Source organism: Megascapheus bottae, chromosome 8 (genome assembly GCF_031878675.1).
Source record: "Megascapheus bottae isolate mThoBot1 chromosome 8, mThoBot2.hap1, whole genome shotgun sequence".
In the NCBI taxonomy this organism is placed as follows: Eukaryota; Metazoa; Chordata; class Mammalia; order Rodentia; family Geomyidae; genus Megascapheus; species Megascapheus bottae.
The window spans coordinates 54,115,001-54,258,062 of NC_143516.1; the positions used below are offsets into that span (position 1 = coordinate 54,115,001).

The 143,062-nt window shown below is 43.8% G+C and overlaps 3 protein-coding genes and 1 non-coding gene across 5 annotated transcripts; all 4 read left to right on the forward strand.

Annotated features, from left to right (window-relative positions):
- The first annotated feature begins 20,204 nt into the window (after positions 1–20,204).
- Rragd (Ras related GTP binding D) lies at positions 20,205–57,598 on the forward strand. The gene is made up of 7 exons (XM_090338435.1): positions 20,205–20,557; positions 32,419–32,714; positions 40,566–40,765; positions 42,204–42,318; positions 44,172–44,314; positions 52,766–52,914; positions 55,880–57,598. Exons 1-7 carry the CDS (start codon positions 20,413–20,415, stop codon positions 56,029–56,031), a joined length of 1,200 nt encoding a protein of 399 aa, XP_090194561.1. The 5' UTR covers positions 20,205–20,412; the 3' UTR covers positions 56,032–57,598.
- LOC150059941 (U6 spliceosomal RNA) lies at positions 26,393–26,500 on the forward strand. The gene has a single exon (XR_016536535.1). It is a non-coding gene; the product is annotated as a U6 spliceosomal RNA (small nuclear RNA).
- An 8,183-nt stretch (positions 57,599–65,781) lies between the features above and the next one.
- Ube2j1 (ubiquitin conjugating enzyme E2 J1) lies at positions 65,782–92,521 on the forward strand. Of its 2 annotated transcripts, none has more exons than XM_090338436.1 (8): positions 65,782–65,881; positions 74,950–75,023; positions 77,202–77,333; positions 80,027–80,111; positions 80,597–80,702; positions 82,828–82,957; positions 84,987–85,112; positions 90,845–92,521. In XM_090338436.1, the coding sequence occupies exons 1-8, from the start codon at positions 65,851–65,853 to the stop codon at positions 91,121–91,123; spliced, it is 963 nt and encodes a 320-aa protein (XP_090194562.1). In that variant the 5' UTR covers positions 65,782–65,850; the 3' UTR covers positions 91,124–92,521. The 2 variants fall into 2 exon arrangements, with proteins under 2 accessions (XP_090194562.1, XP_090194563.1); XM_090338437.1 differs by lacking the exon at positions 65,782–65,881 and adding an exon at positions 66,076–66,362.
- Positions 92,522–98,298: 5,777 nt separating this feature from the next.
- On the forward strand, positions 98,299–129,640 carry Gabrr2 (gamma-aminobutyric acid type A receptor subunit rho2). Its single transcript, XM_090337708.1, has 9 exons — positions 98,299–98,486; positions 109,722–109,828; positions 116,529–116,596; positions 118,985–119,208; positions 119,808–119,890; positions 120,077–120,217; positions 123,981–124,133; positions 125,894–126,090; positions 129,329–129,640. The coding sequence occupies exons 1-9, from the start codon at positions 98,299–98,301 to the stop codon at positions 129,638–129,640; spliced, it is 1,473 nt and encodes a 490-aa protein (XP_090193834.1).
- Positions 129,641–143,062: the final 13,422 nt, after the last annotated feature.

Sequence of the window (143,062 nt, forward strand, 5' to 3'; positions counted from 1 at the left end):
AGACAGTGCCTAGGCCCTGAGTTCAAGCCTTGGGACTGGCAAGACACACACACAGGGAGAGAGGCAAAAGAAAGGAAAATGATGGGGGAGAACCCCAAAAATGGCTTTGGTCTTATCTGAGATTAGGCACAAGTCCATGGTGAATCTGAATTTTCTTGTCCCTCTCAAATAGGCCTGGTGTAATGCCTAGATTTGAGGTCTCCAAAGACCACCAAGGAGCCGAATCCAATGACAGCTTGCGCTTGGACTCACAACCCTCGTCCATGCAATGGGTCAGAGTTGAGAGCCCCAATTCCTTTGTTCCCAGGGTTTTTATAACCCACTGACCATATGGCGCTAGTTGAGCACATACAGGGGCCAATAAGATTGTAACATTCATACAGAACTACACAATTTTGTTACATCGCAGTGAGTGACCACTCAAATCATAACCTGTTCTGGGGAGTCATTGGAATTACCCTATCTTTTTCTATCTGACTTTGGTACGCAATCTTGGTGGGCAAGAGGAGGGTCAGGCACTGTGGCAGGAAGGATGGGGGGAGCTGCCCATCTGCCTCATCCACCTAGTTCCTTGCCTTTTGTTCCTGAGTTAGCAGTTCTCAGCTTGTTTGGGAACTTCCTGAGTTGAGTTTCTATATAGTCTGGGTTAGTTTTAGGTAAGATTCATGTTTCACAAGTTACGTACTCAATTGTCTTCATCGTGGGAACGGGAGATGTCAATAGAGGATGAGAGAGGGGTCTTACAGGAGGTTTTAGGGGAGGGGGTCATCGACACATTTCCAGTCATTGTGTCTTTAGCAGGATGAGATCTAAGCCTGAAATGGCAATATTTTGTTCAGGCTTCACACTGGTTCCAGGGGAAAAGAAACATGAGACCAAACACCAGTGGTTCATGCTCCTAATCCTAGCTACTCAGGAGGCTGAGATGTGAGGATAGCGGTTTAAAGCCAGCCTGGGCAGTAAAATCCACGAGGATTTTTTTGGTGTTGTTGTTGTGTTGTGGGGTTTGAACTCTGGGCCTGAGTGCTGTCACTAAGCCTTCAGCTCAAGGCTAGTGCTTTACCACTTGAGCCACAGACCATTTCCAAGAGTTTTTTATTTCCAATTAATGGCCCCCAAACCAGAAGTGGAGCTCTTTCTCCAGTGATAGAGTATTGCTACCCTTCAGTGAAAAAGCAGGAACAGTACCCAGGTTTTGAGTTCAGGACCCATGACTGACAAAAGAAGAAAAAGAAAGAAACATGAGGGTCTTCTACTTACCCTTAAAGTATTTATTTCCCTTTTATCAGATAAGAAAAACCCCAAGATCCCTTGCCCACACTAAAAGAGGGTATGTACTTGATTTTCCCCTCCTTCTCCACAGCTGTATCCACAAATGCAGTGTTATTTGGCAGGTATGAAGGCTCCCTACTGAATGTCCTGATTTATCCTCTAGTCCTTTTCTCTCCCTACCTGGAGCTGCAAGAACACATTACCTTTCCCCACCCATTTATAACTCCAGATTTTTCTCCAGGCAAGTCCTGGCAAAGCTCCAGAAGGAACCCAAAGGCAAGATATATGCACATCACTCCAACGTGATTATTTGTCTCTCATACTTTTCCAGATAAAGGCATTTTCCCAACTAGTCCATTGGATAAACTTTCAAAGATATTGAATGCTTCATTTCCTTGAGAGGCTTTCAAAACTTTAAGACATAGATGGGTTTGTAAGTAATGTTTGTGGATAGTTAGAGCAACCATGAAGAAAAAGCAGGAGAGCCCCATTCAGCCTGCAAGGCTTGTGAGAACTTCTGGGAACTGACTGGTTTGCATTTGTTCCCAGACTTTGATTAATGGGAATTGTTGGCAGGGGGCCTCAGAAGCCCTAGGCAGGCAGTGGCTTGGAGATCTGGCTTGTTCATCCAAGTACACAGGGAGAGCAATGAAAAAAAAAGACTGAATCTCCCTCTGTATGTGGAAGGCTCTCAGCCAACTGCTCAATTCTTGCTCCTCTGTTTAGCTTAACCACAGCCAGCCAGCCTCAGATGCCCACCCCACCACCCCCTCTGCCTCATGAGACAGATGTCTGCTCTGTGTATGATACGGGCTCAGAGCTTTGTGATAATATAATCTGCTGCTATTTCCAGCAACATTTACTTAATGAGTTGACTGTATAAGCTCTCTCTGCTGTTGTTAGCTTTAGTTCAACTTTCAGCATAGCATTTTGGCTTCTGTCCCAGTCACATCACAGAAATTGTGTGGCTAAAGCTTTTTTATTTTATTTATTTATTTTTTAGTGCTGGTACTGGGGCTTGAACTCAAGGATTGGGTCCTATTCCTTAGCTTTTTTTTTCAAGGATGGCGCTCTACCACTTGAACTATAGTTCTGTTTCTGGCTTTTTGGTGGTTAAGTGGAAATAAGAATCTTACATACTTTCCTATCCAGGCTAGTTTCAAGCTGTTATCCTCAGATCTCAGCCTCCTGAGTAGGAGGGATTACAGGCACGAGTCAAGGACATCCAGGCTTTTGTGCCTTTTTTGAAACTTTTTGTAAATAGGACAATTGTGCTTAATTCCTAATTGACATACTTTTTTGCTTGTTTTGTTGTCTTTTCTTTCTTTCTTTCTTCCTTCCTTCCTTCCTTCCTTCCTTCCTTCCTTCCTTCCTTTCTTTCTTCTTTCTTTTTTTGTGTCTGTCCTGGGGCTTGAATTCAGGGCCTAGGTGCTATCCCTGAGCTTTTTTGCTGAAAACTAATGTTCTACAACTTGAGCCACACCTCCACTTCCATCCTTTGCTGGTTATTTGGGGATAAGAGTCTCACAAACTTCCCTGCCCAGACTGGCTTTGAACTACAATCCTCACATCCTTACAGAGGGGAGGCTCCTGCCTGTAATCCTAGCTACTCAGGAGGCTGAGATCTGAGGATCAAGGTTCAAAGCCAGCCCGGGCACAAAAGACCTTGAAACTCTTATCTCCAATTAATCACTAGAAAACAAGTGGGGTTGTGGCTCCAGGGATAGGGTGGTAGTCTTGAGCTGAAGAGTTCAGGGACAGTGCCCAGACCCAGAGTTCAAGCCCCATGACCCCCCCCCCAAAAAAAAACAAACTACAGGCATGAGGCATGGCACCCAGCTTGACTAGTCCTTTTTCACCCACATCATGTTACTGATTCAGCTATTCAACTTTGTTATAGAACATTTCCTTTGTGCTCACACTGGGGCTTGAACTCAGGGCTTCAACTTTTCCTTTAGCAGTTTTGCTCAAGGTCCACGTTCTCTATCACTTTAGTAACAACCCCGCTTCAGATTTTTAATTGCATATGTATTCTTTTTTGTTTTAATTAATTTATATTCGCCAGATAGAAAGTACATTATTTCTCACACATCGATACCCCTTCTCATGTTTTTGTCCCCATTTCCCTCCCCACCTCACTTCAAATTTTTGCTGATTTGAGATAAGAATCTCACAGATTTTGGTCACAGTGTTAGCTCCCGAGTCTGCCCTGTATCCCTGGCTGGCCAGCTTCTGCAACACCTTAATAAACTTCTTCAATCGACCCCCCCACCCCGCAAAAAAAAAAAAAAAAAGAATCTTATTTGTGTAAGGTTCATCAAAGTAAACCAGCACGTGTTTCAGGCAGAAAAGAGTGTATTGCAGGGGAGAGCAAAGTGCCAGTCCACATGGGATGGAGACCATGGAGAGAAAAGGCTTGGAAAAAGAGTGAGAGAAGATTGGTGTTGAGACAGATTAAATAAGGAAGGGCAGGAGGCAGGACTGTTCCATAGAGGCTGTTTGAGGCGCATGCGTGCCTGCGTGTGAGTGTGCGTGTGAGTGTGTGTGTGTGTGTGTGTGTGTGTGTGTGTGTGTTTCTTGTTGTTGTTTTCCAGTCCCACTACTGGGGCTTGAACTCAGAGCCTACAGCTCTCCCTTGGCTTTTTTTTTTTTTTTTTGCATAAAACTGGTACTCTATCACTCTATTTCTACTTTTGGCTTTTCCATTGTTAATTGGAGATGAGTCTCATGGACTTTTCTTCTCTGATTGGCTTTAAACTATGATTCTCAGATCTCAGCCTCCTGAGTAGCTAGGATTACAAGTATGACCCACCAGCAGTTGGCTTGTTTCATGTGTTTGGAGTTTCTCCAGACCCCATATCCTCCCATATTTTTTCCAATATTCTTCCATTCTTTAATTTTTTTTTTTTGCCAGTCCTGGGTCTTGAACTCAGAGCCTGAGCATTGTCCTTGGACACTTTTTTGCTCAAGGCTTGTGCTCTACCACTTGAGTCACAGCCACTTCCAACTTCTATGTATATGGTACCAAGGACTCGAACCAAGAGCCTTGTGCATGCTAGGCAGGCACTCTACCACTAGGCCAAACTCCTGCCCCCCGCCCCCCATTCTTTAAAATTTTGGCCTTTCTCTATGTGCCTGTGGCTCATGCCTATAATCCCCTAGCTACTCAGGAGGCTGAAATCTGAGAACTGAGGTTCAAAATCAGCCCAGGCATAAAAGTCTTTGAGACTCTTATCTCCAATTAACCATCAGAAAACCAGAAGTGGGACTGTGGCTGAAAGGGTAGAGTGCTAGCCTTGAGCTGAAGAGCTCAGAGACAGAGCCTAGACCTAGAGTTCAAGTCCCATGACATACAAAAGAAAAAAAAAAAACTTGACCTTTCATTTTTTTATTAAAGAATTTATTAACGTTGATTTTTACATTATATTTTAAATGATAAGTTTAACAAACAAGTGTTCAAGAAGGGAATCTCTATTTACAATCACTGGGACTTAGAATTTAGAACTTAATCAAAATTAGGCTAAGGGTTTATATGTCATAGAAACATATTAATTTATGAAATAAAACATTATGACCTTTCATTTTTAAGTTCACACTTCATTTATGTTGTGAGCGTTATCTTCTAATGGGTTTCCATATGTTTAATGTTCTACTTTCAGAATTTTATTTTGTTCTACTTGTCCGTCTCTCAGATGGTACAATTCTGCTTGAAGATCTGTGGTTTTATTTCAACGTTTCATGTCTTTTTTGTTTTATTGTCCAGTGTGGGGCTTGAACTCTGGGCCTTGGTACTGTCCCTGTGTTCTTCAGCTCAAGGTTAGTGCTCTACCACTTGAGCCACAGTGCCACTTCTGGTTTCCTGGTAGTTGATTGGAGATAAGAGTGTTGTGTACTTTTGTGCCCAGGCTGGCTTTGAACTTTGATCCTTGGATCTCAGCCTCCTAAGTAGCTAAAATTACAGGGGTGAGCCACTGGTGCCCAGCTCAAAGTTTCATTTCTGATCGTGGAAATTCTACTCTGATTTACTTCTTTCTTCCTTAATGAGGATCTCCAAAACTCTTAGACTTTTGTTCCTCCTCAGACATTTTAGAATTGGATTGTTAGACTCTTTGGAAAACTAGGGATTTATATTTGCAATCACAGTGAATCTATACAGTAAATTGCACAATTGTGAATTCTATTTTATTATTCTGTTCAATTATTTGTTCCATGGCCAGGCATTGATGGCTCACGCCTCTAATCCTAGCTACTCTCAGGGCTGAGGTCTGCCAATCAAGGTTTGAAATCAAATCAAGGTTTGAGCAGAAAACTTGATGAGAGGGGTCAGGAGTGTGGCCTTGTGCTATGAAGCCATGGGTTCGATTCCTCAATACCACATACATAGAAAAAGCTGGAGGCTCGCTAGCCTCAAGAAAGCCCAAGGACAGTGCCCAGGCTGTGAGTTCAATCCCCAGGACTGGCCAAAAAAAAAGATAAAAAGACAGAAAAAAAGAGAAAAATCCATGAATTGGAAGTAGAGCTGTGGCACAAGTTGTAGAGCATCAATTTTGAGTGAAAAAGCTAAGGGATAGCACTCAGGTCCTCAGTTCAAGTCCCAGTACTGGCACACAAAACAAAAAGAAAACATAAGCCCACAATTATTTGTTTCAGCCTGCCTTTACCATCCTTCTCTACATGTGGTGTAAATGCTACTTCAGTTTTTCTGAGCTTGTGTTGACTTGGCTTGGTCAGTGCCATATTAGAAGATAAAATTGGAATATGCATGAACTTTAGTATTTCCTTCCCACCCTTGAGTTTCTGTCCACTGCCATAAGAATCACATACCCAGTAGTGGCTCCTTCTTCAGCTGGGACACCTCAATGAGAAGCTAAATGAGGTCATAGGGAATCCACAGGAAACCTGTGACCCTCCCAACATAACACATACAGCTGTACCTCCCAGCTACAGTGGATTGCTTCATTCATTCATCACCAACATGCTATCACACAATGAACATGTGCTCCTTACCCTTCTACCACTTTATACCACTTGACCACTGTGCTAGGCAGGGAGGGTAAAACAGTGAGCACAGACAGCTGACCTGGACTCCAATGCTGAATACGACTCTCAATCAATTATCCGATTACAATTGAGATTAATGCTCTGAAGGAGTGTTGCATGGTGATATACATAAAGCATGGTGGAGGTGGAGGCCAGAAATGGGCCACTGGCCCAAACTCAGTTGAATTGTCTTATCTGGGAATCAAAAGTAACAAAAGTACCAGAGACTGAACTCAGGGTCTCATGTTCACTACGTTTGCTCATGGCAAGCAAGTCTTCAGGCTGTTGAAAGTGTGTTTGTAGCAAGTACTTACACTGTTTAAGCTGTGGCTCATGTCTGTAATTAATAGCTACTCAGAAGGCTGAGATCTGAGGCTCATGGCTCAAAGCCAACTGAGGCAGTAAAGGCCATGACACTCTTATTACCAATGAAGCACCGAAACAGCTGAAAATGGAGGTGTGACTGAAGAGACAGGGTGCTAGCCTTGAGCACAAACCCTCAGGAACAGTGCCCAGGTCTTAAGTTTAAGCCCCAGAACCTGCACAAAATATAAATAAATATATAAATGAAATTAAATGAACAAGGCTAGCATATCTATTTCTATTTCCTATTTGTCTTTGTCCTCAGTTGTTTTTTTCTACAGTCACTTTGCAATCGGAAAGATAGGACTGATCCAGACATTTTTATGGCAAGGATTAAAACTAAGGAACCAAGGATGATTGCAGGACAGATCACCTTGAAGTGAGGACAATTCTCCATAATGATGAGGCTGCCTCATGGAAGCGGAGACGTCAACTCACGAGAACCAAATTGTTCCTCTCATGTAGTGACAGAAATAACCATTTCTCCAGAAGCTAGGAGAACCGGAACTGAGATATGGCCAGTTCCACCACACCTGTAGCTGGAACTCTCACACTAATGCATGACTTGTCTCCAACCCTTAGTTCTTCTACTTACCTTCGATCCTCAGGGGAATCTTTTTAGCTACCTAAAGATGGATTGTGAAGGATTGACGACCACTTTAGTCCTCCAGATCAAGCAGAACACCAGGCAGGCACTCCTGTATGTGCTTGAGCATAAGGCAGGCCACTCCAACCTTGGCTTAGCTGAAAGCTCCCTATGTCCAGGTGGAGCATTCCATTCTGTGCCCAGCCAAGGACATGGCCCTTGGCCCCCAAGAAACCATAGCCTGTATTTTATCTTCTGCTTCCTTCTTAAGACCCGTATAAGCCCAGCCCCAAATCCACCCTGATCAACCTTTGATCCCAGGGAAAGTTGCTGCCCCTTGCTGTTCTTCAGTAAAGTCTTTGCCTGTGGGAGGATCCCATACAGCCTCTTTCCTTCCTTTATCCTCCATCTTCCTAACCTGCACCCTGAAGATGGCTGATGATGAGCTAAAGTACCCTCTTCCTGCGTCATTTCTCTGTCATTTTTCTTTCCTAATAAAATTTCCAGTCACTTGCCCTGTGTTCCCATCTTGCCTGAATTCTCATGTTGGATGCAGGATCACAATTGGTTAGCTGCACTTAATTTCTGGCAACAATTCAATCGGAATCATTCCAAATTTCCAGGCAGTCCTGAGAGAAGGAAGCATATGAAGGGTGATTATCTCTTTTCTTTCCCTATTTATTTATTTATTACTATGATTAGGTGGGACTGGTGTTCAAACCTGGGGTCTTAATATATCTTAGGAAAGTGTTTCACCACTGAACCTAGTTTATCCTTGCTCCCGTAATAGTTCTTGTAAACTCTCACCATCTTAGAGTTTACTCTTAGCTTCTATAACTCCATTGTGTTTTTGTGACTCCATCTTAGAGAGCTGCACCCCCGCCCGTGTGACTAGTTCCTCATAGTTTGATGGTTAATGATATATATGTAGCCTTTGTGTCTTTCTCTTTCTACATAGCAAGCATAGTAATGGATTGTGAGAATAATCATAGTAATGAGTGATGGAAATGATTATAGTAGTAGCTATAGAAATGTCGTGGTAACTGCCAGATTGCCCCACTTACGATTGCTTACTGGATTGTTTTAGCCCGCTTATGCTTGCTCACAGTATTGTTTTAGCTTCTGTAACTTCATGCTTGGCTTACACTTGTAGGAAGGAACCATTAGTTAACTTTCTTCCCCTGAGTTAATAAGCAGGGGCGGGGGGGGGGGTTCTGCCTTAAAAGGGGCTATGAGACTGGGCAGTACAGTTTTTGGTCACCCCCACTGTGCAGTGTAGGCCTAGCTAGTAATAAAGACTTTCTTTCGGCTGTATTCTGTGTCTGGTGGTCTTCCCTTCAACGTTTTGGAGGTCCCAGACCCCAAGTTGTCTCAGTAGGTGGTTGGGCACCAGGGAGATAAATTCAGTCAATTCCTAGGGGAGGTACCCCTGAAACATTCCAGGGCCCCAGGAACTGTACTTCTCTCCCTGCTGCTCCAGAGGCCCGAGACTTCCACTCCACATTATTTTTGGACGTCATAGAAAGTCGCTTGTTCTTGAAGATCTCTGAAGGTAAGTTTGTATGGGGCATTTTCTGTTTAAGACATCCTGGAGATTCTGCACAGCTATCAATCCAGTGTTCTAGGACTCTGAGAAATGGCACCGGCACTTTGCAATTTGCTTAATTCTTGGTTGGGATCCTCTGGCTTGAGTTCCGGGGTGTGTGTGTGTGTGTGTGTGTGTGTGTGTGTGTGTGTGTGTGTGTGTGTAAGCGGTGGCCACCAAGTTTTTGCTCTGTTACTATTTCTGTCAGTGTCCTGATTGTGTCAGCTGTTTTAAAACTCCATTCAAGTGTCTGCTTTCATTCTATGGGAAAAGAGAAATCAAAGTACCACCAGTGTGGAACCCCCCCACCCTCTGTGGTGGAGGGTGCCCCATTCAGGTAGGCAAGAGGGCCCTGGAGGAGGTTCAGTGAGAGTTCAGTGAGTGTGCTCAGTGAGAGTGGCCCAACTCAGCAGGCTTTGGGTTTTGCAGTTATCTTGGTCTTTTCTTCTTGTTGTAAAAATCAGTACTAGTTTAAAATGTGGATCTGTGTTTTGTGTTTTTGTTGTTTATTGGACATCTCTGGGGGAATAAAACGTTCAGCCTCCAGCTTGGCTGGGTTGTGAGCCTGCTTTGTCTCCTCCTGTGAGGCTGTTGTTGTGGGGAGGTGGGCAGAGATAAAGTGGTTGTTTTTTTTTTTTTTTTAGCAAACTGGCTGAAGTTGCAGCCTGTTCAGTAAGAAGAGATTAGCTTCAGGTAACCCCATCCCTTCCTCCAACAGGAGGTATTCAGAAGGTATATTGGTATGCCATTAATGTGCCCTACTAAGGAAGCAAGTCTTTGAAAAATGGGGCTTAGGGAATGCTAAGGTGATTTAACCCCCTCTCTTTTTTTTTGCCAGTCTTGGAGCTTGAACTCAGGGCCTGGGCATGTCCTTGGACACTTTTTGCTCAAGGCTAGTAGCGTTCTGCCACTTGGTCCTCAGTGCCACTTCCAGCTTTTTCTGTGTTTGCGGTACTGAGGAATTGAATTCAGGGCTTTGTGAATGCCAGGCAAGACTAGGTCATACTTCCGGCCCCTGATTTATTAATTTGTTAGCAAAGTCTTGTCTTAAATCATGGTCATGTGCAAGAGTAAAATGGGCAAAAAAAAATCACTTGCCACTAAACGAACCAGAAGATATGTGGCCACTATTCATATTGGTGCACTTTAAGATCTTTGTATATATATATATGTATGTTTAAACATGTTCAAGATAAAAACTGTCAACATAGCTGGGGGCTGATGGCCCATGCCTGTAACCCTAGGTACTCAGGAGGCTGAAATATGAGGAGCCCAGTTCAAAGCCAGCCTGGGCATGAAATCCATGAGACGATTATCTCCAATTAACCACCAGAAAATCAGAAATGGGACCATGGCTCAAGTGGTAGAACTGTAACCTTGAGCTGAAGAGCTCAAGCCCCACGTCCAACAACAACAAAAACAACTGTCAGCATACTGTTTAAAAAAAAAAAATGTGGGGGGTGCCCCCTGGGAGTGTGGCCTAGTAGAGAGCTCACCTAGCATGCATGCTCACCTGGGTTTGATTCCTTGGTACCACATACACAGAAAAAGCAGAAGTGGTGCTGTGGTCAAGTGGTAGAGTGCTAGCCTTGAGAAAGCTCAAGGACAGTGTCCAGGACCCGAGTTCAAACTACAGGAGTGTCAAAATAAGAAGTTATTTATCACTGTACAAGCCATTGCCCACTTGGCCTATTTGTTTGAAACTGATGAGAAACTGAAAAAGAGGAATCTTTGTGCTCTGTTTCATCTCCCAATACATCTTCTTCATTTGCCTCTTCTTCAGCATGTTCCTCAAGATAAGCCTGGAGCCTGTTGACGAGATCTTGTTTTGTTCCTTTAGTCTCCAAACCACGAGCAAGACATTCTTGTTTTAGTTCAGCAAACTTCAGCTTATAGAGCTCCACCGTCTCCCCCGCCATCTTGTTCCTTAACTTGCTTTTTGACTACAACTACAGCTAGTGTAAACCTTGTGTTTAGGAGTAGATGATAAAGTGTGCTGTTTGTTTAAAAAAATGATTAGTAAATGTAGTACCAGTAATAAAACCCAGCCCCACACCTAATCAAATGTGATAAAGAAAAGGAAGAAAGAAAGAAGAAAGAGAAAGCAAGCAAGCAAGCAAGCAAGCAAAATCAAGCAAGCAAACAGTAAGGAAAGTTAGAAACTCCAGAAGAGCCAGGCGAGGTGGCTCACGCCTGTAATCCTAGCTACTCAGGAGGCTGAGATCTGAGGATTAAGGTTCTAAGCCAGCCTGGGCACAAAAGGACCTGAGACTCTTATTTCCAATTAACCTCTAGAAAATAGGAAGTGAGACTTGGCTCTAGGGTAGGGCAGTAGCCTTGAACTGAAGAGCTCAGGGACAATTCCCAGGCCCAGGGGTAGGGCGGTAGTATTGAGCCGATGAGCTCAGGGACAGCATCCAGGCTGAGTTCAAGCCTCATGACCCACCCCCCCCCCCCAAAAAAAAGAAAACAAAAAGAAACAAAATGGTATGAGTATATTTAACAATAGTAATAAAATTTATCAGTAAAAGTAGTATGTATATTAAGTTGGCTATGATTTAAATAAAGTCGACTAATACATTGATATAAAACTAGCATGTCATTCCTAGCATTGATATATACATTGATATAAAACTAGTATCCATGTCCATCTATAAAAGCAATGTTTGTCAAGTCTAGATTCTTGGCATGATGCTGGTGCTTGTAATTCTTGCATTAAAAAAACTGTCATTGGAAGGGCCAGGAATCTAGCCTAGTGGTAGAGTGCTCCCCTAGCATGCACCAACACCCAGGTTCAATTCCTAGTTACTACATACATAGGAAAAAGCTGGAAGTGCTGCTGTGGCTCAAGTGGTACAGCATTAGCCTTAAGAAAAGCCCAAGGACAGTGATCAGGCCCTGAGTTCAAGCCACAGGACTGGCAAAAAAAAAAAAATGTCATTTGAGTTCAAAGGGTTTCTAAGAGTTAACTCAGAGGAAAACAAAAAAAACAACAAAAAAACAAAAAACACCAGTGGATGTTTCAACCATACTGCTGAGTGGTAACAGGGGTACAGGCTCTAGTGCTTCAAGCTTTTTAATGGTTAATTTAAAGCAATAGAAATATTAAAGTGTCAGTAAAAGATTTAAATCAGAAGTAGGTTCCTGAATATAAAGTTTGGAAGTAAAATTATCCTAAATATTTGTTTCAAAGTGAAAAAGAAAAATTAGGACTATCAAAATAATTGTTTTATACTATCTCATTTTGTCCTTATAAGACCTTGTGTAACAATTTCCAGCAGATCCACAAAAGGATAGATGATTCTTACAAGTTTGTCAAATGTTACCTGAACCCTTAATAATTTCCATGTATGGCATGCTTCAATACTACTTTTATTAACCTCCATGTTGCTTTACTTGGAGTAAAGTGGCTTTCTGTAAAGACTCATTGATCTAAAAACTGCAGTTCAAAACCAGCCTTGGGGACCAGGAGTTTGGCCTCCTGGTAGAATGCTTGCCAAGCATGTGGGTTCGATTCCTCGGTACCACATATATAGATAGAAAAAAGCTGGAAGTGGTGCTGAGGCTCAAGTGGTAGAGTTCTAGCCTTGAGAAAAATCCAAGGACAGTGTTCAGGCCCTGAGCTTAAGCCCAGGACTGGCAAAAACCAAAACAAGCAAAAACAACAACAAAAACCAGCCTGGACAGAAAAGTTTGTAAGACTGCCACCTATAATAGGCCAGCAGAGTACTGGAAGTAGTACGTGCTAAGAGTCAAAGGGTCAGAGTGCTAGCCTTAAATTGGAAAGCTGAAGGGCAGTGCTCAAGCCCTCATTTAGGAGGTACTGGGACTCAAAATGACAGAGTGCTAGCCTTGAGCTGGAGAGCTGAGTGACAGCGCTTGAGCCCTGAGTTCAAATCCAGAAACTGACCAAGGGAAATGCCAAAGGGATATTTATCCCAGCATGGAAAAGGTACTTCTAGAATGAAAGGAATGATGCCAGGTCCTGGAGTCACTTGTGTTTGGCTCTTCAAAAATAATTGAAGCCAGGACGTCATAGAGGAAGTTTGTAAATATGCCTTTCTAAAGCCCAGGTCTGTCTACTTTATAACTGGGCAGGAACTTACACCCTTACCAGTCAGTCATCTGCAGTAGTTAAAAAAAAATGCTTTTTGCAAACCAAAGTGCTGACAGGCTAAACGGTAGCCCAAAAGGTCTACACAGTTGTTAAAGTTAAATGTTGCATAGTACTTTCCAGTCTTGCTTCTAATGACATTTAATCTTGACAACCCTTGGTAACCTAAGCTAATGTTTCAGGTCCCTACCTAGGCAATGTCAGTGTCCCTGAGTCAGCTTGAAGAAGTTATAGAAGATGGACCTTCACCCATCGACTCCCATTAAGACTGAGAGACACCAAAAGGAAAAATCACCTAAAGCCCAGGGTAATAGGTAGCAGATCTAGCAGCTGGGGAGGTGGCCCTAGAACCAGTGGGGCCCCTCCAGATTCTGGTGAACTAGAACCATATTTGCCTCCCAAGCCCCCTTATAAGAGAGAGAATGGACAAAACAGTTGGGGCTCTGAGCAGAGAGAAACAGGTGGATTGGTGGTACCAGATGGAAGACCCATTCTCCCAGCAGAACTGGGAGAACAATTGGTGACTCAACTCCATCAGACCCCCAAACTGTGTCTCTGGAGCAGAGATTACTAATCATTCCCTTCTCAAGTCATTACAGACCCTCCAGTCCACTCAGAAGGCTATTCACCAGGTGGTCGGAGAAGCCCCCCAGCCTGTGCTTGAGCCAATCCACAAGTTCCAACTAGGGAACTTGGTGTGGGTAAAAAGAGTTCCTGAGGGGCACGTCCATAGCATGACCTAGTGGTAGCTTGCCTAGCATGCACAAAGCCCTAGGTTTGATTCCTTAGTACCACAAACACAGAAAAAGCCTGAAGTGGTGCTGTGGTTCAAGTGGTAGAATGCTAGCCATGACCAAAAGAAGCTCTAGGACTGTGGGGCAGGTCACATCAAGGGTAAAAGGCCTACCTCGTGGCCCAGTGCTCACTTCCTGGTTTTGGAGATCCAACCTGACTGTCTCCTGGTTGGGAGATTTGGCTATGGTTTGTGATGTAAAATAAGGCTACCTTGAACCCATGGATTGGCCCCCCCACCCTCTCTGACCACACCTACCTCCCCCTGTCCTGCCTACTTTTATGTTAATAGACAATCCTGCTTCTTACTTTAGCCCCTGGTATCTGCTGTGACATTCTCCCTGGTGCGTCTGTCTTCCCTCTGGAGAAGGGAGGGCTGGGTGAAGGCGGCCAGCCGGCCTTATCCTTTCTCGGTCTCCTCTTAGTTGGGGCGTGTTCTCTTTGCCCTTCCTGCTGGTCAGGAGGCAAAGAGTGCTAAAAACCCCGACATAGGACAATGCCTAAGCCCTGAGTTCAAGCCCCAGGACAGGCAAAAGAAAGCATTCCTGAAGTCAAATGCTGATAGCTCACACCTGTAATCCTACTCAGGAAGCTGAGATCTGAGGACCGTGGTTCAAAGACAGCCTGGGCACGAAAGTCCATGAGTCTTTTATCTCCAATTAGCCATCAGAAAACTGGAAGTGGTACTGTGGCTCAACTTGGTAGAGCACTAACCTCGAAGTAAAGAGCTCAGGGACAAGATCCAGGACCAGAGTTCAAGCCCCATGGCTAACCAAAACAACAACAACAACAACAACAACAACAACAGCAACAAAAAACAGAGTTCCTGCTCTTTGGAACCAACCTGGAAAGAACCTTATCCTGTAATCCTGACCACACCAACAGCAGTTGAAGGTACCTGGTGTTTCCTCCTGGATACATCACACAGCTAAACAGAAAAAAACAGATAACAGAAAAAAAATAGACACCCAAACTTCCAATCCACTAAAGACTGCAAAAAGCCCCTTAACTGTTATGTTTGTTTTATGGTTTCCTTTCCTCCCTGGAGGAGAGGCAGTACAATCACTGTCTCCAACAGGGGATGGAAAACTTGCAAATGTAACTACCGCTTGTCAAGCCATCTTTAAAATGGATCTTTGATCACTAATAAACTCATTTATTTACATCCCAGCAGGGAGAGGCCGGGGAGCAGAAGGCTATAAATGTAAAATTGCAAACAGACAATAGTTATCAGTCTATTCAATTCTATGTGTGTCCTGCCACCGCATGATCCTCTTGCCAGGGGAATGAATGGTCACTTCTACTGTGCCGGTTGGGCTGTGAGACAGAGGTATCATGGAAACATGCAGATCATTATATCTGTATGTTCTGGGAAAAGAAACCTCTGATCTGTTCTTCAAGCAGTTGTAATATCACGATTATCAAAGTTTTGGCCTGAAATGCTGTTAGTAATCAAGGCTGGGAGACCAGAAGGTCTGTGGACTCAGGCTCTACATGACAGGTTGGGACTCAAGAAATAAATTTACCATACAAAGGAGGCTCTCACTTCCAGACTCTAAGCTCATAGTTTAAATTCTGGTTTATTTCTAGTAATAGAGACCGACAGATCTCCTGCATTCTGAGGCCCCAGTAATTATAGCTCACAATCCAAGCCTTAACAATAGCCCAAGATCCTGAGGCTCATCTCTCAGTATTAAGCATATCACACAAGGTCCATGAAGTACTAAATCACTGTGGCTCACTCCTAAGTCAAGACTGTTAGTTGTGTTTGGACCTGTGACCTCCCTACTCCACAGGAGCCAGGACTAAGCAGACCCTTACTCCTGTTAAAACTCAATCATGTTGTAATTGTGATCATCCCCAGATCACCTTGGGGGACCTACAAGGTCGGAGAACTTGTTGCCTCATCCAACTGCGACCTAAAGAAATCTCCCTACACACATGCCTGCTATGCTACTCTGCATACATCAGGAGTAACAAACTAAAGAGATTATCATAGAGCTCCAGAGACTGCCTGGTTGGCATTCACGAATGGGTTAACGATGTAGCCTTTGATTTATAAGAAATCCAAGCAGGGGGTCTGGGAGTTTGGCCTAGTGGTAGAGTGTTTGCCTAGCATGCACAAAGACCTGGGTTCGATTCCTCGGTACCACATACATAGAAAAAAGCTGGAAGTGGTGCTGAAGCTCAGTAGTAGAGCTCTAGCCTTGAGAAAGTCCAAGGACAGTGCTCAGGCCCTGAGCTCAAACCCAGGACTGGCAAAAAAAAAAAAAACAAAACTGAAATCCAAGCAGGGGGAGCTCTCTGTGTATTGGTCCAAATCATTGGTCCAAGTATACATCTCGATCTACAGTGAGGAAGAAAGATGAACCCATTTTGATCTGGATGGAGGACTCATCAGAACTTGAAGGGCTATCAGGGATTGCTGGATATCAGTCCCTGTTTGACTGGTCTTCCTGGCTTATGACCTTAATCACGGCCCTACCAGGCCCTTTGGCCCTCTTACTCCTAGCCTTAACAGTAAGACCATGTTTACTTAACTGCCTTACCAATTATGTTTTAGAAAAAAGTAAGTACAGTAAAGCTAATGGCCATAAAAAGTAACTATAACCCCTTACCCTGGGGCAGGAGGCGGGGGACACTCACTCACAAAGAACCAGTGGGGAATGTAATAGAGCTTGTAAAATTTCACCATCTTAGAGTTTACTCTTAGCTTCGGTAACTCCATTTTGTTTTTATGATTCCATCTTAGAGGGTTACACCCCCGCCCATGTGACTAGTCCCTCATAGTTTGACATATAAAGATATATACAGCTTTTGTGGCATTTTGTTTCTAAATAGCAACCGTAGTAATGGGTTGCGAGAATAATCATAGTAATGAGTGATAGAAATGGTCATAGTAGTAGCTATAGAAATGCCATGGTAACTGTCAGACTGCCCCACTTATGATTGCTTACTGGATTGTTTTAGCCCGCTTATGCTTGCTTACAATATTGTTTTAGCTTCTGTAACTTCATGTTTGTCTTACACCTGTAGAAAAGAACCATTAGTTACTTTCTTCCCCTGAGTGGATGAGGGGCAGTGTGTGTGTATGTGGGGGGGTGTTCTTCCTGAAAAGGGGCCATGAGACCAGACTGGGCAGTGCACTTTTGGGGCACCCTGACTGTTCAGTGTAGTCCTGGCCAGTGATAAAGATTTTCTTTTGGTTGTTTTCTGTGCTTACATGGTCTTCCCTTCAACACCCTTTGCCTTTTTTCCCCCCTTTCTTTTTAGTCTTTTCTTGTAGGGCTGGAGTTTGAACTCAGAGCCTTCTGCTTTCTATATTACTTGAGCCATGTCTCCAGGTCTTATTTTTACTAGTGATTTTGGATATGCAATTTTTCTGCCTAAGCTAACTTCTAGCAAGATCCTCTAGATTTCAGCCTTCTTGATATCTAGGATTACAGAAGTGAGACATAGGTGCCTAGCTGTCAGGTTCTCCCTGTGTAGACTAGGATGATTCCAACTTGAATATTCCTTCTTCCTGTCTCTACCTCCAGAGTGCTGGGATTATAGGCAAACCATGACACTCTAGTTATCATTTCTTGCATGTCAATTCATTCCAAGCTGTTCTCTTATAGCTCATAGTATTGAAAAGTAAAAACAAGAGAAGCTACATTTTGAGAGGATAAACCTTGGAGTCTTTATTCAAAGGCCAGCAACTGCATGGTGGATTCCTATCCCAAAGACCAGCAGCCAGCAAATATACTTAACACTGTTAGCAAACAGAGCCTTGAAGGCCAGAGAGGACAGAAAGAACAAAAATAATATCAACAAACCAATTCAGCTCCAATGGCGAGCTGAGTTGGGATACCATGGTGACCAGAAAAGACACATGGTACTTGAGAGGTGGTCTGGGACTAAGTAGGGTCAGGTTAGGGGGGAGAGTCACAGGCAACTCAGTCTGAGGCACTGGACTGACAGGATTAGTAACCTATCAGCTAAGTACCCGCCCCTGTCTCCAGGGATTCAGATATGGCAACTACCTGGAGGGGTAGGGGGGGGGGAGCTTCATTTTCCCCCACTATGAAGAGAAAATGCCAGACCTTAAGTGGACACACTCAAGTACAAGCTGAGGTACCAGAACTTTTCCATCTAGGGAAAATAGAGAAATCTTATGAAATAAGATGATCAGGTATGGACACATGGTGGCTACATGGTGAGTGGTAAGGTCTGGCATATTATTATGCCATGCCTTGTGTGTCCTGTCTCCTGGTTCTCTTCCAGTCATCATGGTGTCACTCTTTAGCTCTCCACTGGAGTGTTGGGATAGTTTTCTTGCTCTTTCCTACACTCCTGGCTCAGTTTTCTAAACAGTGGAAAGAAAGAGTTAAAGAGTACTGGAGGGTGCTGTAAATCTTTGAGACAGCAGTCTACCTGCTGAAGCTGCTGGCTTTCTAATAAAAACTCTCAATTTAACCTCTCAAAATGTGTCTTCTCTGTTTTTGTTTTTTGTTTTGTTGTTGTTGTTGTTTTTGCCACTGAATTCCCATACAACACTTTGAACTCTGTCCCATAAATTGTCACTGAAAAGCTAAAATCTTTGCAAAGGTGCCATCAGTCTCCCCTTGTGGAGAACCCTAAGTTATATTGCCTCTGAAATATGGATTCTGGGTCTAAGTAATGCTATCTTGTTCTTGAAGCCATTTTGGCATCTTAACAGATGAAGGGGACTCTCTTAGACAAAACTCTAGAGGTGAGGTAGGTGATTCTTTGAATTGCAGATGTATCGTGTTGTTTAGTTCAGGGAAAGTTTTGCTCCAGAGAATACTTGATTTTGGTTGTCATTGATTGTTCATGCTAGATAACTGGCCCTTGTTTGCCCTTGATTGTTCCTTTAGTTTGATTTGCTTCTGTATAGCATGCTTTTGTTAGGTTTAGCTCCCCACAGTCATCATGTGGTTTGTTTATTTTCTTCTTTTTTTTCCCTTTGGAAGCTTTGTGGTAGCTACCTTCAGGGCTGCAAGATTTGGGGGACCTGAGTCTGCTTGCAGTCCTCAGCTTTCTAATAAAGACTGAATTTGACATCTCAAAATGTTGTTTCCCTTTATCTCACTGATTGAATTCCCATATAACACCTCTACCTGGGAAATCTGGAATCTTTTCTATTGTAACCAACCACCTAAAAGATGTGTGCAGTACAATCAACGTTCAGAGCTAGGAGTCATGATTGAACAGATTGAGAGCTCTTCTTTCCTGTCCTAAACAGCCCTGGACCCCAATCTGGCATATTAATAAACCACAAGCTCAGTAAATGTTTCCTAGAAACATAGCAACCTGGGGCCCCAAGTCTCCGGCCCTAAGTGCCCCTCCTCCTCCTCTCTGCCACACACCTGCTGAGCAGCAGTACCTGTAGTAACTGGATCAGCTAGCCCAAGCCTGTGTTTTGTTATTGTGTTCACAGAAGGAAGTTCCGCCACGTGATTGTTTTATTTTTTGCAAGACTCAGAAGGGCTAGGCACAGTATGTTCTGGGGTGAAAAGCTTGGGAAGGAGGGATGTGCATTTTAGTCTCACCCCCATATTGCTGCCTTTCCAAATTAAGACTTGCGTGTGTGTGTGCGCGCGCGCGCGCGCACACACACACACACACACACACACACAGTAGCCCTGGGACATTTTATTTCTGTGTGATTAAATTTCAGCCCAAGAGATTCAAGGGGTTGGTCATGAGTAGCTCCCTGTGCCATTATACACCGGAGACACTTTGCTAATGATGCAAAAAATATGATGATTTATTCTAGGCAGCTAAGAAGCCTGAAATTCTTTTCAGAAACATTTACATCCGGGCGGGTCTGGTGTTTGAATGGTGGGAAGCACTTTGAACCGTAAAGGCATATTAAGCCGCAATTGCTATGGAGACAGCAAAGCTGTGCATTTCCGAATTTCTTTTGCGGGGCGCGTTAGTGTCACCCCCCCCCCCCTTGCAGGAGTTCTCCGCACAAGAGTTAGGGGACACCCACTTGGGGTGGGAACCCTGTCCGGAGATGGAAGGCCCTGCACGCGTGTGTACTGGGAGCGTGAAAGGGTGATCTGAACCCAGTTCTCAGGATAAGCAGTCCCCCCCCTTCCCCTCTCCGCACCCCCAAATTGGCCTCCAGTGCCAAGACCACGTGCAGGATCTGAGCGTGGGCTCTTGGCGCGCAGCCGCGGCGGATGGCACCCGCGTGCGCTGAGGGGGTCTGCGGGTGTAAATCGAGGCGGCGGACGCCCTCCCCCCCTCCGCCGTCCGGCCCTCCCCCCACCGGCGTGAACGTGTGTGGCCTCGGCTGGGCTGGGCGCCCCGCCAAGCGGCTGCCGCGGCCGGGAGAGCGCGCGCTCCCGTGCGGGGTGTGTGTGTGTGTGTGTGAGTGTGTGACAGCGTGTCAGGTGACTCGGGTCACGCAGGCTCTCCCTCTCCTCCTCCGGGAGGAACTGCCGCGCTCCGGTGGCTCCTCCGCCAGCGGCCGGCCGGGCGCGCCGCGGGACCCGGACCTGGGCGCCGCCCGCCGCGGGCCACGCGCGGCCCCCGCCTCCACCCGCGCACGCCGGGCTGCACACAAAACCCCGGGTCACAGCTCCGGGCTGCGGGCGGCGGGCGCGGAGGCTCGGCCCCCACCCGGGACCCCCGCCACCCCGCGCGATGAGCCAGGTACTAGGGAAGCCGCAGCCGCAGGACGACGGCGACGCGGACGACGACGAGGAGGACGAGCTGGTGGGCTTGGCGGACTACCGGGACGGGCCCGACTCCTCGGACGCCGAGCTCGACAGCGGGGCGGAGGAGGGAGGTAAGCGCCGGCCCCTCTCGCCGCCTCGGGCCGGGTTCTGGAGCCGATCCCGGGGAGCGGGCTGGAGCCGTGGGGGTGGGGAGGGCCACGGCGGGAGCGACTCGGAGCCGCGCGGCGGGGGATTGGGGTGCTGGAGGCCGCCTGGAGGGGGTGGAGGTGGAGGGAGCTGGTGGGGCCGGGGGAGGGGGAAACACCCCGGCTTCGGGGCCGATACCTCCTCGTGCGCTCCGCCAGCTCCAGGGGCTCGGGGAGGGGACGGGGCCACCGGCGCGCCCCGGGCCTCCCGGGACGCGGCTGCTTCCGAGGGGATCAGATGTCGTGGCTAAAAAAAGGCATCTGCCGCGGCGTGATTGGCAGGGCTGCGGGCAGCTGCGGGTGTCAGTCCGGCCCCGCGCGGCCACGTGAGGGGGTCCCGGGGCGCGCGGGGCGGCGGCCGGGGGCGGGCCGCGCGGCAGGCCCCGGGGGTCTGGAAGTCGCCCTGCGACCTCGGGTTTCTCGGGACCGGGGCAAAGACGGTGGTCGGGACATCTTATGTGCGCTCCGGGTCACCAGCTGGGCTGGGCTGTGCCTGCGGACTGAGTGAACTCTGCCATCGAAACAAACTCTGCTTCTTGTTCCAGGAGCCCATTAAAAACAAACAAAACAACAACAAAATACACCCAATTCTACAGCGGAGGCTTCCTGCATTTTATTCTTACCGCCTAAGGCACTTGGGAGACTTTTGAGATCCCAGAGTGATCAAAAGATCTTGTAAGGTCACTTGAAAAGGTCAGGAGAAAGTGGCTGTTAGCATAAGAATAACTACTTTAATAATGCTTCAAACGGAAGAAAAGGTGGATGGAATACAAGGACCTTTGTGGACTGGTGTTTGCCAACTTTTATTGAGAGTGCAGTCAACTTATTTTAAGTCCTTCGTGCAAAGCTTTTCTCCTAGGACACTTTTGATCCTTCTACACTTGGGCGTACTACTTTCAATGAATCAGGAAGCAGATAAGGCAGCTTCTGTGACTGCTTTTTATTCCTAGCGTCTGCTCTCCAGGGAGGGTTTGTGCTAATTCCCCATTTGCTTAAACTGGCACCTGCGCCTGTGGCCCCACAGTTGACACCACCGCCACATTTTCTGTAGATAAAGGCTTTTGACCCTTTTGTTGGAGTCCCCAGGGCTACTTTTCATAATTAAATCGCTCTGTTGCTTCATTATTATTTAAATTGCTTGTGTTGGCTCCTCCCAGATTCTTTCCAAACTGAGGATCGAGGCTAAATGGGGATCTATTTAAAATGGTGGGTTACTGAGGGGTGCAAGTAAAAAGCCAGTGGTTTGATATTGCTTTGGGGCTGGAGGTTCCTGGAATACCCTGGACCAGGTTGTTGCTTCTGCAGTTTTTTAAGGCAGCACTGTTTCGTTGGGGGAACTGGAAATTGAAATGGAAGTACCGCCCTAGGAGAGGGCAGGATTTCCCAGACAAAGGCTTCCCCGGGGAACCAGATGTGGGGGCACCCTTCTGTGCTAACTCAGAAGCTTACCTGCCTGGAACTGATGTTTTGATGACTTCAGTAATGAAATCCTCCCAGTGATTTCCTGCAATCAGCCCGAATCTTGCTATAAAAGATCAAATATGTTTATGTGGTGAGAAGAGCAACACAGTATTTGCCCTGGGCAACATCACTGAAGCTTGGCCTCAGGAACTGGCCTGTGTGGATAAGGGGGAGGGGCTCTTTCCCAAAGACTTCCTCTCTTGGTTTTTTGGCTTGTGTTTTCTTTTTAGGTTTCCCTAGCTTTGGGTTTGGGCTTTGCTGTAGAATCTGTATCCAAAAGTTTGCCTTTCCCAGTGGCATGCCTTTCCCAGTTGCAAGTGGGTTCTTAGGCTAGCAGTTCCGGGGGGACTGCCTGTGTCCACGAATTTAATGGTTTCAGGTGTGATTGGGAAGGAGGGAGCCAAGGGTTTTGACTTCTCCTGGGGGAGGAGGGGAATAACCTTTTTTCTTTCTTTTTTTTTAAAGACTTTTTCTTCTGAGAAAAGATATACTTGGTGTACTTCAAAACATGAATGATTTCTCTAGCAGAACCTCTCTTCTCCTTACTTAACTGATTTGGTTTGGTTAGTTGGTAGAGACCTGAACCAGGAGCTTAGGAATCAACCTTGCGTGGTGCAGGAGTTTGGCCTAGTGGTAGAGGCTTGCCTAGCATACATGAAGACCTAGGTTTGATTCTTTGGTAACGAGAGCCAGAGTGGTGCTGTGACTAAAGTGGCAGAGTGTTAGTTTTGAGCAAAAAGAAGCTCAGGGACAGTGCCAAGGCCCTGAGTTCAAGACCCAGGTCTGGCAAAGAGAAAAGAAAAGAAATCAACCTTGGTGACCAAGGGGTGGGGTGGGGTAGAGTGGAGGATAAGGAGACCCTGGGTGTGACACACAGTACCGAGAAGCCAGTCAAGGACCCTTGTGGTCTGTCTAGAGCTGTGCCAGAGGGTGTGGACTGCCAGTGGTCTGTAAGACTTCTGAAGGCACCTCTGGTCTTGCATTTAAATTGAGTGCCTTGTACGTTTTATCATGCTGGGCTAAGTTTGCAAGTGTAGTGCAGCTAAGTTGAGACTGAAATTGCACAGCTCTGGCTCCCACTCCATATTTTATTCATGAATAGCACGAATGTTCTCAGGTACTTTAGAACTGTTAAGGAGTGATGGGGACACTTCTCGGCTCTCTTCCTTGTAGTCACAGATAAGCTGAGTTTCACTTTAATTAAGCCATTAGAACCCATTACAGTAGAGCTGGGAGGTATAGCCCATAGTAGGTACTGCCTAGACACTTTTAAGTTGCAAAGCACTGTCAGGAAATTGGAGAGGAAACAGAAAGGAATAGGCTAAATGCGATTTTCAACAGGCTAGGACTATTTATTGCCAGTGAGGGGCACAGACTTTCCCTTGGGTATGGAGGTTGTGCAAGGATCTGAGTTTGGGGGTGAGTTTAGGAGTCTTAACAAGGAAGCAAAAGATTAAAAAAAATAGGCAGTGCGGAATTTGGCCTAGTGGTAAAGTGCTTGCCTAGATTTGATTCTTCAGTACCACGTACATAGAAAAAAGCTGGAAATGGTGCTGAGACTTAAGTGGTAGAGCTCTAGCCTTAAGAAAGCCCAAGATCAGTGCTCAGACCCTGAGCTCAAGCCCAGGATTGACAAAAAAAAAAAGGCAGTGGTGTCCTGGGGGACAATGGAGTCTCTCTGGCCAGGCCCAAAGTGGTGTGCTCCATCGATGTGAGGGGCTTTTAGCTAAGCCAAGATCAGAATGACCTGCCTGCTGACAAGTGCACCTGGTGCTTTGCTTGACCTGGGGGAAAGGAGTGGAAGTCAAACCTTCACTGTCCACCCCACCTCAGAACACTTCACAACTTCACCAGAAATGATGATTAATTTGGGCAACAAAGAGTTGTGTTTAAAAACCTGTAATATGCTGCTGGGTGGCTCACACCTGTAATCCTAGCTACTCCGGAGGCTGAAATCTGAGGATCAAGGTTCAAAGCCTGCCAGGGCACAAAAGGACCTGAGACTCTTATCTCCAATTAATCTCCAGAAAAAAATGGGAAGTGGGACTTGGCTCAAGGGTAGGGCGGTAGCCTGAAGCTGAAGAGCTCAGGGACAGTGCCCAGGCCAAATTCAAGCCCTATAACCACCACCAACAAAAAAGCCAAACCTGTAATACAATTAATTCCAGGAAATAAGAACAAGAGTTTTTTTTTTTTTTCTTTCTATTTTTCTCTCCTCCATCTCCCTCCCACCCCTCACTTTTCCTCTCCTGGGGCTTAACCTCAGGGCCTGAGCATTGTCCTTGGGCTTTTTCCTTAAGGCTAGCGCTATGCCACTTGAGCCATAGCACCACTCCCCCAGTTTTTCTATATATGTGGTACTGAGGAATGGAACCCAGATCTTTGTGCATGCTAGGCAACCACTCTACCACTAGGCCAAACTCCCAGCCTCTTTTCTTTCCTTTTTCTTCTGTATATATGTTCATGTGTCTGTCTTTGGGTGTGCGAGAGGAGACACAAAAATGGAGTGAGCAGTGGTTCTCACCAGACACTATGTTGAACATGATCTGCACAACTTGTGGGTGGGGAGGGGAGGGGAAACTGAAGAGAGTGAGGGAAGAAAAAAATGTTCTTGTTACCTGATAACTGTAACCCCTCTGTACATCACCTGTATCATAACAATAAAAAAATTAAAACAATAACTTGTAATACAGACTTGAAGCTGGTGGCTCGGGTAAGGTTTTGCCAAAAGAACAACCACATAGTGCAGGCAGGAAAGAGTTTATTACCAGAACTGCCAGCCCCAAAGCAGTGGAAGGTGCTTGGAGGACTGAAGGGGCCACCTCTGGCAGGACTGGTGTTAATGTAGGGAAAGGGCAGAGAGGAGACTGAAATTTGAGAATCACAATCTGAAGACAGACCCAGCGGTAAAGCCTGTGAGACTTACCTCCAATAAACTCATGAAAAGCTGGAAGTGACACTGTGGCTCAAGTGGTAGAGCACTAGTCATGAGCAAAAGGCACTCAGGGACAGTGCCTAGGCCCCGAGTTTAAGCCCCAGGGACTAGCAAAAACAAAAATAAGAAACCACCCTGTAGCCACACACAGTGGCTCACACCTGTAATCCTAGCTACTCAGGAGGCTGAGATGTGAGGATCGTAGTTCAAAGCCATCATGGCCACTAAAGTCTGTGAGACTCTTTATTTTATTTATTTTTTTTTTTGTGGCCCCCTTCTCTTTCTGGCCCCGCTCGCTCCGGTCAGGCTCGCTCCGGCCCCGCTCGCTCCGGCCTCGCTCGCTCTGGCTCGGCTCGCTCCCGCACGCTCCGGCCACCACTCGGTTGGGCTCCGATTGCTTGCTTTCGCTCTCTGTCGCTTGTTGCAGTCTCGTCTCTGCCACTTCCGGCTTGGTTGTGTCTCATCTCTGCCACTTCCGGCTTGGTTGTGTATGTGGGATACCGAGGAATCGAACCCGGGTCTTTGTGCATGCTAGGCAAGCACTTTAACCGCTAGGCCAAACTCCTGGGCCCTGTGAGACTCTTTAATCTCCAGTTAACCACCAGAAAACCAGAAGTAGCGCTATGGCTCTAGGGGTAGGGTGGTAGCCTTGAGCTGAAGACTCAGGGACAATGCCCAGGCCCAGAGTTCAAGTCCTACAATCGACAAAACAACCAACCGAACAAACCCACTCTGTAATATTAGATACCAACAAGGATGTTTGAAAGATTGACATTGAAAGGATAATTTAAAAAATGTAATTAGAAAGTGGAATTGTTTTCTCCCAAAGCCCTTGTGAAAGCTTTGGGGAAACTTAGCTAAGACAGGTCACCATAGCCCCACCGGATCTGGTGTTTGCTCTGCACACTGCTAGCTGGGCTGTATAAAGTTGGAGATGGCAGAACATACCTGTACACTTCCTATTGGCTGCTTGATAATTTTGTGTGGTCCTCTAATGATGTCCTTAACCTTCAAATGGTCTTTAAAAACGAAAAAAGGTGTCCCCTACCCCTACTGGAGACTGAGGAAATGACAGCTAAGATGGTAGATAGAGGCATCCAAGTTGCAGGACCAATATGGGACAGTTCCCTGAAGGATGTACTTGCGAATCTAACATTTTCATTTACTAATGATCAGCGCCAGTGTTTGAGTGTGTATATGTGCCCATGTGCTGGGACTAGGACTTGAACTCAGGGCCTCACGTTCTTGCTTGACTCTTTCATCTTGACCATGGCTGCCTCTTGGATTCCCCTCTTGGCTCTAGATACACAGAGATACTATGGAGAGCTAGAGTGGATAGAGAAGCACAGAAGTACAGAAGCACAGAGCTGGCTTCTGCAGCGCATAGACTAAAATTGAAAGGGACGATCTAGAGATTAGTGTGGCCCCTGTGCAAGGATGACACAGGAATTTGTGAAGTATTCCATATTTTGGCAAATAAAAATTTTAAGGTAACATCACAAATTTTAAGGTAACATGGACATGATCACTAGAGATTATTTTTAATTATTATTATTATTATTTTGCCAGTTCTAGGGCTTGAACTCGGGACCTGAGTTCAGGCTTTCTCAAGACTAGTGCTCTACCACTTGAGTTACAACACCACTTCCTGTTTTCTGGTGGTTAATTGGAGATAAGAGTCTCACACACTTGTGCTCGGGCTGGCTTTGAACCGTGATCCTCAGATCTCAGCCTCCTGAGTAGCTAGGATTATAGGCATGAGCCACCTGTGCCCAGCAAAATAAATGTTTTATAAACGGTTTTAGTGATTTGAGATTCAGAGAAACTTAATTCCCTACTTCTTTTTTGGTGGTTGTTGACGATAGGGCTTGGATTCAGGGCCTGGGCTGTGCTGAGCTATTTCGGTCAAGACGAGCCACTGGCTTTCATAGATGACTTTGAGATGACTTGATGGGAGGACTTAGGTTCAATTGCCAGTACCACAAAGCAAACCACACAAGCAACATAAGGCCCTCTACTTGATTCCATTCTTCCCTAGCCCATGTGGAGCAACTGGTACCATTATAACCTTTAGCCTCCCTACTTGACCATGTCTGTGAATGGGGTCCTCAGATCAGAACCTAGGACTTCCTTGTCTCTTGTCCCCACATCCAGTGGTCCATAGACAAGCATCTCACAGATCTGTTCCTTCTGTTTCCATGGCCTGTGCCTTGGTTTCACCATCTAGAACTAATTCCTCCACCCTGACCCCCTCTTGAGAGCCTGGTTTTTGTTGGTGGTTGTGGGGCCTGAATTTAGTCCTTGAGTTTCTGTGCTTAAGGCTTAGCGCTCTACTTGAACCACAGCTCCACTTCCACTTTTTAAGTGGTTCCTTGGAGATACAAGTCTCAAGGACTTTCCTGCCTTGGCTTTCTTTTCTTTTTGGGGAGGGGGTGGGGAGAGGTTGATCATGGGGCTTGAACTCTGGGCCTGGGCCCTGTCCCTGAGCTCTTCAGCTCAAGGCTATTGACCTACCCCTGGGCTTGCAAGTTGTTCCTGAGCTTTTCAGCTCAAAGCTACCACCTTACCCCCTTGAGCCTCAGTCCCAGTTCCCATTTTCTAAGTGGTTAATTGGAGAGTCTCATGTTCTTTAATGCCTGGGCTAGCTTTGAACCACCATCCTCAGATTTCAGCCTCCTGAATACCTAGGATTACAGGCATGAGCCACAGCACTTGGCCCTGGCTGGCTTGATTATCAGATCTCAGCCTCCTGAGTAATTAGGATTTACAGTCATGAGCCACCAAAACCCAGTTGAGAGCCTCTTTCCTCTTTCTTTCTTTTTCTTTCTTTCTTTCTCTTTCTTCTTTCTTTTTTTTTTTTTTTTTTGCCAGTCCTGGGCTTGAGCTCAGGGCCTGAGCACTGTCCTTGGACTTTCTCAAGGCTAGAGCTCTACCACTTGAGCCTCAGCACCACTTCTGGCTTTTTTCTATGTATGTGGTACCGAGGAATCGAACCCGAGTCTGCATGCATGCTAGGCAAGCACTTTAACCACTAGGCCAAACTCCCGGCCCCTCTTTCTTCTCTTTCTTTTTTTCATCACTATTACCCAGCCCCCTTCCAAACTGAACCCCCCTCCCAGTGTGATTTTCTCACCCCTAGTTGCCAAATGAAGACATACTTCTGGCCCTGGCCAGTGGCCTGATTAGTCGCAGCCTCTACCACTTGAACCACAGCACACTTTTCTGTGTATGTGATACCTAGGAATTGAACCAGGACTTCATGCATGCTAGACAAGTATTCTACCACCAGGCCACCCTCCCAGCCCCAATAGCTGGTTTCTTAACGGTACTTCCTGGATGGTAAATGAGATCCTATTTGTCTTCCTTTAAAATTCTTAATGATTTCCTCATGGCTCTGGGTTAAAAACTCAGGCTTGTCAACATCACTGACCTGTTAGTAACCTGTCAGCCAGTTTAATGAGAGGTGTTTTGCCATGTGCTCCTTTGTACTCTGCCTGCAAATGTATGGGCTAAAGGGAAATTGTGTTAATTTTCAAAAGACAGGGAGTGCCCTTCTGTGATGCAGTTTTCATGTGCGCTAGTGAGGGTTAAGGAGGGCTGGGAGTAGTCTGGGGACAGTAGTGTTGTGTTTCCTGTTTCTCCTGGCCCCTGGGTTTGGCCTTATTTTCCATGTCCATCTGTGGGCTTCCAAAAGTTCTGTCTGCACCAGAGTTCCATCATTTATAGCCCTGGACTGCAGGTGTTCCCTGCAGTCTCAATTCTTCTGTGTTTGATTTTTCTTTCTCTCCTTTTTTGTGTCAGTACCAAGGACTTGAACTCAGTCAGGACTTCCCTTGCTTGGCATTTTTGATCAAGACTGGTGGTTCTGCCACTTGAGCCACACCTCCACTTCCAACATTTTGTTGGCTAATTAAAAATAAGGGCTTTAGCTGGGAGCAGTGGCTCACACCTGTAATCCTAGCTACTCACTCAGGAGGCTGAGGTCTGAGAATCACAATCGCGGTTCAAAGCCAGCCCAAGCACTGAAGTCTGTGAGACTCCTATCTCCAATTAAATACTAGAAAACCGAAGTGGCACTGTGGCTCAAGGGTAAGGTGGTAGCCTTGAGCTGAAGAGCTCAGGGACAATACCCAGGCCCAAAGTTCAAGTCCCATGACTGAAAAAAAAAGGGGGGGGGTTGGCTGGGTGTCAGTGGCTCACATCTGTAATTAATTACTCAAGAGGCTGAGATCTGAGGATCTCATTTCAGTCAGCTTGGCAGGAAAGTCAACTAGACTCTTTTATCTCCAGTTAACTGCCAGAAAACTGGAAGTGACACTGTGGCTCAAGTGATAGTCTTGTGTGAAAAAGCTCTAGGACAGCTCCAGACCCTAAGTTCAAACCCTATGACCGACCAAAAAAAAAAAAAGTTTTAGATTTGTCTGTCTCGACTGTCTTCAAACTGTGATCCTTAGATCTCTGCCTTCTGTGTAGCTGGGATTACAGGTGTAAGCTTCCTCTCCTAGCTGTCACTTAGTAGAGTTCTCTTTGTGTTCCAAGCTCGGCCTCCTCATTTATAACATGCCTTCTCTGTTCATTTGAGAAGGGACGACTGTAACCTGTTGTCTATTTGATATTTTTGGACTTGAAGTCCTGATTCCTTTTTCAGTTCATGATTTGCTTTTGCTGAGATGGGCGTATGAAGGAGGGAGGAGCTATTGCTGTGTGAAGTGTCCTCAGGTTGTTGATATGAAGTAAGCTGAACTAGAAGTGTGTGAGAAATGGGGAGTGAGATACAGCTAATATGGACATCTCTGGACCTACCATGTGCTCTTTGTTTATGTCTGCTCATTTATGTATACCTACTATAAATTCAAACATCAAAACATAAATAGCCAGCTCGGGCAAGAAAGTCCGGAGACTCTTTTTTTATGTTTGTGTGGGTTATGAGGCTTGAACTCAGCGTGGGCGCTGGAAGCCCCACTTCCCGTTTTCTGGAGGTTAATTGGAGATAAGGGTCTCAGGTCCTTTTGTGCCCAGGCTGGCTTTGAACCTTGATCCTCAGATCTCAGCCTCCTGAATAGCTAGGATTACAGGCGTGAGCCACCAGCCCTAGCTTGTCCTCGGCTTTCTCAAAGCTAAAGCTCTACCAGTTGAGCCACAGCACCACTTCCAGCTTTTTTTTTTTTTTAGTCCTGGAGACTGAACTTAGGGCCTGAACACTGTCTTTGGATTTTCTCTAGGCTAGAGCTCTAACATTTGAGCCACAGCACCATTCAGCTTTTTTCTATGTATGTGGTACCAAGGAATCAAACCTGGGTCTTTGTGCATGCTTGGCAAGTGCTCTACCACTAGGCCAAACTCCTGGCCCGATTCTCAGCTTTTTCTGTGTATGTGGTACTGAGGAATTGAACCCGGGTCTTCATGCATGCTAGGCAAGCATTCTACCAAATTCCCAGCCCTCTGAGCTCTTTTACTCAAGACTAGTACCATATCACTTTGAGCCACAGCATCTCTTCCGCTCCTTGAGTGACTAATTGGAGATAAGAATCTCATGGGGACTTTTCTGCCCAAGCTGGCTTTGAATGGTGATCCTCAGATCTCAGCTTCTTGCTAGGATTACTGTTGTGAGCCACTGGCAGCCAGCCTGCGAACCCACTTTTGAGTGTAGTTTTATGGCATGACTTATATCCATGTTGTTAGGCACCTGTGACCATTTCCCATCTATGGACATTGTCTTTTTTCTTTTTCTTTTTTTTTTTCCTTTTGGAGGTTTGGTTGAACTTAGGACCATGAGATTGTTAGGCAGGCACTCTACTACCTGTGCCACAATCCCAACCCCAGAACTTGTTCATATCCCCCAAACTCATTTACCTGCCAAATAATAATGACTCATTTCTCTTTCTTCTAGGCCTGAAACAAACACAAAGACACTATTCTTTGTGTGTGTGTGGGAGGAGGGGGGGTCATGCGGCTTGAACTATGGGCCTGGGTACTGTCCCTGAACCCTTCAGTTGAAGGCTAGCATTCTACCTCTTTGAGTCACAGCACCACTTACAGTTTTCTGGGGTTCAACTGGAGGTAAAAGTCTCATGGACTTTTTTGTCCTGGCTGGCTTTGAACCACGATCCTCAGATCTCAGCCTTCTGAATAGCTAGGATTACAGGCTTGAGCCACCGGAACTCAGATCTCTCTCTCTCTCTCTCTCTCTCTCTCTCTCTCTCTCTCTCTCTCTCTCTCTCTCTCTCTCTCTCTCTCTCTCTTTCTCTCTCTCTCTCTCTCTTTGTGTATAAAATTTGACTACTCCAGGAACTTAATAGAATGAAAATCCAAATTTCGATTTCAATCCATTTTAATTAATATTATTATTTGTATGTGTGTATTGCATTCAGGACTGCAACCTTGGTAGGCCCAATCAAGCCCCTTTTGCCTTTGATTTTGGGATAGGACCTAGATTTCAGTCTTTTAATTAACACCTCCTAAGTAACTAGGATTACAGGTGCAAGTTACAACGCCCAGTTGTTGATTGAGATGGAGTCTTGCCAATTTTTTTTTGTCCTGGCTGGCTTCCCGACATCTGTCTTCCTAATTGGAATGACAAGCTTTAACTACTGTGCTTGGACAGTTAGTCTAAATTTAAGAAGTTGTGCCAGGTGCTGATGGTTCACACCTGCAATCCTAGATACTCAGGAGGCTGAAATCTGAGGATTGCAGTTCAAAGCTAGCAAAGGCAGGAATGCCTCTGAGACTCTCATCTCTAGTTAATCACCAAAAACCCAGAAGTGGAGCCATAAGGCTTAAGCAGTAGAGCACTAGCCCTGAGCAAAAAGCACTCAGGGATAGCACCTAGTCCATGAGTTCAAAGCCCTGGAACTGGAAAAGCAAAACAAAACAACCCATATTTGGCTATTAGCTGCCTTACTGAATAGTGTAGGCCTAGAGGCTGGGAAAAGTTTGCCTGGCACAAAATAGCATCTGGTCTGTCATATTGTGAATCTAAGCTACTTACCAGGCTGCATTTACCAGGGCTGGTGAGAACAATGATCAGGAGAGAAGGTAAGTGAGAGACACATGACTGACCTCTCAAATGCCCTTTCAGTGCCTGTGTAGGCTCCAGTGATCAGGCAGAGAAAGACACAGGGATTCTTTTCAAGAGTCTATTGGGGGAAATCTCTGCTCTTCATATTCCGCAGTCCTTTTGTAGGGGGTGGGGTGGGGATGGTGAATTATCCATCATCTCTCTGCAGTGTGTGGAACGGGGAGACAGCATTTCCCAAGGCTTTGCCCTCTGGGAGTGGGTTGGCAGGGCTCTGACGTCTGAGGGGGACATCACCGTGGGGTGGACATGGGATGTTTCAATGACCCACTGTGAAGACCACCCGCGCTCACTCTCACCCTGTGGTTTCTCCAGTGCTGGACTTCAGCGACCCCTTCAGCAGTGAGGTGAAGCCCAGAATTCTGCTCATGGGCCTTCGGAGGAGCGGCAAGTCATCCATCCAGAAGGTGGTCTTTCACAAGATGTCCCCCAATGAGACACTGTTCCTGGAGAGCACGAATAAGATCTGCCGGGAGGACGTTTCCAACAGCTCCTTTGTCAACTTCCAGATCTGGGATTTCCCGGGACAGATTGACTTTTTTGACCCTACGTTCGATTACGAGATGATCTTCAGGGGCACAGGGGCCCTGATCTTCGTCATTGACTCTCAGGTACAGCCGTGGCTCCCGGTGGCAGCCCGGGGGAAGGCCTTCCGGCTTAAATAAGATTTGGTCACTTCCGTTTTTGTTTTTGGTGTGTAGAACTGTTCATACTAAGAAACTTGGCTCACATAGAGAATTAAGTGAGTGCAAGGTGAGTTTTTAGTACCTCTCCAAGTTACATTTCCTATATTATTCAATTTTCTGTCATGGACAATTATTTTTTAGCCAGGTGCTGGTGGCTCATGTATATAATCCGTAGCTAACCGGAAGCCTTAAATCAGAGGGTCAAGGTTCAAAGCCAACCAGAGAAAAAAAAGTCCTGACAGTCTTATCTCTGACTGTCTAGCAAAAGTCCAGAAATATAGGTGTGGCTCAAGAGCGCTAGCCTTAAGCAAAAAGCCAAGTGAAAAAAAAAAAAAAGCCAAGTGAGAGCGCAAGGCTCTGAATTGAAGCCTCAGAACTAGCACTCCTCCCCCCCACCCCAAAAAAAAAAAGAAAAGAAAAATTCCCCCCCCCCTTTTTTTTTTACCAGTCTTGGGGCTTGAACTCAGGGCCAGAACACTGTCCCTGGGCTTTCTCAAGACTAATGCTCTAACACTTGAGCTACAGCACCACCTCTAGCTTTTTCTGTATATGTGGTACCAGGGAATCGAAACCAGGATTTCATGCATGCTAGGCAAGCACTCTACCACTAGGCCACACTCCAGGTACAGCCTGGATAATGATCTTTAGTAGTTCATCAACAGACCTGATTACAGATTATGGTAACAAGTCCTCTAGCTGAGTGTTCAACACTTGGAATTCAGGTGTTGGTATGCCTTGAACTTGTCAATGTGATGCTGATGAGCATTTCAGGGGCCCCAGAAGGGCTGGGGAGAAGGGGTGGGGTGTACTGTGCCCTGTTAGTAACCATGGTTCTGAGCCCACATTGGGGAAACTTTTTTTTTTTAAAGTACTGAGCATTGAACCTAGGACATTGCAACTTGCTAGGCAGGAGTTTTGCCACTGAGCTACATCCCAGTCCTGGAAACCATTCTTTTATTTTATTTTATTGTCAGGGTAATCAGAGGGGTTGCAATTACATTCGTGAGGGAGTGGGCACGTTACTTCTCGAACATTGATACCCCTTCTTATATTTTTGTCCCCCTTTTCCCTCCAATCATCTGGTTTTCCCCCCTCACTTCTCTATTTCAAATAAACAGATAAACATATATACAAAATACCAGGTAACAAAGTCAGATATATGAGATAAACCATAAGAGAAAAAGAGCAAAGAAATAACTTCACATAGTACATTAAGAACAACAATCACAAAGGTAAAGCCATTGTGGAAACCATTCTTTTAAGGATGACTCTGTGTGTGTGTGTGTGTGTGTGTGTGCCCATGCTAGTACTGGGGCTTGAACTCAGGTGCTCTTGCTCTTGGCTGGCTTTTTTGAGCCATACCTCCACTTCTGGCTTTTTGTTGGTTTATTGACAATAAAAGTCTCAGAGACTTTTCTGCATGGGCTGGCTTTAAATTACCATTCTTGAACCGGAGTCTCCTAAGTAGCTAGGATTACAGGCAGGTACCACTGGTGCCCAACTGAAAGATGACTGTTGTCTAAGAGGATCAGGAACAAGGTGTCTCTTTACACGTCGATACTGTCAGTAGTAATAAAACTGTCACCTGAGCCATCCATTTCCAGGAGGCAGCTTTATATGCTTGTGCAACTGCAGGAGCAGAGCTGGATGGTTTAGGGGTCCTTTCTGCCCTTTGTGATGTAGGCAGGAGTGAAAGACTTGAAATGCACTGTTATCTAGACTCCTGTATCATCTTATGTCCACTGCCTGTGTCTGTAGCCACTTCCTTCTGTCCCACTTGCATTGACCTGCTTTCTGGCCATCTGTGGCCTTGGCAGTGTCTCTTGGCCTGTCTGACAGGGAGTGGGCCGTGTGTGCTCTCTGCTGGAAGCTCTAGGACATCCTGTTCTCTGAGCCCCCAAAGTTGCCCCATGCTGTTTCTCTAGTTGTTTAAGAATCAAGATAAAGGCCTGCCCAGAAGTAGATTCCAAACACTATTTAGTCATTCACAATGGCTCAGGAAATACTTAATGTAAGTATTTAGTATTTAACGTGCTTACCTAGCAATTTGAACTTAAGGGGTACAAATTCTAAAGCAAATCTGGTCTTCAGTGTTTATAATATGGCTGTCATTTAGCCAAATTAAGTGTGCCAGCTTTTTTTTTTTTTTTTTTTTTTTTTTTTGCCAATCCTGGGGCTTGAACTCAGGGCCTGTGCACTGTCATCAAGCTTTCTCAAGGCTAGCACTCTACCACTTGAGCCACAGTACCACTTCCAGCTTTTTGGGTTAACTGGAGATAAGAGTTCATGGACTTTCCTCTCAGGCTGGCTTCAAACCACAATACTGAGTACAAGCATAAGCCACGGGTGCCAGTGGAGAGCCACCTCCCTCCCTCCCTCCCTCCCTCCCTCCCTCCCTCCCTCCCTCCCTCCCTCCCTCCCTTCCTCCCTCCCTTTCTTCCCCCCTTCCCTCTCTTCTTTCCTTCCCCTCTCCCTCCCTCCCTTCCTCCCTCCCTCTTTCCCTCTCTCCCTCCTTCCCTCTCTCCCTTCCTTCCTTCCTTCCTTCCTTCCTTCCTTCCTTCCTTCCTTCCTTCTCTCCCTCCCTCTTTCCTTCCTTCCTTCCTGTCCTTGGGCTTGAACTCAGGGCTTAGAAAGTGTCCCTAAGCTTCTTTTGCTCAAGGCTAGCACTCTACCACTTAAGCCACAGTGCCACTTCCAGCTTTTTCTGTGTATGTGGTACTAAGGAACCAAACCTAGGGCTTCATTCATGCTGGGCCAGCACTCTTATCACTGAACCACATTCCCAGCCCAAACCACCATCATTTCAAGTTGTATTCTAAAACTAACAAGGGAGGCCTCTGTGTGTGTGTGTGTGTGTGTGTGTGTGTGTGTGTGTGTGTGTGTACGTGTACGCTTGCTTGTGGCCTGGGTTCCATCCCTAGCACTACAAAATAAAGCAGCAGGACAATTGTTGTTGAATAATGTCATTTCCTAAAAATAAAGAATAATCAAAGAAAAGTTTCAGAGCCTATCTAATACTATCTGCTACACTATTATAGGCAGTATTGAAGTTTGAACTAAGGGTCCTCACGCTGATTTAAATGGCACTTTACCACTTGAGTCATACCTCCTCCAGTCCAGCTTTAAAAAAACAAAACAAGGGCTGGGAGCATGGCCTAATGGTAGCCTGCTTGCTTAGCATGTACAAAGACCCGGGGTTCAATTCCTCGGTACCACATACACAGAAAAAGCTGGAAGTAGTGCTGTGGCTCAAGTAGTAGAGTGCTAGCCTTTAGGAAAGCTCAAGCACAGTGCCCAGGCCCTGAGTTCAAGCCCCAGGACTGCCCCCCTTCCTCCCCAAAAAACTGTCCTGTACTTCTCTTCCTTGACTGGGTTTGTGATCCTTGGATCCTTCTGAGTAGCTAGGATTGCAGGCATGGGTCACGGCCCCCAGCATAACTGCTGCTTTTCTGCTGGAGGCTGACTGGCTGTAAATCCAGTTGGGCAGGAGAATCTCCCATGATGTTTGCAGTACTGAATGCAAAGGTGGAAGTCAAGGGAAGTGTGCAGGCTGCAGGTCCGTCATTGTGTGCAGGCACTGCCCCTTTGCTCCAATACCTCACATTTTTATCTCTCATTAGTGATTTCCTTGTCACCCCAGCATTGCCATATGAACAGATCCCCAAGGAGAATATGTGTCCTCACAGGATATTGTGAAATTAAAATGAAAAGCCAGAGGGATTTCCTGTGAACTAAACATATGACATCCACTATTAACTCCGCAGAGATGGCAAACGGCACACAGCCAGGACAGTTCTCACTCAAGCCCTGCAGTCTGTGACCTGCCTCTGATGTCGCTGCCCTGCCTGGCTTCTCCTTTATTTATTTATTTATTTATTTATTTATTTATTTATTTATTTATTTATTTATTGAGCCTGTCCTGGGCCTGAGCACTATCCTTGGGCTTTCTCAAGGCCAGAACTCTACCACTTGAACCACAGCACCATTTCTGGCTTTTTTTCTGTGTATGTGGTACTGAGGAATCAAATCCAGGTCTTTGTACATGCTAGACAAGCACTCTGCCACTAGACCAAACTCCCTGCCCCAGTCTTTTTTATTTTTTATAGGAGGCAGTGACAAACATAATGGGGGAAATCACCTGTAAGCCCTCGGTCCTAATAAATACAATATATATATATATATATATATTTTTTTTAAATAAAAACAGTAGTGGGATTTGAATCTAGAGCCTGGAATTTCCTGTTGGCTTTCTTGCCTGACTGGAGCTTTACCATGTAAGCCAGGCCAGCAGTTCTGCTTTGTATTTTGAAGAGTCTTGAAGACTGTATTTCCCAAGATAACCTAGAACTGCAATGCTCCAGACCTCAGCCTCCTGAGTAGGTAGGATTATAGGTGTGAGCTACCACACTGGACCTAACTTTTGATTTTAGTGTTTAACCTGTTGACTCCATTGTCAAATATGTCCCTGTCATTTAAAAGTGGTTAGCAGGTGAAAGATGAAAAAGATGACATTTGTTATTTCTCTCTTCATAGTTTACTACTAATATATTTAATTATTTTACCTATTTTTGTAGTGGTACTGGGGCTTGAACCCAGGTCCTCACATATTCACTTAGCTTTTTCTATAAGACTGGTGTTCTTCCACTTGACCACTTCTCTATATCTGGCTTTCCTGGTGGTTAATTGGAGGTAAGAGTCTTACCTACTTTTCAGGCTGTCCAGGCTGGCTTTGAAAAATGATCCTCAAAGGGGTAACAACATTCAAGAAGTAATGTACCCACTACTTGATGAATGTAACCATAATCCCTCTGTACATCACCCCAACAATAGAATAGAAACAAGAATGATCTTCAGATCTTAGCCACCTCACAGGTATGAAATGCCACTGGCTATCTTAACACTAGATTTTTATAGATTTAGTCTGGAGAATATTAAGAATGTCTCCCCCCCACCAAAAAAAAAAAAAAAAAAAAAAAAAGAAAGAAAAAGTTCTCTCAGGGTCTGGGTGCTGCCCCTGAAATTGTTTTTTGCTCAAGGATAGTGCTCTGCCACTTGAGCCACAGTACCACTTCCAGCTTTTTCTGTGTGGTTAATTGGAGATAAGGGTCTCACCAACTTTATTACCCGGGCTGGCTTCAAACCATGACTCTTAGATCTCAGCCTTGTCAGTAGCTAGGATTATAGGCGTGAGCCACCAGCATCTGGCTTTCCGTTTTTAATAAAAATAAAACCTGTTTATACCTTCCAGATAGTAATAATTCAGAGATGTGATGCCAGATGTGGGGCAGGAACTCATGGACATGGTCTTATGAGACAGCCTTCAGGGTAAGCTGTTCATACCCGGATTGCCTTGTTGTCATGGTAGTAACAGCTCCTTGGAGATGTTGGGAAGCCACCATACAAGCCTGTGATAAACTATAGGCTATTCCTAAAATAAAATTTCAGAGTCATTAAAAAGGAATAATGTAGTCGGGCACTAGTGGCTCATGTCTGTAACCCTAGCTACTCATCAGGCTGAGATGTAAAGATTGCGGTTTGAAGCCAGCCCAGTCAGAAAAGTTTGTGAGAGACTTATCTTGAATTAACCACCCAAAACTCAGAAGTGAAACGATGGCTCAAGTGTAGAGGAAAAAAAAGAAAAGAAAGCTCACAGTGCACAGGCCCTGAGGTCAAGCCCCAGGACTGGCACAACACCTAAAACAAAAAGGAATTATGTGCTTGAGATATAGTCTCCAACCTAAGTGCATCTTCTTGGCATAATTTTGACTGAAGAAAGGATCCATACAACATGATAGTCCTGTAAATTTGTAAACAGCCTGAGGTTTGTTTAAGTTTGGGGCTTCTTGCGTGTGCAGTGTGGAGGAAGGGGGGATGAGCAGTGAGCTTAGTGTGGTCTCCACTGCAGGATGGGGTAGGGAGCAGAGGTGCTAGGAGGATGAAGAGACACAGGCTCTGGCATTGATAGTCCATTTACATGTTTTCTACTCTGCTGATACATGGGGTTTTGAATTCCGTGCTATGCACATGCTCTTCTGGAACTGTAGCACTGAGCTAGACCTCTAGCCCTTGGGATTGCAGGCATGATCTAGGAAGCTGCACCCAGCTTCTTCCTCTGGGAAGATGGGAGTCCTGTGGATTGTCTTTGCCTGGGCAGCCTTGGCACCTCGATCTTCCAGTCTCAGCCTCCCACAAAAGTGCACCAGCTGTGGATTAAGAAGGGTCTCAGGAGCTTTTCCTCCTCAGGCTGGCTTCAAAATGCTTCCCTTCTATTCTCAACCTCCCAAGTAGCTAGAAATACAGCCATGAGCCACCTGTACCTGGATAATGATATTTTATTTCTTAAGAGTGATGGATACATGGCTGTTATTGCATTATTATTCAGATGTAGGGATTGCTTAAAGCAATTACTCTAGACTAGACTTTCTGCAAAGGCTTAATGGCTCATAGGCTACTGTTTGCTGACTTGCTCTGAACGTGTGTGTGTGTGTGTGTGTGTGTGTGTGTGTGTGTGTGTGTGTGTGTGTGTGTGTTACTGGGGATTGAACACAAGGTGTCTTATTCTAGGCTGGCACTTTACCTCTTTTTTTTTTTTTTTTGGTGGTTCATGGGGCTTGAACTCAGCCTGGGCGCTATCCCTGAGCACTTCAGTTCAAGGCTACCACCCTACCCTTGTGTTAGAAGCCAAGTGTGGGGTCAGACTGGCCCATGAATCTGCATCACTGAGTAAGATAACCACACAAAGAAATGAGCTGTTATGTATGACGCCATGCCTATGAACTTTGAGCTCTATCATCGGTATTGTGAATCACTTTCTGCTGAGGTTTGATTACCATGAGGTATGAATATGTTATTGCTTTATCATTTTCTTCTGAGACTTGATTATCAATGTAACACCTGACAGGTTCTTGTTCTGTAGAGACTATATAAGATCGGAATGGGATATAAATGGATGCTGTGGTCTTAAGCTTAAGACCTTAGGCTGTAGCCCTCCCGACCCATCTATTGTCTTTTCTTTTCTCATCCTCACCCTCTAATCAGGTATCCCGCCTTGTTGCCGGCTGGCTCCGGCACCCTTGAGCCAAGCCCCACTTCCCGTTTTCTAGAGGTTAATTGGAGATAAGAGTCTCAGGTCCTTTTGTGTCCGGGCTGGCTTTGAATCTTGATCCTTAGATCTCAGCCTCCTCAGTAGCTAGGATTGCAGGCATGAGCCACTGCACCTGGCTGTTCTACCTCTTGAGTCGTGCTGTTAGCCCTTTTGTGTTTGTCTTTTCTTTCTCATCAACTTTGCTTTAAGCATGGCCTCTAATTCATGATCTTCCTGCCTCCAACTTCTGAATAGCTGGGGTTATAGTTGTGCACCACCACACCTGGGGTGGACTGTGCTCTTAATTGTTGCCAGGCTCCTTTTCCATCCTCCTAGGGACTGTTGCCAAGTTTCCATCTCTACTTGTGCCTCACTGCACACCAGGAGACTTCCCCAGAAGAAAGGTCTTCTATGAGGAGCTGTGGTGGGGTGTGAGGCCACTTTCTTCTCCTGACAGTGCATCTGCGGGCTTTTCCACGGTCCGCAGCCTCGGTTACACCTGCCTAAATCCACTGTATGATACTACATTTTCCTCACTTTGGGAACAAAAATGGGTCTTCACGCATCAATTCTGTGAAGTTCTCCATTTGGGATGGAGAACTCAATGGAGCTCTCCATTTTAGAGGGCTGTGGCCGGGTGGTTAGCGGGGAGGAAGCCCACGGGCCTCTTACATGTGTCACCTTTGTTCCAGGATGACTACATGGAAGCGCTGGCCCGGCTCCACCTCACAGTGACCAGGGCCTACAAGGTCAACGCCGACATCAACTTTGAGGTGTTCATTCATAAAGTGGATGGGCTGTCCGATGACCACAAAATTGAAACCCAAAGAGATATTCACCAGAGGGCAAATGATGACCTTGCAGATGCTGGATTAGAAAAAATCCACCTCAGGTGAGAAGGGAAACCTTGGAGATGCTGGTGAAGGAGGGAGAAAGGCCAGGACAGCATCTTGCTCAGCGCAGATGGCTAAACACAGACAGCAACTTGTACATCATTTGTGCTGAGAGGATTTGGGAAACATGAGTCTTACACATGCTAATTCTGGTCATTGCTGAAAATAGTGTTGTTTGGGTTTAACAAGTGATTAAAGCAAATGTCCTCTTATACAAAAAACCCATAGCCAACCATGTACAGGTAGCTTATACCTGTATATTTAGGAGGCTGAGATCTGAAGATCACAGTTTGAAACCTGACCAGGCAGAAAAGTCTGTGAGACCCTTAGCTGCAATAAACTACTCCAAAAAAGCTAGAGGTGGGGTCTGTGGTTTAAGTGGTAGAGCACTAACCTTGAGCATAAGAAGCTTAAGTTTAGTGTTCAAGCCCCAGGCCCAGCAAAAACTATAAATAAATAAAAATACATAGCCAGTAATCCTAGCTATTTGAGAGGTTGAGATTTGAGGATTGTGATTCAAGCCAGCCTGGGCAGACAGATTCAAGAGACTCCTATCTCTAGTTAACCAGCAAAAAGCAGGAAGTATGGGGGTAAGGCTCAAGTGATAGAGTGCCAGTTATGAACAGAAAAAGTCAAACAAACGAGAGGACCTAAGTTCAACCCCAAGTACCAGCATAAAAAAATAATGAAAACAAACAAATAAATAATGGACCAATTGCCAGGTCCTGGTGGCTTATGCCTGTAATCCTAGCTACCCAGGAAACTGAGATTTGAATACCGCAGTTTGTATCTAGCCCTTGCAGGAAAGTCCATGAGACTCTTATCTCTAATTAACCCCCACTTTCTCCCCAAAATCCAGAAGTAGAACTGTGGTTCAAGTAGTGAAGAGGTAGCCCTTTGAACAAAAAGCCCAGTGACCATGCTCAGGCCCCAAGATTGGCACAAAAACAAAAACCTGATCCATCTAATCCAGGAAATCAATTAATATTGAAGTTTATTTATGACTCTGTTGTCATAAATAAAAGAGTCATCTGAAAACACACAGATAAAAATACACATAGAGGTAAGTTTGTCTATTACTTGTGGATTAACATATGCATCATTCATTTTGTAAACTGGAAAATGAAAAACAATTTAGTTCATCCATTTTAATAATTTAGCTACTGTGAACTGGCCTGGAGGCTGCCATAAAGTGTGGGTTGTTTGCAGACTGAGGAAGCTGGCTTGTGCAGCTGGTCAGTTGAAGGCAAGAATGAGTCTAGCTCTAGCATTTGAGGAGTGAGGAGGAATGAGGAGTTAAGACACACTGGGTTTTTCCCAAGGTCACGTTAGTTCTGGAGCAGGCTGGATTGCATGTGTAAGGACTGAAGGGAGACAATACAACCCAAGAAACCTCAGCTGTAGGCCAATGGGATAAAATATTATCTTCTCTTCCAGCTTTTATCTGACAAGCATATATGATCACTCAATATTTGAAGCATTTAGCAAAGTGGTTCAAAAACTGATTCCACAACTCCCAACACTGGAGAATTTGCTCAACATCTTTATCTCAGTAAGTAAATAATTTCCTGTTGACAGTCACTTGCAAAAGTGAAAAGTCTAGTTTCTGCTTGCTCTTATAGAATTTCAGTGTCATTTAAGTACTACTTTTGAAGATTACACTTATTTTAGATCCTTTAAAAATTAACTTCATTGCAGGGCACCAGTGGCTCATGCCTGTAATCCTAGCTACTTAGGAGGATGAGAGCTGAGGATTGCAATTCAAAGCCAGCCTGGGCACAAAAGACCATGAGATTCTTATCTGTAATTAACCACCAGAAACCCAGAAGTGGTGCTGTGGCTCAGGTGGTAGAGCACTAGCCTTGAGCTGAAGAGCTCAGGAACAGAGCCTGGGCCTAGGGTTTAAGCCCCATCACTGACCCCCCCCAAAAAAAAATTAACTCTGTAAACATGGTCTAAACAAAGTGTTTATTCTTATTGTAGGCAATCATTAGTATTAATAAAATTTACCAGAAGAAAATGTCCTTGGTTTATGTCTGTGATCTTAGCTACTCAGATGTCTGAGACGGAAGATCATAGGTCAAAGCCAGCCTGAGCAGAAAAGTCAATGAAACTCTTTTCTCCAGTTGACTTGCAAAAAGCTAGGAGTAAAAAGTAAATATAGAAGTTTCCTATGACCCAGCCATACCACTGTTGGGTATCTACCCAGATCAGTACAAGTCAAGATACAGTAAAGACATTTGTATACCCATGTTCATTGCTGCACTATTCACAATACCCAAGTTATAGAAATAGGCTAGATGCCCTACAATAGATGGGCAGATGAAAAAAAATGTGGCACCTATACATGACGGAATTTTACTCATTCATAAGAAAGAATATGTCACTTGTAGGGAAATGGCTGGACCTACAACAAATCACCTTAAGTGAGGTAAAGCTAAGCTCAGAAAGACAAGCAGCCCATTTTTTTTTTCTCACAAGTGGAAGCAGCTCTAATTGGACATGATAACTTACATAGGACTCAAGAGGCATTCACACACAAACCATGAGACTAAAGAAGGTACTCAAAGGCTCAACTCCACTGAACTTAAAATACTATTTAATCAAAGCACATTCCAGGAAATGGAGTCATGGGTTTTGTTGATGGTGATTGTAGAGGTGTTATTTGATTTTGCTTCTGTGTTTTGTTTGTTTGATGCTTTTTATCTTTTGGGGGGATAAACAGGGCACAGAAGTGGAGGCAGGAAAGTGAACAAATGCAGTCATGGTACTCAGTAGACACTGTGTGAAAAATGAACTGTGGACTTGTGGGCAAGGATGGGAGGGGGAGAATGGGGGAAAAGCAAAGAAACAGATGACATCGTCCAAAAAGAATTGTACTCATTTCCTGACTTATGAGATGTTAACGTCTCTGTATAATATTAATAATATCAATCAAATTATATATGAGATCTGAAGATTGAGGTTTAAGAGACTGTAGCTGAAGTGGTAGAGTACCAGCCTTAAGCAAGAAAGAAAAACCTAAGTGCCTTGAGTTCAAGCCCTAATACTAGCACATGCACAAAAGCTCATGACAATGTAGTTTAAATTGCAATAAAATGGTACAACTCCAAGTTCTTAATAGTTTAATTTCTGCTTATTCACATTTGACAGTAGGAAAAGCATTGTCATTTTGTGATTTAATTCTTTTCATCATAAAAACTAGCTCCTATTGATTGTACAGATTAATGGCTTTTACTGTGGCCTTTTATTATTGCTGTTGTAAGCCCTGTCCCTCCTCCCGACTTTGATCACCCCTTCCATCCTCCCAAGACTACCTGCTCCGGTTGTTGGATGGCATGCTATTTGATGTAACCAAAATATGGTCTGAAGTCAGCTACGGCAGTGTTCCTCTTTTTGTTTCAGAATTCTGGAATTGAAAAGGCCTTTCTGTTTGATGTGGTCAGTAAAATATACATCGCCACGGATAGCACTCCTGTAGACATGCAGACCTACGAGCTGTGCTGTGACATGATTGACGTGGTCATTGACATCTCCTGTATCTACGGGTGAGCAAAAATAACTTTTAAGGCATTTTTGTGTTTATTGATTTGATGGTAATACTTTTGCACGGACGTGTATATTCATCTATTTAATTTGGCAGTGCTGAGGTTTGAACACAGGTCCTGTCGTTTGCTAGTCAGGCACTTTGATGGCCATGCCTTTCTTTGTGGCCTTGCCTTCCCTTCCCTCCCCTCCCCTCCCCTCCCCTTCCCTCTCCTTCTCTTCCCTTCTCTTCCCTTCCCTTCCCTTTCCTTGTTTCCTTCTGTTTTTTGTCAGTAATAGAGCTTGAACTCAGGGCTTACATGCTGTTTCTAAGCTTCTCTGCTCATGGCTAGCACTCTTATCACTTTGAGCCACAGCTCCATTTCTGGTTTTCTGATGATTAATTGAATATAAAAGTGTCAAGTGATTTCCTGCCTAGGCTGGCTTTGAACCTTGATCTTCTGATCTCAGCCTCCTTGAATAGCTAGGATTATAGATGTGAGCCACCATTGCTGGGCTGTGTTGGTTACTTTTGAATTTGAGGCTTTCCTCTCTAAACTGACACTCTGGGTGGTGATCTACCTATTTTCAGATTTCCATTGTAGCTGGAATAAACAGGAGTTTTCCAGCACACCCAGCCTCTTCCAGTGGTATATAGAGTCTTGTAGACTTTTCTGACCAGATTGGTCTTGAGTCTTTATCCTCCCAATGTCAACATCCTAAGTACTAGAATTACAGGTGTGAGCCCACAGCACCTGGCTAATACTATTTTTTTTTTGCCAATCCTGGGCTTGAGCTCAGGGCCTGAGCACTGTCTTTTGGACTTTCTCAAGACTAGAGCTCTACCACTTGAGCCTCAGCACCACTTTCAGCTTTTTTTTCTATGTATGTGGTACCGAGGAATTGAACCTGGGTCTTCGTGCATGCTAGACAAGCACTCTACCACTAGGCCAAACTCCCAGCCCCCAGTACTATTTTTTTTTAAAAAAGGACAGAAATTTATTAGTATAACATAAAATATGCAGTAATAGGAACAAATAGTGAGCCTGGGAGCATGGTACTAACTTCACTGCATACATTATATAATTTAATTCTCTATTATTCTGGGAGGTAGAAGCTACTATACTATGTTAACTGATGAGGATAAGTTTCTAACTGCTACTTAACATTTTCAGTAAGGGGCAGAATTAGAATTTGAACTTGGGCCTAAATCCTGAGTCTCTGCTGAAAAAACCTATCATCATATTGTATATCTTTTTGAGATATGAATAGATAGAGATTTGAACCCTCAAGAAACATCTCACTAACATTTCTACTATCTTGTTTGTTATAAAAATAATTGTTGATGGGCTGGGAGTTTGGCCGAGTGGTTAAAGTGCTTGCCTAGCATGCATACAGACCCAGGTTCGATTCCTCAGTACCACATATATAGAAAAAAGCCAGAAGTGGTGCTGAGGCTCAAGTGGTAGAGCTCTAGCCTTGAGAAAGTCCAAGGACAGTGCTCAGGCCCTGAGCTCAAGCCCAGGACTGGCAAAAAAAAAAAAAAAAAAAAACTGCTGAGCTTTACAATTTTTTTAATTGTGCCAGTCTAGGTATGGGCTTGAACTCAGGGCCTGGGTGCTATATCTCTAACTTTTTTTTGTTCAAGGCTGGTGGTCTACCACTCGAGCCACAGCATAACATTCACCTTTTGGGATGCTTAATTGGAGATAAGAGTCTCATGGATTCTCCTGCCTGGGTTGGCTTTGAATTTCAGTCCTCAGATCTCAGCCTCCTGTATAGCTAAGATTATATTCTCCAGTACTATCAAAAACAGCAACAAAAATTACAAATGAAGGAGAAAAACTTGACTGTGTTACTGCAACCTGAAACAATCTCATACAATTAGGAATATGCTGAACAAGTATCATGCAGAGTATGAACTAGTTATCTACTGAACACAGGGCATTCATTGCTGTCTGCTTACACTGGACTTTGCATTGTCTTCCTGTCCTACAGGTCAAGTTCATCTTCCTCTTATTCACTGCCTGACTCTACAACAAAGTTTGAGAAATGCTGCACTCAGCTTTACACTCTGTCTCCTGTGTTGACGTGAAACTCTCAAACTTACCACTTTCCCCCACTGATAAATCTTTTGCTGTCTTAGTTATGTTTTCTGTTAACTCTGTGTCACATACACACACACACATGCACACACACACACACACATTTTCACTATAGTTAAATTGTACTTTCTTTATTGAGATTTGTATTTATGTATTTATTTTTGTGCCAGTACTGGGATTTGAACCCAGGTACTGTCTCTTAGCTTTCTTACTCAGGGCTATCACTCTACCACTTGAATCACATCTCTACTTCCAGTTGTTGTTGTTGTTGTTGTTGTTGTTTTAGTGGTCAATTAGAAACAAGAGTCTCTTGGCTTTCCTGCCTGGGTTGGTTTCTAACCTCAATCCTCAGATCTTAGCCTTCTGAGTAGCTATGATTATAGGCATGAGCCAGTGGTGCTTGGCTTTATTGGTATTTTTAAGTGCTTCACAAACACTTGATTTTTTCCTGCAGCAGTCTATTATTTTTAAGCCCCAAGGGCATGACCTTGGAATAGCTGAATGGAAGCTGAATGCCTGATTACAATCTAGACTGCTGTGGTAATCAGGCTCAGAGTATAGCACGATTAATCTGGCACATATTTCATGATACACAGGAATATTATTGTGCCATATGGTAATTAGAAATAAGTGGCGAGTTGTTCACGTGAATGATGTTAATCAGAGTTACTTTGCCCAGCTTAAACAAACATGGGGAGAGAAGAGCAGGCTCGGGGAGGCTGGGCTCTGCAGCAGATTGTTTTTCTGGGCCTGGGGGAGTCCCAGAGAGCCCACAGCATCCATGGGCAACAGTGGTTCTGGACTGGTATAGCTAGTTAACCACAGGCTGGCCCCTCCCAGCAGCCAGGAAATGGTCATCCTGCCACTGAAGTTCATGCTCCCTTGTCCTACTGCTTGGGAGAACCCACAGGGCTTACGGGGTCACTATCTGCTACCCCAGGAGTCTGTTAGCTGAGGTTCTGGGTAGAAGGCAGTTCTCAGCACTACACAACAGTCGCTGTGAGTACATTACTTCTTGACCCATTGTTACCTCTTCCCATGTTTTTCTCCCACTTCCCCCCCCCCCTGCATTGTGTTTTTTTTTTTAAGACTGGCTTTGAACTTTGATCCTCAGATCTCAGCTTCTTGAGTAGCGAGGATTAAAGGTGGGAGCCACTGCACTCAGCATTTATGTGTTTTTATAACTTAAAAGTGACTTTTGAAATAAAACAGTTGTACAACCAAGCCAATTTCTACTTTTTTTTTCTTTCTTGGGTAATTTTTCTCATTTGTTTGATGTTTTGCTTTCAGAACTTTTTATTTTTTGATTGTTAGAGTAATATATAGTTATTATACAAAACACATAAGAGTATTAAAAAGAAGCCAAATGTTAATGGCTCATACATGCCTGGAATTTAAGCTACTAAGAAGGTTGGAACCTATAGGATTGAGGTTTGAAGTTAACCTGGGCAGAAAAGTCTGAAAGACTTTATCTTTAGTTAACCAGCAAAAAACTAGACTAGAGATGTGGCTTGAACAGTAGAGTACCAGCAGAGCAAGAAAACTGAGTAAGCATAACACCATGAGTTCAAGCCTCAATATTGCCCAAAATAAACGCAGTTTGTCCAGATGGGGTGGGGGAATACAAGGCATCAGTGGTCTGATGTTTGTCTAGCATACTGAGGACCTGGTATTTGATTCTGAGCACCATCCTTCACCCCCACCCCCATACCCTCCCACACCCCCAATCTCTCCACCCACTGTTTACATTTGAATATATTTTTCCTTCCTTCCTTCCTTCCTTCCTTCCTTCCTTCCTTCCTTCCTTCCTTCCTTCCTTCCTTCCTTCCTCCCTTCCTCCCTCCCTCCTTCCCTCCCTTTTTTCTTCCATCCATCCCTCCCTCCCTCTCTCCTTCCCTCCCTCCCCCCTCTATTCTTTCCTTCCTTCCTCCCCTCCCTCCCTTTTATCTTCCATCCCTCCTTCCCTCCCTCTTCCTCCATTCTTTCCTTCCTTCCTTCCCTCTTCTCTCTCCCTCTCCCTCCCTCCTTTCTTCCCTCCCTCCCTCCCTCCCTCCCTCTCTCTCTCTCTCTCTCTCTCCCCCTTCTCTCTCCGTCCCTCCCTCCCTCCCTTCCTTCCTTCCTTTCCTCCCTCCCTCCCTCCCTCCCTCCTTCCCTTCCTCCCTCTCTCCCTTTTTTCTTCCCTCCCTCCCTCCCTCCTTCCCTCCCTCCCCCCCTCCATTCTTTCCTTCCTTCCTTCCTTCCCTCCTCTCCCTCTTCCTCCCTCTTTTCTTCCCTCTCCCTCCCTCTCTTCCTCCCTCCTTTCCTTCCTTTTTCTTGTTGGTCCTGGGACTTGTACTCAGAGCCTGGGTACTGTCCCTGAGCTTTTGTGTTCAAGGCTAGCATTCTACCATTTGAACTACAGCTCCATTTCCAGCTTTTTTTTTTCCTTTGGCCAGTCCTAGGCCAAAGCCTGAGCACTGTCCTTGGAGTTTCTCAAGGCTAGAGCTCTACCACGTGAGCCTCAGCACCACTTCCGGCTTTTTTCTATGTATGTGGTACCGAGGAATCGAACCTGGGTCTTCGTGCATGCTAGGCAAGCACTTTAACCTCTAGGCCAAACTCCCGGCCCCATTCCAGCTTTTTAAGAGTTAATTGGAAAGACGAGTTTCATGGACTTTCCTGCCTGGGCTGGCTTTGAACTGTGCAAGCCTCCTGAGTAATTAGAATTATAGGCATGAGCCACAGGTCCCTGACTTTTTTTTTCTAATTTTTAATGTAGATTTTAGGATGAGATCACTTATAATTTTTAATCCTTTTTTTGTTCTAACAATTTTCCTGTTATCAGATGATGTTTATTAATAGATCTAATGTTTGATATATATTGCATTGACTTAAAATTTTTCAATATAACTTATATGATTGGGTAAAATATTCTGAATGTATTAGCTATTTGTTCTCAGAGCATTACTTACAAGCAAGAGAAATTCAGCCCTAAAAATTAGTGGCTAAAGCTGGGCACTGATGACTCACACCTGTAGTCCTAGTTACTCAGGAGACTAAGATCTGTGAATTTCAGTTCAAAGCCAGCCCAGGCAGGAAATGCCAGACTCTTACCTTCAATTAACCAGCAAAAAGCAGGAAATGGAGCTGTGACTCAGAGAGTGGCAGAGCACCAGTCAGGGACGGTGCTCAGGCCCTGAGTGGAAGCCCCAGAACCAACACCGTGCTCCTACCCAACAACAGCTAAAATATTTCCTTTAAACTACATTTCAGTGGATGGACCTGGAACAAATCATGTTAAGTGAAGTAAGCCATGCGTACAGAGACAGAATGCATGTGCTTCTGCTCATGTGCAGAAGCTAGATCTAAAATACACCGGGCCATAAATGATACAGGACTCTAGGCATTCATACACAGTGAGACCAAAGGAGGACATTCTTAGGAGAGGAATGTAAAGGGGCAATGCCTATATGCATAGGATCATGTAAAACAGGAAATGGAAACAAGTTTTTTTTCTGGATTGTCTTTGTTTCGTTTGTTCATTTTTTCTGTCTTTGGAAGGGGAAGGGGGGCACAGAAATGAAGGCACAAAGGGTGAACAAATATGGCACTGGTATTCATCAGACACTACATTAAAGTCAGCTATAGAACTTGTGGGTGGGGATGGAAGGGAAAATTAGAGAGTGCAAGGGAAAGGGGAAACATCCAGAAAGAAATGTATTCATTACCTGCCTTATGTAACCATCACAATAATAATAACTAAATTAGAAAAATCTCAGGCTTTTCATTAAGTCAGGCTTGTCACTCTATTCTTCATCCATTTAAAAAACTGAAGCATTGCCAGGTACCAGTGGCTCATGCTTGTAATCCTAGCTACTCTGGAGGCTGAGATCTAAGGATTGGAGCCAGCCTGGGCAGACAAATCCAAGAAACACTTCTCTCTAATTAGCTAGTAAAATACTGAAAGCTGAGGTGTGCCTCAAATGGTACAGCACCAGCCAGCTGCCTTGGGCAACAAAGCTAAGTAAGAGTGTAAGGCCCTGAGTTCAAGCTCCAGTACCTACACACACACACACACACACACACACACACACACACACAGGACTAAAGCATTAAGTTAGATACTACTGAGGTCTAGGGTCTAGATTTGAGATCCTGGTTCTACTTCTGTCATCAGCTTTGCTTACAACTCAGCTTAAGGTGACCCAAAATTTTACCTAGACTCAATATCCTCAGTATCCAGCTTGGTGAATATTTCCACTAGAGAGAGGATAACCATGGTCAGAATGGAGAATGGTGGCTGTCACCTAATGTTCAATAAATACTCACTGTCAAGTAAAATTACTAAGGTTTAGCACAATTCTAGTTAGGTCATTATTGATAATTATTCATAAATTTGGAAAGTAAATGTACATTAGGAAATTCTTGTAGTTTCAGATAAGGAGAGAAGGATAGTCACAGATCCTTTGTAAGGAAAGGATTCCTAACTGGCTGTACCAGTGACTTTGGTACCAGTTTGTACCAGTTTAGGCTATAATATTAGCTAATAAAGCCAGGTGCTGATGGCTCATGCCTGTAATCCTAACTACTCAGGAGGCTGAGATCTGAGGATTATTGTTTGAAGTCCCTGTGAGACTCTTACTTCCAATTAACTACTCAAAAACCAGAAGTGGAGCTGTGGCTCAAGATGGTAGAGTGCTAGCCTCGAGCAAAACAACTCAGGGACAGCACCCAGGCCCTGAGTTCAAGCCTAGTGACTGACACCCTCCCCCCCAAAAAAATTAGCTATCAGTTACTGCACATTTCATAGACTCAGTTTTTTGCTCAGTGCTGTGTTATGTTACTTAATTTGTGTGTGTGTGTGTGTGTGTGTGTGTGTGTGTGTGTGTGTGTGTGTGTATGATTATGTGTATGTGTGTGTTCATGAGCTTCGACTTAAAGTCAGCACCTGGGCATTATCCTTTAGCTGTTTTGCTCTACCACTTAAGCCACACCTCTACTTCTGGCTGTCTGCTGGTTAATTGGAGATAAGTTTCCTAGTTTTGTCTGCCTGAGCTGGCTTCATTCCTTGATCCTTATATCTCAGTCTCCTGAAACGCTAAGATTATAGGCATGAACCATTGGTGCCCTATCATTTTTGTGTTTTTGCTGAGATATTTGTAAGTTGCTCCCTTCTTGACTCTTTGCCTCTGGGTCCTTGAACATCTGTTAGCAACAAGCACATTCCTTATAGAATCATAGTCTTATCTATCAGAGCTAGCATATTTAGCATGGCTATATTATTGTAGATTATATATAGGCAAATTATATTCAAATTTTATTGATAAGCCTAATTATATTTTAAATTTTATTATGTATTTCTTATCTATTTTTATTTTTTACAATGCTGGACTCAGAGTCTTGTGTATACTGGGCAAACACTCAACCATTGAACGAGACCCCTAGCCTTCCAATTCAGTATACAACTAACTCTTTTTTCCCTGGATCAGGGTCCTGTCTCCAGACTCCAGTGTGGAAGCTTTTGAGTTCTTTTTTTTTTTTTTTGCCAGTCTTGGGCTTGAGCTCAGGGCCTGAGCACTGTCCTTGGACTTTCTTAAGGCTAGAGCTCTACCACTTGAGCCTCAGCACCACTTCCAGCTTTTTTCTATGTATGTGGTACCAAGGAATCGAACCCTGGTCTTCATGCATGCTAGGCAAGCACTTTAACCATTAGGCCAAACTCCCGGCCCGAGTTCTTCCTTTTTAAAAAATATTTTTGTTTTATTTTATTTTATTTTTGTATCTGACTGTGCTCTTGGCACCCTGACTGTTCTACCAGGGGAAAAAAAAGCCTTGTTGCGGAACAGGAGGATAGTTCACCCCCATTCCTGACCTGTGTTTCTCAGGGGCCTCCACAGTGGCCTAGCTCCTACTCTCTAAAAAAATGGACCATGGAGAGTGTGAGTGTGTGTGTGTGTCTCTGCCTGTGTCTGCCTGCCTGCCTGCCTGCCTGCCTGTCTGTCTGTCTGTATATCTGTCTGTCTGTCTGTATATCTGTGTATCCTAAGGCTTGAACTCGGAGCCTGGTTCAAGGCTGGTGCTCTATCAGCTGAGCTGGTGGTTCATTAAAGATGAGTCTCATGGACTTTGCTGCTCAGGCTGGCTTCAAAGCACAATCCTCAGATCTCTGAGCTTCGTGTGTAGTTAGGATTATAGGTGTGAGCCACGGGCACCAGATAATTGTACATTATTGTGGCTGTTACTGAGATCTTTAGCTGAAAACAATGCAGATATAAATAACGTATGATTAAAATGATCATTCTTCATGTTAAAGCTGGTATCTATCACTAGGGTACAATTTCTAGTTCTTTCTCCATGATTAAATACATTTTGGTTTCTGTCCCTATTTAGTCTCAAAGAAGATGGAGCAGGAACCCCCTATGACAAGGAGTCAACAGCCATTATAAAGCTAAATAATACAACAGTTCTTTATTTAAAAGAGGTCACAAAGTTCCTGGCTCTTGTTTGCTTTGTCAGAGAGGAAAGCTTTGAAAGAAAAGGTAAATGTTTTTTGTTTTTTTTTCCAGGGGGTGTAATTTTAGAGAATCATTTTAATGCATTCTGCCTTTGTTGTGGTTGTTTAATGACATGCCCTAAAAGTTTCCAGACTCTAGTCACAGGCTTCTGTCTTGATTGGTAGGCCTGCAGCAGGCCTGACATGCAGGGTTTCTGTGCCAGTGAACCTGCTGGCTCCCACTGGCGCCCTCTGGTGATGACCAAATGGAACCAACCCCTACCAGATCATCTGACAAGGTGAATCCAGTTGTGCCAATTGCTAGGCTGTCTTTGAGCAGGGAGAGAGAGGTCTCCTCTGCCTACATTGAGGGTGAAGGCTCATCTCCTGTTCCATACTTCTAGAAGGTCAAAGACTCCTTACATTAGAGGTAGATGGTATTTGACTTCTCACACTTAAAGGCTTCCAAACCATAGAGATTATGTCATGATTCCAAAAAAGGGAAGACATATATTTAGTAACAATCACTGAATGTCCTTTTAGGAGCAAATTCATTTTTATTTTTGAATCAAAGCAATGAGCCTGAATTCTACACTGAGAAATGTAAGCTTACCAATGTTTTTGTTGGTCATGGGGCTTGAAATCAGGGCCTGGGCTTTTGTCCCTGAGTTTACTTTGAGCTATGCCATTTCCAGTTTTTTGGAGATTAATTGGAGGTAAGAGTCTTATGGACTTTCCTGCCTAGGCTGGCTTTGAACTGCGATCCTCAGATCTCAGTGTCCTGAGTAGCTAGGATTATGGACATGAGCCACCATTGCCTAGCCTGGAATGTTCTCAGCATGCAGCAGGAGTTGAACCTGGGTGCTGTCCTTGAGCTTGTTCGCTTTACCTCTTGAGCCAGAGCTCTACTTATGGCTTTTTTTTTTTTTGGGTAGTTTAATGGGGACTTTACTGCCTGCTCTGGCTTTGAACTACAGTTCTCAGCTCTCAACCTCCCGGGTAGCTACAATCATAATCATGAGCCTCCTGTGCTTGACTACTTCATTGCCAGAAAGTTCCACAGTGTTTCTGATACCTTGTATTCAGATTCCTACTAAATAAGATTATTTAGTTTTTTTGTGTGTGTCAGTCCTAGGGCTTGAACTCAGTGCCTGGATACTGTTCTGAGCACTCTGCCACTTGAGTCACAGCATCACTTCTGGCTTTTTCTGTGGATGTGGTACTGAGGAGTCAAACCCAGGGCTTCGTGCATTCTAGGCAAGCACTCTACCACTGGGCCACACTACTGGCCTTCATTGCTCTTTTTTTGCCACTTTCCCACCCATTGCTTTGTTGACCTTTTCCTGAAGAAATGGTTTTACTGCCCTGTGGGTCACCAACTTGGCTGAAGCAGCAGAGGGCGCCACAGAGATGTCTTCCTATAGCAGAGGGTGGAGGGGAGGCAATTGTGCTTTCTCTAGGGCCCTTGCCTTGCCTTGTATCAGAATTTTGGAGACTTTTATCTTAGGCTTAAATCCCAATTCTTTCTCTGGACCGGGCTTGAAAGCATTACTGGGCCAGTTAATTTAAAGATGGAAAATAGAAGCAACTGCCTTATCCTAGTTGATGTAAGGAAAATTTGCCCTTAGCTCTTTTAAAAGGGAATAATGAATCAAGATTCTGGATTACCTTATTTATTTTTATTTATTTCTGTGGTACTCATATGCCTCTGAAAACACAAGAAGATAGTCACTCACAATTTCTCCACTTAAAATTTACTTAGGGGCTGGGAGTTTGGTCTAACCTGAAGGCCCAGGTTAGATACACAGAAAAAGCCAGAAGTGGTGCTCTGGCTCAAGTGGTAGAGCTCGAGCCTTGAAAAGCCCAAAGACAATGCTTGGACCCTGAGTTCAAGACTCAAGACTGGAAAAAAAATTTTTTAACTTAATATTGCAAAACTGATTGATGAGGTTTGACCACTGGTGGTTGGATTCTTGAGTTTGGAGTTGACATAAAGTGTTTAAGAATCAGAGACTTTAGATTCCAGGGTTTATGAGGGTAGTTTAAATGTATAAGAGATATTTAGAACTTTGCCATACTCCCAAGTCAGGATCTGCTTCCCCTCAAGAGTGATGCCTTCTGCCAGGGACATTTTTCATTAAAGATTTACTTACTTTTTGCATGAGTGTATATGTGAATGCAAACCAATACCAGAGCTTAAATTCAGGGCCTCATGCTATTGCTTAGCTTTTTCGCTCAAGGCTAGGGCTATACCATTTAAGCCCAGTGCTACTTCTAGCTTTTGCCTTGTAAATCGGAGATAAGACTTTCAGGGATTTTTTTCTGCCCTGGCTCGTTTCGAACCACAGTTCTCAGATCCCAGCTTATTGAAATGCTAGGATTATAGGCATGATCCACCAGCACCTAGTTTATCCTTAACTTTTGATGCAGTATCTTGCTATGCAGCCCAGGCTGGCCTGGAACTTGAATTCTCTCTGGCTCCTAAGTGCTGGGATTACAAGTGTGCATCACCATGGTCAGCTGACTTTATCTTCAGTGTAAATTAATCTTTAAAGGTAGGGGCTGGGAATGTGGCTTAGTGGTAGAGTGCTTGCCTAGCATGCATGAAGCCCTGGGTTCAATTCCTCAGTACTACAGAAACACAAAAGGTCAGAAGTGGTGCTGTGGCTCAAGTGGTAGAGTGCTACCCTTGAGCAAAAAAAAAGCTCAAGGTAGTACCCAGAACTTCCAAAAAAAAAAAAAATTCTGAAAGGTAAAAGTGCTGTACAGGTCAGTGGTCATTCTAATACTTGGGTCACAGAAACTTTTCAGAATGTGATGTGCATTCTAAAAACTTTCTTCAGGAACCACCTACCTTTGTGAGCTTCCAGTAGTTCCATCAGTCTCTGGAGTCCCTCCACAGACTTCTTAAACCCTCTAGGTGGAAGGCTTTTCTTCTACTGCCCCCTACGACTGACATGAAAAGACAAGCTTATTTCCATGTAATATTGACAAAGATTTTTGTTCTCCAGGGCTTATTGACTATAATTTTCATTGCTTCCGGAAGGCCATCCATGAAGTTTTTGAGGTGAGGATGAAAGTAGTAAAATCTCGGAAAGTTCAGAATCGGCTACAGAAAAAGAAAGGAGTCACCCCTAACGGGACCCCACGTGTGCTACTGTAGAGATTTTGGAAGTGTCTTTTGAAATCAGACGTTTTACCCAAGGCTGCTATACAGTATGTCACACAAAAGAAGAGGAAGGAGAGAATGGGACATTTGACATGAATTTGTTGTTAAAAAATAATTACTGCAACTCTCTTAATCTTTTTTTTAAAATAAAGCACTTTGAAGCAAAAACTTGTATAGTAACCATAAAATGAATCCCACCATACCTTCCTGCTACAAATGTAAAGTTTTATGAAGAGTGTGCACACTGCCAGGAACTGTACATATTTTTCACTATTTCATGTTTTTTCCTCATTGAACTGAACTTTGATGACTTTTCTAAGCTCTTTTCTGTACTTGGTGTAAAAGACACAGATACTGTAGTCTGTCCTTATAGTAGTCAAAATCAATCAAAAACCAATGTATTGCTGATGGCTGTTTTTGTCAATTGGAATCTTTGCTAGTAGTTACTAAGCAAATAATTCTCCCCCCTCCCAGTGGAGCTGGAACAGATGGGAGCTAGATAGATGTTCCCAAAGCAATAAGAGCTATGCCCCATTCTAATAGGTATACAGGACTTTATAGACAGATAACAGCACTAAACTCACCTAAAGTTTTCTATCCCTGTGGCTGTGCTTTCCTATGGAATAGCACATACCATACTTTTTACCTTGATACACATCCCTCCACTTACTTTGTACAAGAGGTGATTTCTTTTTGCTAAATTGTTATTCTTTAGAACCCATGGAGCCAGATTTCCAAAATTGTGCCTATCAAAGGTGAGAGATCCAGATGTTGTTGAGACAGGGTTTCTGAGGCTCTTCTGTAACCACTACTTAGGGCTAAAATAACAGCAGAGGCCAAATGGTTTCTCAGATATAGGTGTTGGCCATTGCAGACTCCAGTTCTGTAACTTTTCGCTCCTTCCAATGGCCTGCTGTTATGCTACACTGAAAATCTTTAATCTTTCAGTTTCATGACCATAGTGACTGGGTCATACCACCTATGTCGTACCCTCGCCCCCATGGAGTGACTCTTACTGGCTCCATTTTCCACACGAGTCACCTTTTCATCTGTGCTACTGTGCCTCAAGTCCTCTGCTTATACGTTCCTTAGGACTGACTTCAGTCTGCCACTAGCATGCTGGACAAGACTAAGGAGTCATCTGAAAGTTCACTAACCACAAGTGGGTGGCCAGAAGAGGTAGTGTCATTTGGCATGTATTTATTTCTAGAAGGTTCTTTCACTGTTTTTACCTTAAACTAGCAAGAAAATGGAGAGTCTTAACTCCAGCCCTAAGCCAAACTATTCTCATATATATATATATATATATATATATATATATATATATATATTCATCCCAAAGGGCAGCATTCTGATATGTTTGTGGAACATTAGGGGAAAAAATACATATTTTAAAGTCAGGAGCCTCTTAGGACTATCAAAACTAATTCATGTATAAAGTCCCCATCCACTTTTCTCCTCCCCTTCCCCAAGTCCTTTTCCTTTGGAGATGATAATTGAAATTGAGTTAGCGACTGATTGGGACTTCAGCTTTGAGCCTCTGAGGGATCTGTGCATTTTTTTTTTTTTTTTTTTTTTTTTTTGCCAGTCCTGGGCTTGAGCTCAGGGCGTGAGCACTGTCCTTGGACTTTCTCAAGGCTAGAGCTCTACCACTTGAGCCTCAGCACCATTTCCGGCTTTTTTTTTTTTTCTATGTATGTGGTACCGAGGAATCGAACCCAGGTCTTCATGCATGCTAGGCAAGCACTTTAACCACTAGGCCAAACTCCCGGCCCCATGGATCTGTGCATTTTTAAAGGAAATTTCTAGAAGTCATTAAGGTATCTTAACTCCTTCCCTCATGATTCTCACTCAGAACCCTAGAAGATGGGGGGGGGGGGGAAGCGGCTGTGGGGAAGCAGGGTTCCAGAGTCTTTCCTTCAGTTTACAGAGCTATCTATCACCTGTTGGACTTTTGCCAACAGGCTTGATACATGTGTTATTCATATATATATATATATATATATATATATATACTTTTTTTTTTTTTGCCAGTCCTGGGCTTCAGCTCAGGGCATGAACTTTGTCCATGGGCTTTCTCAAAATCAGAGCTCTACCACTTGAGCCACAGCACCACTTCTGGCATTTTTCTATGTATGTGAGACTGAGGAATTGAACCTGGGTCTTCGTGAATGCTAGGCAAGCACTCTACCACTAGGCTAAACTCCTGGCCCTCTTATATATTTTTTTCTCTTTTTTCATATATTTTTATTGTAATTAATAGAAGGCTTACATGGTATTTGCCAGATAGAAGGTGCATTAATTCACATACATTGATACCCTCTTATATTTTTTTAACAGACATTTCTCTTTGAATAAGAAAATAATGAGTCAAGTTTTGAATAAGATTATTCCTCAAGTTAGAGACACTTGTCTGATAAATTACATATTACCTAATTTTATGTATGTCTACATATATGTATACATATGTGCCTGTACATATGTGTATATATATGTGTGTGTGTGTGTGTGCGTGTGTGTATATATATACACATACACATTATAACCAGGTGGAGCTTCCATTTTTATGCTGGTTATATGATGGGTTTTTGTTAAAATGTGCCTTACAAAGCCTGTTACTTCAAAAGCACATGATTCTTTAGGGGAAAGGCAAAAAAGAATCTTATGACATAGGACAATGCAAGCTGATGGTAGTAAATACACTGCACTCTTTGGCAGCCATGTGCTTACAGAGATTACTGCCTTAGACCCTGTAAGTGTGACTATACCTTAACTAAAGATGTAGGAGGTGGGTCTACGTGTTCAAGTCTAAATTGTGCTACTGGAATGATAAGGTCTTTTGTGTTTTATCTTTGATAGGAGATTAGCTCCCACATGATCAAAATGTATATAAGTCCACATTTCATGTTCAAAATATGGCTGTAAACGGGGAGGCCAAACCCATAGTGACAGCGATCACATTAGAACATGATGACTCAGTTTTAAGAGTTGAGATCTTGACATACAAGTTTCTAGAGCAAAACCATCTTTTGCTTTGAGTCAAGTATGATATGTATATAGAATATGAATCATCATCTTTTATTATTTTCAGTGATGTAGATGAACGTGAATGACCAGTATGGAGTGTTTGTTTATTGAAGGGATAGAAAATTTTAAGGAAAAAAAACTGGTTAACATTCACAAAATGTTATTTTGTGATCATCATGTATTTTGACCTTCAATATAAAATAACTAATATAAAAAAAATCACAGCAAAACTGTTAATATATGGGTTATCTGCCAACTCTTGCTTGAAACATACTTGAGAAAAGTAGCTGAACTGTTATGATTATTAAAGATCACATGCATTCAGTGAGCACATAATTTGTATGATTTGACTGATCCTCAGATCTCAACCTCCTGAGTAGTGAAGATTGTAGATGTTAGGTATAAGTACCTGGGTTTCAAGCCCTTTTTCTTCAGAGTTGGGGTCAGACCACAGACCTCATGCATGCTAGCCAAGTATTCTACCATTGAGCCCATTCTTGCTTTTTTAAACTCTCCCATTTAATTTCTTTTTTTTGAGGCATGCCTATTAGAATCATATAACTGTTATTTCAATAGACTTCAGTATTCATGCGGTGCTATACCTCATCCTTCAGCCAGCTGGCAATCCTTGGTAACACCACATCACCTCCCAGATTCCATTCTGCTGTCCTCACAGGAAATCCGTGAAGATGCTGAATTTAAGAACAACAAAATGTCTATAATAGAATGATTTAGTAATCACAGATACTGGTTGAATACATACAATACACCGAGTACATACATATACCAGGCATCCTCTGAAGAGCATTGACTTTTGTTTTGCCTGTGCTGGGATTTGAACTCTGATCCTTGCACTTTCCCTTAGCTTGTTCAAGGATGATGCTTTACTGCTTGAGCCACATATCTATCTGGCTTTTTGCTTGTTATCTGGAGATAAGAATCTCAAACTGCTGGTGACTCACACCTACAATCCTAGCTACTCAAAGAATAAAAATCTGAGGAGAATGAGATCTGAGGATCATGATTCAAAGCCAGCCTGGACATGAAAATCAGTGAGACATGTTTTTGAGTGGGGGAGGTAAGTTGTGGGGCTTGAACTCTGGGCTTGGACGCTGTCCCTGAGCTCTTCAGCTCAAGGCTAATGCTCTACCACTTAAGCCACAGTGCCACTTCCAGTTTTCTGGTGCTTAATTGAAGAGTCTCACAGATTGTTGTGCCCAGGCTGGCTTTGAACGGCAATCCTCAGAGTTTAGCCTCCTAAGTAGGTAGGATTACAGGTGTGAGCCACTGTGCCCGGCCATGAGACTCTTGGCTCTAATTAACCACCAGAAAACCAGAAGTGGTGCTGTGGCTCAAGTGGTAGAACATTAGCCTTGAGCTGAAGAGCTCAGGGCAGTTCAAGCCCCATGACCAACAAAAAAGAATATTGGACTTTCCTGCCTGTGCTGACTTTGAACTATGATCTTCAGATCTCAGCTCTTGAATATCTAGGCATGAAACACCTGCACCTTGGCTCTGAAGTTTTCTTTCTCTCTCTCTTTCTTTTCTTTCTTTCCAAGCCCTGGGCTTGAACTCAGGGTCTAGGCACTGATCCTGAGTTTCTTTTGCTCAAGGCTAGCACTCTGCCTCTTGAGCTACAGCACCACTTCTAGCTTTTTCTGTTTAGGTGGCACTGAGGAATCGATCCAGGGCTTCATGTATCCTAGGCAAGCATTCTTCCACTAAACCACATTCTCGGCCCTCTGAAGAGCTTTTATATAACTCATTCTAGCTCTGAGAGGTAAACAGAAGAGACAGTTTCCACTAGCTCCTCTCTCAGGGCTTCCTTCTTGCCCAATCTCCTGCTCTGATGCTATGAGTTTGCCCCCTAGGGATCCAGCCAGTCATTCTCAATTCCTGCAAATCTGCCTTCTTACCTCCATCTCTACCATCATCTGTGTTGACCACCATCTCCTGTTAGCTGGATCTCAAAGGCTTCTTCATTCACATCTATATGCGATCAGCCAATCATGTTTCGCACACATGATACAGAAGGCTGTTCTGAATCCACCTTTCTACTCCCTTAATACCCTGCTAGCTCCTACATAATAATCCAAGCCCCAAGAGTATTGACAATTTTGTCTCCCTAGTCCTACCAGCCTCAGCTTCTCTTGTCCCAATCCAGTAGGAAAAACTACTCTGAGGTGTATTGCTTTATCATTATTTTCTGAGGTTAATTATAATTTTCTTTGACATGTATTCATAGGATGCTTATGATAGTCCAAGCACTATATAAGTAAAATGACTAGAAGGCAGATACTGGAGAAGAGGATTTTATTATTCCGAAGCAATATAAAAAGACACATTTAGCTAGATTGTTAGCGATGACAGGTTTTCAAACTACAGATGCATAGGACAACCCCTCTAGTAGCTGGAAAGTTGTTGAAACAATCATAATTGATAGCTACATTTAATATTAGAGTTAGACTAAAGATACTATAACAGGCTGAGAAAGAGGAAATGCTTGTTGAAGTAGTGCCTTATAATTAAGGGAATTAGGTTAATAGGAAGTTTTAAGTATTTATTATTTTAATATGCATACTTTCCTATCTTAAGACATATGTGAAGTCAGTTGCTTTTCCAGAATTAGATTTAAAAAAAAGCTTTCTGGTTCTTCAGCCTGCTTCTATCAAAGAGCCAAAGTGTTGCCACAGAAGAAGGGGAGGATGAAGAAGGGAGGAAGAAGAGGAGGATATAGCGCCCTGTAAGTTGTCTGCTGATAGGAACCTGCTAAAGTAATATTCTTAGTGCACTTCTGTATTTCAAATATGTTCAGCTCATATCTCTCCTTAATATTCTCTGGAATACAGATTTATGAAATTGTTAGAATGAGTAGGTAAGATGTGTCTTGAACAGAGTAGAAAATAAAAACAAAAAGCAGAGAGAACAACCAGCTGGTCATCAGAGGAAGAACAAATTAGCAAATAAACCCGCAGTGCAGCAGGTGAGGCATGCAAAAACTAAAGAACCCTTCCCTGTCCTTCCTGATATTTCTGTAAGCAAACAAACTGAAAACTTGTGTCCCTTCCAATGACATAACCAATATTTGCATTAAATGTTCATGATAATGTCCACGTATGGCTTTCCAAGGTGTTATATTTCCTGATTTTACTCTGGGAATATACTGATAGTAAATCAACCAATTCATACAATTATCTAAATGATAACAGCACTGCTGCTTCAAAACAAGTAATCCAATTCGTATAGAAGGTATTTCTAGCATAGAGAATTTTAAACTCCTAAAGTACCCATGCTGTATAATTAAGGTTCAAAATAAACACAGCAAAAATATCAATCCGTTTCTGTGCAGTAAGGTTATATCTGCATTTTATTCATATTCCAAATATTGAACAACAATCGTATCTTTTATGATCAAGAAAAAGTAAATTAAAAATTTTAATGGAAATGAGGGTTTTTCTTGGTTGCTGTTTTTCTTTTCTGTTTTATCTGTCTTTGGGAAGGTAAAGGGAGGCACAGAACTAGATGGATGAAGGATGAACAAATGCAACAGTGATATTCACTAGACACTATGTAGACAATGAACTACACAGCTTGTGGGTGGGAATAGGAGGGGAAAAACTGGGAGAGAGCGAGTGAAGGGGTGACACTGTCCCAAAAGAAATGTACTCATTACCTGACTTATGTAACCATGACCTCTCAGTATATTACCTTTATAATAACAATATTTTATTAAGTTTTAAAAAAGTATTTGTACAAAGGGATTTTAGTTCAAGTCAGATTGAATATAGTGCACCTTGTTGAACGTCACCCATCTTCCCTCTTTCCCACCCCCAATCCTTTAAGTTATGCAATTCAGCTTTTACATAATATACATTTAATATAATGACTGTATTTGGCCACCATTCATCTCTTCATTCTTAAAAAAAAAAAAAGAAAAAAGGCTGGAGAATAAATATCCCTCATTTCAAATGGTGGAGAAAGGCCTTATATAATACAAAAGGGTCCAAGCCCTTTTGGGGGGCAGGGAACAGTCTAGGATTCAGAGTCTGAGGCCCTGGACTTAAATTAGTATTCTTATTTTCTAGACACTTCAAGAACATCTATAAAATGAGTTTGGAAGTATTCAAACCAAATAAACTTATAAAAACTTAAGCTGAACCAGGGGCTGGTTGCTCACACCTATAATCCTAACTACTCAGGCGGCTGAGATCTGAGCATCATGGTTCAAAAGTCAGTGCAAGCAGGAAAATCTGTGAGACTGTTATCTCCAATTAAACACTAGAAAGGTGGAAGTGGAGCTGTGATTCAAGTGGTAGAGTGCTAGCCTTGAGTAACAGCAGCTCCGAATAGCACCCAGGCCCCAAGTTTAAGCCATGATACTGGCACTCTCCACCCCCAAAGGCCAAAATAAAAAAAAAAAAAATCTGTTCTCTTTACCATTACCAAGAATAAGATAGATTATCACAAATTTGATTGAAGATAGAATCCTTTTGCCTCTGGGGCTGGGAGTTTGGCCTTGTGGTAGAGTGCTTGCCTAGCATGCACGAAGACTCAGGTTCGATTCTTCACTACCACATACACAGAAAAGCTAGAAGTGGTACGGTGGCTCAAATGGCAGGGCACTAACCTTGAGAAAAAGCCCAAGCGCAGTGCTCAGGCCCTGAGGAGGACTGGCCAAAAAAAAAAAAAAAATCCTTTTGCCTCTTACAGACTGTGTCTTATATATTGATGACATAAGCCATTTTCTGTCTTGACAGATTGGTTCATCAGGCTTGCCTGCAACTTTCAGTCCTGTTTTAGCCTGTTTATGCAGGGATTACAAGTATGTCCTACCATGCTTGGCAAATAGAATAAATTTTATGATAATACTTTCTGTGGAAACTAGCTCCTTTCCCATCCAGCTGTCAGGCAAGAATCTAGTGACCTTTAAATATAACCACTCTTTTTTTGTGTTTCTAATTTTTTTTCTTCTGTAAATGTCTCTGCCTAGAGAAAATTTAGAATTTGTTGCTCATGCAAATTTAGTTACAGACATGTACCTGTAACTAAATGTCAGAATAGATTTGTTCCTGTGTTTAACTGAGGAAGCAAAAGATGTAATTCCTACTGAGTCCGTTTTAGGAAAAAGTCTCAGGAGAAGAGTTTGCAGGGCAGGCTAGCTACCATGAGGCAGCTTCCTAAGGGAAAGAAAAGGAAAATATCTTGCTGGGAGGAGGGAAAGGAGAAGGTCAGAGGAAAACTACCCAGAGATGGAAGGGAAGGATGCTACATCACAGGCCTGGCTACGTCATGACTTTCTGCACAGAAGGGACTTTTGAAGAGCCTGGCAAGACAGGATGTCAAGAATTAGACTATCTGAAGACTGGACATAAAAGAATGAATGAGTGAAAGAAGCCCCACAAGGGAAGCACCTAGGTCCCTCTGATGATCTTCACTATTCCGGGACCACACCCTTGGGTGGTTTAGAAGAGACCACCTAATTTTATTCTTCAGGTTTGTTTTTTTTTCCCTTTCTTTTGTGCTGGCCCCTGGGCTTGAATTCAGGGCCTTCCCCTCTCACTGGGCTTATTTGCTCACCGCTGGTGCTCTACATTTGAGCCACACTTCCACTCCGGCTGGTCAACTGGAGATGGGGAGCTGGCTTCTAACTGCCATCCTCCATATGTCGGCCTCCCAGGTTCTTCCTCCCCCCCTTTACAAAGGGCTGCTGGGTACAAATCAGACACTTACAGATACAGCGATATAAAGCAAATCAAGAGTTCCCTACATTCATATAACAAAAACCTGCCCAACTCCTCACCCCCCTAGAATTCAGTGTCTATTCAGCCTCATTTTGGGGGGGGGGGAGAGGGGGATCCTCCACCCGTCCTTCCTGCGCTGAGATCCCCACCCTCCTTTCAGCCTTCTGAATTCTTCAGCCCCGCTCATTGCACAAACAAGGACGACCGTCAGCATGGCCTTTCAGGCTGAACCGTACGCCTCTGCTTCCGTTTAGATTCAAGTGTTACTTCTGATCGCTCAAGAAGAATTCCCACCATGCCGACAACGGTGGTCTCGTCCCCGATCACATTACCGAAGGAGAAAAACCAGACTGAGAAGGAACTTCGAATTCGTTTCCTGACCCCCGCCCCCCGGGGATCCCGCAGTCCCATCCTAAAGCAGCCGCTGGATCTAGGCCTCTTCGCTCGTCCACGTCCCGGCGTGCACGGCCTGGCCCGGGCCGCGCTGCAGCGCCGAGAGCCCAGTCGCTTCCCGCGGCGCCGTTCCTCGGAGAAACCCGCGAGCGCGGCCCCCCCCCCCCCCCGCCAGGAGGAGCCGGCGGACCGACGGCCGCGGGCGGGGCGGGGAGGGGGACGGAGAGGGGGTGCGGGGGAAACGACGGGGCGCCGCCTAGCCCTGCAGATCTCTGGGCGGGCTTTGCCGGGCCCGCGGCGACCGCGGAGCGACTGCCAGCCCGCCACGAAGCGACTGCCACGTCAGGGCAACTTCACAAAACCCGGCCGAGGGCGCGTGACGGGAGCCGGGCGGCTGCGGTGGGTTGGGCGTGAGGCCAGACGAGCAGGGTGACCTGCAGCCCGGGCGCCCAGTCGTGCGACGCCCCGGCCGGCGCCGGCGCGCGCCCGGCCCTCAGGGAGGCGGGGACCGCGGAGAGGCGGCGCCGCCGCGAAGCCCGCGCCCGGCCGCTTCTCACCTCCCCCGCTCCGCAGTCGGGTGGCCCGGAGGGCGTCAGCTAGGCCCAGTCGGCCCGAGCCGCGTCAGCGGGCCCGGACCCTCCCCTCTCCCGCCATGGAGACCCGCTACAACCTGAAGAGCCCGGGTGAGCGGGGCCGGGGGCGGGCGGACGGAGTGACCCTCGGACTCCGGAGCGTGGCGTCACGGCCCCCCTCGAGGCTGCCGCCTTCGCCCGCTGCGTTCCGGGCCGGGCGCTCTACGCGAGACCGCCGCCTGCCGGGGCGGTGCAGGCCGCAGGGCGGGGCGCCGGCGCGGGCCGGACGACCTGCGGGCCGATGCGTCCGGGCGGCGGGCGGGGGTAGAGCGGACGTCTCCGGGCCGGCCGCAGCCACCGGGCCCCGGCTGTACCGGCAGCCTCAGCACTGCCGCCCTCCCCTCCGCCCTGCCACCCTCCACTTCTCTTAGTTGTTGGGCTCGCCTTGGAGGATTTGTGTCTTTTAAAATGTTTGGGTGAATAAAATTACCAGCACACAGGAGATGACCTGGAACTAGTTTACCAAAGAGTTAAAAAGAAAAAGAAACCCCAAACCAGAAACAAAAACCCATTTGATGCGTGTCCTCGAGCGGTAAGTGTGATTTGTGTCAACCTGGCGACCGATCGAGTCCTTGAGACTATCCTCGGAAGCTGTTCCCCACACGCAGAAGTAGCCAGCTCTCCAGGAAGCGTTCTGTAAACGGCGGTTACTTTATGTATGCCTGGATAACTGTATCAGGAGTTTAGTAAATCTCAAGGATACAGAGTTTTGAGTTGACTCTTGCAGCTTTTTGAATCAGCAACGCCACTTCCGGCTTTTTTTTCTGCTTATGTGGTTCTGAGGAATCGAACCCAGGGCTCCATGCATGCTAGGCAAGCAGGCTACTGCTAGGTCACATTCCAAGCCCCGAGTATCTTTATGGAAACAATCGACCTTATGAGTGAGGCATTTTTAACTAGAGCTTGAGGATGTAGCTCAGCGGAAGAGCATTTGACGAGCAAGCACAGGTGGTGGGTTTGAACTTGAGCAATGGACAGCATGTGTGTGTATATGTACACGTTTCAGAATGTCCACTGACTCCGGAAGAGCCTGGGGATATTAGTGGATAGGAGTTTTGTTGGCCTGATGCTGTCTGGTAAGACGTGTCCTTGGGTGACCAACTGGTATTTTGAGAACTATTGATGTCCTTGATGTGGTGAAGGCTACGTGGCCTTTGTATAAAATTTTGTTTTTCTAGGAGGAAAAAAGAGCGAAGAGGAAGGAAAGGCTTAAATGTTCAGGTTTGGAGGTGGGATGCTTGCATCATGGGGTCGATGCTGGTAGATTTAAAAGCCTTGTGTACAATGGTGTGGTGATTCTTTCATCACATGGTTCCTTAGAACAGCTGAGGTATCCAGTGGAATGTGTAGAGAGTAATGTGACATCATGTGTGATATGAGTTGGGGTGAAGTTTGGTCATTATCAGACTGAGATTTGGATGATTAAAATTCTAATCCCACAGAATTTTGTACATTTCTAAAGTGTGTGACTTAATGTCCACTAGCTGAGCTTTGGTTAACATCCTGCAGCTGTATCCTAAGTTGTATTCTCCTTTCGTTTTCATTTCTTCAAGATGGTGTTTCTATTCTTAACACAATATGTATTTAAAAAAAACTATTTTTGTTATTGTGTGGATGATTTGCAGTTTATAGAGAAGGTGAATTAGATGAGAGATGGAAAATAGAGACAAGCATAGTAAAAATGCTTCCTTTGATTTATTCTTGGACCTTTGGTATTTTTAGAGCAATGACTATCTATGTGAAAGGAAGTTATTTTTAAAAAAATCACACATCTTCTGCTATCTGTTACGATATTTGTAGATGTATGGAAGGGAGAAGTTACTGAAATAAATACAGATAACTGGTTAAAGCCAGTGTACTAGAGTGTAGACTGTAAATTTGTTCCTTTTGTAAGTGGGGAAACTTTTGTCTTTATGTTTTGGTTTTTTTTTATTCCCTCCCTAGAATGGCCTTTTGTAGGCCCTCATCATAATTCTCTGACACAACCTATCTTTGGTTGTCTATGGATCAGGATCCCTGATCCCTGCTTGGGTTTGGCCAAGATAATAGGCTCTTAGAGTACGAAGTAGGGATCTTATGTACAAAGAGCCTCCTTGGGCTGGGCTCTGGTGGCTCACACCTCCAATCCTAGCTACTCAGGAAACTGAGATCTGAGGATCAAGCTTGAGGCCAGCTGGGGCAGTAAAGTCCCTGAGACTCTCATCTCCATTTAACCACCCAAAAAGCTGGAAGTGGATCTGTGTGGTTCAATTAGTAGAGTGCTAGCCTTGAGCACAAAAGCTCAAGGATAGTGCCTGGGACCTTTTAAGTCCCAGGATGGCACCTAAATGCCACTCCACCCCATGCATGGGTGATTGCACACACATGTACACAAAGAACGCTGGAGGTGTGGATCAAGCTGTAGAGTACCAACCTGACAAGTGGATGCCCTGTGTTCAAAACTAGTACTGCAGGGGGGAAAAAAATCCTGAAACAAAAATATTCTGGCAGCTTTGTTCTTTCCTTCCTTCTTCCTTCCTTCCTTCCTTCCTTCCGTTGGTTGTTGGGCTTGAACTCTGGCCTAGGTGCTGTCCCCTGAACTCCAGCTCAAGGCTAGTAGTGCTCTACCCACTTTGAGCTACAGTGCCACTTTGGTTTTTCTGGTGGTTAATTGGAGATAAGAGTCTCATGTACTTCTGTGTGCCCGGGCTGGCTTTAAACCTAAGTCCTCAGATCTCAGGCTCCTGAGTAGCTAGGATTACAAGTGAGAGCCACCTGTGCCCAGCTCTGGCAGCATTTCTGAGAAGTGTACTGGGGACACCTGACAGAAACACAAAAAACTGGGGCAAGGTCTTAAGCCTCCACAGAAATGTGGGCATTGTTCTGTTCCTACTATTGCTGTGAACTGCACCCCTCATGATACTCGTTCTCAGGCTTTCCTGACTTACATAGATTTTCCAGAGATTGAAAAGTCTCTCGCTGGTGTATAAAGCAGAATCACTGGAATGGTTTTTTATTTTTATTTTTGTCTTTGCTTTTTGCCAGTCCTGGGCTTGGGCTCAGGGCCTGAGCACTGTCCTTGGTTTTTCTCAAGGCTAGAGCTCTACCACTTGAGCCTCAGCACCACTTCTGGCTTTTTCTCAGTATGTGGAACCAAGAAATTGAACTGGGTCTTTGTGCACGCTAGGCATGCTTTTTTCTATGTGTGTGGTACTGAGGAATTGAACTGGGTCTTTGTGCGTGCTAGGCACTCTTCTACTAGGCCAAACTCCCAGCTCCTGTAATTGTTTTTGGTATCTGCTTTCATCTTATTGAAGACAGAAAGCAGGTCTTTGTCTCTATATTCACCACTCAGACCCTGTACAGACATATGTTGAGTATAGCTCTTTAGAAACCTCAATCCTTTTAAAGCACTTGCTCCTGTGCTTCATTGTGGGAGCAAGAAGGGGCTGTGTGGGGAGTATCCTGCATTGGTTCATAACCTTAGTATTCCTCCCTGCTGAGTTTTACAAATGCTCTGGGAACAAGGTATTTGTTCTTCAAGAGAATTTGATGCTTGGGAGACAGGGGGCTGGCCTTCAAAAGATCCCTTAGTCTAAGACCACCAAGCCTAGAGCTTTGATCCAGCATGACCCTGTGGCCTCCTTAAGATGGAAGAAGAAGAGCAGGCATGCTGGTGCTCCTTTCTCATTCCAAATTTGAAGGCTCTGGGAATAATCTTACCAAGATGAGAGGAACTAGAGCAAAAGAGCTTTCTCTCTTGCCATGTAGAGTAGAGCTGGGGGTAGCAGGAGGGGCAGACTGTGTTGTAGCTCTAGTTGCCAGGCAACACTTTGGCCCCCCCCCCCCCCCCCCCCCCCCCGAACCATGGCATAAAGTTCATAGCAGTGCCTTTCTCCTCCAGACCAAGGGGAGAATGTTGTAAATGCTGCATCTATGCTGAGACCTGATTTGAACCAGGGAAGGCACTAGGAAGAATTTTTTTTTTTTCTTTTTGATAGTGCTGAGGAAGAAACTCAGGTCCTAACAGGCAAATACTCTACCACCAGCCTACAGATCCAGTCCTATCCCAATCCATTTTTACCTTTATAACTCAGGGCACTGGGGAAAGGTAGTTGGTGAAAAGGAATTTTTGACTCCCATTTGACCTGTATAAACATTGAGCTGCAATCAGATTAAATGACTTGTCCATAAACTTGGAGCTACAAAATACGAGAGCCAATTTTTCAGTGCAGGTGCATGTTTATGTGTGTATGCAGGCTCTGGGGTTTGAACTCAGGGCCTGAACTCTGTCTCTAAGCTTATGTGCTCAAAGCTAGTGTTCTACCACTTGAACCGTAGCTCCACTTTTGGCTTTTTTGGTGGCTAATTGGAGATAAGAGTCTCACAGACTCAGAGCCAAAATTTTAATGGAGCTCTAAATCCAGAATCTGTTCTTGCTCTCTTAAGGCATTTATGGTTATTTCTGAAGAAAAAAACCCAAACCCCGAAACAAACAGCATGAAAACAGTAATCTCACCTAGTTGTCTAGGTGGTTGTTGCTCTCTCATGGCATTTGCCTGTGTGGTCTGAACTAATAAGATGAACACATTTAGTTTTTGTAAATCCTTGTTGTAGGTTGTTCCTTAGAGGATTGGTACAGATGCATTTTAGCAGTTTTGATTTCTTCACATATCTTTTGTAATAACTGGGTGTAACTCTTCGGCACTTATTTTCTTTTTTCTAATCTAGCTGAGCTGAGTGGGGAAGAGGCAGAGAAGATGTGGTATGGGTAGAGAACAATATAAAATTTGACTCCCCCAGCTTACTCATTGTTATATTTAGCCAGCCCATGAGGAATGAAGGAAAAACTGCCTCTAGCATTTTTGATTGCTGATGACACCAAACTACTTAGCTTTACAAGATTTTATTTACCTTAGGTAAAACTAATTTAAAAGAATAAGGTTTCTGGGGCCAGGAGTTTGGCCTGGTGGTAGAGTGCTTGTCTAGCATGTGCAGAGACCCAGGGTTCGATTCTTTGGTACATATGCATAGGAAAAGCAGTGGCTCAAGTGATAGAGTGCTACCCTTGAGAAAGCCCAAGGACAATGCTCAGGCCCTGACTTCAAGCCCCAGCTAAATAAATAAATAAATAAAGGAGAAGCCAGGCAGGGCAGGGCACAAAAATGAGTAAGATTTCTATATGGGGAGTTTCAGTCCTTATTTAGTAGCCAGGGATTGTCAGTCCTTGTTCCATGACCCCTTCAGGAATATAATAGGAAGAAAGGAAGATAGTCCTAAAGCCCTTTACACTTGCCTCTTCTCTACCAAAAGTAATCTGTGTTTATTTTGCATATTGTGGACTTTATTAAGCCCTTTTTTTGGGGGGGAGAAAGAATTTTGTGTTACGTTCAGTAAGTGTGAAAGCCATAGTCTTAAATCAGATTCATGGAAGAAGACATGTTGGAAGGAAATTGTTTAGTTTAACTGAGGGGATCACAAAGTCATTTCTTCCTGTTATTTAGCAGGAGAGACAGATGTTAAGCAAGGAACTGCGAGTGCAATGCACTTAATAAGGGATAATAGAGTGTTGTGGTAGCATGCTCCAAGGGGCCCACCTCGCCTTGGACTGTGGTTCCCAGCTCCGACTGGACACTGGAATTTGTTGGAAAGTATTCCTAGTCTCTACCTCTGCCCAAGACCCTTCCAACATTTTATTCTGCCTACCTGAGCGTCTCTAGTCCCACCTCTGAAGCAGGTCCAGGTGTCAAGCAGACCTACCTGAGGAAGTTCCTTAATGGCCTAAGTGTGGAGCCAGAGGTGATGGATGGGGCTAGAGTAGCTTTGTAAGGGAGGGAATATGTGTAGAAAGCCTGGACTAGAGTAAGGTGGAGTGTGTCCAAAGAACTGAGCAAAGCCTAGGATCTTGATAAGGTCTCAATATGTACCATATTTTATTATTATTATTGACTCCCCCTCTCAACTCTAAGTTCCTTGATGACCCAAACTATATTTGGATGTAGCTCTTGTACCTAGCAGGAACTTAATTTTGATGAACACTGTCTCTGCCTACAAGGGGCTTAGATTAGGAGATGGAAAGGAAATAGGGTAGTGGATTCAATGCCTTTTTTCTTTTTTTTTTGAGACGAAAGCTGAGTCTGTAGCCTAGGCTGGCTCTATCCTTGCTTCAGCCTCCTGTATACTAGGAGTATATTAGGTGTGCATCACCACACCTAGCTAAGAGCCTCGGAACCCTTGATTCAAATGCATTTATTTATTTATTTTTTTTTGCCAGTCCTGGGCCTGGACTCAGGGCCTGAGCACTGTCCTTGGGTTCTTCTTCTCAAGTTTAGAGCTCTACCACTTGAGCCTCAGCACCATTTCTGGCTTTTATCTATGTATGTGGTACCGAGGAATCGAACCTGGGTCTTCGTGCATGCTAGGCAAGCACTCTACCACTAGGCTAAACTCCCAGCCCTCAAATGCATTTTGTTTTTAAAAAAGCAATTCCAAACTGTTCTGCTGACTATATGTGGGAATTGATTTTCAACTTCTCTCTTGAAAACATTCTAATCTATCCTTCATGGACTACATTTTTTATTCTATCTGTTCATATCCATCTGGGTAACTATTTGATTTTCCTTCCATTGTTGGTAGCTAATACTGTGTGCTCTGAAGATAGAGTCCCTCTCACTCTCAGTCCCTCTAACATCTGTGTGCCTTTTTTTTTTTTTTTTGCCAGTCCTGGGCTTGAGCTCAGGGCCTGAGCACTGTCCTTGGGCTTTCTCAAGGCTAGAGCTCTACCACTTGAGCCATAACACCACTTCCGGCTTTTTTCTATATATGCATTACCAAGGAATCAAACCTGGGTTTTCATGTATGCTAGGCAAGCACTCTACCACTAGGCCAAACTCCTGGCCCCTCTGCCTTTGTTTTTGTTTTTTTTTTTAAGGTCCTAGAGATTGTATCCACACCTTGTTCTTGCTAAGCAAGCATTCTAATACTTGAGCTATGTCTTCTCTCTCTTTCTCTCTCTCTTTTCTTTTGGCAGTTTTGGGGTTTGAGCTCACAGCCTTGTACTCCCTCCCCCCCACCCCCCCGAACTGAGGACTGAACTCAGGGCCTTGCACTTGACAGACAAGTTCTCTTTCACTGAGCTAAGTCCTCAACCGCTTGCAGCCTTGTACTTTCTAGTCAAGTGTACCACTTGAGCCAGTAGCCCTTTATTTATTTTGTCTATTATTTTAGAAAGGGTCTCACTGTATATCTAGGTGAGCCTGGACTGTGATATTCCTATTTGTGCTTCCTCACTGGGGTGACCAGGATATGTCAACTATGCCTGGCCATGGGTCAAGGCCTGGGTCAAGCCCCTGGCTTGCCTTGGATCCTGAGTAGCAAACATTTAACTTTTTTTTTTTGAGACAAGATCTCATTAACTGTGCTGGGCTGATGCTAAGCTTGACCTGTTTTCAAGTAGCTAGGATCACAAGCATGAACCACTCTACCTGGCATTTATATCTCTTTTAGCACATAGTGCACTAGTGGCTTCAAACTGGTTTTTGTTTGTTTTTTGTTTTGTTTTTGGTACTGGCCCTGTGGTTTGAACTTGGCCATGGATACTATCCCTGAGCTTCTTTGGCTTAAGGTTAACACTCTACTGCTTGTACCACAGCTCCATCTCTGGCTTTTTTGGGGTAGGTTAGTGGAGATAAGAGACTCATAGGTTTTCCTTCCTGAGCTGCTTTGAACTACGATCCTCAGATCTCAGCCCCCTGAGTAGCTCAGATTACTGGCATGAGCCACTGTGCCTGGCTTTCTCCTTGACCTTGTTATCCTGCTCCAGTATCTTTTTTTTTTTTTTTTTTTTTTGTCAGTTGTGAGGCTTAAGCTTTGGCCCTGGGCCCTGTCTCCGAGCTCTTCAGCTCAAGGCTAGCAGTCTACCACATTGAGCCACAGTGCCACTTCCGATTTTCTGGTGGTTAATTGTTGACAAGAGTCTCATGGACTTTCATGCCTGTGTTGGCTTTGAATGGTGATCCTCAGAACTCAGCCTTCTGAATAGTTAGGATTACAAGCTTGAGCCACCGGTGCCCGGCCTGCTCCAGTATCTTTACATTTCCTTAGCACCTAAAGCTTTGAAGTGATTGTTGGATGCTAGTACGGAAGGAGAAAAGGTACAGATCCAGGTAGTATTGTGGATTGTGCTGGGCCTCAAGTGTATTCTTGTAATAGCCACTTTTTCAATCACACTTAACAGAAAAGGTGAAAGAGAGGAGAGATGGGTAAGTACAATGCAGGAACATTAGGTGGCATTGTATCTTTGATTCTACAGTGACATCGGTGTGCCTGTGCGAGCATCTGTCACTTTTTACTCTTCCAGTAATGCTTAACTGATTGGGTGTAGATAGCAAATGAGTGGGTCAGCCTGAGTTGACTTTCATTAGGGCAGCAGGAAGAGGACTTCTGAGAGCAAGGATGTGCATAAAGAAGAAAGTAAATATAAGAATAGGTGGGCGTCTTTGGGTTGAGGGTTTTAATTAAATTGGGGAGAGTAGCTTTGAAAGGAATTTAATAGGGGTGCAGAAACTGAGTGGACTCTGGGAACAGCCCCATTAAATTAATACAAGATAGTGGGTGGCAAGCCCCAATGTGTTAAGGATGTGTAAGGTTTACTTCTGTGAGCATGAGATCTAAAGAGGGGTAACATAGACATTTAGACAAGGTAGAGTGAGATTGCCTGTGTTGGAACCACAGCTCTGTCATTTCCTAGATGTGCGACCTTAAGCAATTTATGTAAACCCTTCACATCTCAGTTTCCTTGTCTGGAAAATGGGGACAGAAGTAATGCCAACTTCTAGAGTTTTGAGGATTAAATGAGTTAATGTTTGTAAAGCATTTTTTTTATATGGTGGCGTTTATCCAAGTGCTTATTAAAGTTACTTTCCTAAATATTATACGTATATATCTTTCAAGTATGCTGTTCTTCAATGTCTGGGTACCATTTTTTAAATTCACCCATTTACTACTATTCCTCTATAATTAAAGCTTAGTTGAAGTACACATTTCTCACTGAAGTAGAAACTTTTCCATTAGACTTGGAAGCCTGTTCTAACCACTGAAAAATTCTATTTTAAATGTCTTTCTTATGAATTTTGTTTTAGCTGTTAAGCGTTTAATGAAAGAAGCGGCAGAATTAAAAGATCCAACAGATCATTACCATGCACAGCCTTTAGAGGTTAGTTTTCATCTTCATTTCCTTCCTCTAAATTTTAATACTTTAATATTTAAAACAAGTTCTTTAAAACTGCCTTTTCCTTACTCTGAATCATTGCAGATATGTTTGGTGTTGTTTTTTGATCTATTTTAATTCCTCTATTTTATGAGTAGTTCATTAGCCTGCAGAGTTATACTATAGAATGCCTGAGTGTGAAGAAAAAAGGGAGGGAAAGGAACGAAGCTCAGGGCTCAGAGTTTGAAGGCTTAGTTTCTAGAGATGACTCTGCAGCTACTTTTCTCTTTAACACAAATATGTCTATCTTTCTTCAGTCTTCTCATCTTTTTTTTTTTTTTTTTGTCAATAATGGGGCTTGAACTCTGGGCCTAGGTGCTGTCCCTGAGCCCTACCCTTTGAGCCACAGAACCACTTCCAGTTTTCTAGTGGTTAATTGGAGATAAGAGTCTCACAGACTAGCCGGGTATGATGATTCACTCCTATAATCCTAGTTACTCAGGATGCTGAGATCTGAGGATTGAGGTTCAAAGCCAGCCATGAGACTCTCATCTCTTATTAACCACCAGGAAACCAGAAGTGGCACTGTAGCTCAAGGGGTAGGGTGATAGTCTTGAGCTGAAGAGCTCAGGGACAATGCCTAGAGTTCAAGTCCCACGACTGAACAAAAAAAAATAGTCTCACAGACTTTAGTATCTAGGCTGGTTGCTTTGAACCAACATCCTCAGATTACAGCCTCCTGAGGTAACTAGGATTACAGTTGTCAACCACCACACCCAGCTAGTCTTCTCATCTTTAAAAGGAGGATATTTGCAAACTGCAGAGGACTTTTAAGTTATAAGGGATATTTCTCCCCCCCCTTCTCTCTCTCTCTCTCTCTCTCTCTCTCTCTCTCTCTCTCTCTCTCTCTCTCTCTCTCCCTCTCTCTCTTCCTCTCTCTCTCCCTCTCTCCCTCTCTCCCTCTCTCCCTCTCTCCCTCTCTCCCTCTCTCCCTCTCCCTCTCCCTCTCCCTCTCCCTCTCTCCCTCCCTCCCTCCCTCTCTCCCTCTCTCCCTCTCTCTCTCCCTCTCTCCCTCTCTCTCTCCCTCTCCCTCTCCCTCTCCCTCTCCCTCTCCCTCTCCCTCTCCCTCTCCCTCTCCCTCTCCCTCTCCCTCTCCCTCTCTCTCTCTCTCTCTCTCTCTCTCTCTCTCTCTCTCTCTCTCTTTCTCTTTCTCTTTCTCTTTCTCTTTGCCAGTCCTGGGCTTGAGCTCAGGGCCTGACCACTGTCCTTGGACCTTCGCAAGGCTAGTGCTCTACCACTTGAGCCTCAGTACCACTTCCGACTTTTTTCTATGTATGTGGTACCAAGGAATTGAACCTGGGCCTTCATGCATGCTAGGCAAGCACTCTGGGGCTTGAACTCAGGGCCTGGGGACTGTGCTTGGGCTTTCTCAAGACTAGCACTGTACTATTTGAGCCACAGCACCACTTCTGGCTTTTCTGTGTATGGGGTACTGAGGAATTGAAGCCAGGACGTTGTGGGTGCTAGGCAAGCACTTTACCACTAGACCACGCCCCTGGCCATAGGGATATTTCTTTAAAAAAATTTCTTTTAGCTGGGTGCAATGGCTCACGCCTGTAATCCTAACTACTCAGGAGGCTGAGATCTGGGGATCGCAGTTCAAAGCCAGCCTGGACACTAATAAGTCTGTGAGACTCTTATCTCCAAGTAATCACCAGAAAACAGGAAGTGGCACTGTGGATTAAGGGTAGGGGTGGTAGCCTTGAGTTGAGCTCAGTGACAATACCCAGACCCAGAGTTCAAGTCCCACACTGACAAAAACTTTTTTTTCGTAATGGCTCTGGGGCTTGAACTCAGGGCCTAGTCACTGTCCCTGAGTGTGTGTGTGTGTGTGTGTGTGTGTGTGTGTGTGATGAACTTGGCCTGGGCGCTGTCCCTGAGCTCTGGAGCCAAGCCCTACTTCCTGTTTTCTAGAGGTTAACTGGGGATAAAAGTCTCAGGTTCTTTTGTGCCCGGGCTGGCTTTGAACCTTGATCCTCAGATCTCAGCCTCCTGAGTAGCTAGGATTACAGGCGTGAGCCACCTAACATTTGGTTTTTCTAACTGATATTTCTGGTATTCATGTTCATAAAAATGACCCAGCTTTTTAATATTGTGCATTCCTATGGTTGTTGTTTCATTTAGGATAACCTTTTTGAATGGCACTTCACAGTGAGAGGGCCCCCAGATTCTGATTTTGATGGAGGAGTTTATCATGGTCGAATAGTGCTGCCACCAGAGTATCCTATGAAGCCACCAAGCATTATTCTCCTAACGGTAAGAATTCTTGACTTTTTCAAATATTTGTGGGTTAACTTTTACCGGAGGCTGTAAAATACAGTGATCTTACTCTTTACATAAGAAATAAAGTACAATATGGTTACAGTTTTACCTTTTAAATTTAAGCCTTGGATCTGCAGTGTTTTTTCTTAAAAATAATTTCTAGGTAGCTAAAGTGTGCAAAAAATACTGATGACATTAATGAATGCATAAATGTCAGTGCATGGTTGTTTGGATTCCATTGAGTTCATGTGTGCCAAGTGCTAGGCATAATGTCCAGTGCATGCTAAGTACTCACTATAGTTAGCATGTGTCGCATGATCTCCAACTTCCCTTTCTCACACTTTTCCTGATTTCCTCATCTTTACAAGGATGACACTGAACTGATAAGCAGTTAAAAGCATAGCTTTTAGTTAATCTTTTTTGTAGCTATTAAAATAGAGCTTGACATCAAATCTCCAATAAATGTTATTTTATTACTCAATTTCTATCTTCACATTTTTATTTTATATAAGCTATTGATCAATTTTTCTCATAAACCTTTATTTTTGGCTCATTTTATTTCATTTATGAGTATGTTTAATTCTCTCCTAATCTTAAAAAACCCAAACACAAAAAACCTTTCTGCATCTATTACTTTTTCTTTTTTTTTTTGCCAGTCTTAAACTCAAGGCTTGGGCACTGTCCTTGGGCTTTCTCAAGGCTAGAGCTCTACCACTTGAGCCACAGCACCATTTCTGGCTTTTTTTCTATGTATGTGGTACCAGGGAATCAAACCGGGGTCTTCGTACATGCTAGGCAAGCACTCTACCACTAGGCCAAACTCTTGGCCCCTCTGTTACAGTTTTAAGCTGTTCCTCTTTTTCCCTTTGATAATCTAGTCATCCTTATTCTAATGTAGACTGTTAAGGTGTAGCTTCCACATGTAGTTCTCTGCTGAACCCAGCTTTCTCTCCTGTTTCAGGCACCATCTGACAAGGGCTATGACTCTTCAGTCTTCATCTTGTCCATCTTGTTATTTGATCCATAGCCATAACAAATGTGCACAAGAGCATATAGACCTAGGTTCTGTTTCTAGCTCTTTACGTTACACCATGTGCAGGATATTTACTGCCTTGGATATACAATTTGCTCATCTGTTGGAAGGAATGTCACTAATATGACCACACTATAAAGTTCCTGGCAATACAGAAGTTCTTAGTAGTAATTGTTAATGCTAGCAGAGACCTGCAGGCACCTACTGTGTCAGGAGTTACTTTATTTAGTTGTTATATCATAGGAGAACCAATTGGTCTGGATAGGCAGGTTGGTGCATGGAGAAATTAATGTGTGGGTCTGGGAAAGGATAGTTGGCCATGGACTTTTACCAGCAAGTTCAGAATTATTTCTGCGTTAATTGATGTTAATGCTCATAGTTACCACGCTGAGAACCACCCTTCTCATGTTCAGTGTTGCACTCTCTCTGGTTTACTTCTTCTCAAGTGTATGGCCCAGAAGATGTGTTAGAGATGAAATTAGATTCTGCCCAAATGGAGCCTGTATTCTAATTTCAAGCTTCTTTCTCGTTTTTCCATACGTGTAAATATTCTACCTGTTCAGATTTTAAGTGTTCCTCTCCCCATTTTTCTCTGTCTTTTTCCTTTCTTTTTTTGTGTGTGCTGGTCCTGCAGCTTGAACTCAGACCTGGGTGATTTTCCCTGAGCTTTTGTGCTCAAGGCTAGTACTGTATCACTTGAGCCACAGCTTCACTTCCTGATTTTTGCTTATTAATTGGAGATAAGAGTCTCATGGACTTAGTTCTCAGCCTCCTGCGTAGCTAGGATTACAGGGGTGAGCTGCCAGCACCTGGCAGCTCTTTTTTTTTTTTTTTTTTGGCCAGTCCTAGTCTTGAACTCAGGGTCTGAGTGCTGTCCTTGTGCTTTCTCAAGGCTAGAGCTCTACTCATGCCACAGCACCACTTCTGGCTTTTTCTATGTATGTGGTACCAGATCTTCATGTGTGCTAGGCAAGCACTAGGCCGCACTCCCAGCCCCATCCTCTTATTTCTACAACATGGCTTCATTGATTGGTACCTCTGTGAACAGAAGTCCTCAAAGCTGATTTATGTACATTTTTCTGACATTAGCACACTTCCATTTCTGCCTGCTGTTAGACAGATTTTTGTCAACAGATCCATGCCCCAAACTGAAAATCATCTCTGATCTTTGTTTTCATTGTTTCTATCTTATTAAATGGCATCATCCTTTAATCAAAAACCACTCTTGTCTCAAAGTCTTTTTCTCCGTCACCTTCCTCATTCACCTATTTGGTGACACCAAGATCTTAGCATCTCATATAGGTCCTGACCTCTTATAGGTGTTCTCATTAGAGTCCTTAACAAAGCCTAGCTCTGTGTACGCACTGGCAGGGCATCAGCAGATCTTTATATATTATTGCTTAGATTTCAATTATATAATTTTTATTTCAAAAAGGTGCTAATATACCTTCTCAAAACAGCGGTTTGCTCATTTAGCATCCAGCTAATATGTTTTGGAATATCACTGTGACAAAAAATGTGCTCCTTGAAAGTTATATTCATTAAAAATTATCTTTAAAGTTTTATTTATATGTAAATACAAAATGTATTTATTTTTGGAAAGGCTGTCACATTAAGCATACCTGTATAACTTTCTAAATGTACTATTTCTAAGGCTAATGGACGGTTTGAAGTGGGCAAGAAAATTTGTCTGAGCATCTCTGGACACCATCCTGAAACATGGCAGCCTTCATGGAGCAGTGAGTGTTGCAAGTGAATCAGTCTTCCATCGGCATTTATTTATAATAACAAATTAATATACTCATGAGGCTAAAGTAATTTTGGATAATTTTATATTATTGAACAAACCATAAAAATGCTTTCCATATCTAGATCTTTGTGGTATTTTAAATAATTCTCCCCACTTGTAACCTCTTAAGTCCTTTTCTTTTTCTTTCTTTTTTTCTTATTACAGTACATCCTGTTCTTATTTATTTAATTATTTATTTACTGCCAGTCCTGAGGCTTGAACTCTGGGCACTGTCCTTGAGCTTTTTTTGCTCAAGGCTAGTGCTCTATCACTTAAGCTACAGTGCCACTTCTGGCCTTTTTTCTTTATGTGGTACTAAGGAATCAAACCCGGGGCTTCATGCATGCCAGATATGCACTCATTAAGCCACATTCCTAGCTTCCCAGTACATTTTAAAGAGTGACTCAGATTAATGTTTACTTTTTTCAATTTTAGTAAGGACAGCATTACTAGCCATCATTGGGTTTATGCCAACAAAAGGAGAAGGTGCCATAGGCTCTCTAGATTACACACCAGAGGAAAGAAGAGCACTTGCCAAAAAGTAAGTGGTTGATTTTATTCTTCATTGATGATTAAGAAACAGGCTGTTTTTTTGTTGTTGATTGTGAAGCTTGAACTTGAGACTTGGGTACTGTACCTGAGCTCCTTTTTGTTCAAGGCTAGCGCCTACCACTTGAGCCAAAGTACCATTTCCAACTTTTTCTGTGGTTAATTGGAGATAAGTTTCATGGACTTTCTTGCTCAGGCTGGCTTTGAAGCATGATCCTCAGATCTCAGCCTCCTGAGATAATAGGCATGAGCTACTGCCCCTGTCTTCCATTTTACTTTTTGAGTAACCCTGGCTACAGGGTCTGGTCTCAGAAGTCTAATTTCTTTGGAGTGATCAGAATCTATAACATAGATTTCATGGTTTTATTTTTGCCAGGGTTCAGTCCCAGGGCCTTGCCCATGCCAAGCCGACATTCTACCACTGAATTACACCTCCAGGCCAGCTAGCTCATTCTTTAAAAGTAGTTGATAATATTCCACTGAGAAATACTTTTGCTTCTGTAGGAGATATATTCTCCTAGAAAACATTATCAGTCATTTGTCTCCACTTGGATTATATTACAGATGGAAAAGAACCAGAACAATTACTTTTTATATAGCTTTCCATAAGACTGAAATCTCCTTGAGGACTGATAGGGAATCTACTTAACTGTCTTAGTATCTGCAATACATAGCTTATACCAAGTACTGACTATAGGATCTGGAATAAAGTAAAGAAGATTTATCAACTTGTGATAGTCCAGTGGTGATGCCTTCTTTTTTTCAGATTTTTGTCTATACATCTAAGAGTAGTCTTTCAATTCAAAGTAGTCTTTCCTTTAAGTAGTGCTGAGATCTAATTCTTGATTTTGGTAATTTTCCTATACTGAAGTCTGCTTTCTACCATACATCAGACAGATTACATTAATTAAATTATAGAAAATATAGCACAGCCCAGATTAAGCCCACTGCAGTTGTTTGTTAAATCACATAGTTAGATTTTAGTGTCTGGAAGATGTAGAAGATACTGTGACTTCAGAAAGAATATCTGTAAATTATATTTTTAGTTAATTTCTTCTCTATATGTTTCTGCTAAAAGGTAATTTATACTAACAAGCTTTAAGTAGGTTTATTCAATGTCAAGGACTGTTTCATAGACAGTTTATGTATTTTGGCATTGAATAGACTTAAGGCTTATTATCATTATTATTTTTAGAATTTATTGATAGAGGCCAGGAGTTTGGCCTAGTGGTAAGAGTGCTTGCCTAGCATGCACGAATACCCAGGTTCGAGTCCTCGGTACCACGTATGTAGAAAAAAGCTGCTAGGGCTCAAGTGGTAGAGCTCTAGCCTTGAGAAAGTCCAAGGACAGGGCTCAGGCCCTCAGCTCAAGCCCAGGACTGGCAAAAAAAAAAAAAAAAAAGAATATTGATAGAATAGAATTTTTTTTTCTGTTTTTGGTTGGTTATGGGCTTGAATTCAGACTGGTGGTTGTCCTGAGCTCTTCAGCTCAAAGCTAGCAGGCTAGCACTCTACCACTTGAGCAATAGCGCCACTTCAGTTTTCTGGCATTTAATTGGACTTTCGTGCCTGGGCTGGAACCATGACCTTCAGAACTCAGCCTCCTGAGTAGCTAGGACTACAGGTGTGAGCCTGTACCTTGTTACAATAAACCCTTAGTCCTGTTGTCTTTTTTTTTTTTTTAAATACCAATCTGTCTCATATTCTTATCTCAGAGCTATAGTGGTTGTCTAACTTTCTAACTTAGAGCATGTGGATGAGTATGATATGTGGATGTTCAGTATTTTGTTATTATTGTGCTGGTCAGGGCTTAGGCACAGTCCTTGAGCCTCTTTGTGCTCAAGGCTACCACTCTACCACTTGAGCCGCAGTACTTCCCGCTTTTTCTGAGTAGTTTATTGGAGATAAGACTCTTATTGACTTTCCTACCCAAGGCTGGCTTCCAACTTTGGTCCTTAAATCTCAGCCTCCCAAGTAGCTAGGATTACAGGTGTGAGCCACCAGTGTCCTCAGTGCAAAGCCTCAGTGCTTTGCATTTAAATTATTTTAACTCATTCAGTATTTGAGAGAATTCAGCCTGTGGTTTATACTCATTGGACAAAATTGTTTTTAACTAGATCACAAGATTTCTGCTGTGAAGGCTGCGGCTCTGCCATGAAGGATGTCCTTTTGCCTTTAAAATCTGGAAGTGACTCAAGCCAGGCTGACCAAGAAGCAAAGGAACTGGCTAGACAAATCAGTTTCAAGGTATATAAATTCCCAAAGAAATGTTAACAATATAGTGTTTTGCTTACTGCTGAATTCAGGACAAAAAGGAAAGTATTAGCTGGGCACTAGTAGCTTATACCTTTAAACCTACCTACTCAGTTGGCTGAGATCTGAGACTGAGGTTCAAAGCCATCCTGAGCAGACAAGATTTGTGATTTCCCATTAACTAGCAAAAAAATGAAAGTGAAGATGTGGTTCAAATGTCAGCCATGAATGAAAAAGCTGAGTAAGAGCACAAGGCCCAAAGTTCAAACCCTGGTAGTTGCATCAAAAAACAAATGAGCAAAAAGAAACAAAGAAAAAGAAAGAAGTTACAGTTCTGTTGCAGTAGGGATGCATATCTGTTTTATCACCAAAAAATCTTCATTTGTATTAATAAAAGCTGCAATGTGACATCTGCCTAAGAAGTGCAAGTCTTTGGTGCAATCCTCAGTACCATAAAATAAAAGACAAAAAGTAGCTAAGAAACAAAATATAAAACAAAACAGGCTGGGAGTTTGACCTAGTGGTAGAGTGCTCACCTAGCATGCATGAAGCTCTAGCATGCATGATTCCTCTGTACCACATACACTGAAAAAGCCAGAAGTGGTGATGTGACTCAAGTGGCCTTGAGCAAAAAGTATCCAAGGACAGTGCCCAGCCCCTGAGTTTAAGCCCCAGGACTAGCAAAAACAAAAACAAATGGCTATAATTATATCATAGCAGCTAGAGTTAGGAGTCTGAAATATGATACGAGGGTTGAATCCCATGCTCTTGTCGATAGTGTAATGTCAGGCATATTAATCACAGGAGCCATTTGTTCCTGTACATGACAGTTATACCCCCCTGCAGGATTGTTGTGAGGAAAAGTAAATACTTGCCCTGCATACATTGTATTCAGAACTGTCTCGATGCTTCATAAATTCTATGATAGAAAAGATCCCCTATCAATAAGAAGAAAGTGATTGTCACCCATAATCTCACCCCCTAAAAAATAGCTGCTGTTCATATTTTATCTTATTTCCCTTTGGTCCTTTTTTTCCATGCATGTTTTACCCAAATTCTAGGATTTATATAGTATCTTAGGACTTTTGAGTAGCCACACTCGTTTCTAGAATTTAATTAGCACTGCAGAAGAAAATGTTGTTATATGACGTAACATTTGCCTTCTCCCTCCCTTTCCTCCTTGTCCTTATGCTCTACCCTTCTAAGTCCAGTTCGCAGGAGAAGCTTTGGCATGTCATTTATTGAAGGGCGTAGGAGAGGAGAAGGGATGTAAATGTTGGCTGTAGGATTCCTGTTACACTTAAAGCTAACTCTTCTCTGAAAATATCTAGGCCAAATGTGTTTACATTAAACATTTTCAGATTTTAGAAGATGCTTTATGTATACATTAGTAACTGTAGTATGATGTTAGCACCTCCAGGAATGGATGGATAGTCAAAGCCATTAAAATTTCTTTCAACCTGAGACTGTTTTCACTAGTGTGAGATAAAATGCTACTAGTTTTACTTCATGTCAGAAGTTCATGCTGAAAGCTAGTCAAGAACTGGGGATGTGGCTTAGTGGTAAAGTGCTTGCTAGCATGCATGAAGCCCTGGGTTCAATTCCTCAGTACCCCAGAAACAGAAAAAGGCAGAAGTGGTGCTGTGGCTCAAGTGGTAGAGTGCTAGTCTTGAGCAAAAGAAGCTCAGGGACAGTACCTGAGTTCAAGCCCCAGGATTGCCCCCCCCCAAAAAAAACAACAAAAAAAAGTTACTCAAAAACACCTGAGTACAGATTACAATTGTAGTGTTAATTTTTGTCCCTCTCCATTTCGCAGCTCCTGAGAACAAGTTTGTTGCCTGTTCTTATAATATGTAGCAGTGTAGCATGCATGGTGTCAGGTACATGAGTGCTCATATGTAACTGACTAGTCGTGGGTATTAAAGGAGCAATTAAAACAAGTCCAGGAGAAGGATTTAGTAGGTGTGTGGTATACTGTACATTTCTCCTTGTAACACTATTCTTGGGTACATTTTCTTTTTAGGCAGAAGTCAATTCATCTGGAAAGACTATTGCTGAGTCAGATTTAAGCAAAAACACTTTTTCACTAAATGATTTACAAGATGATATACCTGCAGCAACATTCCAGGGTGCTACAGCCAGCACATCGGTATGTAGCTTATCTATCTATCTATCTATGTATCTATCTATGTATCTATCTATCTATCTATCTATCTACACACACACATATATATACATGTGTGTATATATATATATACACACATATATATGTGTATGGTTAGCATTATTGGAATATAATAAGATCCCAGATCAAAGATCTGAAAGTTTTGGGGGTTTTTTGTTTGTTTGTTTTGTGAGTCATGGGGCTTGAACTTGGCCTGGACACTGTCTCTGAGCTCTTCCACTCAAGGCTACCACTCTACCCCTGGGCCTGAGTGTTGTCCCTGAGCTCTTTCAGCTCAAGGCTACCACCCTTTTGTGCTGGCTGGCTTTGAATCTTGATCCTCAGGTCTCAGCCTCCTGAGTAGCTAGGATTACAAGCATGAGCCATCACACTCGGCTATGTTTTCTTAATAATTTGATCCTGGGCTGGAAAGCCAGTGAGATTCCTATCTCCAATTAAGAACCAAAACAAAACAAAACAAGTGTAGCTGTAGCTCAAGTGGTAGAATGCCAGTCTGGAGCACAAAAACTCAAGGACAGCACCCAGGCCCTGAGTTCAAGACCCAGGACTGCACGTGTGCTTATGGGTACACACACACGCACACACAAATTACTCTCTGAGCTTTTTTGTTAAGAAGGGCTGGACTAAATATCTTCTTCTTTTTTTTTTTTTTTTAATGTATTGTTCTTTTCTTTTCTTTTTTCTTTTTTGCTAGTCCTGGGGCTTGAACTCGGGGCCTGAGCACTGTCCTTGGGTTTCCTTAAGGGTAGAGCACTACCACTTGAGCCACAGTGCTACTTCTGGCTTTTTTTTTTTTTAACATATGTGGTACTGAGGAATTGAACCTGGGTCTTTGTGCATACTAGGCAAGCACTGTACCATTAGGCCAAACTCCTGATTTTTAAGTCCCATTTTTCTTTTCATAACTCTGAGTTCTCTACAAAAGTAGTTTTAATATAGTACTAGACTGTAAGTAAAAATATGTCAACTGAGGCCATATAGGAAGAGGCTAAATGAAAGAACCTCCAGGATATAGAAACAAGAGCTATATAATGTATGATTGTTGTTCTTAATGTAATATGTTATTTCTCATCTATTTTGTTGTCCCTTGGTTATTCTCATAGTCACAGTGTCTTACCTTGTTATCAGGTATATTGTTTATATGTTTATTTGTTCATTTGAAATGGAAAAGGGAAGGGGGAAACAAGATGAGGGAAGGGGTAGGGGGAGGGAAATGGGGACAAAAACAAAGAAGGGGTATCAATGTATGTGAAGTAATGCACCTTCTGTCTGGTGAATATAACTGTAACCCCTGTATTAATTATAATAAAAATATGAGAGTAAAAAATGTCAGCTACTTTTCTCTTTCACAAGATAGTGTTAAGTGCCATCAAGGCACTAAATTGATAGATATCTAAAGCCAAAGGTTGCTCTATCCTTTATACTTGTATATGTCTATCTAAAGTCCAATTTGAGTTAATCAAAATTAGGTAAAATTCAAAACTCACTTTCTCAATCTTATTAACTGCATTGCAAGTGCTCCATTAGATAAAGGAGTCAAGAAGTTTGGAGTATGCAATAATGTTATTACTATAGTAGTATTTTCCATTTGATTTTTTTTTAAAACCCTCATTCTTTAGAGTGTATTTTCTTTCTTTTTTTTTTCCCCCCAGAACCGGGGACCGAACTCAGGGCCTTGCAATTGCCAGGCAAGGGCTCTTCCACTGAGCTAAATCCCCAACCCCTTTCCATTTGATTTTAATGTGATAAAACTTAAAGTTCTTTTCATTTCATTTCTTTTTTTTTTCTTTTTTTTTTTTTTTGCCAGTCCCAGGGCTTGAACTTAGCAACTGGGCACTGTCCCTGAGCTTCTTTGTTCAAGGCTAGCACTCTACCACTTGAGCCATAGCACAACTTCCAGCTTTTTCTGTTTATATGGTGCTGAGAAATTGAATTCAGGATTTCATGCATGCCAGGCAAGCCCTCTACCACTAAGCCACATTCCCAGCCCCTTATATTATTTTTTCAAAGGCACACACACACACAAATTGAAATCAGTTTTGACTGAATTGTGTAAATTGCAAGTGGACCTTTTATAATTACATTTACAAATAAACTTTCTCTGTATGATTATATAATGTGATTACTGTGAAAGTAACTGAAACCTGGTTTTGGCTTGGAGTAGATGATTTATATGTAAATGTAATATAAATTCAGAGATCTTATACATCAAATCACAGATAAGTTATGTTTTTAATTTTTAATTTTTTTTAAGCATTGGTGGGAGTAAGGGATTGCCAAAGTCTAAATACAGCAGATAACAACAGCAGCCATCTGCTGGGCTTTAATGCTGTGTGGTTAGCTATATAGAAATAGGAAAAATTCCTGATGATACTTTTATATTCTTCAGTCCATCAGATTTTCCCTTCTTTCCAGGGATGGAAGTTCTGAATAAGCCATTCCATTTTATTTTGAACAAGCAAACACAAAATTTCCTCACAAATATTGTTACCCTGGGTTGTTATATAAATTGATATATGCTAGGGACTTTGGCTATGACTTTTTTGTATATGTATGTGCTGGCCCTAGGGCTTGAATTGAGGGCCTGAGCTTTTATGTTCAAGGTTAGGGCTCTACCACTTGAACCACAGCTCCACTTCCAGGTTTTTGGTTCTTAATTGGAGGTAAGAGTTTGATGGACTTTTTTCCCTGGACTGACTTTGAAATGTGATCTTCAGATCTCAGCCTCTTGAGTAGCTGGGATTACAGGTATGAGCCATTAGCATCTGATCACTATGACTTCTTTATTTAATTAAAATTTTTTTTCTTGCCAGTCTTGGGACTTGAACTCAGAGCCTGGGCACTATCCTTCTCAAGTCTAGTGCTTTACCACTTGAGCCACAACACCACTTCTGCTTTTTTTGTGTGTGTGGTGCCAAGGAAATGAACCCAGGGCTTTGTGCATGCTCAAGCACTCTACTACTAGGCCATACTCCCAGCTATGACTTGTATAAGAAACAATTTAGAATTTTACAATATCAAGAGGCTAGGTTTTAGGCAACATTCCATCCAAACGACATTTGGAGCATGGTAACCTAATTAAGACATATCTATGTAGAGTTTTCAGTAAGTACGTATATGAAAATATCTACAGTAAATATTTTGCTTATTTATTTATTTAGTGGCCTATATAAATAATCCTACCACCTCTACCACCACATGGTGCTTAGGAATCCTACAGAGTATTTTGGGTTTTTTGGGGTTTTTTTGCTGGTCCTAGGACTTGAACTCAGGGCTTGGGCCCTGTTCCTAAGCCTCTTCATGGGCTGCACCACTTGAACTACAGCTCACTTCTGGCTTTTCATAAGTTGTTTATTAGCGATTAAGAGTTTTATGGACTTCACCTGCCACAATTGGCCTTGAACCTCAATCCTCAGATGTCAACCTCCTGAATAGTTAGGATTACAGATATGAGCCACTAGTGGCCAGTTATTCTAAGGTTTTTGGTTTTGTTTTTGTTTCTTTGTTTTGTTTTTTGTTTGTTTTGAGATAGAGTCTGACTTTGTAGCTCAGTAGCTTAGTCTGTCCTTGAACTGCATCTGTGCTGCTCTTGTGCTGAATTCTGGATTAATATTATCATCATGGTTCTCATGGTCCTTCAGAATCTATTCCCTCTAAACCTTGGTGGGTTTATCAAATGCTTTTCTGTTCATGGCTGAGTAGTCAGGAGAATGGGGCCTGACTGCATGGGCAGCCATAACTGAGTATGTGTCCACTCCCTGTTCACTTGTGATGACAGAGGATCTTGTAAACCCCTGTGCTTTGTGCACTCTTCAGTAAGTAGATCACTCCTTGAAGTCTTGGCCTATAGGGATCCATGTTCATGTAATTCAATTCATGAACAGTGAAACAGAATCTTCAGTAGTTCCTTTTCTATCTCTGTTTTACGGATCACTGTGTAGTAAGATATAGACAGACAGACCATCTTTGGGTTTTGCTTTCTTGTGCTGAGTATTGAACCTAGGGTCTTGTGTATGTTTCCTCCTCCTCCTCCTCCTCTTCCTCCTCCTCCTCCTCCTCCTCCTCCTCCTCCTCCTCCTCCTCCTCCTCCTCCTCCCAGTTCTGGGGCTTGAACTCTGAGCCTAGACACTGTCTAGGGCTTCTGGGCTTCTTTTGCCCAAGGCTAACACTACCACTTGAGCCACAGCATTACTTCTGGTTTTTTTTCTGTGATTAATTGGAGATAAGAGTCTCCTGGACTTTCCTTCCCAGGCTGGCTTCAAACCATGATCCTCAGTTCTCAGCCTCATGAGTAGCTAGATTACAGATATGAGCCACTGATACCCTGCATGAACTTTTTTTTTTTAAGACAGGGTAGCTATCAGCTATGGAACTGAAACTTGTCTTGGACTCTTGTCCTGCCTTTACCTCTCAAAGTGCTCAGTTTACAGACATGTGACACTACACTCAGCTAAAGGCTTTTAATGTTGAAGTGAACATTAGGTTGAAAGTGGAAAATCTTCTGCAGTTTTTTCCTGTTTAAATTTGATGATGGCCAAAACTCATCTCTTTACCTTTTCAAAAAAGTATGTGACTTATATTAGATTCTTCTTTTCCTTCTAAATATTTAAATTTTCTAATGGAAACTATTAGAATATTTTATACTTAGTTTATATTATTCTGAACAAAATAGACATTTTAATTTTGATTGGAATAATAATGTACTGGCAATAATATATAACTGGTGTATGTATAAATAGCTTTCAATAAAAGAAATAAAGGTCATTGAGTTAGTAGATGTAGGATTAAAGAATCTATATAAGTAAAATGGAACTCATATGTTATGCTGCTTTTTTTTTAATATGTGGTCATATTTCTTATCTGTCAACCAAACTGAAAATGGTAAAGCCCTCGGGGTCACACTGTGGTTTGTGCAGTGACTGGCCAGGTCACAGTTGTCACTCAGTGCTCTCTGAGTCCGCAGTGAGGCCAAGTAGAGCATATGCTGACTCCTGGTGACACCTCCACGCTTTCTCACTTCCATCCAGGGACCTCTTGTCAACATAAAGCATCTAGTACTAAAGAAAAGGTACTTCTGGGCTTGTGCTCATTTGGTCTGTGAGGAATAATGTGAAAGGCTGTGCCTGTATAGCTATGAAGGATTCACAGATGGGGATCACTGCCTGCGCTCTGACATCACTGGCGGACACAGGCTGCTAGAATGAGATAATGTTGGAAGAAACTTGATTCATGAACGGCATATTGGGGCTATATGGGGCTGCCCAGGTGCTCTTCCGCCCGTGGACTGAGGGAAGCACTTGTGTTGCTGGCTTGTTCCGTACACTCACCATCAGTCAGTATTCCCATTAGTTTTGGTAGTTTTGTCTTTGGTCATGATGTTTTTGTTTATTTATTTTTTTGTGACCATTCTGGGGCTTAGAACTCAGGGCCTGGACACTGTCCCTGAGCTTCTTTTATTCAAGGCTAACTCTACCACTTGAGCCGCGGTGCTACTTCTTGCCTTTTCTGTTTATGTGGTTCTGAGGAATCAAACCCAGGGCTTCATGCTTGCTAGGCAAGCACTCTACCATTAAGCCACATTCCTAGTCCTTTGGTCATGTTTAGTACTCTGAGATTTTCTGTATTCTTGGACAGATAACTAGTAAATGTGCAGTTTTCTTTGCCATGTTCAAACTGAATGTCTTGAAATTTTGTAGTATGGAGTCCAAAACCCATCTGCAGCATCCGTTCAACAACCTGCTCAACCTGCGGCCAAGAATACCTCCCTGAGCCCTCGGCAGCGCCGGGCCCAGCAGCAGAGTCAAAGGAGATCATCCACCTCACCTGACATAATCCAGGCCCAGCAGCCGAGAGCCAACCACACAGATCATGGCGGGTCAGCTGTACTGATTGTCATCCTGACTTTGGCTTTGGCAGCTCTGATATTCCGGCGAATATATCTGGCCAATGAATACATATTTGACTTTGAGTTATAATACTGCTTTGTGACTTCAAGAGCTGTGACTCAACTGCTTCATTAAACATTCTGCATTGGGTATAATCTAAGAATTGTTTACAAAAAGGTTATTTTGTATTTATTCTTCATTCCTTTTTTTTATTCTTATAAATTTGGTGTAAGTATAGCCAGACATTCAGGCCATGTCCAGCAGTATGTACTGTTCAGTAAGAGACCAGAAGTCACAGTTCCCGGTCTCACTATTTCATCTGCTTCACAGAGAAAGAATTTACTGCTGTCTCTCAGGCTCAACTTCTTTTTCTGTAAATTGGAACTTCTTTTTCTGTAAATTTGCTGTTACTTTTCTGTATAGCCCTTTGAATTTTTTCAGATAAAGGATGGTGTTTTAAATTTCCATGAGTATTACCTAGTTGCTCAGTATCATTTATTGAGTATTCTTTCTGCTTTAGTAGAAAGATGCAAGGAAGGAAGAATTGAAAAGAGAGAACAGAACTTCTCAAGTAGCTTCCTTCATTGTCATTGCAAGAGAAATCCTGGGGTTGCCCATTCTGTGATTTTGTTTGCCTTCTAAATATTCTCCAGTGAAATAGCTTTTTTTAGTCAAACCTTTGGAGCATCTCTGTTGATCTTTGTTACATCTTTGTTACTGGATGTTACTTGAAGAGGAAGTACTTTGTAACCACTTTGATATGCTGTTAGTACCTCCTCCGATTATACACACAGATTTTCAAAAGAAAAGAAGACAAGGGACAGAAGAGAGAACTCATCCTCCATAGAGCTTCTTTCTTAAGGCAGGAAGGGTTCAAGACAGGAAATTGCTTCATTTTCTTTTAAAAAAGTGAGAGGATCATAAAATTTGAATATTTGCCCTGCTTTGAGTTGTATATATTTTGAAATGTATTATTATACCTAGCTTTGTAATCACTATAAGTTTTAAGTATCCCAGGAATATGCGTAATGTTGAAATATTTCACATATTTTAATAGAGAAACTCAGGGCCCAGGTAATAGTAACAGAAGGTAGGAAATCTTTACTTAGAATTGCCTCTGATCAAAGCCCAAAAAGGATGTCCAGTGAGCAGAATCAGAATATGGTTTAGTGCTAGCCAGCTGCACAAATGCTCCTATATAAATGTGTGGTCACAAAAAAATTTCAGTGTGTTCCCTTAGTGGCATGGAGTACTGTGCATGAAGACTGAACTTTTAAATGCAGGATTTTAGGTTGGCCTCTAAAAGTGCATTTAGGATTTTTTGGTTTTATTTTGTTTTTACAGTACCAGCAGTATAAATGATATATACATTATAGACTAGTCCACACAAATTAGCCCATATTTGTCATGACTATTTGGGTAGGGTATTCATAAAGTCCTTATGTGATTTTAACCAAAATGGGCAAGATACAAAAGACTTCATAAAATCATTTTAAAGACAAATTTAACTTTTATTTTTGTTATGGGACTGGGATTTTTGAACCCATTAACTACAACATAATTTCTATTTTCATAGCCAGTTTTCCATTATGTCTGCATCTAAAATAAAAGTATACATTGCTGGGCTGAGATCTGAGGATGATGGTTCAAAGCCAGCCTGGGCAGAAAAGTCCTTGTGAGATGCTTATCTCTAGTTAACCACTCAAAAACTGGAAGTGGAGTTGTGGCTCATAGTGGTAGAGCACTAGCTTTGAGCAAAAGAGCTCAGGGACAGTGCCCAAGCAATAAGTTCAAGCCCTATAACTGTCAAATCTATCTATCTATCTATCTAGATAGATAGATAGACACAACATTATAATAAGTTACCTTTATACACAGCTGAAGTCAGTGAAGATTGAAATGCCTAAGGACTTTATGAAGACCTCAAGTCAGGAGAGGTATAGGTTGCTTGCTCTTTTATAATTTTGAGTTCCATGAGAAAAGATACCTTCTGAAGTCTTGGTTTGTAACACAAAAGATGAACATTAGGTCAGTGGTCTCTTAGTAAGAAGTCATTGGCTCAAATGGGAAGACCAAATTGTGTTATCACTAGTAAAATGTACCTGTGCCCTCGCTGTATGCCATGCTGAATCGTGTGCTACAACAGTCCTATTTGCTTTCTCAGACTTGAGGCCGCCTCGGAGCTCTGCGACCCTGGTGCATGTTCCATGAGGCAAACTTGTACTTTTAAAGCAGAGCACTGGGCAGAACCTGCCTTCATCTCATTGGCTCCTCTTCCCTCATCTGTCAAATAATTGGGAGCTTGCTAATTTGTGGTGGGATTTTCTAGTGGCACATATACACATCTGATAATGGTACATTCGTTCCTTCATCTCACATATACTCCCTAAAAACCCTAAGCTGTTGATCTGACCCTTATTGTTGGGTTTGTGAGCCCAAGAATAGACCTCTTCAGAAAACTATTATTTTTTAAACCCCACTTTAAATTCTTACCTCCAGCATAAATGATGTTTAATCTTAGGTAAAATCTATTTCCCTCATTTTCAGATTTTGGCAATATGTGGCCTTTTCTTTGATTGACACGGCACATGGCTATAAATCAAGGTAGTTAAAGTAGCATGCTTAAAAAAAATGTCTGTTTTACTTGTAACTATTTAAGCCAAGGAACCCTTCACGTTTTATGTAATGTGGGCTTTTATGTAGCACTTCACATTTCCATGCTGCTTGTTGTTTTTATTCTACTGAAATAAATGAATTTCATCAAGATTCTCAAATGCTTTTTCAAACTTAAAAATGTATTTTTTTGACTACAGAAATATAAAATTTCCTACTTCAGGAGAATAAGAACTCTTCTTGTTATGTTGGGTTTAGGAAGAAACATCCTTCTGTTTCAAGACTGCCCTTTTTATATTTTGTGCTGGTACTGGGGCTTGAACTCAGGGCCTAGCTTGGCTGTTTACACAAGGCTGGTATTGAACAACACTTTCCCTTCTGGCTTTTTGTTGGTTAACTAGAGATAAACTTCTTAAATTTGTTTGCCCAGGCTTGTTTCTGTGATCCTCAGATCTCAGCTTCCTGAGCAGTTTACTTACCTAACAACTACCCATTTTTACTTTTTTTTTTCCAATCCTGGGCTTGAGCTCAGGACCTGAGCACTGTCCTTGGACTTTCGCAAGGCTAGTGCTCTACCACTTGAGCCTCAGCACCACTTCTGGCTTTTTTCTATGTACATGGTACCAAGGAATCGAACCTGGGTCTTCAAGAATGCTAGGCAAGCACTCTACCACTAGGCTAAACTCCCGGCCCCTACCCATTTTTATAGACTAGAACCCGTGAGCAAGAAAACCATATACATTTAGACTAACTTGAGCACAAACCTAGGATGAAGAGCCTACATTGATTTATTTGCAATTAGGTATACATAACAAGAATGCATTTAGTGAGTCTGACTTCAGCCAGTCAAGAAGTGTATATGTGAACATAGGTCCCATTGAGGCCCTCATAGGAGGCTGTGAATGGCCCAGCTGTTTGAATGCCTCTAGAACAGGTGCCTTTAGCACTTGTTTAAGCTACTCAATAAAGCCATTCATCGTTTGCTATTAGACAAGGGTTTATTATTTGCCATCTGACCTTAGCTTCTTCCTCACCTTTTCCCTATTTTTCATTTTGTCTCCATGCTCACTGCCACTTCCTTCAGTAGCCACTGTCTTCTTTAAATTATGAGATGATCTCTTACTAGGACTCCAGTCTTGATCCATTCCTTGTACTGTAGCCAGTCATCTCGAATGAACATCCTATCCTGCCTCTCCTGTTATTAACCTAAACCCTAGTTAAAGGGCACAGTGCTGTGTGTGATCAGAGTCGTGCCTAGCTTGCTGGCATAACTGACTTCAGGCTGAGGTCTGAGGATTGTGGTTCAAAGCCAGCCTAGGCAGGAAAGCCAATGACACTCATCTCCAATTAACCACCAGAAAACCAGAAGTGAAGCTGTGGCTTAAAGTGGTAGAACACTAGCCTTGAACACAAAAGCTGAGGGACAGCACCCCAGGTACCCAGAATTCAAGCCCCACAATGACAAAAAAAATCTAAATCTATAAAACCAGGAAAAAAATTATTAAGAAAGTGATTTCTTAGACACAAGATCAGAAGCACAGAGAACCAATGAAAAAGATGTACTCAAAATACATACCTGTGTTTCTCTGCAAGTGGCATTGTGGCTCAAGTGGTAGAAGGCTAGCCTTGAGCAAAGAAAGGCTCCAGGACAGAGCTTAGGTTCTGAGTTCAAGGCCCAAAACAGTTAGAGATAAAAAAGAGAAACTTGTGTTTTAAAGATACTACCAAAATGAGGGCCGGGTTTGATTCCTTGGAAGTGATGCTGTGGCTCAAATGGCAGAGCTCTAGCCCAAGGACAGTGCTCAGGCCCTGAGTTCAAGCCCCAGGACTGGCAAATATAGATACTACTAAAATGAAAACACAACACAGAATGAATGAACGAATGTGTATGTGAGAGACAGACAGACAGAGACAGAGAGACAGCATTTTTAGATCACTTAACTGATAAGGGACTTGTATAAAAATGGAAACAATCAGGACACCAGTGGTTCATGCCTGTAATCCTAGTTACTCAGGAGGTTGAGATATGATGATATAAGTTTAGAACCAGCTGGGCAGATAAATCCAAGAGGCTCATCTCCAATTAGATAGCAAAAAGTCAGAAGTAGAGGCATGACTCAAGTGATAAGAGTGTCAGCTATGAGCAAAAAAGGTGAGAGTGAGGCCAGGCGTGGTGGCTCATGCCTGTAATCCTAGCTACTCAGGAGGCTGAGATCTGAGGATCAAAGTTCAAAGCCAGCCAGGACACAAAAGGACCTGAGACTCTTATTTCCAATTAACCTATAGAAAATGGGAAGTGGAGCTTGTCTCAAGAGTGGGGCTGTAGCCTTGAGCTGAAGAGCTCAGGGACAGTGCCCAGGCTGACCCACAATAAAAGGGGAAAAAAGAGCTGAGAGTGAGATCTTCAGACCCCAAGTTCAAGCCCCAGGACAGAGAAGGGGGAGGAGGGAAAATACCTAAATAGGGGCTGGGAGGGTGGCTTAGTGATAGAGTGCTTGCCTACCAAGCACAAAGCCCTGGGTTCGAGTCCTTGGTTCCACAGTACCACATACACAGAAAAAGCCAGAAGCGGTGCTGTGGCCCAAGTGATAGAGCGCTAGCCTTGAGAAAGCTCAAGGACAATGCTCAGGCCCTGAGTTCAAGCCCCAGGACTGGCAAATATATATGTATATATATATATAATTTATATTTAACAGTAAAAAAAAAAAGAAACGGCACCAAAAAAAAAAAAAACCCTAAGAAAAAGAAACCAGATTTTCCAGCAGCAACAAAATTCAATAGACATTCTATAAAGAGGATATACAAATGACCAATAAATGCAGGGGGAACATTTTCAACATTAGCCAATAAGGAAGTATACATAAGAATCACACTGAAATAGCAGCTCACCAAGAACAGGGAGAAAGAATACAGCCAGGTAACAAGAGTTTGGCAAAGATGTGGAGAAAATAGAGCTCTCCTCCATTTCTGATGGGAAAGTAAAATGATACAGCTGTCTGCAAAAACAGCTTGGCAGTTCCTCTAGGGGTGAAATTAAAATTACTTCATGACCCAACCATCTCCTGCCACCTGTGTGTCCAAAAGGTATGATGACTCACAGACTTGTATCTGAGTATTCATAGCAGAACTATTGCTAGTAGGCAAAAGGTGGAAACTCGAACCAAGTGATGAAGGGATGAACAACATACTCTATCTGTATAATGGTCCCCTAAAAGGAACTGAGGGGTGAAGGTTACTACAGCTGAGATCAGCCTGAGTAAGGCCAGACACCAAGTCTGTCTGTGATGTCATTCATACATAGTGCCCACAGCAGGCAAAGCCAAAGAGGCAGAGTAGGAAAGGAAATGGGGTCTGACTTCTATTGGCTCTGAAATTTTTTCGGGAGGAGATTAAAATTTTCTAAAATTAAAGCTGGGTGCTGGTTTATGCCTGTAATCCTAGGTACTCAGGAGGCTGAAATCTGAGGATGGATGGACAGCAGAGGTAGGAAAGTTTCCCGATACTCCTACCTCCAATTAACTAGCAAAAAGCTAAAAATGGAGCTGTGGTTCAAGTATAAAATGTTCATCTATAGAGACAGAGACAGAGAGAGGGAAACAAGAGTTCAAGGCCCTGAGTTTGGCCTGAGTTTAAATCCTGATTCTATCTCTGTTGCTGTGTCTGTCTGTCTGTCTGTCTGTCTGTCTGTCATACATACAGACAGAATGGCACACAGAATGGCTTATATCTTCCTGATTTTCTGCTTTTGATTTCATTTTTCTTCCCCACACAATAAAACCCCAATTCTGTTTCCCTGCTGGCTCTCCCTCATGACTTTGAACCCTGACTCCATGTCATTTTTCAGTGTCAGGATACAGCAGTGAAAAAATGAGTACTTTCTGAACATACTGAATTCTGCCCAATAGGCTGGCCATAATAACCACATGCATCTTTGTACGTCTAATGTGTATAATCCTGGATCATGGGACAAGAATCAAGCTTCATTTATGATGTTTGATTTCATGTATTTCAGGATCAAAAGTGAAAGTTTAATGCTCATGATAAAAAAAGAACTTACATAATCATGAATTCTACTCTGGTTTATACTAGCCTTCAAGATAAAATTGTTTTGTTGCTTTGATATGTAACAACCCCCAAAAAAGTGGTATATATATTTGGGGGGAGGGGGAACAGTAACCCCAGCATGTTCTCTCAGGTTAAGAAATAAAGCAACCCTGTGAAAACAGGTTATTTTCTCAGCAGCTTCCGGACACGTTCACACATCCCCTCCACGCTCAAATCCACTGGCATCCAAGCTGACTCCAGGCTGGTGTGACAGGCTGGTTTTATGCAGCCAGGACATGGATTAATGATCTAGGCAAAAAAGCTGGCATGTCCAAGAGATTTAAATTTTTTATATAACGGTTTTAGCCGAAGCTGTTCTAGGGTTCAGCGGAAGCCGAGTTCCCTAGCAGGGCAAACTTCCTGACAAATGGCAAGTGTCTAAGCATTGGGGAGGGCAAAGCCCGGAGCTTGGATCAGGCTGGTGGGGAGGAGAGTGTGCAGTAGCACAGGCCTCTGTCCCAGGCAGTGAAGTGGGGAAACCAACCCTTGCCAGCCAAGCCCTCGCAACACCTGGGAGTAGCACCGGCAGGTGGCCGAGGGCTGAATCAATGCGTAAGCCAGGGGGCACTGCCCCCGCCCAAGGCTACTGTGAAGCTGCCTGTCACCTCCTAGACAGTCACGACATGCTGAATTCTACAAGACTGGTTTTGTTCTTGTTCTGCTTGATGCTGCTTGTGGACAGCAGGAAGCCCAGAAAGAAGAGATGGACAGGACAGCTGGAAGTACCCAAGCCCAGGTAGGTGGAGGTGGAAGTGGGGAGAGGTTCTTTGTGGGAACTGATGGGCACATTTGGCACAGTGGGGCCCCCAGAAAGGTCAGAGAACCTCTTTTAAATGCCCCACAAGAGTCCTCTTTTTTTGTGCTGGTACTGGGGCTCTAACTTGGGGCCTGTGTGCTGTCCCTTAGCTTTTCTTCCCCTCATTCAAAGCTTGTGCTCTATCACTTGCACCACATAGCTCTACTTCCAGCTTTTCTGTGGTTCATTGGCAGTATGAGTCTCATGGGGTTTCCTGTCCAGGCTGGCTTTAAACTCTGTGATCATCAGATTTCAGCAAGTAGTTAAGATTACAGGCATGAGTTACCAGCTCCCAATTTCTGATTGAGACTGAGGACTTCCCTACAACTAAACCTGGGATAGCAAGGCTAGATGAAGAGGTGCCTTTCTTTCTGATGCCTGTGTTTAGCCAAAGCATTCTGGCAGCTAGTTAAAGTGTCCTCCGTGGGTAAACATTGCTGTATTTCTCAGGATAAGGTCCCAGGAAGAACCTGACAGGCCAACTGCAGAATGATCCTTAAGGATTAGGAGGCAGGAGGAACTCTGTTATAGGAATTTCGCCTGAACTTTTAACAAAAATAGTTGAGCTGTGATGTAGCTTACTGGCAGAGGCCGGGAGTTGAATCGCTAGCATCACCAAAACAAACAACAAACAGCACAAGTCACAGTCATTTTAACTATTTGCCAGGGAAGAACTTTATAATGATATGAGGTTTTAGTTTACTGTTTTGAATCTTAGGAAAAGTGTTCAAAATGTACCAGATTTTCAGGAATATATATGTGGAAAATCATGAATACCATTTCATGATGTTATGTGACATTTCCCATAAATTTGTGCTTAGAATTCGTGTTCAGAACCATCACAGCCAGACACAGTGGTTCACACCCTGTAATCCTAGCTACTCAGGAAGCTGAGATCTACGATCACAGTTAAAAGCCTGCCTGGGCACCAAAGTCTGCAAGACTCGTATCTCCAATTAACTACTAGAAAACTGGAAGTGAGGCTGTGGCTCCAGGGGTAGGGTAGTGGCCTTAAGCTGAAGAGCTCAGAGACAGTGCCCAGGCCCAGAGTTCAAGCCCCATGACCAACAAAACAAAAAAAACCATCACACAGCCAGGTGCCAGTGGCTTGTGCCTGTAATCCTAACTACTCAGAAGGCTGAAATCTGAGGATCACGGTTCAAAGCCAACCTGAGCACGAAAGTCTCTCTTATCTCAGATTAACCACCAGAAAACTGGAAGTGGTGCTGTGCCTAAAAGTGGTAGAGCACTAGCTTTGAGTTGAAGAGCCCAGGGATAGCACCCAGGCCCAGAGGTCAAGCCTTATCAATAAAAAAGTGTACACAACAACAAAGAAACAAAACAAAAAAAAAACCCTCCCAGCACACTACAAATCTCAGTTCCTCAATAAGCTTGCTCGAAACAAAGCATGATTTTTCCAGGCTGAAGTCTTCCAACATTTATTTAAATTGGTAATACTGGTGCTAATATAGTTTATGCTAATAGTTTACTTGCAAGTTAGTGTCTACTATCTGAGGCATAATTCCAGTCCTATTTTTGCTATTTATTTTGGATATTGAGTCTCACAGTTTTTTGGGGGTTTTTTTGTTGTTGTTTGTTTTTTGGTCAGTTGTGGGGCTTGAACTCTGGGCCTGGGCACTGTCCCTGAGCTCTCTAGTTCAAGGCTATCACCCTACCCTTTGAGCCCAGCAGTCCCACAGTTTTCTCCAGGACTGGCTTTATACCTTGATCCTCTGGATCTTAGCCTCCTGTGTGCTGGGATTACAGGTGTGAGCCACCTGTGCCAAGTTTCTTAAACATTTTTTGAATCATACAATGCTTTTGGTAATGTTTTCTAGAGCATAGGTATAGTTACTTACAAGTGATATTTGTATAATATATATACATAAATGTACATGTGTATTATAAACATACATTGATGCTTGCTTGCTGCCTTACCTTTAGAAAATAACTTAAAAAAAGTTAAAATAATTACTCTTGCCGGGTAGCGTGGCTCATGCCTATCATCCTAGCCATTCAGGAGGCTGAGATCTGAGGATCGAGGTTCAAAGCCAGCCTGAGCACAAAAGTCTGTGACACTCTTATTTCCAGTTGACCACCAGAAAAACAAACAAACAAACAAAAAACACCTTTACTATGGTACTGCAGAGGGGACTGTTGTTCTGGGAGATATAAATGGTCTCTGAGACCTCATCCTGCTCAGTGGAAACACAGAGAGTAGAATCCTCCAGAATGATGGGAAGTGGTACTGCACCAGAGGACTTAGCCTGATTAGGTAGCCAAGATCTTAGACAGGACAGGGAGGGTGCCCTGGAGGTCATCTGGTCTACCAGCTACTCTGAGTTATAACTTTGAGAAAAGGAAATAGGTGAAGAGGCCTAGGTTCAAAGGAGACTGGGAAATTCCTGTTTCTATCATTTGGAATAGATACCTTTTTTTTTTTTTTTGCCAGTTTTGGGGCTTGAACTCAGGGCCTGAGCACTGTCCTTGGACTTTTCTCAAGGCTAGAGCTCTACCACTTGAGCCACAGCACCACTTCCAGCTTTTTTCTGTGTATGTGGTACCAAGGAATTGAACCCGAGATTTTGTGCATGGTAGGCAAGCCCTCTACCACTAGGCCAAACTCCTGGCCCTTTAACAGACGTCTTTATAGAAGAACTTGGAAAGCCTTCAAGAAGCAAATAGGCATAAATAGTCCTGAAGAGGGAGACAGAAGATACCTTGTTTCTAGGCCTGAGCAATAGGATTCTTAATTTCTCAGAGAACATGCCTGGAAATTGCCCAGATGCATAAACAGTAGCCCGTGGCAGGGGTTGAGTTACAGGGCTGGCTGGTTGGAATGTAGGTTCCTAACTTAGACTAGAGGAAAAATCACCATCTGAAAATTCAGGAGAGCCCTTGAGGGTCTTCAAAGGCTCACACTCAGTGAGCCTTTCAGTGAGCATGAGGATAGCTGGAAAGTGACAAGTAGAGGGAGGAACATTTCTTTATTTCTTTTTTAATATTACACTATTTTATTTATTTTTGTTATAGACAAAGCAGACCCAAAACCTTAGCCCACAAGGGAAATGGTTTGCATTATGGAAAGTGCTGGTACCACATGTAATACATGTTGCTATGAGTGAAGCATCCCACAAACCCTCCTGCTGGTCTCCTTAAAAACAAGAACTGCCACTTCTAGGTCCAAATTTATGTTAAAGCACTTGATGGTCTCATACTTAGTACAGCCAATTTTTGTATCAGCTTTAAAATGCTGTACTTTACGAAGTGATTTGTGAAATGTAGAGGAGTTTTGGAGGCATGGATTATATGGGTATGATATCTTTGATGTTGCTAAATACCCTTCTTTCTAGTGAAGAAAAGGATGGCTCGTGTGAGTTTTCAAAAATCTTTATCCCATACCACACATTCTAAGTTCTACCTAGTCATTTATAAGCCTAAAAATCATCTCTTGGTTAAGTTACAGGGCTCCCAGCACAGCAAAATAACTTAAATTTGACCTAACATTCCTCTGCCCCCAACCCCCGCCGCTTAGGCATAGCTTCAGAGTCTGTCTGATCTTCACAACATTCTTTTGAATTAATACAGAAATCAGTTATTACCATCTCTAAAAGATGGGAGAAATGGAACACCTATAAACTTCTAACCTAAGGTCAAAATAACCAAGGTGGAAAGATTTAGTTATTTCAATTCCTATTATTCATCTTGAATAAAACATGGCACTTAAAAATATGACATCACAGGGGCCAGGAGTTTGGCCTAGTGGTAGAGTGTGGTGAGAGGGGGGCAGGAGAGAAGAAAGAAAAAAAAGCCATAAGTGGTGTTATCAAGTGGTAGCCTTGAGAAAACCCAAGGACAGAGCTCAGGTCCTGAGCCCAAGCCCAGGACTGGCAAAAAAAAAAAAAAATATATATATATATATATATATATGTGTGTGTGTGTGTGTGTGTGTGTATGTATATATATGACATCATAATGCTGAATATCTCTGACCTGGGCTTCATGTTAAATTTTGAAAAGCAAATTTACAAGGCAATGTTTAAGTGGTGAAGAGGATAAGTACAAAAGATTTTAAGATAATGTGTAAAACAATTTGCCTTAACGAACAGTGTTATGTTGTCCTGGGCAGTGCTGATTAGAAACACGTACAGAGACTATTTCACAGACCCAGGGAAAAACTGTGCACCATTGAGGTGGCACTAAGGCTATACCACAATAAAAGTCAAACATATTGTGCTTTAGTTTGACATATACAGAGAACGTTCTCAATAAAGTACTTTAGAAAACTTTTTTTTTTTTGCTAATTTTTACCTGACGATAAAGACCTATGAAACAAGACAAGGAAGCATTGAGCACTGAGGCATTCAAGCCCAGAATCTGAAAGTCAAACTTGATTTTTTTTTTCCTCCATTGGTGATGGTTATTACCAAGAGCATTGGCTCTTTTAGATGGTGCCAATTCTGTGATGAGGCACTTGGAGAGTTTGAAGGTTGGGGCATGTGAAGTATGGGGCTGGAAGGAAGCACGCTGCTATTCCATTGGAAGCAAAAGGTAGTGTAGGCCCATAAAATACTTCTTCTTTGCCTTCTTTCTTACATCTAGAACCTGGATACAAACCAGAGGCTCATCTGTCCAAATTGAGTATTCACCAACTAATATAATCTCCCATTATGGACAGTAACTCCAGATTCATTCTGGCCTGGTTAGGTTTGTACACCCTTAGTCTGTTCTGGTATTGGGCTGTGTTAGTTACTCCACCTGATACTTAAAGAAGGCCATTAGCCATGTACCCAGCATGACATGAAGGGGACCGGTCAGAGGATTGCACAAAAGTCCATTTGTTCTTCTCAGGGCAATACCGCTCGACGGTAGGGAGCACTTGGTGTAGTTCATTCCTGCCGCCAACTGCATACAGGTATTCATCCACGGCACCCAGCACAAAATGCTCCCGCCAGTTCTTCATGGGTGCTGTCTCTGCCCAGAAAGGGAGGACCATTACCTGAAAGTCATCCCAAGAGATACACACACACATTCAAAGAATGGACATAATTACAGAGGAGAAAAAGATTAGGATGTTGTACTATCTTCTAGGACACACCTGTGTCCTGGCTGATAATCAGAGCTGCATTTCCTGTGGAAAAAATCAGCCTGGCCGCTGACATTTTTTTCTTTTCTTTCCTTCTCTCCCCTCTCTTTCCTCTCTTCCTCTCCCCCTCTCTGTCTCTGTCCCTCTCTTCTCTCTCTTTTTCCTTTTTTTTTTTTTTTGCCAGCCTTGGGACTTGAACTCTGGGCCTCATGCTATCCCTGAGCTTTGGTTCAAGACTAGTGCTCTACCACTTGAGCCACGGAGCCACTTTTTTTTTTTCTGAGTAGTTTATTGGAGATAAACTACTGCTCATACTGGCTTCAAACCACAATCTTCTGATCTGGGCCCCCTGTGTAGCTAGGATTACAGGCATGACCCTCCCCCCCCCCCCCCCGCTCCCCTCCTCCCGCTCCTTGTGCTCATTGCCCAGATTACCCTCATCTGCCAGTCTCCCTACCTTCTCCTGGCCAATACAATTATACAATGAAATTATTTTGCTCAGAACCTGCTTTTTCAAGAACTACTTCTGGTTTTTTGGATCCATGTATTCCTATTTACTGAATAACTATGGGCAAGTGTGCCTCTCTTATTGCTGGTCCCTTCTTGCCTCCTAATCTTCCCACTTTCTCTGCCTCCTCCCTGCCTGTGGCCTAAACCAAACTCCTGATCATGCAATTGCTTTTCTTCCCTGACCTCGAAGGCTTCCCCTAGAGTTCTGGCTCTCCTCCCACTTCCCTGGCCTGTCTGTTGCCTCCAGGACACTCAGTCCTTGGCCATCTGCCTGGAGCTGTTTCACTGGACTCAGGGCAGCTTTGTCCTGCTGCACAATGACCCTTACCTATGGCTGGGGGTGCTGAGGAGGAAAGGGAGTTGAGAGGCCAGAGAAGCCAGTTTGGAGCAATTCTGCTGTGTTCTGGCCATGTGCCTGTGTTTCCAAAGTCTCCTAATGCTCACTTTCCTCAGCTAAAGTGATGGGGCGCAGGATGTTTTTAGCTTGGGGCCTGTGCTGAGCAGGATTCATGGTGTTCTCACTGTTATTGCCAAATAAATCATAGGTGGTGACTTTAGCTCTGACTTTTCCTACTGGCATGGTGATCACTTTCCTTAAATAAATAAAAAATTTTTTAAAAAAAAACCAGTTTGAGGTCACTGGAAGGTCCAACCAGGACCTATGAAATGGAAGGATGGACGGGAAGTTTCCAGCTCCCAATTCCCCAAGGCTCAGGATCAAACAATCAGTTCCTTAAAAATTCTGAGCCTTCTATGGCAGCAGGACTTAAATCTCCTCTCTCCTATTGGGGTGGTGCATTCTGGGACTTCCGGTTCCTAATCCTCCCCTAAATAGATGTGGAAACTGTGTTAACAGGAGGGATTTGCCCCCGGGAGGCCAAGGGGCAGGGAGCCGGCTGCACTCGCAATTTAATGTCTATGATCTGCTAAGCCCTTGGCTGAGCCCTTCATCTGCCAGCCTGACGTCACTGCTGGGGTGTCTGGTCAGGACCTCGCACACTAATGCTGCCAATAACTGAGCCCTAGTCCTGGGGCCAGGCTGAGGGAAGAGGACAACGAGTATTTTTCTTTTTTCTTTTTTTGGTCAGTCATGGGCCTTGAATTCTGGGCCTGGGCTCTGTCCCTGAGCTCTTTAGCTCAAAGCTAGTGCTCTACCCCTCCAGCCACAGCAATGCTTCCAGTTTTCTGGAGAGAAGTCTTACAGATGTTATGCCCAGGCTGGCTTTGAATTGCCATCTTCAGATCTCAGCCTTCTGAGTAGCTAGGATTACAGGTGTGAGCCATCAATGCCTAACTCCAATGAGTCTTTCGAGAGCATCTGGCTGTAACTATGTATGCTCCGTGGATTTGGACCCAAGATGCAGGCCCAGCTCTAGAGAACTAAGTTCAAAGTTCAATTAGGATTTTTAGGATTCCCTTCTTTCCCTTTTTTTTTTTTGTGCGTGTGTGCATTGTCCCTGAGCTTTCCCACCCAAAGCTAGCACACTAGCACTTGAGCCACAGTTTTACCTCTGGCTTGTTTGGTAACTAGAGATAAGGATTTCTGCTGCTCAGGCTGACTTCCAACTGTGATCCTCAGATCTCTACTTCCCAAGTATAGCCCATTCCCAAGGCATGGCCATCAATCCCAGTTCCGATTTTCCTTCTTGACAAACTGGTGACAGGTTAGTCTGAAAGCAAATCTGCTCACCACTTCTTTGTCTGCTACCACCTTTCTTGGCTTTCCTCTAGGCTTTGGGTAAAGATGACTAAGCAGTCAGGCAGTTGGCTGCAGACAAGTGGTGACTGGAGTAGGGTTAAGGGCTAGACAGTGGGTGAACTAGCAACTACATGGATGGGGTGAGATGACTGCCCACAAGGAAAGAATGCCTGGAATGCTGCTGGCTCCAAGTGAGCTTCCTTCAGACCACCCTAGCTCTCTCGCTCCAGGCCTCAAAGATTTCCAGAGCGACCCATCTAAGCAGCTATTTCTTTGTCCTGTTTTCTCGTTCTTTATGTCATTTTAAAAATCACTTTCTGCTGCGGCATTACTCATCGGTCCCCTTGTCTATTGTCACCTCCCCTCTGGGTGATAAGTGTGGGATGACAGAGAGGGACAGACAGCACCACACAGAGCAGCTGTTGAACAGGAATGTGTCCAACTCTAATCCCAAAGTTGGGGGACAGGGCCACAAGATGGGGGACAGTTTTCTATATGGATGCTGGCGTCCTCAAGGTTGATGGAAGGAACCGGTAGGAGAGGAAGGGAAATAGGCTTGTGCTTGAGCCCTCAGCCCATCATGGGAAGTGAGAGAATGATAGGGAAAAACTAGATCTGGGAAACCGGGCCTGGAGGTTTCCTGCTGTTCTGACTTGGAAGGTTCAGCTGACAGGAGTCTGTGGAGCAGGGAATGGCCAACCTTTGGATTAGCACCAAGCTACCAATAAAACTTTGTGCATGTGCTGGTACTGGGTCTTCAACTCGGGGCCATGTACACTTGGCTTTCTCCCTCTGATGGTGCTCTACCACTTGAGCCATGCTTCCAGATCCTGCTTTTGGCTGGTTAACTGGACACAAGAGTTTTACAGATTTGGTGGCTTCAAACAATTCTCAGAACTCAGCTTCCAGAGTAGCTAGGATTACAGGTGTGAGCTACCAACACCTGGCTAATCATTTTTTTTTTATTGTTGTACATCAGCACAAGTCAAAATAATAGTCACCAGTGCAATGGCTTTGTGCACTTACCTGTAACTAATGTAATGGAGAAACCAGATATGAATTGATTGTGCTTAACTGAAATTGAAACCCTTACGTGGGATTAGTGGCTGCTTTATCCATCAGAATAGCTTTGAGTCCACTTAATTACACCATCTAGACAGAGATGGTACAGAGTGAAAGTTAAGTGAGCGGGTGGCTCACTCTTGTAATCCTAGCTAATCAGGAAGCTGAGATCTGAGGGTCATGGTTCAAAACCAGACCGGGCAGAAAAGTTCATGAGACATCTCCAATTAACCACGAGAAAATGTTCTAAGTGGTACAGCGTTAGCCTTGAGCTGAAGAGCTCAGGAACAGCGCCCAGGCCCAGAGTTCAAGCCTCACAACTGACCAAAAGAGAGAAAGAGAGAGAGGGGGGGGGGGGGGAGGAGGGAGAGATTTTAGTGGAAGATTTTTCCAAGATCTCAAAGCAAGAAATAAGTTACTGCTTAACCAAGAAACACAAAGCTAATGAAGCATAACAGGAACACAGAGGGTAAAAATAGGTATATTGACAAAAAAAACAGTAAACAAAGGAAAAGATCTTCATTTAGTTAAAAAAATCCCTTTAATACTATTCAAATCATAGATACCCTGAGCAGATTTTTTTTCTTTTTCGTTTTCTTTTTTGTCAGTTGTAGGGCTTGAACTCTGGGCCTAGGCTTTGTCCCTAAACTTCAGCTCAAGATTAGTGTTCTACCACTTTGAACCTCAGCTACACTTCTGATATTCTGGTGATTAATTGGAGATCAGAGTCTCAAGGACTTTTGTGCCTTAGCTGGCTTTGAACTGTGATCTTTATGTCTCAGCCTCCTGAGTAGCTAGGATTACAGGTGTGCCACCTGAGCCTGGCTCCTGAACAGACTTTAAGAGGCTAGGCTCATTCTCCTGCCTCTCCCACCTAAAGGTCTATGTCAACATGCATCTGGATAGCTCTGGGGACAGTGCAAAGGTGTCGGTTAAGGTCTGTCCTCATGGTTCTCAAACACTACTGTGTCCTGGAGCTACTCAGGTGCCAGAGGCCTTAGAAACTCTCTGCACCGAGACTTACTCCAAATCCAGTCCTTCCAATCCAGCAGTAGTTTGCAAACCTCCCAAGTAATTACAGCCCTGTAGCTAAGTTTGACAACCATTGGTCTAACCAACAAAGCACAAAGCCATACAGCTTATGGTAAAGAAGCTAGGGCGTAGATCTTGCACAGTGTAGAAGAGTGGTTCTAAGCCTTGCAAATCAGCTGGGCATGTTTAAATCCTGCAGAGGTTGTCATCCCGCCCAGACATACAGACCTGGTTGGTCCAGAATGTGGCTTCCGTATCAGGACTTCTGATACTACAGTTAGGAGATAAGTCATTTGGTCTAGAGAGATCTTTGATCAAATCAACTAGAACAGAATTGTTTTAAATTCTTTCTAGAGCTGACCACTTTGATCTGTTATGCAGGTCTCATACATCAACTGAGTGCTAGGCACTGTGCTTAGTGAATTCAGTCCTAACCCTTTAAGAAGATTCACTGAAATGTATATGAATTAAGTCAGGTGACAGGCATGAACCTATAAGTTTTGGCAGAGGAACAGACGAAGTGCTGTGGATTAGCACAGCTTTGTCCTCTCTCTCCTGTTTTCTCTTCTCATTTCTTTTCCTTAGTGACAATTTTGTCAGTAGACAATTTTCTTTCCCATTCTGGGGCTTGAACTCAGGGACTGAGCACTGTCCTTGGGCTTTCTCAAGGCTAGTGTTCTACCACTTAAGCCACAGCACCACTTCCAGCCTTTTCTATGTATGTGGTACTGAGGAATGGAACCCAGGTCTTCCTGCATGCGGGGTAAGTACTCTACTACTAGGCCAAACTCCCAGCCCAGTCAGTAGACAATTTCTTTAGGACTATTTTTTTTTTAAATTCTAGTTCTGGGCTTGAACTCAGGGCCTTGGCACTGTCTCTGGGCTTTTTGTTTTCTTTTTCCCCCCTAGATTAGCACACCATCCTTTGATCCGTGGCTCCACTTCTGGCTCTTTTGGTGGTTAATTGGAGATAAGAGTTTCCTGCCCAGGCTGACTTTGAATTGGGATCCTCAGATCCCAGCATCCTGAGTAGCTAGGAATATAGGCGGGAGCCACTGGTGCCTGGCTTTTTAGGATATCCTGATCTGACTGCTTTAGGATTGTGTGAGTTTGGGCTGAAGAAAATTATCTAGAAAAATTATGTGACTTAGTTTAGAGGAAAGGGCACAACCAGGGCCTGCACTCTGGGCTCCAGATCTGGCAGCCACCACTTGGCCTCCTGGCTGGGTATTTAGAACACTGTGTTTCCCCATGTGGTCCTGACCTCCATTGGCTCTGTGTGACAGAAGCTCTCCACATGGGTTAGCTCTGGGAGACCCAGCAGACTGGCAAAAGAAGAATCAGGTCTGGATAGGATAAAATCATGCTTTTAAAGCATTGTCTCCAAGAGTATCACAAAATTCAGTATGATAATATTGCATGAGTGATGTATTTTTTTTTGCTAAAATGAGTGATATTTTAAAAAAGAAAAAGAAATCATAATCCCTCAGTACTCAATCCAATAATTTTCATTCCACTATAACTTTTGGCAAGATAATTAAAGAGCTTCCTGGGTAGAATGATGCAAGGGTCCTAGAAAGAATTGGGACTCAATTTGGGCCTGCCTGTGTGTGGCACTGGAAGGGGTCCCTCACTACTCCCCTTCCCCAGATACCAAGGTGGCAAGATGGAGAAAAGATGCCTTATCAGGAGAGCCTACAGGAAGTAATCTGCCTCAATCTTGCTCAAGCCTGTGTCACCTCCCCCGTGTGGGCCCTTGGGAAAGCATTCCTGTTTGTCTTTGCAGTAACTTGTACAAAAAGAGCCTCGATGTGACCAAACTCCGGGCAGGAAAACCTCAGCCTCTCCTCAGAGTGGACGACCACGACTTCACCATGAGGCCGGCCTTTGGAGGTAGGACTGTGTCCTCCCTCGTGGAGTCTGGGGCCTGGTCCTCAGGGCTGCTGGGAGGGGCTGCCCTGTCCACGTGTCCCGGCACAGCCCCTCCTAGGGTGGGGGGGACACATAGAGGTCTCAGTCAAATAAATCCATCAAGGCTCCTGCAGTCCTTCAGTTCCCCTTGTTGAGGAGAGTGGGCAGGACGTGGTGAGGAGGCTTTGGCTGAGGGAGGCTGCACAGGTCTCCTCTGTTCACCTTGACAGAGGGGACCAGACCTGCGGCCACCTTGTTGTTGCTGAAACAAATAATAAACAAGAAGACACAAAACAGGGACCCAAAAGCAGCTTTAGGAAACTTCTGTCATTACAGGCTTAGCCACAAAGTCAGAAGGCTGAAGTTCAAGATGAACACATTGAACTCTGACAGACCCTGCCCCGTTCAAGGTGGCACGGACTCTGTATAATCCCACGTGATGAAAATGGGTGAAAACTCCCAGAGGTCTCCTTCATAGGGGCAAAAATCCTATTCTTAGAGGGTTCCACCCTCTCAACCTAATTACCTCCCATCTGATACTATCACCTTGTGTGTGTGGGGGGGGGAGGATTTCAACCTGGGCATTTTGGAGGACATAAACATTCAGTCCAGTTTTCCCAATCGCCCAGAAACAATGCCATACTAAACCCACTAGCACAACAATGTTCATTGCAGCACTATTTACCACAGCAAAGATATGGAACCAACCCAGATGCCCCTCAGTAGATGACTGGATCAACAAGATGTGGTATTTGTACACAATGGAATTCTATGCTGCCATCAGAAAGAATGACATCGACCCATTTGTAAGGAAATGGAAAGACTTGGAAAAAATCATATTAAGTGAAGTAAGCCAGACCCAAAGGAACATAGGCTCAATGGTTTCCCTCATTTGTAATAATTAGGACACACCTTGGACTGTCCTAGCAGAGGATTACAATAGCACAAAACCTAGATACAAAAGGCCATATAGGATGAGGCTAAATGAAAGGACCTCAGGATATGGAAACAAGAGCCATATAATGTGTGATTGTTGTTCTTAATGTACTGTTTGTTATTTCTCATCTCTTCTGTTGTCCCTTGGTTATTCTGTATTGTCACAGTATCTTACTTTGTTATCTGGTATATTGTATATATGTTTATTTGTTTATTTGAAATAGGAAAGGGAAGGGGAAAACAAAATGAGGGGAGGGAGTGAGGGGAGGGAAATGGGGACAAAAACATGAGAAGGAGTATCAATGCGTGTGAAGTCATGCATCTTCTATCTGGCGAATATAACTGTAACCCTTCTATTAATTACAATTAAAAAAACTCATTCAGCCCACAGTAGCTGAGAAGGGAGCCAGCTGTCAGATCCCCTCTCCTGCCACTGTCAGAAAACCCAGCTGTCAGACCCTTTCTCCTGCCACTGTTTAGGGATTAGTAAATTTCATTCATCACAGAGGCCTTTGCATTTAAAAGGCATTAAATTCTCTGAGCTCTGACACCGCTAGAGAGGTGTAAAGTTACTGCCCTGTGTTCCTGTGTCCTGTGTGCCTTCTTCCCAGCCAACAGCCTCATCACCTCTGGATCAGGTCATGAAGAGATGGTCAGATTCTGAGATTTCAGATTCCCTTTAGGGTCATGATCGGTAATTCTGCCAAGAAAATTTGTGGTAACAAAGTTTTAATGAATGACTAGCTTAAAAAATAAAACTGTATCTGCTAAAAAAAAATCTATCTGAAGTCACACCCTCAAAAGAAGGCTCCTTTCATTTCTTTCCTTTCCTCTTCTCCTCTCCTCTCCTTTCATTCGTTCCTCCTCCCTCTCTCTTTCTTTCAGTAGGCTCTCATTTTATAGTCTAACCTAGCCTCAAACTCATACTTCTTCTACCTCAGACTCCCAAATGCTGAGATTACAAGTGTATGGTAGCACATCTGGCCTGTTATGGTTCTTGGCTCTCTAGGTGACCTCTGTAGTCTTAATCGTGCCAAAAGAGAGAGAGGGAGAGGGAGAGGGAGGGAGGGAGGGAGGGAGGGAGGGAGAGAGAGAGAGAGAGAGAGAGAGAGAGAGAGAGAGAGAGAGAGAGAGAAGAAGAAAGAAAGAAAGAAAGAAAGAAAGAAAGAAAGAAAGAAAGGAGGAAGGAAGGAAGGAAGGAAGGAAGGAAGGAAGGAAGGAAGGAAGGAAGGACAACAGCAACCAAAAACCCCAAAATGATCAGCTGTAGGGACACACACCAGCAATCTCTGCACTTGGAGGCAAAGACAGAAGATCATGGTCTCGAGGCTAGGCTGGGCTATGCAACAAAAATGATACCAAAAACCTGAAAGAAAAAAACAAACCGAAAAAGAATATGATCCGGGCATGGTGGCCTGTAATCCTATCTACTCAGAGGCTAAGATCTGAGGATAGCAGCTCAAAGACAGCCCGGGCACTAAAGAATGTGACACATCTCCAGTTAACCACCAGAAAACTGGAAGTGGCTCTCTGGTTCAGATGGTAGAGTGCTAGCCTTGAAGAGCTCAGGGACAGTGCCCAGGCCCAGAATTTAAGCCCTACAACTGACTTAAAAAATACATAAAAACACTTAAGGAACCAAAAAAAAATGTTATGAACTCATCATAGCAAGCAAAGTAACCACATATAACCTAGGCATTGTCTGTTTCCTTGTGGTGATGAGAACATTATAGTGCACCCCTTACCTAATGTCAGGTGCACATCTGCGTGCCAGGAGCCACTGCCCTCACATGGAACTTGTTCACCTGCAGAACGAACATCTCATTTCCTCCATCCCCAGCTCCGAGCCACCTTTCTCCTCTGCATCTATGACTTATTTTAGGTTTCTACAGCATAGACAGGTTGGTTTGGGCACATAAGATTTAAGAAAGTGGTCTGCTGTCCCGTCGAGACCTCTTTTAGGAGGGAGACTGAAGTCTACAGCCCCAAGAGGAGTCAAGTTTGTCTGAGGCCACTCAGAGAAGTTTCTAGAGGAGACCAGGAAGAGAGGCCCTTGGTGAAGGCAAAGCCTTGTGCCCTAGCCAAAGCCTTGGCCATGCAGCTGAGTGGCAGCCAGTGGTGAATCTGCTGCTGTCAGAGGCCGGCTTAGGAAACAAGCTTCCAGGATGAGGCACTCACGTTTGGCAGTTTCCTTAAGAAAGTTCATGTTACTCATGTTACTTGACTGTGGATTGGAATCAAATCTAGCCTGAATGTCTGACTCCACAGATCAGGGATGGGTCAAAAACTCATGTATCTAACAAGCATCTAGGGGTGTCGAGGCTTCTGGTGGAAGGGAGATCTTGGGGGGGCTAGCTGAGCCTTAACCCCCTGCTCACTGAGTATGTGACACTCACCACTTGTTGAGAAGATAGCAACATATCACAAGAAAAAAAGAAATCAACCCCATTTTTAAACTGAAAACATTCAATGATACCAACAAATAACTTAAACCCCAAGAGGAACCTTCAAGGGAAAGAGGGAGAAAATGTAAAAACAAGACCATACAAATCCTAACATCCCAAACTCTCCTTTGCAATGCCCATGGTGCCAAGCTAATGGGGAGAAGCTCGGCTGCTTCTCTGGGTCTCAGACTTCTCTCTGGAGAGTCTCTCCCAAAATCTTCTGGGAGAACATTGAAAGGTCCCCCGAGTTAAGCACGAGGCAGGCAGAGTGGGTAAGCACAGCATGGGAATGGGGTTCAGCCAGACTTCACATAGTCAGACACTCTCCATCCCCTCAAATTTTCTTCAGAGATAAAACATGTACCCGTGTCCTATAAATTCCACAGCAATGGATCAAACACTTCATGACTTAAAAATAACAGAAATGTTCTCTTACCGTAGGAATCTGGAGTGTTTCTTGCTGAGCTAATTTCCAGGTGTCCATAGGGATGTATTTCTTTCTAGAGATTCTGAAGAAAGCTTACTTTTCCTTGTCATTTCTGGCTTCTAGAAGCTGCTGACACATTCCTTGACATCCGGCTCCTCATCAGCTTTTCAGTTAAAACACTGACTTGCCCTGATCTCTGCTCTTTTCCACCTTCCATATTGCAGGATGATGATGATGATGATGATGATATTGGGCTCACTAAAGCAGGTCACAGTCCCTGTTTGAAGGTCAGCTGACTAGCAGCCACCTGTCTTATCTGCTACCTGATTCCTCTTTGCCACATGGCCTCCTGTGTACCCAAGTTCTGGAAATGGGGGTTCATAGATCTTTGGAGAGGGCTTTAATCTGCCTACTATATTCTTTCACCCTTTGATTTTTTTTTTTGTGCCAGTCCTAGAGCTTGAACTGAGGGCCTGAGCACTGCCTTGGACACTTTTTGCTCAAGGTTAGTGCTTTGCCACCTGAGCCACAGCACCACTTTCAGCTTTTTCTGTGTACTGAGGAATAGAACCCAGAGCTAGGTGAGCACTCTACCACTAGGCTACACTCCCAGCCCCACGCACTTTTTTTTTTTTGCCAGTTCTGGGCTTTAGCTCAGGGCCTGAGCACTGTCCTTCGACTTTCTCAAGGCTAGAGCTCTACCACTAGAGCCTCAGCACCACTTCCGGCTTTTTTTGTATATATGTAGCATCAAGGAATTGAACTCGGGTCCACATGCATGCTAGGCAAACACTCTACCACTAGGCCAAACTCCCGGCCACTTTGATTTAAAAACAAAACAAAACAAAACTTAGCAATATATCAGAGATCTCTCCTTATCAATTTATAAAGATCTTCCTATATATCTTTATATAACTGTATATATCACATGCATATATATATGTATATATATATGGTAATGGTGGCAGGACTTGTATTCAGGGCCAATGCTTCCTCTCTCACTTGGCTTCTGTGGATTCCTGGTAGTGGCTTTGCAGACCTCATTTCCCCTGATCTATCCTAGCATAGAGTTTCTCCTTAAAAGGACAGATAGAGTTGTGGAGAACCAGTCAGGCCCAAGAGCCTTGGCACAGTAAGAGACACCACATACTGGCAGCATTTATCTGGCAAATGCCTGAACCAGACAGCTCCTGGTCAAAAACTCTGCATATTGTGTGAAAAGCAGGCCACTGGAGAGGACAGTCACTCTGATGTGTCTCGGATGACTCTAAGAAAAAGGCTGTGAGCTAGGGTGTGGCTCAAGTGGAAAAGCACCTACCTACCAAGCGTAAAGCCCTGAGTTCAAACTCCACTGCCACATGCATACTGAAAAGGAAAGAAAAGAAGAAGGCGATGAAAGTGTAGTCACATTTCCACAGGAAGCCCAGGGCTTCAGAGCACCCAGCTTGGGGCCATTTAACCTCTCAGACTGAGGAGGGGTTGAGAAGATGCCCCTCTTCCTAGAGCGCCATGCTGGGGGCCCAGTGCACCGTGACATGGTGGTGCTTGTGTACCGGGAAGAGGTTCAGACCTGCCCTGGACTTGGAGCAGCGAGCGGGGCCAGTGGTCCTGAAGAGGGTGCCTCCCACACGGACAGGTCAAAGCACCCTGGGGCTTGGGAATTCTGGCAGTCAGAGCCAAGATTTCTTGTGAGTCCTGACCTAAGCCATCGATAAGGTACACGAGACAGAAAGATCAACTTCTTTCCCTCTTTATCATCTGAAAGGGAAAAAAGGAAGCAATTGTACTCGTTTGATTTCATGCATAAGAAGACAGAACGTATTTTCTCTGTCCCACAGTTGTAGATTGAGCCTTCTACTACCTACTTTATTCTTGCTAGGGGCTCCCATCCTCTTTCCCTGCCTCAGTCTAAGCCACTTCTGAGTCTTCTCATTCCAGGAGACCCAGGCTTGCCTTGTACAACTGAGGCTCTCCTGACTTCTCTGAGCACAGCAGGCAGAATGTCCTGTGGCCACACTGCCTAGTCAGGGCTTAGATATAGCTAGGCTAGCCACACCATGATGCCTCTTCCTAAATAGTCATCTGACAAGCCAGAAACATTATATCATCATCATCATCATCATCATCATCATCATCATCATCGTTTTGCTGTAAGGACATTTGTCAACATGCTTGATGAATGCAAGTTTTTGTTTTTACACTTTATACTTAAAAAAAAAAGAGGACCAGGAGTATAGCCTAGTGGTAGAGTGCTCACCTAGCATGTACCAAGCCCTAGGTTCAATTTCTTGGTACTGCATACTCAGAAAAGGCTGGAAGTAGTGCTGTGGCTCAAGTGGTAGAGTGCTAGCCTTGAGCAAAAACTGTCCAAGGACAGAGCCTAGGCCCTGAGTTTAAGCTCCAGGACTGGCAAAAAAATTTAAAAACTAGAATCATCAGACACTAGGGACTCACATCCTAGTGACTCAGGAGTCTAAAACCTGGAGAATCAAGGTTCAAGACAAACCCTGAAGAAAAAAAATCCTCAAAAGTCCATCTGCAAAATAGCTGGAAAAAAGTAGAGTTGGAGGAATAGCTCAACAGAGCAAGCAAATTAGACAAACATGAGACTTGAGTTCAAAGCATGGTATTAGCAAACAAACATCCACCTGAGCCCAGAACAGTCCATAGAGCATACATAATCCCTGACCTCAGTGATAAAGACAACTCAGGTACCCCACGTATCAGAAACTAGTTGAGACCCCTTTCCCTCCCACCCCCTGCTCAATCTTCCACAGACCATTTGGGTCCTCTGCCTCACTGCAGCCCTGGCTGCCCAGGGGAGGTGTTGGCAGGAAGGAATGGGCCTTAACCAGTGCTCTCTGCTCGCCCATAGGACCTGCCATCCCGGTGGGCGTGGACGTGCAGGTGGAGAGTCTGGACAGCATCTCTGAGGTGGACATGGTATGAACCCCATCCCCCACCCTGCCCTGGGCTAGCAGCCTTCGGGAGGGAGCATGTGACAGGATGCTGAAGGGGGGAAGAGGGTTTTGGGGGGGAGCCTCATGGTACAGCCTTGACTGTGAAGGGGGGCAGAGTGGTGACTGCAGGTGACGAGAGAGGTGCTTGGGAACTGGCTGTAGCATGGGATATGGGAGCTTCAAGAACTGGTTAAATGAAGGCTCCTGATGTCAGAATTTCTGGGAGCTCTGACATCATCAGAATATAGTCTCAAGGGAAGCTTAGAGGATTCGTTGGAGGTGGATATTTGGATGGAAATTCTTCCATTTTTGTATTTTTAATGCTTATTTGAGCTCAACTCCCCTATGTACTCACTGTGTCTTAGTAGTCTCCTATGTTCTTGCTGTGCAGAGCCCTGCCCTCCATCTCTTCCCTTCCACCATGTGTAAACCTCTGACTGTCCTGCAAGGACTCACTGTGAGGGCAGCACCCCTCTCCATGCCCCGTGCCCCAGCTCTTCCTGTTCTGTGCAGAATTCCTTTTTAGCTACTGTTGCTTCTGTATTCCTCCTTCCCTCTCTCTGTCTGGCCTTCCCAGCCTGTCTCCCTCTTAGCCTTTAGGTCTCATTTAGGTAAAACTTCTTCAAGGGCTGGGAATGTGGCTTTGTAGTAGAGTGCTTGTCTAGCATGCACAAAGCCCTGGTTTTGATTCCTCGGTACAACATACACTTGGTGCTGTGGCTCAAGTGGTAGAGAACAAAAGAAGGGCAGAGACAGTGCCCAGGCAGTGAGCTCAAGTCCCAGGACAGGCAAAAAAACAAACAACAAAAAAAACACTTCAAAAAGCTTTCCCAGAGCTGGGAATCCTACCTGTGCAGGAAGCTGAGGTCTGAGGATTGGGGTTCAAAGCCAGCCCCAGCAGTAAAAAACATAAGTCTCTTATGTCCAATTAGCCACTAGAAAACTGGAAGTGGTACTGTGGCACAAGGGGTGGGACATTAGCCTTGAGCTGAAGAGCTGAGGGACAATGCCTAGGCCCAGAGTTCAAGCCCCAAGATCAACAACAACAACAACGAAAACAACAACAAAAAAAGCTTTCCTGGAACACCTGGTCTCCAGAGTCTCTATTTTTCCTTCCTAGTCTGCATCCTCAGTTATAATTGTGCTAGAGATTCATCTTGGGGTGTTCTTATATGCGGTTGTTTCTCATACTTGGCTATCAGGCCATAAGTCTTATTTTGTCTCAAGTATGTGGAATGGATAAACACAGCAGAAGACACCGAGAGTGTGCACGAATTCCGCTTCTTGCTGTTTGCTTTTTAGTGCTAAAGGTCAAACCCAGGGCCTAGAGCTCCCTAAACCAGCTCTCTGTCTCTCAGCCACACCCCAGCTTTTCCCTAGCTCTTAATTAACTTAGCACTGAAGAGCTGATAAGATACAGAACTTTTAGAACCTAATAAGGATGGTATCAGGTGTGGAAGATGCAGGTACTGACTTCCTTGTAGGCTCAACTTCTGTGCTGGTTCTTCCTGTCTTCTGACGTTTCATGTTGACCCGACAGAAGCTAGCTCTCCATCATTCCTCCACCTGCTCCCCAAAGGAGTCTTCTAGGTAGCTGGTTAGGCCTTCGAACCTTGTGTCTTAGTTCTGGCTATAGCATTAGGGCCAAACTAGGCATGGAGACTCTTGGTAATAAAATAAGCTTCTAGGTGGAGCTCATAGTAGGCATTCTGCTGTCTGTGCTCTCAGCTGTTCTCTCCATTTTTCCCTTTAGAAATTACTGTTTTATGGTGCTGGGAATCCTACCAAGGACCTCGAGTGCTCAACGTTGAGTTGTGCCCTCGGTCCTCATCTAGTGACTCCTTAGGAAGCCCTGCCACCTACCTTGCCAGCCATTACATGTAATGGTGACTGGGAAATACAGTGTGGGCATGGCCCAGCTCTGCCTTGAAGTATGTTAACAAATCTGATGGCTGACATCTGATTAAGAAGGACGGTTGACTTCTCAGCTTTCTGGCTGTAGTGGAATGGTTAGACTGCTGGGGAAGGAATCATATGGAGACACATTTTAGTAAGAAAGAGCAAGGCTAGGGGGAAATGCAGCCCTGCTGGCCAGAAGGCCAGGTGGAAGGCCCAGCAGCTGGAGTTTTCATTTGCAAAGCTTGGAGGACAGGTTGCTCAGTCTCTGCCCCCTACCCCATGATGTTCCAAACGAAAGCCACTCTCAGATGGCCGCAAGGCTGTCACACTAGCCATGTGCCAGGGCTGTGGAGCTGTCCCCGCCCACTGTGGGGCAAGCCCTGGGTGTCTGGTGCCATGAAAGATCACAGGTCCGCTGAGGGAGCGGGGAGGGAGGGGTCTCTCAGTCTGCTCTCTCTCTGGCCTCTCACAGGACTTCACCATGACGCTGTACCTGCGACATTATTGGAAAGATGAGAGGCTGGCCTTCCCAAGTACCAGCAACAAGAGTATGACATTCGATGGCCGGCTGGTGAAAAAAATCTGGGTTCCCGATGTCTTCTTCGTTCACTCCAAAAGGTCATTCACCCATGACACCACCACAGACAACATCATGCTGAGGGTGTTTCCAGATGGCCACGTGCTATACAGCATGAGGTAACTGTCCACGGGCTGTCATTCCCTTGTCCAGGACCATCCCAATAGGTCTGGTTTACCCCTTTGGTCCTCCAGTGTTTAGCACAGGGGCAGGGTCTATGGGGGTGGCTTAAGCCTTTAGACAGCAGTCAGAATTGGCTAAAGATGAAATAGTCGCTCTGATAGGGATGACTGCCTCCTTATCACTAGGATGAAGGCTGCTTGACCTGTGTACTTTCTGAGACTCTATGATTTTAGTTGACTGGTAAGAAAGGATTTAAAAGGCAGTAACTGCTAGATGCCAGTGGCTCCCATCTGGAATGCTCATGACTCAGGAGGCTGAGATCCAAGGATCATGGTTTGATACCAGCCTGGGCAGGGAAGGCCATGATATTCTGATCTCTAATTAATCACCCAAAAGTTGGAAATGGAGGTGGGACTCAAGTGGTGGAGTGCTGGCCTTGAGCAACCAAGTCAAGGCTCTAGCAGATGAGATTGGCAACTTGTTCACTAGTAGACTAAAGGAGGCCACTCTCCAGGCCGGGTGCTGCAGCTTCCTTGCTCTGGGCAGACTCATGAGCCTTTAACTCAGAGCCAACATGTGCATTTTGCTTGTGTAGGATTACAGTCACAGCCATGTGCAACATGGACTTCAGCCACTTTCCTTTGGACTCCCAGACCTGCTCTTTGGAGCTGGAGAGCTGTAAGTATCTGTGACTTTCATTCCTTTCATTCCCTTATTCCCTGTCCAGTGTTGTGCCATCTTGGAAATCCAGAGTCTTAATGTTGCCAGTAGTCTCAACACCTCTTCACTCTGGCATAGGATTTCCTTATTGCTTCACCGGGTTAGAGGCAGAGGAGTTAAATTCATTTTGTTTTCTTCTCAAAGATGCCTACACAGATGAAGACTTAATGCTGTATTGGAAGAATGGGGATGAATCCCTGAAAACAGATGAGAAGATCTCCTTGTCCCAGTTTCTGATTCAGAAGTTTCATACAACTTCCAGACTGGCCTTCTATAGCAGCACCGGTAGCTAACTTTTGCCACACTCTCATTCAAATGTGGAAGGAAATGCATTTGAATTCTTCTGTGGCCTTAACCTTTTCTACATTGCTAAAAGAATGCACAGACAGCACTTAAAAACAAAAGCAGAGAGAGAAAGAGAAAAGGGGGGGCTAGCTTCTAAGATCCCACTCCTAGAGGTATCCTAACTTAGCAAGCACCCTACAAGACATTTGGGGAGCATGTTTCTCCTCCCTCCCTCCCTCTCTCCCTTTCTTCCTTCTTCCCTTCCTCTTCCTTCTCTCTTTCCCTTCAGTCAAGCACCTTCTCACTCAAGAGTTGCATCAATTCCTTTTGTTTTGTATTTTGTTTTTGAAATACAAGGCTGGCCTAGGCCAGCCTTGAACTTTTGGCCTTCCTGTCTCTGCCTCCCCAGTAACTGTGATTACAGAAGGGTGCCAACATCAAGGCAGTGCTGCTTTCTTCCTCTATTCATAAAACAGTATTTGTTGAAAAAAAGAAGAAGTGTGCCACCATGCCTAGCTATATATGATTCTATGATCTCATTTGTTGTTAAAAGCTTTCCAAGGAACTATAGTGATTACTTATAGCAAGACTATGCTAAGAATTGAACCCAGGGCTCTGTGCAAACTAACTATGTGGTCTATACCCAATTAGATTCTGTTTTTTTTTGACCTGGGGCCACGTTTGAAGTTTTAAAAGGATCCTTTTTTCTTTTCAATTCTCTTTTCAGTTTCACCTTTATCTCATGGATTCGTTTTTCAGAGCTGCTGGAACAACTCTGCTCCCACAGCTCTGGAGGCCAGAGGTGTGTGGGTCGAGCTCTCTCCATGCTGCAGCCTTCCCACCTCTCCAGCCTCTGGGTTGCCAGAAGTCCCAGCATCCTCGGCTCCGACTACATTACCATGGTTGCTCTGTCATCTCTGTATTCTCCCATGGTGTTCTCTGGTCCTAGTTTCCCTCTTCTGACAGTACGCAGGCATTGGGACCTCAGTAGCTTGATTACAGCTACGTGCCAAAGTGCAAACCGAGTCACCTTCCCAGGTCCTGGGAGTTTGGACATGCACATGTTATTTTAGGGGACACAATTTAACCCACAACAGCGGGGCAGTGGTTAGGGGACCCCAGTAGGTCTTGTTTTATTTCCCTTTACCCCCAGCACAGAACAGCCTGCGCGCTGCAGTGAGAGGCTATGAGCGTCCTCTGGCTCCTGCACAGACCGCATGACTGTTTCCCCCGCACTACCTACACCTCTCTGCTAAGAGCCTTGAACACAGGAGGGGTGCATGCCCCTGCCACGGCTGTGCTCATGACAGGACAGCCCCAGGCCTGCATGGCCTATGCCTATGGCTCCTACCTTCATCCACCTCCTTCACCCCGGGATGTGTTCATATGACTTTCTTTTCTTCGCAACATCAAATCACCAAAACCATTATTATTATTATTATTATTGTTGTTGTTGTTGTTGTTGTTGTTATTTTGCCTCTATTGGGCCTTCAATTCAGGGCCTGGGCACTGTCCTTAGCTTCTTTTGCTCAAGGCTAGACCTCTACCACTGAGCCACAGCGCCACTTCCAGCTTTTTTTCTGTGTATGTGGTAGTGAGGAATCGAGCCCAGGGCTTCAGGTATGCTAGGCAAGCTCTCTACCACCAAGCCACATTCTCAGTCCAACAAAGCTATTATTAAGAGTCTCTTCTATAACGTCTACTGTGTGCCACTGTCTTAACTGCTTTGTATGATTTTACTAATTTCTACCCGACACATCTATGGTGTTGGGTGTTCATATTATTCTTCCTAGTTTCTAGAGGAGGCTCAGAGATCAAGTCAGTTATTGAAGGTACACAGCTGGTAAGGCAGGTAGTGTGGCAGAATCACTGTGTGTGCTTGTCTTAGGCTTGTTTGTTTTGTCCCCCCCCCCATTCAAGGCTGCTTAGACTACAGATCAAAATGTGTCTTTTACTCCTGTTATTTGCTATGTTGCACATGAGTTGTTGTTTCCAGCCAAAAGCAAGCTCTCCCCATCCCCCAACAGTGATTCCAACACAACGTTCTTTATATTTCTTAGAAGGAAGGATATGGAATGTATAATCCTTAGTGGCCAGGAAGAGTCTGTACAAACCTAATAAGCAATCTGATTTGCTTGATGGACACCAATTTTGAGTAAGGAAAATAAAACTGGCAAGATTAGACAAAGACCACCAGACGAATAAGTGATTGCTTCTACCATACTTGAAGACCACCTGTTTATCCACACCACGAAAAGCACCTTCCCATGCTAACAACCAGAAACCCACTCAGCAGCCAGGTGTCAGACCTTGAGAATCCATGCCACAGCTTCGGCCCTTTCTTATTCATTGACCCAGACTTTCCGTTCCAACTCAGTTCTTAACTTCCACTTCAACAGTAAGGTCTCTGTCCCCCCAAAATGTTGCTCTGAATGTAGCCTGAGGGCCACCTGCCTCCAGCTGCCAGAGGAATGTGCTCAACAAGCAGCTCTTGGGGCCCTCTGCAAACCTAGGGAGTCAGTCCTCAGGCATGAGCACGGTCCAGGAAACCTAAGGCTTAACTAGTGCTCATTAAAGTTGAAAGATCATTGCTTTTAGTTTACAAGGTTCTCTTGGTAGAAAGCAGAATGCCAGCAGGACACTCTGGGAGCCCAGCAATCTGTGTTTTAATAAATCCTCAAGGGAGAGACGATACAGGTTTCTCATATTGGCCTTCAGTAAGTCCTCTGAGGGTCCCAAAATGTGTGTTGTTAACAGTTTCCTGAGATGCCTTTGCCAGAAAACACCACTTTGAGAATCACTGCTCTGGGTCAATGTTTCTCCAGTGTTGTAGCACATGAGATTTTTTTTAATTAAAAGATTTTATCAACACTGATTTTTTTACATCATATTTCAAATGCCAAGTTTAACAAAACAAGTATTCAAGACTGCAGTCTCTATATGCAATCACTGGCACATAAATTTAAGAACAAAATTAAAATTAAGTTGAGAGTTTGTATGTCATAGATACATACTGATCTATACAATAGATCTATATAATAGATCAATGTGTCTATAGAATATATATCCCATCATAGATTTATATGTCTATATAGTTCTATTTATATGTCCAAGTTTATGTCAATGACCTTGATTTTTTTTTTTTTGCCAGTCTTGGGCTTGAGTTCAGGGCCTGAGCACTGTCCTTGGACTTTCTCAAGGCTAGAGCTCTACCACTTGAGCCTCAGCACCACTTCTGGCTTTTTGCTATGAATGTGGTACCAAGGAATTGAACCTAGGTCTTCATGCATGCTAGGCAAGCACTTTAACCACTAGGCCAAACTCCCGGCCCTGACCTTGATTTTTTTTAAAGCAAGACATATACATGGAATAGCCATGCCAGTGGTTCACACCTATAACCCTAGCTATGACTTTGAAGCCAAAAGTTTATAAGACTCCATCTTAATCAATAAAAACTAGACACAGTGGCATATACCTGTCATCCCAGCTACATGGGAAGCATAGATAGGATCATAGCCCAAGCTGGTCCAGATGTACATGCAAGACCCTATTAGAGAAAGAACAAAAGCTAAAGGGGTTGAAGTATGGCTCAAGTATAGATCCCTGGCCTGATAAGTGTGAAATGAGTTCAAATCCTAGTGCTGGAGAAAAAGAAAAGATACAAATGCCATAAAGATCACTATTTTTAAAAATGTAAGTGTACAGTTTTTAAGTCTAGAGATCACTGGTGTGGAGAATGTTTACAGTGCTCTATCTCTTCTAGGTTGGTACAACCGACTTTACATTAATTTCACATTACATCGCCATATCTTCTTCTTCCTGCTCCAAACCTATTTCCCCGCCACCCTGATGGTTATGCTGTCCTGGGTGTCCTTCTGGATCGACCACAGAGCTGTGCCTGCCAGAATATCACTGGGTAAAGCACTTGGCAAGGCATAATAAAGGACTATTAGGTAAAGGAGAGATGAAGTCATATTTCAGAGGTCTTCACTGATGGGCTGTTGGAGGCAGGAAGGGAACATTTTGGCCTGCCTCTTGCCCACCCTTCAGGTGCTTCTTCACTTTCCTGTACTGCACTATGGCAGCCTCTCAGTGAGTTTAAACAGCCCTCAGTTGGATTGCATCCACTCGGAAAGCCATAGCCTATTTGGGGTAAAGACTTACCCAACTGGTTAGCATTGGAGCTCAGTACTTAGGTAAATAAGAAGATCCTTCAAATGTCATAACTTCACTGTGCAAATCCCAAACCTTCCATGACTGGCCTTGTCTACACAGCCTGAGGGCCCAAAGTATGTGGTTTTTTTGATTTCAGGGAAAGGAGGCTTTACCTGTATTGTTGAGAGCTATGGTTTTAGCCTTTTCCAGGTCCTGAATTCCAGAGTGTGAATTTACTACCCGTTCTTGTGATGTGGACTAGGTTAGCTTGAGCCCCAAGAAAGTGGCATGGCAGGCCTTCTGTGAATGTCTGCAATCTTCAGGGACCTCATAGAAATGTCGTGTTTTGTTTGTTTGTTTTTAATTTTTGTTTTTGTGCATTATGGGGCTTGAACTTGGCCTCGGCGTTGTCCCTGAGCTCTTCAGCTCAAGGCTATTGCCCTACCCTTGAGCCAAGCCCCACTTCCCATTTTCTAGAGGTTAATTGGAGATAAGAGTCTCAGGTCCGGGGCCGGGAGTTTGGCCTAGTGGTTAAAGTGCTTGCCTAGCATGCATGAAGACCCGGGTTCGATTCCTCGGTACCACATACATAGAAAAAAGCCGGAAGTGGTGCTGAGGTTCAAGTGGTAGAGCTTTAGCCTTGAGAAAGTCCAAGGACAGTGCTCAGGCCCTGAGCTCAAGCCCAGGACTGGCAAAAAAAAAAAAAAAAAGAGTCTCAGGTCCTTTTGTGCTTGGGTTGGCTTTGAATCTTGAGTCTCAGATCTCAGCCTCCTGAGTAGCTAGGATTACAGGCGTGAGCCACTGGGCCCAGTGAAATGTTTTTGTTTGTTTTTTTATCAGTCCTAGGGCTTGAACTCAGGGCTTGGACACTGTGCCTGAGCTTTTTTGCTCAAGGATTATACTCTCTAATCTGATCTACAGCTCTACTAGGTTTGTTTTTTTTTTTTTCCTAATTGAAGATAAGAATCTCACACTGCTTTGCCTAGGCTAACTTGGAACTGTGATCCTCCGATCTCTGAGTAGTTAGGATTACAGGTGTGAGCCACATGCACCAAGTTCTGCCTATTCCTTTAAAGTTTACTTGAGTGAGATTTTTCCCCCCAGCTCTGGGTCTTTAAACTCAGGGCCTAGGCACTATTCCTGAGCTTCTTTAGCTCAAGGCTAGCACTCTACCACTTGAGCCACAGTGCCACTTCCATTTACTTGTTTATGTGGTACTGAGGAATGGAACCCAGGGCTTCATGCTAGGCAGGCACTCTACCACTAAGCCTCACTTGCCCTCCAGTCAGGTTTCTAGCCCCACATCTGCGTCAGGACTTGCAGAAGCCTTCCTCCCCTGTTCGCTTGTCACCGTAAGGCGGGTCTCCCCAGTGTCCTGAGAGAAGAGTGAGGGAAGTAAGAGAGGTAGTGTGGGGGGACACACCAGCTGCATGGGGGATGTAGAGCGTGTGGGATGGGTTCTGGGAGACGTGTGCCCAGCGCGGCTGCTGTCTGCAGGGAAACTGAGGCTGGCTTTTGCAGGAATCATGACGGTGCTAACCATGTCCACCATCATCACGGGAGTGAACGCCTCCATGCCCCGCGTGTCCTACATCAAGGCCGTGGACATCTACCTGTGGGTCAGCTTCGTGTTTGTGTTCCTCTCGGTGCTGGAGTACGCAGCCGTCAACTACCTGACCACCGTGCGGGAGCGGAAGGAGCGGAAGCTGCGGGAGAAGGTAACTTGACCATGAGGGCAAGGGCCTGGGGCTGGGACTGTGGGCAGGTGACAAGATTCCTTTACATCCTCCTCTGTGCCAGGGCGATGGGCTGGAAGACAAGGGGACGTTGGTGGGAAAGGACTGGTATGGGCGTAATACAGGTAGAAAGCAGAGATGGTTGTGTCAAAGAGGACTGGCCTCTTTTAGAACAGCTGCTGGCAAAGAATTCCAGACAGCAGAAAGTCTTCGTTCAAAGACAAGGAACAGGAGGTTGGGTCTAGCCACCTACATTGGCTCAATTTCCTCATCTACAAAGAAATGATAACCGTTCCCATGCCACCATCTATAGCACTGTAAGAACCGCAGGGATAGTTCAGGTGGGAATTGTCTTGAAACCTTTGCTTCCAATGCGGGGAAGTGCAGCTTGAAGGTATTAGCTGATTACCGGTTTTTTCTTTTCACTTCTTTTCTTTTGCCAGTTCTGGGGCTTAAACTCGGGACCTGGGTCCTATTCTTGAGCTTGTTGTTTTTTTTTTTTTCCTCAAGGTTAATGCTCTACCACAAAGCCACTTCTGCTTTTTCTGAGTAGTTTATTGGACATGAGTCTTACAGATTTTCCTGCCCTGGCTTCAAGCCATGATCCTCACATCTCAGCCTCCTGATTAGCAACGATTATAAGTGACTGGTGACTGGCTCAGGGTGATTATCTAGACATGTCTAACATACCACGTACAGATTTCTCTTCTCAAGAATAAGCTCAAAATGGAAAAGAAATGTCTTTGTCATAATCTTTGGCATTTCCTGATTCTAACTCCAAATCTTAGGAGAAAAGTCTGCTTCCATTCCAGAAAGAATTTCTGTTTAGAGCAAGGAAAAGCCCTGTGTCTAATAAAAATAACTAAATAATCCCCCACTGTTAGTACCTATCAGTTTTATGAGTCTGGGTGTGATTAAATCTAAATATACCTGAGGCAGGCATCAGAGGCACACACCTGTAATCCTAGCTATTCAGGAAGCTGAGATATGCGGATCATGGTTCAAAGCCAGCCTAGGCAGGAAAGTCTGTGAGTCTGTGATCTCCAATTAACAGCAAAAAAGCCAGAAGTAGAGCTATGGTACAAGTGGTAGAGTGCTAGCCTTGAACACAAAAGCTCAGGGACAGCACCTGAGTTCCAGCCACTTGGTACATACCACCAGCCTTTGTTTTATACATAACTGGGGCTGGCCTTGGACCACACGCTTTCTTTCTTTTAATATTTATTGTTATAGTTATTGTAAAGGTGATATACAGAGGGGTTACAGTTATATAAGTCAGCTGAAGAGTACATTTATTTTTGAAGTGTTACTCCTTCCCTCACTCTCTCTGCTTTTCCCTCCTGTCTCTCCCCACAACTTATATAGTTCATTTTCAACATAGTGTCTAGTGAGTGTGCTGCTGCATTTGGTCACCATGTGTTCCCATCATTTCTGTGCCCTCTGTTACCCTCCCAAAGACAGATACATGAGCAAACAAGACAAAAGAAAGACAACAGCACCAAAGAAAAATAATCTTGGTTTCCATTTTCTGGAGTTCGTTTTGATACACATTATTTTCTATGATCAGATACACATAGGTATGGTGCCTTTGTGGACCACAGTTTTTCTACTGACCTCTTCAGTACCTAGGATTCTAGGCATGAGCCCAACTCTTAACTCTATTTCTTTTTTTCCAGTTCTGAGGCTTAAACTCAGAACCTGGGCACTGTCTTTGAGCTTCTTTTGCTAGCACTCTACCACTTGAGCCACAGCACCACTTCCAGCTTTTTCTGTGTATGTGGTACCAAAGAATCAAACCCAGAGCTTCATGCATGCTAGACAAGCACTCTACCACTAGGCCACACTCCTGGCTCCCAACTCTTAACTCTTAAGGGTACCTTTTTTTTTTTTTTTTTTTTTTTTCCTTTTTTTTGGTCAGTCATGGGCTTGAACTCAGGGCCTAGGCATTGCCCTGAGCTTTCTTGCTCAAGTCTAGTGCTCTACCACTTTGAGCCCACAGGGCCACTTTTGGTTCTGTTAATTGGAGATAAGAGTCTTTCAGACTTTCCTGCCCAGGCTGGCTTTGAACTGTAGTCCTCAGGTCTCAGCTTCCTGAGTAGCTAGGATTATAGGGATGAGCTACTGGCACCTGGAATGAAAATAGTCTTTTTTTCTTTTCAGTCCTGGAGCTTGAACTCAAGGCCTGAGCACTGTCCTTGGGCTTTCCTCAAGGCTAGAGCTCTACCACTTGAGCCACAGCACCACTTCCAGCTTTTTCTATGTATGTGGTACTGAGGGATGGAGCCCAGGGGTTTGTGCATACTAGAAAAGCACCATACCACTAGGTAGGCCACACTTTTGGCCCCAAATAGTCTTCTTCCTAATAACTTTCTCTCTGTCTCTGTCTTTGTGTGTGTCTCTTTGTTTCTCTCTGTGTGTTTCTGCATGTGTTTCTCTATCTCTGTCTCTCTATCTCTGTTTCTGTCTGCCCAGCCAACTTTGATGCTGCTGTGATAATTCAGTGCCACATAAACTGAAAAAGCCAGAAATGGTGCTTTGGCTCAAGTGGTAGAGTGCTGACCTTGAACAAAAGAAGCTCAGGGACAGTACCCAGGCTGAGCTCAAGCCCAAGGACTGGCAAAAAAAAACAAAAACAAAAACAAAAGCAAACAAAACATAACAAAACAAAACCCTTGGTCCTAATGCATGCTATAGGCAAGTGTTCTATCACTGAATTATATTCTCTTCCCTCCTCATGTGTTTTGTTCTTTTTAATTCATGCACAAAGAGGTGGAATCCTGCACTAGAATCGGAATATCTGGCTTTAAATCTGGGCTTGTGGTATACCCCTGAAATCCTAGAATTTGGGAGGCTAGAAGTTTGAGAGTTTGAGATCAGCTTGAGATACAGAGTTAAATTCTGTCTTAAAACAAAATAGTACCTCTCCTGACCCCTGCCCCCTCAATTCCTGGCTCTGACACACAGAACTTTGTAATATTGGGCATGGTCTACAGAGTAACCATCTATGATTAGTTAATTCTGTAGCAGAATTGTCTTGGTTTTGGCTTCTGCAGTTGGGGTGGCTTCCAGAGACATTCTCAATTCTGGCTGTCCAGCAGCTGCACCAGGGAATGTGCTGTCTGCACATGGTTTAGGCAGATTTCCTTTCACTTCTGAGTACCATTGGGGCTCTGCTTGTCTCCCAAGGCCTCACTGAACCCTTTGTCTTTGCTGCCTACAGTTCCCATGCACGTGTGGAATGCTTCATTCAAGAACCATGATGCTAGATGGAAGCTACAGTGAGTCTGAAGCCAACAGTCTGGCTGGATACCCAAGAAGTCATATTCTGCCAGAAGAAGAAAGGCAAGACAAAATAGTGGTTCACCTGGCCCTGAGCAGTGAGTCTAGCTCCTCCAGGAAGAAGGGGCTCCTCAAGGGCCAGATGGGGCTTCGTATCTTCCAGAATACCCATGCCATCGACAAATATTCCAGGCTGATATTTCCTGCCTTCTACATATTTTTCAACTTAATCTATTGGTCAGTGTTTTCCTAGGGACTCCCAGGCCGGGCTCAGGAGAGGGCAAGGATTTCATCAGTGGACACATGGACTGCTGGCCACATCTACAGCAGACACCACGGGCAGCACCTCTGTCTGAGGTCAGGAGCCTCCAGCTGCACTTCCCACCAACCACATTCACACCTTGTCTGTGTCATACTTCCATGTCTCAACACAACCTTCTTCTGCTCTTGAGTATAAATATGTCTAGAAAAATTCCTGTCCTATTTTTTTAAGCTACTCAAATGCTTCCCAAATGTTCTGAGAGCCTCATGAAGCCTAGACTTCAATTGTAGAGAGCAAAGGAAAATGAAGGATAAGCTTAGGGAATTCTGGGTAGGAAAAAAGAAATCAGGAACAACAATAACGACAACAACAAAATCGTGAATCCATGCGAGGAGACTCAAGTGCCTACCCAGGAAGGAAAAAATCTCAGATCCTAGACAGGATATTATCTGGCCCAGGTGAATCTGATACCGCATGAGATTTTCTATTAGAGGCAATTATTCATTCATCCATTCAACTGTTCCTTTTCTATGGAAGTCCTACCCTGTGCCAGGAGCTACGGAAATGGACAAATAGTATTTTCCCTCAGGCAGCTCCTCTAGGTGCTGCTCATTTTGTAACATACTTCAGCATTCCCTTTCCTTCTCCCTCTCCTACCTGTGCCAGCTGTGTGTAGAAAAGCATATCCAGCTGGGCTCTGTGGCTCATACCTGTAATCCTGGCTACTCAGGAGGCTGAGATCTCAGGATCTTGTTCAAAACCAGCCTTGACACAAAAGACCTTGAGACTCTTATCTCCAATTAACCCCCAGAAAACCGGAAGTGGTGCTGTGGCTCAAGGGGTAGGGTGGTAGCCTTGAGCTGAAGAGCTCAGGAACAACATCCAAGCCCAGAGTTCAAGCCCCATGATCGACAAAAAAACAAAAACCAAAACAAAACAAAAAACCCACTTCCAGTCTCTCAGGAGGCTTTCCAGAGGCCAGAGCAGGGCTCCTCTCCTTGTGTGCCACAAGTCTAGGGTTGGGGAAGATAAGGACTGGGCAATTAATGACAACAACATACTTGGTGCTGGGAAAAAGGGGGCTTCTGTGGCAATCTGTTTCAGACAGGATCTTACCTGTTTCTGGATTCTTTTCTTTCCTCCTCAGCAGCAATGTTAAGTACCATCACCACTGTCCACCACCATCACCACTATAATCATCATCATCACATTTATGATCATCACCATCATCACCATCATCATCATCATCATCATCATCACCATCACCATCATCACCATCATCTCCAGATTCCATCCCCAGGAGCCTGCCTATTTTAATCACATGTTAGTGACCTTTTTCTATAATGCAGCTAAGTCCAGAGTTAGGAAGGCAATCTGATCTGTCCATTCAATACCAAGTTGTCAATGGCCATTTCCCTTATCTTGTTATGTGTGATTGCTAGATTACTTAAGTGAATCTCTGATTAGTAGAATTTTAGGTGGTGTGTAGGACATCATTTTGAATAGGGGACCCTTCCTTTAAACCACAGCACTTGGAGTCAGAAGGCTGCTTGGGGAGTGAGAGGGGCTGTCCACCTGGGCTCCCTTGCCCACGGAAGGCCATTCTTCTCACTACTAGCATCTTGCTTAGGTCTAGGTATTTCAGCAAAAGGGCCAGGAGTGTGGACTAGTGGTAGAGTGCTTGCCTCGTATGCACAAAGCCCTGGGGTCTGTCCCCTGGTACTACATACACAGAAAAAGCTGGAAGTGCTGCTGTGGTTCAAGTGATAGAGTGCTAGCCTGGAGCAACCCCCCCCCCCAAAAAAAAACCAAACTAGCAAACATCTCAAGGACAGTGCCCAGGCCCTGAGTTCAAGCCCTAATACTGGTATGGGAATGAAGGAAGGTGAGAAGGAAGGAACAAAGGAATGAAGGAAGACGAGAAGGAAAGAAGGAAGGAAGGAGAGGAGGAGGGAAAGGAAGGAAGGAAGAAAGAGAAAACTCAGGTCTTCAGTTGAACTACCCATGCTTCAGACACTGTGCTCAGAGCCATGGGGCCTGGTGGCTGCTGTGGAGATGGTACAGCTCCATAGCATATCCTCCAGGGGTGGAACCTCTGGTAGCCAGTACTCTAGAGACAGATGTTTCTGTGGCAAACACATTCAGTTTGGTTGGATCTCAGGCTGTGGAGGGATGATCTCTTTCCACAGTGCTATGGTTTGTGGTGGACCCCTCACATGCAGGGCTAAAGAGGACATCTTTTTCTCCATGAACTCGTCTGGCCCAAGACCACTGGATTCTCAGCACCATAGATCAACCAAGAATATGCTTGTAAAACAGGATAATTGGATGGTACGGGGCTTTGGACTTGTGAAACCTTTAATTTCTAGAGACTCTCCCAAGCCACAATTCTACTCAAAGAGTGAGAATTACATTGAGATTAAATATTGTTGCTTTGATTGTAAGTCTTACCTAATTCCAATACTACTCTGCTGTTGATTATGTTGTCCTCCTCAGTTGTGGCTTATATAGCATGGCTGCCTATTGACAAAAGAAATAAAGTGGATTTTTTGCTAGCTTATATATTTAACTGAAAATTACTTCTATAGAAAACATATCTGGAATCCTGAGTAGTGTTTTCTCTTGTGGGACCATGATATGGTAATACCAACATGGTGTACTAGTCTCTGACTTTGCTTAAGAAAAACAGGAAATTAAAAGAGATGAACTAGAGGCCTTAATGGGAGCAGAAGTGGAACTAAAGAGACGTTGAGAGTGTGGAATGGCTGCCCCTACAGGCAGGAAGATGGAGGCACAAACATTCATCAGAAATTCTTGAGCCGTACTTGATTCCAAAATATGATCAAATGTAAGATGTACTCCATGTTTTATGGATTCCTAGGAGATAAAAATTCCACTAATAATATTATGGCATGGCAATAATTAAAAACTTAATCTTGATTTTTAAACCAATATTAAATTGTAAAAAAAAAGTTCATATTAGAATTAAAGCACAATGCTTGTGAAGCAATGCATCTTCTATCTGGTGAATATAATGTAACCCTTCTATTAATTACAATAAAAATATATTTAAAAAGAACTAAAGCAATGGGTGTTATTATACAAAAGCTGGTGGCTGAACATATTTTGTTAACATTAAGGGGCAGTGTTTATTGTTTGTTTTCAAAGTCTGCTTCTGGGAAGACAGGATAGTAGCAGACAAATGAATGAGTGGAAAGCACCACGAGCCATTAACAAGCTTATATTACACTAGGTGAGGTTAAAAGAGGGAAAGAGCAATAAGCTTTGAAAAGTGCTGTGTGGAAAGTTTGGGGCAATGCACAGTTGCAACTTCAGTTATTGGAAGAGATGGTGAAGGGACAACACTAGAGAAGGAAAGCTCAGATACGTTCAGGACAGTGCACACACCCCATCTGTAATACACAAAAGAGAGATTGGAAAAAGTAAGTCAGAGAAAGGAGGTTTTTGGAGTAGAGAAGAAATAGCACTTTGGAAAAATTAACTTGTCAACAGTACAAAACTGGCACATTTTTATTATTTTATTTTTACGTTTTTTTATTGTAATTAATAGAAGGGTTACAGTTATATTTGCCAGATAAAAGGTGCATGACTTCAATAACATTGCTATCCTTTCTCATGTTTTTGTCCCCATTTCCCTCCCCCAGCCTCTCTCCTCATCTTGTTTTCCCCTTCCTTTTCCTATTTCAAATAAACAAATAAACGTATATACAATATACCAAATAACAAGGTAAAATACTGTGACAATATGAGAATAACCAAGAAACAACAGAAGAGATGAGAAATAATATAGTACTTAAGAACAACAATCACACATTATATGGCTCTTGTTTCCATATCCTGGAGGTCCTTTCATTTAGCCTCATCCTATATGGCTTGTGTATCTAGGTTTTGCGCTATTGTAATCCTCTGCTAGGAGAGTCCAAGGTGTGTACTAATTATTACAAATGAGGGAAGCCATCGAGTCTATGTTCCTTTGGGTCTAGCTTACTTCCCTTAATATGATTTTTTCTAAGTCTTTCCATTTCCTTACAAATGGGACGATTCTTTCTGACAGCAGCATAGAATTCCATTTTGTACAAATACCACATCTTGTTGATCCACTCATCTACAGAGGGGCATCTGAGTTGGTTCCATATCTTTGCTATGGTAAATAGTCAAACTGGCATATTTTTAAACCCTTTAATTGCCACTGAAGAAACTCTAAAGATATTAAATAAAGGGGGGGTCACTGGAACAAAATTATAAGGGTCTATAGAACAAAAGAGAATTTATAGGAAGCAGAGATACACTGGGAACTTACAGGTTTAGAAGTGGGATGCAATGTCTCCTGGTATCTCTCTCTCTCTCTCTCTCTCTCTCTCTCTCTCTCTCTCTCTCTCTCTCTGTAGTCAAGTTTTCTTCACCTGGAAGGGGGGGAGGCAGGCAGGGAGGGAGCAAGAGAGTAAACCTCCCAACATCACAGCCTACCTAGCTTTGTCCTGTTGTGACCTCAGGATTAAGTATCCTTCAATTTAGAATAAGCCTGGGGAAAGAATCTGATTGGGTTGATCTGGGTCACACACATTGCAAGATGATCAAAGCACCCTGAGGTGATTAAGTTGACAAAGTTAGCAACCATCAAAGTCACTTTGATTTGCTAAATCTTTTTGTAAATCTCTTCAGAAGGAAAGCCATGGATTGAAAAGTATGGTGCTGCTTGCAAAAGGAAAAGAATGGGCTGAATGGCAGAGATGACTCATGCTGACTGGGTGAGAGGGCTTCAGCCTGTATGCTGACTGACCATAGGTCAGGAGAAGAGCTGGTATGGAGGAGGATGGGGTTGGAGTTTGACAAGGAAAGGGGCATATTAAATAACAAGCTGCAAATGATGGGCTGGGAGTGAGATAAATACTTCCCACTCCCAGACATGCTCACTGGAGTTATGGAAGAACAAAACTCCTGAAGGAGGAAAACAGAATGAAGTCTACAGATACAAGATTGTGGAGGTATGTTGAGGCACAAGGAAGACTGATTGAGGCCACAAGTCAGCCAATCAGCCAATCAGAAGATTGCTGTATCACAAAAACTACAAGGTAGGGAATTCAAGTAAAAAGAGTGAGGCTGGAGGAAATAATAACCAATTAAAACGGAGAAGGCTAAAGACTATGAGCAGAAGTGGCAAGACAGTGTAGACTACTTGCCTAGTAAGCACAAAGCCCTGAGTTCAATCCCTAGTACCAGCAGAAAAACTTAAAAAATAAAATAAGCCAGATGCTGGTGGCTTACTCCTGTAGTTCTTGTAGTTCTAGATACTCAGGAGGCTGAGAGGACTGAGGACTAGGGTTCAAAGCCAGCCTGGGTACAAAAGTCCATGAAGCTCTTAATCTCCAATTAACCACCAGAAAACTGAAAGTGGCACAGTGGCTCAAATGGTAGCGCACTAGCCTTGAGCTGAAGAGCTCAGGGACAGAGCCTAGGCCCAGAGTTCAAGCTCCACAACCCAAATAAATAAATAAAAATAAAATAAAAGATTAAGTATGGAGATTATGCCTTGAATCCCAGCTACTAGTGAGACAAGGGTCAGAAGGTGGAAGTACATCTATGGCAAATAGGAAACTCTAATAAAAAATAAACTAAGGAGCAAAGGACTAGGGATTTGTAGTTCAAGGGTAGAGCAATGAAGTTCTGAGCTCAAAGACCAGTGGAGAAGGAGGAGAAAGAAAAAAAGAGGAGGAAAAGGAGGAGGAAGAAGGAGAAAGGAAGAGGAGGAGAAGGAGGAAAAGAAAGGGGAGCTGAAGCAGCAGCAGCAGCAGCTTTTTTGAAGAAGTAATTTTAGATGAGAAGGAAAACTACTCAGAGAAGTAACACTACTATGAGAATACTAGTACAGGTATGCTCCACCTCCTCCTCCTCTTCCTCCTCCTCCTCCTCTTCCTCCTCTGTGGTGAGGCTTGAACTCTGGGCCTGGGAGCTGTCTCTAAGTTCTTCAGCTCAACACTGGCACTGTATCCCCTTGATCCACAGCGCCACTTCCAGTTTTCTGGTGGTTAATTGGAGATAGACCGTCATGGACTTCTGTGTCTGAGCTGTCTTTGAACGGCAATCCTCAGATCTCAGCCTCTTGAATAGCTAGGATGACAGGCATGAGCCACTGGTACCTGGCTAAATGCTATACTTATAAATGCTATATTTTTAGTTCAGTTTCACATCAGCCCTGCTATGGTAGGGAGCATTTTTCCCCTGAAGTAGACTAGGTTGACAAACATAGGCAAAGTCCTGGTGCAGAGAGCCGTATTACAGCAGGTACTGTGTGTCCACTTCAACAGTAGAAACAAGAGACCCCAAATTGTCTGGAACCAACATGGCCCATGCAGATGAATTCCTTGGATTCAAACTCTCAAACTTGGCTCTTCTCATCATCTGTCTGACACAATGATCTATTTTGTAAACCCTATTAAAGACAGACATGAGCTATAAACCCTATTCTGGGAAAATCCTGATCTATTCTTCAAATTTCCTACGTTTCTCCCCCCCCCCAAAAAAATTAATTAATGAATCATCCTCCTCTTTACTAATTTGCCCACAATCTGCCCATAAGATGCTATTCAAAATTTGAGATACTAAATATTTGGGTACTAATTCTGGATACTAATTTTGGTACCAAAACATTTCTTCATTCCTTATCCAGTCTCCTTTCTAAACTTTTTTTTTTATTTCAGGAGCAAAAATTTATACCATAGTTCGCCATAAATTTTGGTCCTTAGATGTTCTTTATTATTATTATTGGAATAATGTATAGAGAGGTCACAGTTATATTTATCAGATAGTAGGTGCGTTACTTCTCACACATTGATACCTCTTCTGATGTTTTTGTCCCCATTTCCCTCCCTCCTCCTTTCTAAACTTTTCTTTTGTGACGATGTCAAGAACCTAGAAAGACTAGGTTGAGATGGAACGTGGTTTCTGCATCTCTGAGATCTTCCCTGTTTCCTTTCACCTGAAACACTGGTTACATACCTGTACACTGAGCTGCTTGCTATTCAACACCTTAAGATCGTTTGACTTGATGTGAAACTGTCCACTTTTGGTCATAATTTGAGGCAATGATTAGCTATTTCATTACTTTGGATGGCTATTGAAGGAGTTGAAAGGAAGAAAAAGGAAATACACACTACTCTAGGTTGTGCTGAAAGGTGTTAGCAAGAGTGACCCACATTGTCTTGTGGACACGCTCAAGTGTATCTAAGATGCCATGCTAGCCTTGACGCTGGAAACTGGCTCTGAGAGACTTGAGTGATTCAGTCGGGCCTGTGGTGGAATGGCTTCCAGTGCTTCTGCTGTTTATGTGGTACTACCTACTTAACCAATTCACACACAGAATTTCATCTTTACCACCAGTCACTATCTAAGATGCCTCCAGTATATTTTTTTTCTTCATTTCATTGCGAAAGAACAGATGGCTGTGACAGGGGATTAGCACTGGATTGGAAACAGCTGTTGCCCCCGTCCACTGCCAGTCTCCAGGCAGTGCAGCACGACAGATAATGGTGTCCACAGGACAGCTGTGTGCCCCACATGTGTCTGTGGAGGAACGGGCTGGACTGTTCCCACCAAGAACTAAATCCCACCCCAGCAGAGACCACAGGCCCAGAGGCCCAGGCTGTGCACATCCTCAAGACATTACATTTTGAAGTTTATGGTGGCAGACATTCTTTTTCACCTTAGATGTTCAACTAAACATGTCCAACTTCAATGTACACACAACTAACCTGCATATCTTGGCAAAATGCAAGTTATGGATCTAGCTGGGAACTGGTGGCTCATGCTTGTCATCCTGGTTACTCAAGAGTTCAAAGCCAACCCAGAAAGTAAGGGCCAAGAGACTTATCTCCAGTTAACAATCAAAAAACTAAAGTGGAGCTATGGCTCAAGTGGTGTAGAGTACTGGCCTTAAGCAAAATAGCAAAATAGCTCGGGGACAGTGCTCAGACCTGAGTTCAGGTCCCAGGAGTCTCTGTCTCTGTCTCTCTGTCTCTGTCTCTGTCTCTCTGTCTCTCTCTGTCTCTCTCTCTCTCTCTCTCTCTCTGTCTCTCTCTCTCTCTCTCTCTCTCTCTCTCTCTCTCTCTCTCTCTCTCTCTCTCTCTCTCTCTCTCTCTCTCTCTCTCACACACACACACACACACACACACAGAAGACCCAAGGAGTATGCATTTCTAGGAAGCCCCGAATGTTGGGTCTCACTAATCTACAGACCAGGCCTTTAGTACTAGAGTCGGAGAGCTATGCTTATCCTTTGAAGTTGAGCTCAAACATTGACCCCTCTCTCTAGCTTCCCTGCCCACCCACTCTACCCCGATGCCTTCCCCTTTTTACAGCCCAGATGCATCAACTCAAAGGCCCAAGGCCTTGGGGCACTCGCACACTGGGGCACGTCCTCTACCCATCATTGCTCTTTCCCTGGTCCTGGTTGCACATTAGTTACTTGGGGAATTTCTAAAAAAGTATTGATGCCTGAGCCCCCAGTCCAGACTTTCTGATTTAATGTAGTCCCAACTTTAATATTCATGATATATTCTCCCCCTTAAAGAGCATTTGCATTTTTATTAATACTAACATTGACTAAGTGTTGTTTTCTTAGGAAAATGAAATAAATACAACCAAGCGTCTCAAAAGGCAGAGACAATGTTATTCATTGAGCACAATTCTGAACCAAATTTGGGTCTAGCGCTTTATTGTATGGATCATGTTTATTTGCTGATTTATTGAATGCCAAATGGATTCAAGTTCCCCCTCCATTCCCACCCACATGTCATTGAATTAAGCTTCTCTATGCCTAAGTTCCTCACCTAGAGTGACAAAAACCAGAATCTATCTCATAAGTATTTTTTTGTTTTTGTTTGTTGCTAGTCCTGGGCTTGAGCTCAGGGCCTGGGCACTGTCCTTGGGTTTTCTCAAGGCTAACACTCTACCACTTGAGCCACAGCACCACTTCCAGCTTTTTTCTATGTATGTGGTACCAAGGAATCAAACCGGGTCTTTGTGTATGCTAGGCAAGACCTCTACCACTAGGCCAAACTCCCAGCCCTCTCATAAGGTTGTTTTTTTTTTTTTTTTTTAAGGGCTAAATGATACTTAGATCCCAATAGGTCTCATATTCATTCTATTCTATTTAGCTGTCAAAGACACTGAACATACTTCTTATCCTCAACAAACTCAAACAAAATATTGCAATAAATCCAGGTGCCAGTGGCTCACACCTATAATCCTAGCTGCTCAGGAGGCTGAGATCTGAGGACCACAGTTCAAAGCATGAAAGTGAGACTCTTTATCTCCAATTAACCACCAGAAAACTGGAAGTGGTGCTGTGGCTCAAGGAATAGAGTGCTAGCTTTGAGCTGAAGAGCTCAGGGACAATGCCCAGGCCCAGAGTTCAAATCTCAGGACCAACAACAAAAATTGCAATACCTTATAATTACCTTTGGGCAGAGCTAGTTTATCTCTATTTTATAAAGAAACTCAGCACAGAAATGGAAGAACAAAGGGTGAAAAAATAGAGCTGTGGTACTCACTAGACATTGAACATAAACTACTTGTGGGTAAGGATGGGAGGGAAAAAACTGGGAGAGAACAGAGAAGGAGTGACAAAAAGAAATGTACTCTTACTTGCATGCACAAAGCCCTGGGATCGATTCCTCAGTACCATACAAACAGAAAAGGCTGTGGATCCAAATGGTAGAGTGCTAGCCTTGAACAAAAAGCTCAGAGATAGTGCCCAGCCCCTGCGTTCAAGCCCCAGGATTGGCAAAAGGAGGAGGAGGAGGAAAAAAAGAGGAGGGAGGGGAGAGGGGGGGCACGCGGGGGGAGGGGAGACAATGATGACTCCTCACTCTACGCTCTACACTGTGTAATACCACTTCACTTCTGAAACAGCAGGCCAATAACAATGCTCTAAATGTTGGCTTTCTTTGAGACTCAAACTTCCTTTCTTGTTCTACTGTGGACCATATCCATTCTAAAGTCTTCACACTAAACATTACTCTCACATTTAACCCCCACGTCACTTCCCAGTTCTCCACCTGTATATCTGACAGTATAATTTCAGTCTCCATTTAATATCACAAATTGACTTAACGAGCTCCCCCACTATTCAAACCTGTATTGTTTAATTTAATCCTTATGGCATACCTGAAATGTAGATTCCTCCATTCTTCCAACCTTATAGACAAGAGGCTAAATGACTTCTGTCACAGGAAGGGGCAGGATTGCACCACTTCTGCAGGACTAGACTAAGATACAGGCTACGTACTAAATTCTGGACACTATGAGCAACACATCCACTCATCCACCTGGCACAAGCTATGACTTCTCACCTCATCTTCAGCAGAAGCCCACTCTTCCTATCCCCATCTTGCTTGTTTCTATTACCCACAGAGCAAATAAAGTGACTTTTCAAAATCAAGGTCAGGGTTGAGCATGCAGCTTATTGGCAGAGCACCAGCCTACCATGCGTGAGACCCTGGGACTCACTCTTGGTACTAGAAAAAGAAAAGAAAAGAAAAGAAAAATAGGGCCTGGAGTTTGGCCTAGTGGTTAAAGTGCTTGCCTAGCATGCACGAAGACCCGGGTTCGATTCCTCAGTACCACATACATAGAAAAAAGCCGGAAGTGGTGCTGAGGCTCAAGTGGTAGAGCTCTAGCCTTGAGAAAGTCCAAGGACAGTGCTCAGGCCCTGAGCTCAAGCCCAGGACTGGCAAAAAAAAAAAGAAAAAAGAAAAGAAAAGAAAAATAAACTAAAAGTGGTCTTATTCCTTAGTATTCAGAAAGATGTCGATTCAATATCAAAACTAAAGCACACGACACACATTGGAATATACACAATGTGCAATATTTTCTTTTCTTTTTTTTGTCAGTGTGGGATTTGAACCCTGGGCCTGGGTGTTGTCCCTGAGTTCTTCTGCTCAAGGCTACCGCCCTACCCCTTAAGCCACAGCACCAGTTCTGTTTTTCTGGTGGTTAACTGGAGATAAGAGTCTCATGGACTTTAGTGCCCTAGTGCCTAGGATGGCTTTGAACTGTGATCCTCAGATCTCAACCTCCTGAGTAGCAAAGATTACAGGTGTTAGCCACCACGCCCAACTGAGTAGTCTCTTCTTAAAATTGGACATTTATGAACAATGCTCAATGTGCTACCTAAATTACCTTCAGAGCCTACTAGAAAAGTAGTCTTTTCATTTGTGAGCAGAACCCCACTTGGCCCCTAAAATGATTCATTAAACATGGTCCTAATTGACTTGAGTTGTTTTAAAACCTGAAGAGTATACAGTAGGTGACAGGGGCACATACCTATAATCTTAGCTACTCAGAAGGAAGGCTGACATGTGAAAATCAAAGTTTGGAGCCATCCTTGGCAGAAAAATCCACAAGGTTCGATCGCCAATTAGTGTAAAAAGTGTAGCTCAAGTGCATAGAATGCCAGCCATGAGTGAAAAAAACCAAGCTGACAGTATGCGTGTATTTCAGGGCCAGCACCCAAAACAAAACAAAATAAAACAAAAATGTATTCATTGAGATCAACAGTTCTGACCACGAAGAATATTTAACAGAATGAGCTGCGGATCCTGAAAGCCATTTCAAAAAAGAGGCTTCAAGCATTTTGAACATTCCAGGAGAAAGTATGTCTTCAACATTCGTTTGGATGCATAAACTCCATCAGGCGAAGTTGGAGCAGTTTTCGGGCAGGTGAATGATCTAATTGTTCCATGCTTCTCTTCTGGAGCTGTACTGACACCTTCTGGAGGCACTGGGTACTTTCATCCATGAATGCCCACAGCTGCTTCATTTGATTCTTCGCGCTCACCCACCATCACCAACTCTGAGTGATCAAAGACTTTGTTCTGGCTCTGCAATATTATCTGGTAGTCAGGCTTTGTGTTAAGAATGGGAAGACTCAAGGTGAGTGTTAGGGCCCATGGTGACTGCAGTGAGTTTGGTTTCATTGGAGTTGGACATTGTTTCTGGCAGTGCTTCCTTCTGGTAACACAGCAAGAGCTGATCCCAAGTTTGACTTTCTAAAGAAAACTTTGCCCTATACTCCTTCATCTCTGATGTTTCCAGAGAAAAAAAAATCTGATGCTTTTTCTTTTGACTCTTCAAAGCATTTTTTTATTAAAGAATTTATTAACATTGATTTTTACATCGTATTTCAAATGATGTGTTCAACAAACAAGTATTCAAGAAGGGAATCTCTATATACAATCACCGGCACTTAGATTTTAGAACATAATCAGATCTCTTCATTTCTACCCTTTCTGTCCACCTCACTACCCAACACTGCTCCAGCCCAATACAGACAGCTGCAGAAAATTTTTCTGAAGTATGCACGACACCTTTCATAAAATGACTCCCAGCCTGCCCATTCACGCTCTCCCCTTATAGCAGTATTCCTGTACTAGTCTAAATCTCTGCATGCATCTGTCATCACACCCACAAAACATAGGGACACAACTGAAGCGTCTCTTGGTCTTCCACCTTAGCTCACCCTCCCAGCAGACACTTCTAGGTGGAGGTGCTTAGTAAAGAGAAATGAATAAGTGAAGACAAAGGAAAAGGTTAGCAGGGCAAAGAAGAGTCCTTCAAGGATCTAAATCCCCTCACCCCCCCCCCCCAACCCAGCTACTTTTCTTCAAACTTTTCTGGAGTCTAGGCCGCCATCTGTGCCTGAGACCAAGGGGTACTCCACCTCTGAACTGCTTCCACCGGGAAGCTGCACCTGGAGGCCCCGAACCTACTGCCCACTGTTGGGAGGCGGTGGGAGCACAGGGCCGTTCGAATCCTCGGTACCACATATACAGAAAAAAATAAAGCTGGAAGTGGTGATGTGCTCAAGTGGTAGAGCTCTAGCCTTGAGAAAAGCCAAGGACAGTGCTCAGTCATGCGTTCAAACCTCATGACTGGCAAAAAATAATAATAATAAATTCAAAGTAAAAACATCAGGACCCTTGATCAGAAACATTGTGTGTGTGTGTGTGTGTGTGTGTGTGTGTGTGTGTGTGTGTTATTTTGATGCCAATAAGGTTCAGGGACAGCTAAGGAAGAAGAGTCTTCCTATGTCCACTAAAGACATGAGCAAAAAAGATATTGTCAAGCCGGGCATGGTGGCGCATGCCTGTACTCCTAGATACTCAGGAGGCTGAGACCTGAGGATCAAGGTTCAAAGCCAGTCCGGTCACAAAAGGACCTGAGACTCATCTCCAATTAACCTCTAGAAAATGGGAAGTGGGGCTTGGCTCAAGGGTAGGGCGGTAGCCTTGAGCTGAAGAGTTCAGGGCCAGAGCCCAGGCCTAGTTCAAGCCCCATGACCCACAAAAAGAAGAAAACAAAAGGTATTGTCAGTGAAGGACTTCTTAGGAACTA

Coding starts and splice junctions, on each gene's coding strand:
- Rragd (XM_090338435.1), top strand. CDS start 20,413: ATGAGCCAGGTACTAGGGAAGCCGCAGCCGCAGGACGACGGCGACGCG. Junction 44,315..52,765: donor GACATCTCCTGTATCTACGG/GTGAGCAAAAAT, acceptor GTCCCTATTTAG/TCTCAAAGAAGATGGAGCAG. Junction 52,915..55,879: donor GGAAAGCTTTGAAAGAAAAG/GTAAATGTTTTT, acceptor TTTGTTCTCCAG/GGCTTATTGACTATAATTTT.
- Ube2j1 (XM_090338436.1), top strand. CDS start 65,851: ATGGAGACCCGCTACAACCTGAAGAGCCCGG. Junction 65,882..74,949: donor CTACAACCTGAAGAGCCCGG/GTGAGCGGGGCC, acceptor ATTTTGTTTTAG/CTGTTAAGCGTTTAATGAAA. Junction 75,024..77,201: donor ACCATGCACAGCCTTTAGAG/GTTAGTTTTCAT, acceptor TGTTTCATTTAG/GATAACCTTTTTGAATGGCA.
- Gabrr2 (XM_090337708.1), top strand. CDS start 98,299: ATGCGTAAGCCAGGGGGCACTGCCCCCGCCCAAGGCTACTGTGAAGCT. Junction 98,487..109,721: donor CTGGAAGTACCCAAGCCCAG/GTAGGTGGAGGT, acceptor TTGTCTTTGCAG/TAACTTGTACAAAAAGAGCC. Junction 116,597..118,984: donor GCATCTCTGAGGTGGACATG/GTATGAACCCCA, acceptor GGCCTCTCACAG/GACTTCACCATGACGCTGTA.